The 144179-nt window shown below is 40.0% G+C and overlaps 4 protein-coding genes across 8 annotated transcripts in view; all 4 read right to left on the bottom strand.

The window, feature by feature from the left end:
• The window catches only part of LOC121952381 (transcription regulator protein BACH1-like), a 6734-nt gene extending 853 nt beyond the window's left edge, over positions 1 to 5881 (bottom strand). Inside the window, exons 1-5 of the mRNA XM_042499020.1 lie at positions 5675 to 5881; positions 5309 to 5557; positions 2471 to 3925; positions 1323 to 1529; positions 1 to 846 (exon numbers count right to left, since the gene is read on the bottom strand). The exon at positions 1 to 846 is cut by the window's left edge and continues 853 nt beyond it. Of these exons, the coding sequence (XP_042354954.1) occupies positions 511 to 846; positions 1323 to 1529; positions 2471 to 3925; positions 5309 to 5557 (2247 nt within the window). The 5' untranslated portion in view covers positions 5675 to 5881 and the 3' untranslated portion in view covers positions 1 to 510. The remainder of the gene's footprint in view (positions 847 to 1322; positions 1530 to 2470; positions 3926 to 5308; positions 5558 to 5674) is intronic.
• Positions 5882 to 6908: 1027 nt separating this feature from the next.
• map3k7cl (map3k7 C-terminal like) lies at positions 6909 to 23180 on the bottom strand. Of its 3 annotated transcripts, none has more exons than XM_042499749.1 (5): positions 22931 to 23180; positions 18043 to 18124; positions 14054 to 14112; positions 12382 to 12497; positions 6909 to 7830 (listed from the first exon to the last, which is right to left on the bottom strand). In XM_042499749.1, the coding sequence occupies exons 2-5, from the start codon at positions 18116 to 18118 to the stop codon at positions 7650 to 7652; spliced, it is 432 nt and encodes a 143-aa protein (XP_042355683.1). In that variant the 5' UTR covers positions 18119 to 18124; positions 22931 to 23180; the 3' UTR covers positions 6909 to 7649. The 3 variants fall into 3 exon arrangements, with proteins under 3 accessions (XP_042355683.1, XP_042355684.1, XP_042355685.1); XM_042499750.1 differs by lacking the exon at positions 22931 to 23180 and adding an exon at positions 19885 to 20238; XM_042499751.1 differs by lacking the exon at positions 18043 to 18124.
• Positions 23181 to 27802: 4622 nt separating this feature from the next.
• LOC121952232 (glutamate receptor ionotropic, kainate 1-like) lies at positions 27803 to 65770 on the bottom strand. The gene is made up of 17 exons (XM_042498776.1): positions 65744 to 65770; positions 65408 to 65502; positions 54428 to 54595; positions 53564 to 53821; positions 51712 to 51893; positions 50802 to 50855; positions 50344 to 50514; positions 49004 to 49147; positions 46457 to 46564; positions 41412 to 41528; positions 40770 to 40973; positions 39444 to 39667; positions 38610 to 38728; positions 36799 to 37016; positions 35042 to 35267; positions 31928 to 32178; positions 27803 to 28065 (listed from the first exon to the last, which is right to left on the bottom strand). The coding sequence occupies exons 1-17, from the start codon at positions 65752 to 65754 to the stop codon at positions 27898 to 27900; spliced, it is 2718 nt and encodes a 905-aa protein (XP_042354710.1). The 5' UTR covers positions 65755 to 65770; the 3' UTR covers positions 27803 to 27897.
• Positions 65771 to 68644: 2874 nt separating this feature from the next.
• On the bottom strand, positions 68645 to 136151 carry LOC121952201 (rho guanine nucleotide exchange factor TIAM1-like). 3 transcript variants are annotated; one of them, XM_042498732.1, is made up of 30 exons: positions 136131 to 136151; positions 117053 to 117158; positions 113875 to 114536; positions 112307 to 112593; positions 110888 to 111160; positions 110549 to 110780; positions 109730 to 109902; positions 108926 to 109150; positions 106529 to 106714; positions 102160 to 102306; positions 101689 to 101763; positions 98752 to 98922; positions 97504 to 97608; positions 96463 to 96544; positions 96105 to 96191; positions 91223 to 91435; positions 89972 to 90105; positions 81357 to 81461; positions 80154 to 80378; positions 78964 to 79032; positions 78703 to 78828; positions 77082 to 77190; positions 76472 to 76651; positions 76187 to 76305; positions 75973 to 76081; positions 74670 to 74728; positions 74170 to 74266; positions 72519 to 72606; positions 72224 to 72396; positions 68645 to 71116 (listed from the first exon to the last, which is right to left on the bottom strand). In XM_042498732.1, exons 3-30 carry the CDS (start codon positions 114527 to 114529, stop codon positions 70458 to 70460), a joined length of 5163 nt encoding a protein of 1720 aa, XP_042354666.1. In that variant the 5' UTR covers positions 114530 to 114536; positions 117053 to 117158; positions 136131 to 136151; the 3' UTR covers positions 68645 to 70457. The 3 variants fall into 3 exon arrangements, with proteins under 3 accessions (XP_042354666.1, XP_042354665.1, XP_042354667.1); XM_042498731.1 differs by having other exon boundaries at positions 135941 to 136145; XM_042498733.1 differs by lacking the exon at positions 81357 to 81461 and having other exon boundaries at positions 135941 to 136145.
• Between the last annotated feature and the right edge of the window lie 8028 nt (positions 136152 to 144179).

Here is a 144179-nt window from a genome sequence, read left to right as displayed (position 1 = left end):
AGTACATAGGATGAAGTGTGTTGTCCTGAGGTAATTAAGCAGTGAAGAACATTATAAATATAGGGACCACTGTTCCCTTTGATTTTTGGTTAAAGTTTGATTGTCCCAGTGCTAAAAAAAAAAAAAATTAAACATTCCCAACATGCACCCTGGCTGAGTTGATTTGTGAGCAGGTCCCTTTGGGCTTTAACCAGAAGTCTAATAAGTCATTTGCAAAGCGTAAAACATTCGCCACAGAAGGTCATTAGAGACAAAAGGTAAAATGTTTTGGACACCTGGAATGCATTTCTGACCTCTTAATTTGAGGCTTATGTTTTAAATTGAAAAGGAAGCAGGATTTAATTAAAATCTGCACTGATTACAGCCTTCTCGTTGCAAATCTATTGTCATGTGTTGCTGTATATGTACCACTGCTTCACTGAGCAGGGTGGGAACCTTTGGTTTACTTAACAGTTTGACATCATAACTGATCCTATGGGTTTTGTACATATGCTGGATGTGTATCTAAAGCTAATGCTGACCATTGCCTGTTACTGTTTCCCCTCTGGAGGTGGGTGACGCCTCCTCAGACGCCACGTACATATCATGGCCCACAAAAGAGGCTGAAAGTGAAACCTGGGGCTGGAGTGGCAACCCATGCTGTGAAAGGAGTGTGTCTATGTGAGGAAAGAAGGAGGACAGAGGGCAGTCTGGTGAGGTGTATTTGGCTAACACCTGGAGCTGCTCTGGCTGCAGGTTGGCTTCGCTGCAGACCCTCTGGCACAACGCAGAGACACTGTGACATGTTTTGGACTTCAGCTGGCTCAGCTGGCTCTTCTCCGTCATCAGTTTCTCCCTCTCTGTCTTCTGTGAGACACACATGCATAATCTGATTAGCAGGTCTGTAAACCAGAACTGGATTTATAAAAGTATTTTGAGGAACAGTGTGTAATATTTATGGGGATTTGGTGGCATTTAGTGGTAAGGATTGCAGATTGCAACCAGCTGAACTTCTCCCAGATAGAATTCCTTCAGTTTTCACTGGTCAGGAGCTTTTCACCAGGAGCTGAATAATCGACAGAGGTCTGTTCCCCCCTAACACAAACAGACCTGGTGATTTTACCCTTTAACAATACTAAATTAAATTAAATTCTGTGTTTTTCTGACACTTACGTTATGTTGATATAAATGTCCCATTCTAAGGTAATGAAAACATAATGATTTTTATTTTCAAGTGATTATACACAAAAGAATGCATACTTAAAATACTGTACTCAATTTCTGCCAATATAACCACCTAAATCCTTCACACTGCACCTATTAAAAAAATATTCCTTTTTTACCAGCTTGTTGATTTCACACTGCAGATTGTATATGCAGTCAAGTTTCCTCTTGCGGCATCGCTGGGCTGCAAGGCGGTTTTTGCTGCGGCGTCTCATATCGTGGACAAACTCCAGCTGTTCACGTGTAAAGACCTGTTGCTTCAGCAGCTGCTGGAAGTCATTTCTGCTTAGATCCACAATCCAGTCGACAGAGAACGGCAGCTGCACCTGAGGGGGCCCAAACAGAAAATCAACCTTACACAAAAGAGTAAATCAAGAGAGTATCTGCATCACAGGAGGAGCAAATTTAATGACAGACAGAGTCAAAATCAATGCTTTTTTGTATAGTTTTTGCATCATGTCATGCTGTGGATGACATGGGACTGTAGTACACAAACACCTGGTTTGATTTGCCAGTCTGAACATCATAAGAAATACATATGATCATTGTCAGTATGTATGAAACTTATCTTGGCACATCATTCAATGAAATTTTAAATGACCAAAAATATCTGCTGAGCTTGCAGGCAAAAGTTAAAATGGTCATGGAGCTAACATATTTCTACCAAGTAATTAATTATTAACTCTTAAAACGAGGAGTTAACTTTTAAAAGCAGAGGTTGGGTGCTGCTGGGTTATTGCTGCTGCCAATGTGTGACAGGAAATGCACAATCACCGCTTTATTGGAGCAGTATAAATCATGTAGTGTTATCTAGGGTAAATAAAAGCACTGTTTCTCCTCTGAAATGACCTTAACTTTGTCTGCACACTCACTGTTCACACTTTCTGGACAGTGACACCAGAGGTTCCTCAAAGCTGTTGTTTGCCTGTAGTCATTGTTAACTCGACGGCCTGAGCTGTCAACTGCTTGGACTCTGAACTAATTAGCAAGACACATGCAAACAGTCGCAAGACACAGAAGCATACACACATCGTCTGTACATGGTGAATAATTAACTTGGTACCGTAGCGATTCTGCTTTCTGTTAAATGAATCCAAATGCTCATTTGATATCCCTTATCTAAAGCAAACATAGTGAAGTAATCTCAGGTTGCTGACGCTTATTGATGCAGATTAGTTTCAGCACATTGTGAACTTCACAGTGAGGTGGCGGATACATGGAAGAACAGAACAGATCTGCAGAGCAGATTCGTGGTTTGACTGCTCACCTGTCTGGCCCTCTCTCTTGTGTAGGACTCGCTGTCTCCTTCTGTTTCTGTCTCTGAGTCTCCATCCTCCCCAGAGTTCAGGGATGACACGCCTGACTGAGACACCACCTCGCACTCAGACAGCTCTGCTCCCTTCCATAAACATTTGCTTTGGTCCAGATCCCGGAAAAAGGGACAGCTGGTGCTTGCGGAGCTGAGATTGTTGTGGAGCTTCAGCCACTCTAGAGATGAGCTCTGTGCCTGTCCGTTCCCTGTATCGGAGGAACTTTCTGGATCAGGGTCCTGGAAGTTCAGCTGAGGCAAGCCCACATCGGAGCCCATACGCTTGGCCAGGTGCTCAGCCACCTCCCTTTCCACGGTGCTCCTTTCTCTCTCTCTCTCCATGCTGCCTGTTTGTCCTCCTTTTCCTCCTTCTTGCCAGCTACAATCTATCTCGCCGTCTGCCCTTTCATGCTCAGCTTCCACCTGCTCCACTCCATTTTGATGAATGGATACTAGTGCATCAGAGTCCCTTGTTTTCTTGCCCTCTCCAATGTCCATGGTGAACCTATTGTGTCCCAGTGACCCAGTGATCATAAGCCCCTCACCAAAGGTCTTCAGGGGGCATTGGTGCAATATTAACCCTGCAGACCTCTCACTCAGTGCTGTGCTTGGCCCAGAGGAGACTGCCTTGACATTGGATCTGTCTGAAGAGCTGATGTCTTCCTCCATATCCATCCTCTTTTTCCATTTTATCTGCATTTCACTTGTGTCTTTCATAATCACGTCAGACTCCCCTCTACCCACACAATCCTCTGTTTTCTTGTCATGTGTTTCAGTCTGCCATGGCTCATCGGCCCCTCCTTTGTTCGGTCTGGTAGAGTATGAGGTTGAATTACCCGGGAATTCAACATCAGCTTCATTCTTACTGGAGCAGGGCGAGCAGGAGAGGTCACAGTCATCCTTTATTAAGGGTGCTGGATTGTTCAGGCTTTTCTCTGTGACACAAGTTTCTTTCCCACAGGCCAGCTGGAATTTGCGATACTTTGGACACTGCAGAAAATGGTTATTTGTCCCTTCAGCCACAGGTGTAAGGGCGCCTGTGCTGTTCTGACTTCCCATTTTGCTGTTCACTGATTTGTTACAGTGCCAAGCCACTTCCTGCTGAGATGGTGAGTCAGCAGCTGGTTTGACTTCTTTCTCATCCAACAACACATCGTCAGAGTCAAAGGCACGGTCTTCCTTTGATAATCGCCTCTTGCATTTCTTCTTACAACAGGTCTTTCTCGGAAGAGGAGCAGAACCTTCATTTCTGGAGAAGAGCTTAGGGAGGAGAAAATCAAAGCATGCATCATCCAGGTCTCTGAAACCAAGGATGGAAGCTGAGTTACGTATGTCTAAGGCATCGTCTTTCCCGAAAAGAAGTTTGGATGTGTAGGCAAACTTCAACAAGGGTTCAAAACCAGCAGCTGTTACCTGTGAAAGAGGAGAGGTGACATAAATAAGCACTTATATCCTTACGTTCATTCTTAAGGACAGAAATAGGTAATTATATAATACTTTGTCATATAATAAAGCATACCATACAAAACCACAAACATTTAGCAAAATAAAGCCCAGCATTTATGGGACTTAATTGACACAGTAACCAATCTAACCAGAAGTGAGACAAAGTCATTATTTTGCAAGTCATAAGTAAGTCTTGGCACTCCAGTCCCAATTCAAAACGAATAAGTCCAAAGTCCTAAACCTTGAGTTTCAAGTACTAAATAAGTCCTAATGCGCACTCTGTCAAATATAATTCATTTTTTATCAGCAGAGTAAAAAATTGGTTCTTCTCTCCTGCAACTTGATTGGATGCTGTCGGACTGGTTCAAACAAAACAGTTCTGGGGAATTAAGTGTTGACTGACTGGGAATGAGTAGTGTTATTGTTAGTTTGGAACAGAAATGAATTATTCACAGCACACTTTGGAAATAAAACACATGTATTTATCTTTGGGCTTCGGGGAAGGTATCAAGTATTGTCAGGCTAAAAAATCTAAGAAATCAGGAGTCACTGGTGTTAAAGTTCTATTCGAGTTGCAAGTTGTTTTTTTTATATTCTATCAATTTGAGTCTAAAATCATCAAATTTGTGATTAAATCCAAGTCATGTGACTCCAGTTCAAACATCTGCATGTAACAAGAAAATCAGGTTTCTGTTGCTATGGCAGCTCCCCAAAAGCTGGGTACCAGTGGGTCCTCCATTTAGAGAATCTTATTAATGCAAATTAAATTTGTAAAAGAAACAGAGTACTTGTGGAATAATAGAAAACCAAACTCAAAAAGGATTTGGTAATTAAAATAGCCTTATTAGTCGGGAGGAAAATTCAAAATGCTGATGTGTTTCCTTTTGAAGACCAAACTGGTTGGACACATTCTTTTTTAAATGATTTCTTATTCTTTTTTTCTTTAACTCCACAACTATTATTCCTAAAACCCCACTAGGGAATATAATGTGGTGTATTGGCCATCTCCACTGGTAACAGATTGGAAATCACTGAGAACAACAAACTTTGTAACGCTGATAAGCACTGAGTAAGAGTAGTACAGCACATTTAGGGCTATTCTACATTGTCCCCCTAGAGCAAAATACAGTCAGACATTGTGTATTTTCGAAGTGACAGGTCATGACAAGACTAACACAGCACAAAAAAAATTACACAATCTCACACAGTCAGCCAAGCACCATCAACACTTGTTGAGGAAATAAACCTTTCGGTGGGTTTTCTCACTTCACTTTTACAAACAGTTGTTGTTTGGCAGCATATGTGTGTTTCTGCTTTTTGTCTGTATGGCGTCTAGAGGTGACATCTCACCTCATGTGGCAGAGTGACGACCGCTCCGTGCTGTGTGAGGGAGGAGATCCTGTGTGTGAAGTACTCGCTACAGGAAGCGAGGACTGAGCGGTGGGCTCTGAAACTCTGACCCTCCACCACCACGGTAACATCACACAGCGTGTCCCGGCGACGCTGCTCGTCCAGACAGCGCAGCACATGGGAGGAATGCACTGCAGACTCAAATGTAAACACAGACGACCGGGGGGCAGACGTGGCCATCAGGGGCATCTATATGTACACACAAACACACACACACACACACACACTTAAAGTTAACCACTTCGCCTCTACCAGGACACATGATAAAAAAGTTATACATAAAAATAACAACAAAAACACGCCTACCTTGCGAGGCGGACTTTATATATCCGAGTTTCTTAGTGTGATAAAGAAAGTCCCAGCTGTTACATGGTTATTTCTAAATGGAATGCCGTCCAACTAGTCTGCGTTTCCCAGAAAGTCTTATCTCAACTCTGCTACAAACTAAAAACTGAGCTTGACTCAGTCATATGGCCTGTGTGTGAGTATGTGAGAGGGAGGGAGAGATAGAGGGAGTGAGAGTTTGTGTGTGTGTGTGCGCGCGTGTGTGTGTGTCGCAACAACTCTGGGTGTAACAGAGCAAGCGCTGACTCATGCACTCCTGCTGATATAGGATGAGCAAGCAGTTTTCCCGTCCATACCAATCCCACCCTTGGATCTGTCTGGTAAACTAACAGGCTTTTCCCAGAAAATCCCTTTAAAGATTTACCCCGAACACAATTCAGAGATTAAGGTGAGGGTTGGGGATATAAAGCCAGCGTTTAAACAGGATATTGTCTATTGTTTGAGTATTTAGATTTAGAGTTGTCTGGACTTACTCGACTAATTAGAGTGCATTTTGAGAGCAAGTGGTGTAAATAGAGTGTAAACAAATGAAACTGACCTGTTGGAAGAAGAGAGAGGCTTTTATGTTAATGTGCAGGTTATTTATTCACAGTAGGTCCTCGGTGTGACATATCTCTGGCAGTATATATTTCTGTGTAACCTCAGTTCAAGTCTTTGTCGCATGTTTGTGTGTCTGTTAGGGTTAGAGAGAGAGAGAGAGAAAATGTCTTGCTGGAAAAGATACAATAGGTAAAAAACTGTAAAAATAAATAAATAAAATTTAAAAGTTTTAGATTTTTTCCTAAAGCCTTTGAGGTGTCAGTAACTGTCAGAAGCCATGTAAATATTTATCAAATATTTGTATTAGGATAATTACAGAGGCAACTGAAAAACTGTGAAATGATAAACTTGCGAGTTTTGTATAAAGAAAGAAGCACTCCGTCAAAGCTGAGATGCCAGGTAGTGAAGAAAAACAACTAATCATCACTACAAAGCTCTGTTGCCAGTGTCACATGATTCAGAGCAAGAGGAGGGAAGGCTGCCAGAGCCAAACCAGCCAATCAGATGACTGTTTCATAATTCCAGAATGAGCTAATCTCATGAAGAAAAAAAATCTAGTTCCTTTTTCCGTGTAAGTGCTGCTTTATGGTCATAAAACACACAGCAAACACAACAGCAACGGCTTGGAGAAATGAAACTAAGGAACTGATGCTGGTGTTAAAATAAAATGCATTTTATTAATAGACGAGGATGATAAGCAACAGTTTATCTTGTTGTATACTTCTCCATCTACAGGTGGGTGAGATGTCAAAAAAAAGTACAACTCTAACAGTATTATGTTACTGCAGATTGTGAAATGAACAATCACCCTTCTTCTTTTGCTGTTTCGTACAAATGGCTATAATTTCCCGATCCCCGACACTCTGTTACACACTCATTTCCTTTTATCATTACAGGAACTTTGACAGGCAAGTGTGGGAGGTGGGGAAGAGGGAGAGGGGAGGGGAAACACTCCTCAAAATATGTCATTTGGACCACATCATACAATCTTTGGCTCCCTTCGCAGACCTCAGGTAAAAAGATCTGATTCTCCACAGGACCTGAGACATATCAGAGCATCTGGTCACATTCACAGCAGCTGACATAAATATACTGCAAGGTATTGCAGTGGCGACCAGGAAGGTTCTGCAAGATCACACAATGACAAAACCCAGAAAAAGTGGTCTTGTGTCATAGCCTGGTAGAATCACTACAACAGCTTCACACTGATGATGACAGCACGTCAGTGGTTCAAAAAAATTACTCAGACATGAATAAATACGACGCCTCACTGTGTAATTGGCTGATTCACTGACTGTGGTTGTGTAGCACTGACTGAGCCTTTATTTCTGCTTGGTTGTCCTGGCCTGGCGTCAACTGGATGTTTGGAGGCCTCAGGTTCCGCGGAGGTCAGAGGTCACGAGGAGTCCTGCCTCGTTCGGGTGGTCACGCAGAGCCTCTCCAGCTGCTGAGCACGCTCATTGTGCACAGTCACCAAGGTGCGGTTCTCCTCTGTTAGACGCCTAAACTCCTCCTCTAGACGGGCGATCTCCATGGCAACCTGCTCATCCTCAACCATCTCTGCAAGCAACTTGCGCCTAAAAAGATGAGTTAGATAAAAATATTAGCAGGTGGTGTAAATCTTTTTTTTAAAAAAAGAAAAAAAAAACACATAAAACAGTATATTATTGCTCCAAATTCTACAATTAATTAACTATCAAGTCTTTTTTTCTGTTGCCGTTTTATGTCTTTTCAGTTGTGAAAAGCTGGATACTTTCCCAGCCTTCACTTGGCCAGAGGCAGGGAAACACCCATAACAGGTTCCCAGTTCAGAAAAAGGCAGATTTGCAGACGATCACTCAAATTCATATCTTTAAGCAATTAAGATTCTCCAGCTGTCTTGTTTCTACAGTGTGAGGGAAACCAGAGAAACCAAAAATAAACATGGAAACAATGCAACATTACAGGAAGGGCTGAGCTGGACAAAAACATTAATCCTGACCACTCTGGAATAAGTAAATAAGACGTTTGGTGGTGCATGGTCAAATACTGTGTTATATTCATGATGTGCAGAGCAAATTTTTCTTTATGTAGAAGGAAAGATGGTTTACTGATGTTTGATACAAACCTAAATTACAAGCTAGGGGTTGACAGATAACTGGCCTTGGCGATTATCGGGGCCGAAGAAAGTCAGGATGGGAGGAACTCTAACTTTGTAAAACTTTAGGGAGCTATTTTTATTTATTCATTTGTTATTTGTTGTTCTCCCCCTCTCCCCTCTCCCTTTCTCTTTCCTTTTTGCCACAATTGTACATAATTTGTTATTTACGACATTTATTGCACGTCTGTCCGTTCTGGACAAGGGATCCCTCATCATCCTCTGCCGCTCTTCCTGAGGTTTCTTCCTCACCCCCCCCCAATAAAAGTGTTGATTATGACAGCTACATTGTTGATGTTTGCAATGTTTTGAGTTTGCTACGTTTATGTTTTACGCTACTAAGCAATGAATATTATGTTCCATTTTTGCAAATATATCTCCCAAAATCCTATATCCTACATACACACAAGGCCTACACTTTAGTAAAATGTCCCTAATTTCTGATGAGTTCTTCAGGAAAGACTATTATAATAAACTTGACTTGTCTTTTGTTTAGTCAGTGTTTTTCATGGCAGTTTAGTTTGGGACAGAGGACTGCAAGTTTGCAATGTAATGTTATTGGTTAGAAGTAATGTTCTTGTCTGACAAATGTATCTTCACTCCAATGGTACTTTTGGTATCTTGTAAGTTCAAGTTTTAGTACATTCATGCCACAAAAAAATAACACAAACTAACATTTTTTTTACCACTTCATGAAGCCGTTTGAATTGAATGACTGCAGCTCTGGTTTAGGCAGGATGACCTGACTTTGCCTGGCAAACAGTGATTTCACACTCTGGGAAGAGATCAGCCTTTGGACTTCGAATGGCAGTGTAAGCACACACGCACGCACATGTATGTGTACAACGTGCGTGTCATGGCCTCACGCCTGAGAGTGTGTGAATGTCAGTGTTGTATTACAGCTGGTAAGTGCCAAGTCACATAACAGCAGCATCAACAAAGAAGAAAAGGAGTCTCTATTCAACAATACAGTCTGTCTTTGGAGCTTTAATGACATCACTATGACAAAAGATAACCATAATAAACTTTAAGTCCTCTGGCCATACACATTTGAGCTAAATTCATACACACGTTTGATAGGTTTGCAACAGTGGTGTAAACATTTTTGCGCTTAAAGGTACAAGCAAATTAAACAAATACGAAGAACCAAGTAACTTAACTAAAAATCTATCAATCTGAGCAAGAAGTGTTTTTAGTTTTTACTTTTGTTAGTGGGGCCTCTCTTTCGTTTGCATCGCAAATTAACCCTTTAAATCTTGTCTGAAAAAACCCAAACATTTCTCATGTTTGTTTGCGCTAAACATTTGCGCTAACATTATGCAAAATGTTATATTTATATGGAAAAATTGACCTTGTCTAGTCCAACATGACCTGTCATTAACAATCAGCTTTTCTGAATAAGTCACTTTTTGATTATAATGGACTATTCATTTGAAATCCTCTTATCCAAATACGTACCTATGAAACCATTTTCAGACAGTTTATTTCCTGAAAGACCAGATCCACAAGTAATAAGAAGGAATCATAAAAATAGACATAACTGCTTGATGGTGGAAACTATGGTGGTTATCTCATCTTATCTCTGTGAATTTCCTCATCCACAATCCATTTTTAGTTTTTAACCAATACTGGTAAATCCATCTGAGTTGCATAATTTATTTTTTAGTATTCTATGACTTACACAAAACAAAAAGGGAAGGCATGCGGTTACTGTATAACACAACTTCATAATTACACTTGATTTTTCTATTTCGTATAAGTAACATGATTGCATTCAATTGTAAATAAAATTCTAGCGTGTAGGATTTAGTGGTGAAAAATGCGAAAAAAGGCCTTATTTAGAGCCAGTAACTGATTTGTCTGCTTTTGGCTACTGAAGAACAAATGGCAGACTGTGGAAAAGGACCTGCTGCATATGTAGATAAACAGATTATTATAAGGTCATGAAAACACCTTTTCTACCAAAAGATGCCCCTAAATCCTACCCACTGGACCTTTAAAGTGCAGCTTACTAAAAAAAAAAAAAAAAGTTTCAACCACAAGCGAAACACAGTGCGATTTACAGTAAAAGATAAGTGTTTCAGGTGCATTACTTTTGCGCAGAGTTTCTTTTCATATGAAAGTAAGTTAAAACATACATGTGTATACGCATGTGTGTGGGTGTATGAGTATTTGTGACGTTTACAGCCTAAAAAAGGGGAAGAGATCTTTTTCACTCCAAAAGAATCTATCCAGAAACCAAAGAAGCCAGACTCAGTCCGATTTTAATTGTACAGAATCTTTTCTATGTAACCGAATTTGCGAAGATCTGAAAGAAGAATAGAAAAAAAGAAAGAAGGAAAAACTAAAATTTCATAAACTGCCAAATTGAAGATAAACAAAAAGGACACCATTTTTAATATATAATCCTGTCTACCAAAAACTTCGACATTTTTTTAAGTCATGTTTTTCATGTTTTTTCTTTCATAGTAGGGCTACTTCTTGTATAATCTTTTTGTATCAAGTTAAAATTGACGTTATGTTCGTGGAAAAGATTCAGTCCATCTGGTATTACAGGACTGATTAAACTGACTGACTCCATAAAAACTGGATAGATTAAAGAGTTGAAATCCACTTTAAAGAGTAGAGCTACAGTATATACACATTTGCAACTGACCAAAAGTAAACTGAGCAAATTTCGGAAAATCCCTGCGAAGTGTGTCAAAGTGTTGTTCCTGTTGCAACACTTCACTGTATGTCTGAAACTCTCCTGTCATTCTGCGTGTAATCATATGGGAAGGAACAAAACATTCATCGTCTCACGCAAGACTGTTGGTGACAAACAGCAAAAAATATAAAAATATTCACATTTCAATGGAAATACATTTGATGATAAATAATGAAGTATTAGTATTGGTGAAACTTTATATTGTATGCAGGGTATCAGCCTGAAAACACCATGTGTGGAATTGCCTTCACTTCTGTCTAGTTCTGTCTCGCTTTTCTTCTTAAGTGTGAATCATTGTGTGTGTATGTGTCAGTGGATGTTGGCATGAGAAACAGCGTGAAAAGAGAGAAGCAAGAGTTTCTACCACCCTGACTCATCATGTTCTTATCTAAACTCAAGGCTATACTCATCCCATCACAGTCTGCCTGCCTCTCTATTTAGGAGCTGCCAAGTGGTGTAGGTTGTGTGTGTGCATGTCTGTGTGTGTGTGTGTGTGTGTGTGTGTGTGTGTGTGCGTGTGTGTGTGTGTGTGTGTGTGTGTAGGTGTGGTGGTGGGGTAAAACCCAGGGCCTTGAAAATCCCACTGTTAAGACTACCCACAGCTGCTGAGGGCACAGGGGACAGTGTGCACTGTGTGTGCGTTGCACACCCCTGTTTATGTGCAAGCACACACAGCAGATATATGTGCATTAAAGCATACAGCTGGTCTCACTCAATTACACCTGACAGGGGCTGCAGTTAGTGTAATATTTACCCCAGCATAGGTGCTACTTTTCCTAAATATCCTCCGCAGTCAAACAAAGAAATGCAGTGTAACGTTCACATCTATACATGCTTGATCTTGATTCTAATCTAAAAGTAATTATCATAATAAAGAGCATGCATCTGAAATTTAAAGTCAGACATCACCAGCTATTTAAATATCATCTTGAGGAAACTTCAGTAGATCACGAGATAAACACTGTATTAAAGCTATTAACATGTGCCATCTAGTGGACATTTTGATCCAAGGTGCCTCGCAGTAAGTTTATGTTTCAAACATGCACCTATAAATCATTATTACAAAAACAAATTCTCATTTGCTCTCCTTGAATCAATGTTGCTTAATGTACCAGTAAATGGATATTTGAACATGTCTTCCTTGTGGCTTTCATGCCATTTTGGCCAGAACAACAACAGACAATCTGCTGGTTTATACTGTCAGATTAGAAATGTTTTCTTCTGGTTCAAGCCAGCCACAAGATCTCCTGTTATCATTTGTTAAATAAAATGTATGGGACTCACTTGTGGTCCTCGAGCACGGCGATCTCGTGTTTGACCTGGTGGAATTCTCTCGCCATCCTGCAGTGCTCCTTGTACACCTGAACGCTCTCTCTCAGAGACACACAGGGGGGCACTGGCTGCAAGAGGTCAGATAGTTTAGGAATAAGCCAAACACTAAAAAAAGGAGTGTAAGACATTTTTTAAAAACTGTTTATATCACACAACATGGTTCCAAGCAAATTCCCTTTCCCTTGTTTCTATCAAAGCTCGAGCGCAGGACTTTCACATAGAAATGAATGTCCCTTATATTCAGGCCCTTGTCAAATAAGTTCATACAATGCTGATCAAGCTAATTGCTACCAAGGAAAGCACTCTGTATTTCTCAGTATACTCTGCTTTGGTGGCTGGTGTGGCAACCTTAAGTAATGCATAAATTAATTTATTTTATGTTAAGTTGGTTTTACTTTGTTGTCTATTTTTTTATTTGGCACTGCTTTCCTTTTTTCCTTAATGCTTCATGTGTATGTGCGTGTAATTCTGGTTCTTGCTGAGAGCATGTATTTGGACAGTTTGAAATAAAGATTTTAACTTTTTTTTTAAAAAAAAAAGGCAGGCAGCTAGGCATATGGTAGTAGTAATGACACAAAAGGCATCCAAGAAAAGTTTCTGGAGTGGATGCTCCATATTAAAAACAAAATGCGTTCATAGAGAAGGATTAAATTGAAAATAATATTTGGAGAGAGCTCCTGGGGGCAGGTGACGATCCAAATTCACCTGTAAAAACACATTATAAAGAGTGACATTGTTTATGTAATTACTCTTAGTGCCAGAGGGGGGAGACAAAAGTTCATCACTCCAGCTTTAAAACTAAAAGGCTGCTAAAGTCCAAATTCCTACACATTCCTTCAGTGACCCTCTGACCTTCCCTCCACTGCCCCAGTAGCACCATTATAATGTTATTTTATCCATGACAGGTTATCTCCTACAGTATCAGGAAAATGGCCATGAAATTTGCTGCAGACATCACTATGGGTGAAATATGAGATTGCTGTACTTGAGGACGTGAGACCCAAACTGACTTGCATGAAATTTATAAATGCTTTATGAATGGAAAGCCTGACCTTGTTCTGCAATGGTAGCATGTCTGATGCCAGATCTGAAGATTGCAAGCTCAAATAAAAAACAAAAACTCTTTTAGGGTCCTCAAGCTTGTTTAAGTTTAATTTTTGGTTGACATATTCTATTTTTTAACTATTTTTCAATTAACATTTTTTATTAACCTGCCCCCAACTCTTTGCCAGTGAGTGATTTCCAGAATGATGTCTCTGGCTCGGCCTTCAGTTGGGAAGTAGTTATACTATACAGTATAATACAGTAAGTGGAGAAAGCAATAATGACAGCAGTGTTAATGTTAACAGAGCAAAAGTATTCAAAATCAAAACATATTTCAAAGAGGGGATATTTTGGCATTAAATTGTTGGACTATGTTGGCATGAAACACAAAATGCTAATAGTTTTTTTTTTCAAAGTTAAGTAAAGCGTATGAGAGGGGATTTGGATTTTTCCTTTCATGTCATGCTTTTCTTTACCAGCGCTGTTGATTTAAAATAATTGTCCTCTCTCCTCTTGGGTTGCCCTGCCAACAATACAAGGTGTGTGTTTACTGTATGCAATGCTAGAGTGCACTGTATACCTGTAGTCGCTGTTCGAGGTCTGGGAAAGTCTGAGGGATGTCCTCCACATCTTTTACATCTATTGAGACAGAGCACAGTATTCACTCATTACTTTAAAATAATATTTACAATATAATTTATTACACGTTGAGTTGGAAAAACAGTAAAACAAACACTGTATGATTTCTGCTGTGGGGGAAGAAGTATTCAGATCCTGTATTTTAGTAAAAGTTGCAGCTGTAAAATACTCTTATGAGAAACAGCCCTGCACTCACTTTTTACTCAAGTATATGGAAGCATGAGCAACAAAATGCATTTAAAGTATCACAAGTAAAAGTACTTATTTACAGAAAGGTTCCTTTCACAGTGACATGTTAGCATATACAGTATTTGTATTAATAGCCAATTATTATTAATGCATTAACATGAAGGGGGTATGTTAATATTGTTGAGGTTAGGGCTAAAAATTAATCTAAACTTTGTCAAATCACAATACAGCCTACAACTGCAACTTTCAAATATCAGGAGACACAAAATGTGTTAAAAGAAGGAGTGTGTGTCAAAATGCCATTTAAAACGACATATTGTCACCCTTCAGGGGTGTCCTGGCCTACATATCATATTCTACAGACCTAAGGAGACATCTATGATACAGATCGCCAGAAAACAAAACAAACACAGAAAAACACACACTTTGATATCGCAAATCATATTGCAATTTCAATATCAGTCAAAATAATCAGACTTGGATTTTTTTTCAGTTGTTCAGCCCTAGTTGAGTTAGGGCTACGTATTTTATAAACAGCTGAGTATTCTTATCTGTAACGATGCATCATATGATCATTACTGTTACATATAAAAGAATAAAATTAAGTAACTAGTAACTATAGCTCACAGATAAATGCAATGTAGTATAAAGTAGTATAAAGATTAAAGTCCCACCTTTTGTTTAAGTACTCTATCACATTTCAGTTGGGATTGTGGCAATACCTTTGTCTACTGCAATTGCTGTGAAAATACAGGAAGCATTGCAGGAAGCTCTTACACTGGGAACTGACTTCATGTTATAGTCATATAATCAATGGCTCTCAAACAGAGGTCACCAAAGAGAGTTCTGGAGGTCTCCACAAAAATGAGGAACAGTTTGTTTTAATATTTAAACCCCAATAGAAGTGAAATCAGTACAAGTCATAAGAGTGACTATTCTGATCACAGGTTCCACTTCCTCCATGGTTATCTTCTCAACTATAGTTGACAATTATAGAAAACAAACAAAATCTTTTCAGATGAAATTCCCTGCAGCTAAATCTTATCAAATGGGGGTCCGTGCCTTAATGCATGAAACTTTAGGGGTCCTTCACATGAAATTTGGGAACTACTGTGATATATCTTTAAAACAGTGAGACAAACATGAAACATTGCATCATTTTGACTGCTACTGTTGAAGGACAATCTGAATCATGCCATTTCTTTAATAAATAAGGTTTCACTTTGGCGATAAAAACATCAACATGTTCATTGTGATTGATTACCTTCAAGCCCCTTTCTGCAAGTTGATTTTTTATAGCATGCTAAATGACTTCATTTGATAAATCAAAGCAGTGCATAATGTCTTCTCAGATATTTTTTTTATTGATGTTGTTTGTTGAATGTTCCTGATGTACAGCCAAGTGAGTTGTCCTACAGGCAGTTGCTTTAATGCCTTTCTCCGCCTCATAAAATGGACTAAAATGAAACACTATAGGGGCCTCTTAAATGACACCACAACATAGCAACACAGTGCTACACTTATAAATGAGCCATGTCCTCTTACTGTATGGCAGTAATGAGCTGTCAGATTGAAAGACACGCAGGGTAAGAATACAAACAGTCAAACACAGTGAGCAGAAAGAACCGACAGGCCAGATGTATAGACAGAGAGGGATTCAGACGGACAGACATGCAGCCAGACAGACAGAAACAGACAGGTTGTCTGCACCAGCCTCTGCCTCGCCAGTAATGTCCCCCTGGAGTTGTGGAACACATGTGGAGAATCCTGGGATGATGCAACCGTCTAAAAGCAGAGGTATCAGTGGGCCAGCCTGCAGCCATGGGGCCAATTATGATGTGGAATAAATACAGTTCTCATGCTTAGGATTGACACAGTGTGGGGTTATAACTATGCCTGGCATGAAGTCATGATGGGCCTAGAGGATGATCCCCAGACGAAGCACAAGTCTCTGTGCCCCTGCTGAGAAACATAAGTTCAAAGAGGCAACAACACGATCATCTAGTGCAGGGGTGTCAAACTCAGTTTAGTGCAGAGCCAAATACAGCCCAATTTGATGTCAAGTGGACCAGACCAGTAAAACCATCACAAATCTTACAGTTTAATAAACTTTGAAACAGTAAAATGCTTGATTTTCAGTATGGGTGTAGTTTGAGATGTCCTGAACTCATATATTTCAGTCATTGTCAGAAATTACAGAACAATGTTTTATATAGCTCCTCAATTGTCAGATTTGAAGTCATTTCAAGATAGAAATGTGGGACTTTTACTCTGCAATATTTCAAAATTTATACAATAAAAATGCTTGAATTTTGTGTCCCTATACTGTCAGAGATGCCCTCAAGTAAAGTTTATAAGTTTATCAGTCAATGTGAGGAATCACTATTTAATTTCTATTTCTATTTTCAGCAACCCCCCCCCCCCAAAAAAAAAATAAAGGATAAAGACATTTTCCAATTTTTTAATTTGTCTGAGATAGAATTGCTGGCCTTCAAATTTAATGACTTCTTTGACATCATACTTTACAAAGTCATCCAGAGAGCCTGATTGGACACTTTGGAAGACCGCTTTAAGCTTGCAGGCTGTACATTTTACAGCCCTGGTCTAGGGAATACCCAGAATTTGATTTTGGGTGGTAGAGTCAGATTATGCCTGAAAAGCTCTGGAGGTACAATCAAAACAAGGTACACAGGTGTACACATACTACCAACTAAAGCAGGCCTTGTACAGTTACTTTAAAGGAGTCATCAAAAAAATGAACCCAACTAGACAAAAAACTAATTGGAAAGCGAGGTGAATCCAGGCAAATGGATGGCTGAGGTCTGAATAAAAAGAAAGATAGAAACCAAAATAACATGACTGATTATGAAATGAAAAAGTACTTCAGCAAGAGGACACGTCGCCATGTGGGATGACAAGCAGAATGTCACAAACTTCAATGAATCACTGTTCAGAGTGGGATTTGAGTGTGTCGTTCCTGCTACAGCCCTTCATCTCACTTCCTAAAGAGAAAGACAAGGGGGATCAGAGATGGGCGGAGTAGGACTGGAAGTGTTAACTGCTTATAAATATAGGCCAGTGTTCTAAAAGCTGAACAGTGAATCAGGCAGCGGGACACTGTTAGTATTAGCGGGGAAACCTGACTCTACCATTGCATAGCTGCAGCTGCTGTCCCAGCGCCGGGCCCCTCTGCGCTAAAACATCCCCACAGACACCTTGGACCATAGGTGGAGTAGATCTTTGACTTCAGGTTGAAGATTAAAGAATTAAATACTTCTGGTCACATAAAAGGCTGTGCAGTTGCTCGTGTGGGTGCATACATGTGTGTTTTGCAAGTGCACAGCTGCTCACATGCATGTGTGGTTAGTTTTTAATATGCTGTGGTCCTACAGAAATAGAGGGAGCACCTGTTTAAGTTACGGCGTAGAAGAATGAACACAGTTAAAGTGATAGGGTGCGAGGGGAGCAGGGAGCTGCTCGGGGCAGATTGTGCCCGCTCTGTTTTGGTGAGAGGAATGTGGTGCATGTGTCCCACACATACTGGAAATGCAGTGAGAGTAGAGCCCCCGAGCTTCGTCAGGTGTTAAATGATCAATTGAGTAATAGGTTTAACAAAAGTCTAAATAAGTTGGTACCATCATTTTTGACATGCTGGAACACGTGTGTGTGTGTGTGGAGGCGTTTGTGTGTGTGTGTGTGTGTGTGTGTGTGTGCACAGTTTGTAAGTGTGCGTGTGTTTACCTGATGTGTCGTCGAGGCTGAAGGCAATTCTAACTTCAGATTTATCAGGGGACACTCTTCTGGTTGAGGTGATCATTTATTCCTTCACGAGGCCACAAAACAGAGCTGTTAGCACAATCAAAAGGTTCTCATGGACGGCGAATGTTTTTGCAATAATGAAGCAATTAGTCGATCAACTTACAGTTGACAGCAATTTTAATAATCTAATAGTAATTTAAGAGTTTTTAAATGAAAAAAAAATCAGTGCCTCCAGCTTCTTGAATGTGATTTCCTTCATTTCTGTTTTTTTTTTTAAGTTGACTGTCTCTGGGTTTTAAACAGTTGCTTAGACAGAGTGAGCATTTCAAAGGTGTCACCGTAGCTTCTGGGAAATCGTAGTGGCCATTTCTCACCATTATATTTATAGACCAAACATCTTATCAGCAGATCAATCAGTAGTTACAGAGTATCAACCCTAATTATTGTGCATGCGGTGTCCAATCTGATATGGAAGGCATTTGTTTTATTCCAACCTAGTACATCATTGTGATTTAGAGCTGAAAATGATTAACTCATTAGTTGTCAACTATTATAAAATGTCGAACTAATCTGATAATCGGCTTGAGTCATTTTTAGGAAAGAAAAAAAAAGAAAGACAAATCTCTGCGATTCTAGCTTTAAAAATCTAAATATGTTCTGGCTTTGTTACTCTCTCATAACAGTAAACTAAACATCTTTAGGTCGTGGACAAAACAAGACAACATTTGAGGATGTCATCTTGAACTTTTGTAAACATTCATCTATGTTTTTTACAGTTTTCTCACATTTAATACATCAAACTATTAACTGGTTAATAAAGACAATGATTGACAAATTAACAATAAAATATATATTTCGTTGCAGTCTTTTGTGATTTTAACCACAATAAACTAAAGACTGAACTCAACAGGTGCTGTTTTTAGTTGAAATACAAGTTTGCAGACTCTTTGATAAAGCACATGAATAACCCTTTGAAACCTGAAATAATTGGCTTGATTTCTTCCAAAATATCGGTAGATGGCTATGATCGATGGAACACGAAATGACCCAAAATTAGCAAAAAAGATAGTAAAAAAATTTACCTAAAATTTGTGGATTAAATAAGTACATTTAAAAAGAATAATACGTTTTTTAAAGGAAATGATTTAGGAAAAGTCCTTTAGAATTATAACTTAAAATATTTTATTTTAATTATAAAGTTTTCCTTTCATATAGATTTTTTCCCTAGACATTGTGCCCCAGCTTAAAAAAAAAACAAAAACAAATTCTAAAACTACCAGTTTCTTTTTTTTTTGTTGCTCATTGCCATTTCCTCGTGTTTTTGACAAAAAGCACACCAATTTGCTCAGGGTTCAAAGGTTTAAATACTTGAGAAAGGTATCTGGAAGCAGCACAAGAAAAATGATGTCACTCCAGTTTTCAAAGGGTTAATGCAGTATAGGGCTTTATGAATACACACAGACACACTGCAGCCACCAGTTTCATCATGCATTTAGAGTTGCAGTGGGATTATATAATTAGGGAGCTTTGACAGACTGGCTCTGAGGTCTGGGTTTTGCATGCCCCCCTCCAGTGTAGGTACAGGCTTTTTATATCAGGCCATTTGCCTGCTTTAACCCCAGTAAACCCTCTGTCTCACACAACAATGACCTTCTACACCAGCGAATAAGCGCGTTTTTAATTAGTCTCTCTCAGAAAATGAGAGCATTATGAGTGAAACAATGAAACATAATGTAGACTTATGATCCACATAATGATGATGAGTTTAATCCATACGGACTGTCTCCAGCATGCACTGCTGAGAAGGGCCGACATCATCATTACCTGAAGCAGCGCGAACCTGTCCCAGGAAATTCCGTCTAATAAAGTTTAAAAAAAAAAATCAGTCAAAAGAGTACGTCCACAATATTGATTGTTGTCTGTCCCCTATCGGTCCGCAATGAGGACTCTTCAGAATCAGCACAGGTCGTCTCTCAGCCGCTGCATGGCACAACTAACTCTCCAAGGTTTAATCTCCGCTTCCCTTTTAAGACAATTTTAGTTTATATTCAAAAGTTTTCCGACATAGTCAAGGCGGCCATCCACACAACCAGCAGCTCAAGTTAGCGTGGGCATGGACATGTTATCCACGGAGTGCGGCCACGCGGCGGAGAGCAACACAACAGGGCGCAGGCAGCTGGAGGAATGCCGTCCGCTGTCCCCCTGTGGCGGCCCGGGCCCAATTAAATGTCTCAGATGACATGACTTTAGCCCGCAAAAATGTCCAAAGCCGCAGCACTGTTTTGAGTGACACGGTCATGCCGCTGGGATGGTCTTTGGCTTTGCAATAGCTGTGCAATGAGACAGTTGCTCAGAATGAACATCTCATGCTATTATAGCACCGGCGGAAGAAAATAGAGAATCCCAGTCTGTTTATCTTCTGGGGAGTCGTTCTGGGAATAAAGTGCAAGGGCAGGAACACCTTAACCCTGGTGATAGACTTTTTATAACCAAGGGGAGTCTCTTGCAATAAATAAGCTACAGTATCCTACATCAGACATGGTTCAGGCAATTACAGACGGACTTTTTGACCGTTTGAGACTTTAATTTCTTGGGAAGAAGACAATGATCTATTAAAGTAGTGGCCCAAAAAATGTCAAGAAATTAGTAACAAGTACAAGCAAATCATTATTATTATTATTTATTTTTTTTAAAAAAAAGTGGGGGGGGGGGGTCATACAACAAGAAAATGACTTGGCAAAGTGCTCGAAAATTATAATTATGTAAATAAATATATAAGCATCTACTGGTTTCTTGCAGTTTGTGGAACATTTTTCACTAATGTGTACAGGGTTCAAAAGTTGAAATACTTGCCTAAAAGCAGCACAAGAAAAGTGATGTAGCTCCAGGTTTAAAAGGGTTAAAGGACCTCTGCGGAATTAACACTGGACAAGTTTACTCATCACAAGGAGTACTACTCAGCCTGTAAAAACTGTTGAATTTTGATGTTTGTGGTTCTACAGGATCCAGATAATCCAGATGATGTCATCAGTCTGAAAAATAAAAACTGATCCAGGATTCAGACTTAAGCCCCTTTTACACATAAAGTCTTTCCCTGAAATGTTCAGGAACATTTTCTGCATGGGGTCATGTGTGAATGGTAGGGATCGATATTTAGAAAATTTATTCAAGACTACTCACATTTTAGGCAAGATGCCAGAGCAGCTGTGCTGTGAATGACAGCAGTAATATTGCAGGGACACACACATAAAAGTTGCCATCCATTTGTCAAAAGACTTCACGGGGAGTGAGCAAACTAATCACCAGACTCCACTGATGATGTATTTCAATCTGTATTTGATTTATTAAGTGCTTAGTGTTTAATTCTTTTATTTTTTTTAAAAAAATGGGGAAATACCAGGGGGACAGCTGTCTTTCACATCATCATCTGGGTTAAGTAAAAAAAAAAAAAAAAAAAAAAAAAAGCATAGAAATGACACCAACACAACTGTTTCATCTTTAAGTGAAAATGTATTTAAACTTTCCACCACTTCTGAGAGCTGTAGCCCTCGCTGTCAACTTTATCATGCAACTTTGCTGTGGTCATGTCTGCTACCTTGCAGGAAATATCTGGTGTTTGGTTATCATTAGTTTGCTTATTTACTGTCTTTTTTCCAAAAACATTACTTTTTTCCTATGTAGTTCCTACTTGGTGCATGTCTACAAATGCTGTGATTATCTAGCTGTTGTGAGGTGAAAGAAAATAAAGGCAAAGTGCTCTTGCTTGATTAGCCAATATTGTGTTAATTTTTTGAAAGTCAAGCCAAGGGCCATTTAAAATTGGTCTGAGGGCCACACTTAGCCCGAGGCTAGACTTTGGACATGAATGCTTTATGCCAAGACTTACACAAGTGAACAACTCTGCTGTGTTCACGTACATCCGGCCTTGCCCCATCATCTTCCTCTGTTGTGTTTTAAAGTGGTTAGCATTCACAAGTGTTGCATCACTACCATCTGCTGGACTGTCCCTTGCCCCATCTATTCCACTATGGCCATGGTCATGTGTGAAAAGGTACAAGATGGCTATGTTCCTGAATGTGCATGTCTGAGTAGTGAAAATCACTGGTGGTGCCTAAAAGGTTATCCCCCTAATTTACTGCAAAATGTGAGTGAAAGTGGAAAGGGGCTGTGATAAATTTAATTCCCGCCGTCCTGATTGCATTAAAAAAGTATACTTTTTTAACTCATATTTTATGCATATGCTGGAGTGGTCTTTATGACAGATTTCTTTAAAAAGTAGATTTAAAAAATATCACAATATATTGCCTTGCTTATAGTACTGCAATATATCCCTATATTTTGAACTGTAACTTGTGTCGTGGTGTGCATTGCATCGCCATATTCTTGACAATGAAAGTGTTAAGCTGTCAGCAAATTCTTTTAAAGATGAAACAAGACTGGTTTCAATTAACTCTGAAATTACACAAACTGAAATCACTGATATAAAATACACCTAATGGAAACTTTTGAAAAAGCTATCTATTGCAAAACATTTTTGATGTTGCATGAGGTGGTATTCGCAAAACTGCAATTGAAACACTGAAACACACACTAGGTAGAAACTGGCTCCCAAGTTGCATAACATCACTCAATAGAAACGCAGTCATCTCACAATTGTGTTTTATTAACCCACACCATGCCAGAAGCAGGTGAACCCCAGGTATTTTCACATGATCTAATCTGGCCTCCATTAGAAAAGTTTGTACACCCCTGGTCTAAAGAAAATACACGATTGAGTTACATCGTGGGAAATGAAGGATTCAGTGCTTTTGAAGATTGATCCAGTGTAAGGACAAGAAATCAGGATATCCCTGTTTGTGGTTGTACTCACTGTTTGTTGATGATCCAGGGTGCTTTGGCTGGACGTTGATTCGCATGAGAGCTGCTGAGTGACGCTAAACCATAAATCTGGTTGTCGTGTTCAAACGAAATCAAAAAACCCAAAACAAACATTTCCCCAAAATAAATAGTCCTTTCAAAACAAATTCCAAAAAAATGGGGCGATAAATTCATTTAAATATTAAAAGATTTAACCGAAGAAACGGCGGTTGAAAAGTGTATCCCCTTGGCATCTTTCCTGCTTGACGAATTTAGCACACCTGCCTTTAATGAGAGCACCTGATGCCACGTCAGGTGATGCGTTCAAGTGACCCCTCTAAAAATGGTAAATTATAAGGGCTTTATAGAAATAGCTCAGACACCCTTTTAGATAATTAAAATTTTTACAATGCTGTTTTTCCTTTATCACCACAGATAGAAGATCATGGTGCTATCCAGTGAAAAACAAATTCTTTGATTTTGAGCTTTTCAGATAAACCAAAGTATTATTAAGAGTTCCCTTCTTGGTTGAGAGAAATCTCCAGCTTCTTCAACTAAATGAGCCACTAAAAGTTTACATTAAAATATCTAGAAAAACAAACAAAAGAAAAGCTTTGTCACAAAGCTGAAAAGGGACCATTTTACTTTTCTCATAAAAAGCTGATGATGTGCAAATTTATTGTTTTCACATGACAGCGCCAATCTGCATCTGATCCAAACAACAGTTTATATTTATTATCAACTGGAAACCTGAGTAAAGGACATAACAGTCTGCCCTCCATCTGGTCTGTTTATAGGCTGGTATGAATGTGCATGACAAGAATTTATAATATGCCTACACTAGGGAGGCATGGTATTGAATTTTTTGACGATATCCAATATCCAGCAACTAATTTGGCCAATAACTAATTAACTGATACCGATATATACACCTTTTTATCCACCTAATTTCAGTGGTCATCAAGTCTCCTGTAGTGGAATTGACATTTAACATAACTCCTATCATGGTGGCCCACCAGCAGATGGAGACATAAAATACTAATATGCATTCATTGTTCAAAATAAGAAAAATATTTCAAATATCGGCAGAAATCAGCATGTTGGCCGATTCCGATTTTTAATTTTAAAACCAATACATGCTGATATCGATGATATACTTATATTTGTGCACCCCTAGCCTAAACATAATAATTATGATACTACTACTAATAATAATAATAATAATAATAAGAAGAAGAAGAAGAAGAATTAGTAGTAGTATTGTATACATTGATTTTCAAGAATGGATCTAAAAGGAGGCATAAAGAAGCAGGCTCTGCAGTTCTTTGGAAAGAATTACTGTTCAGGGTTTCCTCATGATTTGATTAACTTTAATATTCTGAAGTTTTATATCCATGAGGCCAGTTCACCTGCACACCAGCAGATGAGAGCATTGCTCCTGAATTATTTACAACCAGGCTTTCAGATGGCAGGAGAGGAAGAAAGACACACACACTCGCGCTCAGACAAACAGAGAGAGAGAGATAAATGACGCTCTGCACCTCCAAGAGTCCTCCTCCTCCTCATTTGTCTTCATTGACAGGCTGTTGACACACACCTGCCTTATCAGCCCGAGAGACTGTTCATCTTATTGTGATGGATGGGACACACTCAAACGTCTGCCACTCTTTTACGTTGGAGTCATAGTTTTGATTTGAGTCTTCTGTATGTACAGTTGAGAGCCTCGTGCAGTGAACCAGACTTAACAGGTTTGAGGGATCTATATGTGAGATTTAAGAAACATAAAACTGCACAACAAGAGTATTACAAGTGCTCTCTGATGTAGAATGCATTTCTATAATGCAGCTGGCTTTATACAACAAATTTTATTCCAGCTAAATTTATCTCTATTGAGATTTTCAATGCTTTGCTGACCTTTTCTTCAAGTGGACTCAATAAAAGCAATATACCGCCCCATTTTGGACACATTTAAAATGTCAACCACCACCTCTCCATCATGCTTTCCCTGGACTTTTCAGTCAATCTCTTTCCCTTCATCTGTGCAAGAGAGGTATAGAAGTACGGATCATAATCTCTGACCTTCTTACTGACGGCACAAACAGACAGATGCAGCTATCCTTTTATCTCTCCCCATTTCTCTTTCACCTCTCCCAGCAGTGCCAAGGTTGAGGGCTCTACGTTTCAGGATCATCAGGACAAATAATAGTTTCAGTGGGTGAAACAAGCAGGGGCATGAACACAGGTGAAGCATCGCCCCACAGAAGAATATTGTTCAGGTGAGGTCGTTTTAGGTTAGTAAGAAGAAGGAGTGTCCTGCGCAGCCGTGCAGAATGCCAAGGCCAGAGTTGTAATCCATGGCCTCATTCATGATGGATTAGATAATGATAAAAAAAAAAATGCTGCCTTGGTTTTGATTAAGAATTATGGGGTTGGGAGATTAGAGACAACCAAACACTATTACATTGGACTGAGCCCAATCCCAGAATTAATCTGAATACCAAAAAAGAGAAAACTCATTACATGGAGAGATTAAGAAAAGCTCGGTCCAATTCTCTCAGGATGCACACAAACCAGTGCACACTATCCACCGAGAGAAATGTCTCAACAAAACCTCTGACTCCAGTGATTTATTAAGCATTTATATCCATTTATTGCTCCTTCCGGTTTGAAATGTCATTGCATTAGCTGGTAAATGCTAGGTCAGGTTTAAAAGTCCTGACATTATTGATAATGAATTTTATTAAGACTTAATTCTTAGGGTGCTCCATTAACATCCAGCTTTCTATTTCCCCAGTATAGATAACCTTTGGTCATGTTGACATTTGTGTGTGTTGCTGAATGATTGCATTCTGTGCTTGATTCCGATTTTACTTACGGCAGTAGTTAAAAAAAAAAAAAAATCCGGAACACTGAATTGCTGGCTTCAATAGGATTTTCTGAAAGAACATGTAGTGTACATCAAGTTTACTGACAGAGTACATGGCAGGTGCACAGTAAGACTGAAGGGGAAGTACACGCTGATAGAGAGAAGAGATTAAACTGGTTGGGTGAGAGGTGGCAGCGAAACACAGAGCATGAGTGAACTCTTCTTCTCTGATTAATTTCTTTCACCCTGAGGTGACACAGTCTTGAGGACAAAGGGAAGCTCCTAATGTAGCATCAAGCTCAGAACGCAGTGGAAGCTGTATAGGACTGTCCATTTAATATATTACTGATTACTCTGCATTCGTGCTGCCGAGAATTAATTGTGTCTCTGAATTTGTAAATGAATCAAACAAAATCACATTTTAAAATACATTTTTATAAAGATAATTACTTCCAAAATATAGGTTTTATGTTAAAGGGATAGAATCATAAATACGTATTTTTCCTCTTACCTGTGGTGCTTTTTATTGATCTAAATTATTTTGGTGTGAGCTGCTCAGTTGTTGTGAGCAGTTTCATGTAGGAACTATTTCTAATTCATATCGAACTACGCTCACAAACCACATCACCACACAGAAGGAAACGTGTATATAACATTAGAGCTTAGCTGAGGAGGACACCATTAATGTTTACATCTTGCACTGTCAAGAGCATGAGCCTCTCGTTCATAAGTAGATGCACTCAGGCAAGTGTACTTTGGTAGAAAAAAGTAGTTCCTACATGAAAATGCTCACAACAAGGTCTGTGGATTACCTTAAGTAACCAGGCACTGACCTCTGGAAAGACACATTAATGTAGATTTTTTTTTAAATGTATCTTTTTGGCACTTTGGGGACCACAAGTCGCGTGAAATCCAGTCCTATTATATTGAAGAGAAGGCGGAAAATTTCCACAACTGATACCTCAAACACTCAACAACTCACAACAAAACAATTAAGATTGATAAATAGCACTGCATGTAAGAGGAAAAATATGCAGTTTTGATTTTGGGGTGAACTGTCCATTTAACATTTGAGTTTTTGTCTATTGATCAGAATTCCACACCATCATAAATCATAATGCACCTTAACATCTGTTTGTAAGTAAGCTATATAACAGTAAGCTGTACAATATTATTAATATAAGCTTTCCACTTGTTTAAGTGCACACATCCAATGAGATCCACTGTCACTACTGGGAGACAAGATCTCCCCTCAGGCTTTCAAACTGCGAAGAGAAAAAAAATGACTTATTGAAAAACAAGGCTGTTACTCCCAGGGGAACAAGGAAATTGTCTTTGACCTCCCGAGAATTTCATGCATTAAAAAAACTGCTTCTCATTTTCTCCTTTCCTTCTCACCGTATCATATCCTTTCTCTGATGCACAGACAGAAATATTTCATGATCGCAAGCATTTGTGAGGCTGTGTGTGTGTGTGTGTGTGTGTGTGTGTTGGGGGAGGGGGCAGCTGGTTTCTGTCAGTGATTTTGGTGCTTGAAGGATATAAAACAGTAGGTATGTTCCTGACTTTTCTTAGAGGTCCTTATCTCTTTTCACTGGCCAGAGTTGGCTCAGCAATCCACTTCTGAAGCTATTCTGCTGCCTGCCAGTAGGCACAAACACAAAGACAATTGCTCAAACACGCCGCTGCCAAGGGTAAACAACAACACAAGCAATTAGGACAACAGCTTAAAAAATGCAAAAGTCTTTTTTACTCTGAAAATCAGTGAAATTGTCATACATTTACACAATGGGAGTATCTATAAAGTGTGCAGATTCAACTCTGCAGACTGCTCAGAACAGTGAACTACAGACATGAGGGAACAGCAATGTTTTTTATACGATGAGAGAGCTCTTGTTCTCATAGTCGTCACCTCTTTTAACATTATTAATGTTGATACAAGGCCAAGACTTTGTAAACTACATCTACAGTATAACACTAATGTATTATCCAGACACATAAAGACAGGGGTGACGGGGAAACAGCTTCATGTCATTCTCTGGCTCACAAACAAAGTGAAAAGTGATCAAACAGCAGTCTCTGATCTAAGTTCCATCAGTGCTTGGATTGAAGGCTCACGTGCTGGAGTCCCGCCTCGCTCCCTCCCTCTTTGCAGTGAGTTTGGGTTGACAGAGGACGCAAGCTGTCCTTGCTCCGCTGTGCGGTCGCGACCTCCTCCGGACGCCTTTGTAACACTGCAGGGAAATACCCATTTCCTCCATCAGGGCGCTAAAAGACACACACTGCCAGAGAGAACAACAGTTAAAGGCCTGGGTTAATACACTAATAAAGCTGATTTCCAGTAAAGTCATATGACCTTTTTAACTATGGCCATGATTTTAAAGGCTGGATCAACTAATAGGGAACTGTTGGATACAGCAATAACTGAAAGCTTTTACTAATTTAACTTTAAACCTAAGGCAATGACATTTGATTAGTTAGCAGTGGCTTCTAGAAGCTCGCCCGCAGCTGAATGGGAGCAGACAGCCAATTACTGCAGGTCAGCTCTAAAGCCTCACCAGGAAAACACCAGAAATGACAAAACGCACACAAAATATAAATCGATCAAAAAGAGTTGTAAAAGACTTGTAAACTCTGTTGTCTCATCATAAAATCCAATTACACAGACAAGAGATGAAGGACAATGTCTGCTGTGCAACATCGTAATGCAGGAAGCTATGAATTCATAATATGGTAATTATTTGAAATTATCAAAGAGAGGGCCATCTGAAATGAGGAGCCCCGGGCTTATTTGATTTTGCAGAATAATACATCGCATTGAACTCATTAATCTTCGATCATGTTTATTTGCCTTTTATTTTGCTCTCCTCCAGAGGGGGTGCTTGCTGAATTTATTTTGCAAATTATCATTCACGGCACAAAGTCATCCCCTTTTTTATCTGTTGGTCTTTGCATCCAAGGACCATAGAAGGTCTTCTTTCATCCTCAGGCTTTGCCTTAGGCTTCTCAAACGAATGTGGCTTCCTGCAGAGTTTCCCACAAATACCAGTAACACTGTATCATTGCAGAAAACCTACCTGGTACCAGCCTCTAAAGATGGAGATAAAGGTAATAGCAATTCCATTCATATATCTTTTGGGCTGGGTAGAACACCAAAAAAAAAACTAAACCCTACTGAGTTATCTAATAAGAACTAAATCTCATATGACCTTCATAAAGCAAGATTACAGTTAAATAGGCTTACTTCAGTAAATGATTCATTAAACAGGTTCAAATTAGTTTGACCTTTTACTTTTGGCTTAGAAAGAGAGTCAAAGAAGTCAAATAAAAATCCAAGAAAGAAATGTGCACATCTCTTTGGGCAGATATATTTTTCAGTCTTTTCTAGAGATGCTTGTAACTAAAATTAACAGTTTGACATCAGAAATGTGTCAAAAGAAGAATTAATGATTCTTGCCACCTGACTGTCCCAATGTTAATATTTGAGATTACATTTGAACACAAAAACAATCAAACTCATTGCTGATTCCATTTTTTTCTCTATTTACTTATTTATTTAGTGACCACCATAGTTATGTAATGTTCACTGATTTAACACCCTATAAAGGGGATGCAACCCAAATAAAGAATTCCATTATGTTATTTCCATGGCTTAGTAGAGTTTAATTAATATTTGTGAATGAGAGTGACTTTCTCTCAAAGCCAGATACATAAAGTCTGAAGCTGCTCCATAAACAATAGATGGAGCCTGACTTTGTGGACCCACAGTCTGTTTTCTTTATATACCCAAATGAGCTTTACTTGATTTCAGTGTTTTCAGTTCTTAAATAGAAAATGCTCCCATATACTCAGAAAATTTCCTTGGGTGCCCTCAGTGTCATCTACAACATCTCAATTAATTGTATGTTTACATGTTCATTCTTTCCTTTCCTTTTTTACATGTTCAAAATAAATTTCAGTTCAGTTCAGTTCACTTCATTTCAATTCGATTCGATTCAATTGTCTATGGAGCAGCTCCAGACTTAATAAGACTATTATTGAAGACATCACACATTTGAGTTTAAGCACTCTAATTAGAACATTCAGAGAGAACTGTTCATGTTCACAAATATTTTTGGAATGTCTTAAACCATAGAAATAACAGGTATGAATTTTTAAAATGGGCGTAGTTCTCATTTAATGACAGGATCAATAGTTCTTCTTTATGGTGGTTAATATTTGCAATGACAAATTGAATATTTTCATGGAGAATTTTACCACATTTTGGAGAAGGATGAAGGTCAGTCCTGGGGAGCATGGAAGACCTTGAAAGTCAGAATCCCTCTGTGATCCCTCATTACTTCAGTTAAAATGTTCTGCAGTCAGCAGAAGTTATTTATGAAATTACAACTGTGTTTTTGGCTTTGGATCTGCGTCAGGGGACATCTTAACTCGAACACGTTATTCCATCACTGTTATCCCAAATTTCAGACGACCAAACCAGTCTACCAGCGAGCTTAATGAGGAAGAAAATATTCAAATAACTTTTCCTATCTTTTGATTTCCCAAAAGGCATTCAGAGTCTGCCTCTAAAGTATTCACAAATGCCTCCTGAGACTTCACTGAATGACGTAAAACTTGATGGAAGGATACTTAAGTGCAGGCGAGAGAACAGCAGGGCACCGCCGCAGAGCTCTGCACTGTTTATATGAACTTCAATGCCACATTTTTCAAACTATCTTGGATTTTAATAAATGCATGCTAAAAAGGACACAAATAGGTGACTCACACGTTTCATATAAATACTTGCAACTTTCAAAAAAGCCTCCAGATGTCCTGAGTGTTTTTCCTAATTAGAGTTTGTATTTTTAGGCTTTCATTAGTAAAGTGCTCCTTACATGCTGTGTAACAAGAGCATGCAAATAAGACGGGGTGGTCTCTTGTGTAGCAGAAATGCCTGCATGAAGGTGAGGTGGATTCTCTTCATATAACAAGTTTGTTAGTTCTTAGGAAAGTTAGTTAGGAAAGATTGCTGAACTATACCCATTTACACAGTATAAAATCACACAGTAACCATATTAAAATCTGGCCTTAGGAGAAAAGAAATACATTGAAACCAGTTCAAACCATTAGAAAAAGGGACATGGTGGGATGAGCATGAGGGTCAGATATTGGAGGTAAAATGGTTATTGGGACTGGCTGACACAGGTGCTGATAAATGGGGTATTTTCAGGAGGGAGCAGACAGAAGAGCAGCTAGTTACAAACCTATCGTCTAGACTGTGTGTGTGCTGTAAATGTGCTGCCATGGCTACTCTGTGTCATCTCCGAGTAGCCTGCCGCTCTCCAGATCAGTAGATAAGGAGGTGCCAGAGGAGGAGGTGGAGCCACGCCGCTGGAACTGACGGGACTGCACCCCATAAAAAAAACAAAAGGCCTGACGCGAGCATGCATGGGAAAAAAAGAATGGAGGAGAAAACAGAAAGAGATAAAAAGACGTAAACGTAACGTAACGTAAGTGACACAGAAAAGAAAAAAACAGAAAATAAGACAGAAAAGCAAGGCAAAAAAAAAACGAATCATGTGAATGGTTCTTTTTTGTAACAAAAAAGCAGGTAAGTTCAAGCATTAATCATGTGTGACATATTTTGGGCATGTGAGAAAAAAATAAAGCTACATAAATAACAGTGAGTGAATTGTTTAATTTCCTGTCATTTGGCGCTGCCAGCTCTTCTTTACCGTATTTAATGTGATGTTTGCTGTGTAGGACTGTCAGACAGTGATAAGTCAGAAATTCATCTTGTTCCTTACTGTTGTTAACACCACCAAGTGCAAATAAGATTTTGAATACATTTTGACTGAGCAAACAACATCTGACAAGCCCTTCTATAGTTAGAAAATATTAATTAGTATGCGACAAAGAAAAACTAAGCAAAACATTTCTCATCCTCAGCCTCTGTGTGAGATGTGTGAGAATAAATTAGCAGGAATATAATTTTTTCTTAAAATACTTGTGACACTGGACAACCTACATTTAATGAATCCTCTCTTCAACAACGCTTTAAAACAAACTTCTCATTATGAATGAGACTTTTCCCTTTGAGTGTAACCTTTAATTGGTCATCATCACTCTGCAACAGAACAGCAGTTGCTGGCCCTCACTCACCTCCTCGATGTCGGCGTTCCTGCGAGCCTTGTAGATGAACTCTCCGATAGCTACAAACACAGAGAGGACCAAACCAGCAGCCAAGACAATGAAGATGCCACCGATATTCTCTACGCCCAGAGCATTGGCCTCCTTGTTGTCCTCTTCTGGACAGCCATTGCCTCTCCACCACTTCTCCTTCATCATGTGCAGCTTCCCTTCCTCCTGCAGCTGAAGGATGGCAATGGTCACTTTGTCCCTGTATGGAGAACCTCAAGACGGCAAATAGAAAGACATTAAATACAGAAAGAGAATTTAGAAAAATCTTTAAATGCCCCATTATTAAAATAAAGTATGGCAGCTATGCAGAAGGAACCGATCTGTTTACTTTGTTAACAGTATATTGGTGAAGAATGAGCATTTTCTACCGTGAACTTGGAGCCTTTGCTACAAAAAACAGAACTAACTGTGTGTGACAGGGAACATTAATCTACATGTATCTTGAGGATATAAAAGTCCAATTTGCATTTGTAATATTTCTCATTATTTAAATGTATTTTGGGTAACATCATCAAACAGACCGGAGATCAGGTGACTGCAGGAGACATGGATAGGGCCAAAGGAAGGAATTAAAACACTTTTAATAGGTTTGATAAGGCCCCCCAACTCCTTTACAGCATTCCCCAAAACTATCTGACAATCCAGAGCTTAAAAACATCCGGTACATTTAAGCCTGTTGATCAGAGGAGAGCTGAATAGATTCAGTTGTCAGCTCAGCTCAGTGCAGCCCAGGCACGGCTGCATCTGCCCCGAGGGCATCAGCCTAAGGGAGCTAAAGTGGTGTGCCACTCAACTGTGTTTTAGTTCTTAAGCACATCTTTAACCTAAACCTGAACCTCTATGGAGTTCCTGTGCTATGGAAAACCCCCAGCCAAACACACCAAACAACACCAAACAACTAAAATTGTCCTGGGGTAATTGGAGGGAAAGAGTCAAGCTATGACTGCCCCCTGCAGTTTCCCTTCTGGCTAGATATTGAGGTGCAGGATGGCATCATTTTCCTGGTTTAGCATCATGGTTTTTTTTTATTTCTTTATTTGGTTTTAAGGCCACGTTAACTGACCTGCTCTAGACTACACTCTCAGAGGAACAGGTTGACGCTCCTATAGGTGTCATATATTAAAAAAAGCATGCAGTTGGTCGGCTACAGTATGTAACAGCTGCATCACAGGTGTCCACCTTTCTTTCTTCTTGTTCATCCTTCACATCTCTTGCTTTTAGATACAGCTTGCCGTGGTTGGAAAGAGGTTGAATACAAACAAATGATGTGGGCCGGACCACCTGCAGCTCAACATCAACTCGACTGGATGCCCTCTTGAGGAGTGCCAACTTAACTTTCTGCAGAGGATCTGTCCCCTGCAGTAACTATGGTGCAGATACTCCTCCACTCCGTGGTGGCCATCATTATATCCTTCATAGAAGTGTTCAGGGTGAGAACAGCTGGCAACCCTAGAATCAACAAGCTTGTTAAGAGGGTTGGCTCAGTGGTGTGACTGAAACTTGATTCTATTTGGTAGAGGTGTGTCAGATGATAACTGGCATTGCCTATCACCCCCCTGCAAGCCATCCTTACATCTGCTTGAGTTCTACAGGAAGTGCTTTGTATCCTCCTCCCCCTGCTGCTTGGAGAAGCCTCACAACCTTTGAACTCTGGCTTTTGTTAAATGTTACTTTTTTTGTATATTATTGTATTTGTAATTGCACTTCTTCCACTGTAAAACCGCATCCTCCACTATTGCATATTGTATCAGCAATCCTTCGTACAACTATTTCCTGTCCATATATATTTCATGATTCTATATTGTTATGGCCACAGCCAACCCTCATGCCATAATTTAGCCTTTCTTGTAGCTGTATGTATGGAAATAAAGATGTGTGGTCCCCTGCATCGGATTGGCACCTCCTGCTAAAGTGTGGGCATCCCCCGGGGAGGCATTCAGTCTGGCTCCTCCAATCCAAAGGGTGCAGCTTGGATCCAGACTCTACATATGCCTAGCCAGCCCATAATTTGAGCTGCTGAAACTTTCTGCTCGTGTGCCTCTCATTTTTGTTTCTATGGATATTGTTATCTATTGAATCAGTATTTGGTCGAAACTATCTGAGGTACTCTCTTAGCTACGTAGGGGACTGGGCAGGGGGCAGGTTTTAAAAACTGACAGAGCACTCACGAAGGAGAACTCCTTTGTTGGTGACTCTAGGTGTAGGATGGGTGTGGCCCCACCCTCATTATTCCTATTGTGGTAGCCATACATTTTAATGTATGCCCTGTATTTGCCACCATATGCAGGTGTGGAGAATGTCCTAAGCAAAGACAGGTTGTGCTCAGCAAAACTACTCTAGCTTAAAATAAATATTTTGAACTGGCTCTACATTTTAAAAAAATCATCTTGTGAGCAAAGGAGAAAACACAAGAGAGAGTCAAGATGTTAAGCACTGCTTAAGTAAACATCCGCCTGCAGACATGGTCCAGCAGGTTGACTTGCTTCCAGGTTCAGTTCTCAATCCAGCAAATTGGACAGAAACCTCACATGTACATTCACAGTAAACAGCTAGTGAAGAATTTGGATGGAAGTGCCTTTGAATCTTCAGGTTACAGGATAGTATCTCTGTACTTGAACTCCTGAAGAATGAAAATGCAAATTCCAAATATATTTCTGTTAAAACATATCAACAGAATTTTCAGAGGGCCTTTCCTACATTTTAATATTCTCAAAAGTATGCATATGAGTGTAATTTCTGGTTACACTTGTCTATGGCTTGTTTTAACTGAGCCAAGTGTGGGCAGTCTACCATGGAGAACAAGCAGGGAATGCCAGAAAGTTCACACTATCATTTAAGAGTCTCTCTGTGTTGAAGTTACAAGGACAACTCCAAAATTTTCTTTCAAAGCAAAATGTAAAAGACATTTTGGTTTCTGTTTCAATATATGCAGATTCTTTTTAAATGACTGCTCCATTACAGTATCAAGACTTTAAAAAGTGTTTTCTTTCTTTGGGGCTTTCCATGCTCCACTGACTTAAAAGGATGGTGATTGTGAGGGGGGAACCTACAGACACTAGCCCCCATTCTTCTTACCGATAGGTGTTCCCACTCCGTAGCCCTTGGAGTCTATGAGACCTCCGATCTGTGTGAGGTTGCAGTTTCTCTGGCTGATGTACTCAATGCTGGTGGACTCCATCAGCATGGCATAGTCTGTCGTTAGGACCCGGGTGATGCCCTCTCGATTGTTCTTAACCAATGCAGTGTTCTTCCGGCTGCTCATAAATGCCCACATCTTCTCATAGGTCGAGATCTTTGATTTCTACCAAAGGAGTCAAACAGGCAGAAGTTGGTGAGAAGTGTTAAATATATTTCATATACTACCATACATAAATATAAGTTTAACAGCAAGATGTCTGGGACTCTATTTGTTTTTGAGTGTGTCTTGCATGTGCGTTTCTCCTTGCTCAGTCAGAGAAAATGGGACAGCTGTGTTCTAAATCTCCTCCAGCTGATTCAATTTGTTCGAGCCATCAACACAGCCTGCTTCTTCCTATCCAGGCAGCGGTAATCACTGGCTGCAATCTGGGAGGATAAAGCCCTGCACGGATCACCCCTGCTGAGCCACCAGGATGCAAGGGGAGTGGGTGGCGGGTGGGGGAAGGAAGTGACAGCCCTGCCCGAGGACTACTCGATACATTATATAATACAAACTAAAAAGTTATATGCATTACTTCAACTGAGACGCCTCAAAATGCAAATACAAGTAGTCTTAAGATGTACCTTCTCCACTTTCCATCACTCTTGATGCATCTACATCGCCTTACTTTAAAGTAAATGCAAGTCTTTTTCTCTGCCTCCATCTTTAGATTTTTTCTTTTACATGGGAAGTCTGGCAGAGATTCAGGATGGAGGGAGCAGCTGAGCAAACCCTCCAGTTTAGTATAAGGGAAGGTGTGGCAGAATACAAATTAAGTGGTGAATTTTCCCAAATGACCAGAAATTTATTAGAGATGAATACACACTATTAAGGCTGTCGTTTGAACATATACCAACAAAAAGTACTGCATGATTAATAGAAACACTCATGTAATCATGAGTCAGTACTTCGTGTATAACCCATGTAAGAGGGAGGGCTGCGACCAGTGTGCTCACAGGAGTAAAGGAGGACGCAGTAAAAAAGACCCAAAGTCTGCGTGAGCCGGATGGTTGGGGCTGTGGAAGGGTCAAACAGCACAGGACTCTCCACAAGAAGACCACTGTTTGGGATCATGCAAAACTAAGTGAACTTTGAGTTATTTTAAGGCACATTGTCACCACGTTTCTTTATGTTAAGTATGTACCTCTACTTTAAGGGGGTAACAACATTCATAAGGTACTAATTCACAAGATATACAAACCACTGCATATGTTGCACTATTGAGACAATGGTGTCCAGTGTATGTTTTTACTATTGACTAATTTGGTATCTAAATAACCTGAGGTATTTGTGTTATATATACAAATATAAAATCACAGCATAACTCAATCACATTAATGTGGTCAACAGGAGTAATCACAGACTATTAACTGATTTGAAATGAAAACTATTTTTTTCTCACATTCTAAAAGCTCTGAATTATGATTTCATTCAGATAAATGATACTACATATGAATGGGGGCTTTTATTTGACCTCTGCTGTAATATTTATAAAATTCACTATGTGTATAGCATAATTTGACAGGATCTACAACTTGAAATGAACTTTAGACAAAGTAAACAGGCACTTCTTCGTGGTAATTTCGACTATTACTTTTTTATGCTGTGATTTTGCTCAAGTTGAAAGCTAATTTAGAGGTTACATCAGTTGTACCTTGAAGAAGGTCATGGTTGATCCATCCCTCACCGCCCCATATTCAATCCTAGTCTGCTTCGCCAGATCGTCTGCTGAGTCGATGGGTGCATCCATTCGTTCCACAGTGAGAAAGGCAGCCAAGTTGGCCGTGTAGGAGGAGATGATGATTAAGGTAAAGAACCACCAGATACCCCCGACTATACGAGTAGAGAGAGCCTTAGGCATCAGCTCCGAGCCTGAAAGCAAAGAGATGAGTGTTACAAAAGGTTAAAAAGTAGCCTGAATCAGTACGTGATGAGTATAGTGCATCCAGAACAGTTAGAACAGCAGTCTGTGTGCGAACTATTACTAGACAATCTTAAAAGCACTAAATGGAAAAGAATCTATATTCTTTTAAAGAAAAATAAAGTCCAAATGGAATTATCTTAATGGCAGGATTCACACCACAGCTCCAATTGGATTTTCACCTCAGCTCTAAATGATGAATTGTGCACCTATTCACTTGTTTAGTCTAAAACACAAAGATGCAAAAAAAAGAGGTCATTGTGAAAAAACAAATATAATAGAACAAGTGTAAATTTGAAAAATTAAATGTGACAGACAAAATAAAGCTGAACAAAAGAAAGTGAGGAAACACATCATGCCAGAACCATAATGAAACATAAAACTGAAAAAACACAAAAAACGAAATGAGCTCCATTATTTATCTTTTACTTTCTGTGCAGAGAAAGGAGCAATGAAAAACAGGATGACTGTGATTATTTACCACATTTAATGTGCCTGGTTTGAAACATTTATGTCTATTTTTAAACCCTTTTTCCACTCGTAGTGAAAAATTGCTACACTTTTACTGATTCTGGAGAGTTGATTTAACGGCCACGCATCCAAGGTAGCAGTTATTCTCAGGCACCGCAACCAGCTGAGTACTCAAGGTCACAGTCAACTACCACCCGCTAGGTTGCACACATCACAAGGCATCAACATTGTTAATGATCTATACTGTTGCATTTCTTAAGAATTGATACATTTGACAAAATGAAGCTTTCCGTCACCATTTTGTTGTGGACTGCTGTTTTCAGGAGGTCTATTGGCTGTCCAATCAGGCATTCTGGACTTATCCTGCCCAAATCTCCTGCCTCAAGGGAGGTCAAGTCCCCACAAAGTGACACATGATTGTTATTACAGGGTACGGTTGCAATTAATGGGTACTGGACCCAGGCTACATGGAAAGGGCATTCACAGAAAACAGGAGGCGAATATTGATGTTTTGAATTAAACAGCTTAGCGCAGAGTTTACAGCGCCAGCACAGGGAGTTTATTAAACAGCTCTGCAGAGACATTGGCCTCTGCTAATAGTAGTCCTTTAAACCTGCAATAACTTATTAGAATCATGCTTCTGACCACCTGAGAAATGTAAGTCTGATAATCAGTCTCCTTTTATCTCTAAACTGGCCTCTAATATAACTCCAGAAGGCTATGTCTGTTATTTTAGCTGCTAAATACTTCACTGTGTTCACTGGCTAGTCACTAACTTGGTCTGCCTCCACTGTTTGGTGCTTCATTAGGTAGTGTACAGGGAGGCTTGTTAAAGACACTGGTGTGAGAGTGGTGACAGTGACCAAAAAATCCAAAACAGTAAAGTTGTGAGCAATTAAACCAAAATGTAAAAAAAAGCAAAGGTTTGTGACTAGGAGCAGTAGAGACTGACCTCTTGGGAAAAACAACAGCATCAGTTTATCAGCGAGAGTCACAAAATGACAAATCTTCACATATATAAACACGCAACATGAAAATATGGCTTATAATTGCTTTGACTGCCCTCTAAATACCTTGCCGCATGAGAGCTCCAACGCCAAACCAGAAACTGTTGAGTAATGTGAAATTGTTCTGTATTAGAGTTGAGGATGGGTTGCATGGATGTGGGTTATACCACTCGTATGGAGTGAACCTGCAAGACAATAAAAGAACAGACAGAGAAATATATGAAAGGAAAATTGCAATAACAGAAGGAAAGATGAAAAATATAAACAGGCAAATCCTCCTCTATGTACTGTAGCAAAGCTGCATGAGGGGAATACTGGTCACGCACTTAACTTCAGTACAGGCTTCTTATTTATTTGGGTGCAATCTACACTTCACATTTGATTTGCATTTTGATTTTCACAGAAATACATAGCTCAGTTACAGGTTGCTAGGTGCAACCTGTTGAAGGGGGTGTTAAAACACTATCTGAGAGGGAGCTGAGGGGCGAGCTTACAATTACTCCCAGCTACTAAACAAGCACAACCAAAGTCAGCCTGGCAGCTGACACGCAGCAAAGTATAATTTTAGTTATTTCAGAATACCAATGCAAAATTAGAAATTTGCTGAAGTACAGTCGTGCCAGTTCCAGACTAGTTGTGATTCTTGTCATGTGAATATGATACAAGAGGCATGACTCTGCGTATTGTTTCCAAATGCTCAGTGCTGGCACCTTCTCCCATTTTCTTATCTTTTGCACTTTCGGATTATTGACAAAAGAGCTTGTGGCAAAGCTGACCCTGGCTGTGGACAGCTCAGTCACCATTTATGTTTCCTACAGGATATACCTGCAGCAACCCTTTAGATTTTTCCATCCCATTGTACATCATTTCATTATAACAAACATCCACCCATCCTCTTACCTGGCAATCACAAAGAGAACACAGCTAACTCCTGTGCAGGCCAGCAGCACGTACATCCAGATGTCCGGAGACAGGGGATTAAGGAAGGAGAATACGCCTGGATTGGTGCCGTTGGGTTTGCGGTACAGAATGCTTATTCCTAAGGTCATGAAGGGCTTGGAGAAGTCAATGACTTTCTCTCTAACGTATGTAATGGTCAAAGGGGCCACAGCAAGGTCTGCAACCTTAAAAAGCAAAAAGATCAAGTAAGATACCACAGGTAAAACGAGCACTCCTTAAGGTTACATATGGCTTCTTCCAGTATCAATCAATCTTATTAACAAATGTCTGTGTTTCAATATCCCAACAAAATGAAAAACTTGTTACATTTTTGTATGAACACTTGAACAGACAGCAAAAGAAATATAACTTTTTTTTGACAAAAATTTGACAAATGGTGTGTTGGATTAGAATCACTGACTGGAAAAATAACAGATTACCTTTCTGAGACTGGTGATAGAGTATGAGTGCAACATGCTTTGTTAAACCAAGAGGGAGGAGGTGGAGATTTAACTTATTTTAGATACAGCATTCCAAATTTCACCAGGTCTGAAGCAGATTAGTTATGAAGACAAATAAATACATTTAGGCAAGTGTTTCAGATAAATACTTCTGCTCCTCTACATTTTATGACAGCTTATACAAACGTATTATAAGCTCCTAAAATAGTTTAACAAAGCAATATTATTCATACAAGACTGAACCAGTGACCACCAAACTTTCTGGCTTGTAACCTCTTACAAAAGAAAAGCAGTGTTTAGCTGGCGCTCCTAGTCACGTTTCACATCACGTGAGTTGTTAGCAGATCCACAAAAGAGAGAGATTTCTATATCCAATATTTCACAAAAAAAATTAGAAAAAAAAACCTTTGGAGGGCCCTGACTTTGAGGTTGGGAACCACAACACTAAAGAACCTGTGTAAAATAGCTCAAACTAGCACAAACCTGACCATTTACATCGAATAAATGTAAGTACTGATGCAACAATACAAATCAAATAATGTCATATAAATTTAAAAAACAGTTTCAGTGGATGTTTTTCTGCCAAGTGAGTACCTTTACTATAATTGAAGTACATGTTGCTGATAATACTTCTGTGCTTTTCCTTAAATTTTAAATGCAGTATTTTTGCATTGTAGTATTTGTAATTATGCTGAAGTAATTGGTTAACATGGTGGCCAAATTCATAAAACCAAAAAGCCAGGGTTGTGCCCAAATGTCCCTCATTAATCTGATATACCCTCTTCTACCTGTAAACAAGAACTCTAGTGTGACTGCTGTTACTCACATGGTCAATCAGCTCCCGCACCATCCCGTTCCACTCTCCCTTATCATTCTGGGCGCCGTATTTCCCATCAGCCACCAGTCTGACTTCATACGTAAAACCCAAGATATTGGAGAGCTCTTTCAAAAGGTCCAGACAGTAACCTTCATAACGATCGTTCCCAATCAGCTCCTTGTCAGACTTTTTGTGCATCACATATGGATTTTCCTGTACAGCACAAGAAAACACTGTATTTCACAGTTTTCAAGGCATATATTCGTTAATCTGATTCAATTATTCCTATGCCGAATGCCATGTTAAACTGAACTGAACCTGTAGTCTAAAACTTGAGGATGCTTTACTACTTTGTTGATTCTCAGAGCTAATAGGATGAGTGGCAAAATGTCTAAACAGATCCAGTGGTCTTTCTTGATTAATGTCTGGATATGACTTTGAAGAATGCATTTTCTCTAAGTTACATTTTCTCTGTGTGCATCAATGACAAAAAATGTAAAAAATACAAATTTAAACTATCCAGCTCAGCAAAAATTACCTCCTCCCTTCTCACTGTATTTCCTTCTGTTGTCCCCCTGTCTGTGTCTACACATCCCATATGCACTCCCCTCCTTCTGCCCATGCTGTCCTCTGTTTAACCTTCCTCCTCACCAGTATCGTGGTGACAATAAGAGTCCTGTTAGCCAGAGAGTCTGTCACATTGTTATTCTTGTCTCGGTTGGACTTCTCCGTCAGGTTCATTCCCCTGTACGAGTTCCACACAGCAATCTGGAAAGGCAAACAGGGTTTTAGATTTATTGATACTCATTTTGTGCTTTGACCAGAAGAGGTACCATGGGGGACAAAATTGAAGTGTATAGAAGTTTACTTCTGGTAGAGCTTTGAGATAATTAATGATCACTGACACATGTTGGTGTTGAAGGAAATTAGTTATTCTTATTATCTCTCACACCAAATAGAGGCTGATTTAGTCTCTAAGTCTTAACAGGATACTAGAAATTGCTCTGATATGCTGCATATTAGTCATATTTTCTGATTCGTCGAACAGAAAAATGAAAAAGAAGTGTGGTTAAAAGACACTCCTGGCTCATTTTCAACCTTCTGCTCCATTCACTATCCTACAACGTTTCCCTTTGCTCCACGTTGCTCTCATGATTCTAGGCAAAATGCTAAAAAAAATCAATTTTATGTACAGTGAATATGAAATTTTAGAAGTAATTTGTTACAACAGCGCTGCTGATTGTGTAAGTCAGGTAGAAGTTTAAAGATATTCTGGAACAAACCGATATTTTTACTGCTGTGTGCAGTTATTTATCTCACTCTCAAGTATTGAACATTATGTGCAGCCTGATCAATCAAGGTGTGGCTTTTTTAACAATAAATGTGAGGAGAGCAATTTCTTCATGATGAATTATGGTCTTTGGATTGGCATGGACATCTGTTAGCATTTGTATTTTTTTTATCCCTTTTGAATCTGTAAAATACACGTATATCAAAAATCGTATGTTAGATAACCTGTTTTGAGTATATTATTACCTAAATTTTGAGCTAAAACAACAGGAAGATTAGTTGACTCGTAATCTGCAACAATTAAAATGTTGAAATTCATTGTATTACAAACATGTCCAGGATTCAGTCATTAGGATTAATAAACTGAATATCTTCAGTTTTTTGAATGTTGGTGACATTACATTGGGCTTCAAGAAATCATTTTTTCCCTGACATTTTATAAACCAAATGCTAATTGAAAAAATAATCCACAGAACAACTGACAATGAAAAAAATTATTATTTGCAGCCCTACTTGTGTATTATGGTGAGGAGTTGGAAATCACAGCACAGCACAGGGATGGTATGAATGACTAAGAGCAGGATCAGATAGCGTTTGGGGGGATGGAGTATGACATGGTGTCTGCCATCCGTCCTGTCGCAGTAACTGTGAATGAGAGTGTCCGGTTCATCGGACCAGGCGGTATAATCCAGACAGTTATCAGATTAGAACAGGCGTCTGGCAGCTGGATTTTGACCCTTTCAAATCCCCTCAACTGGTTAAGAGCTGAACAAAGGTCAAGGGGCGCAGAACATTGATGCAATAAAGTTAAGTGTATTAAATGATCAAGCATCATTATTAAGAGAGAACTTAAGCTTTCATCCTCTTTCGGTTTTCAGTCTGTGAACAGAAAGTCATGATTTGGGGTATTTTCAGTCAGAAACAATGGCCCGTTCATAAGAGGATGAGTAGTAGTGAACGCATCAGTACCTCTTATTAAACCGAGCACTACATAAGGTCTTATTTTTCACAATTTATTTTGCAGAAAATGGCTATGTGGGATTACCTTTTGGAAAAGATAACATGCTTTTCACTCCCCATTACGTTCTATCTTATTCTGTTCAGCCAGTCATACAGACTGACAGAAAATGTGCTCACTTATAGCCTCGCTAAAAGCACTCCATATCTCCACCGTAGCACTTTAGCAAGGGTCCACTCTGTGCGGCAGTCCATAAATCTGCCTTATCTCTCGACGCCGCAGATGAGGAACACAGTGAATGGGGTTGGATTTAATTAATTGTATTGTCCCCAATCTCAAAGATAAATGGGCCGAGTGAGAGCAATATTTTTGGAAGTGTGGAGGGTATTTTGGTCCCAGATACCGCGCAGTTTCACGTAATCCAGCTCATGTTGTAGATCAGTGTTATTTTGGGAAAAATCCTCCTCTCAGAAATATCAACTGCACGATTAGTCAGTTTGAAGTTTAAGTAATATAGTAATCTGACCCAGCCAATGAGATCAATGCTAAAATATAGCCTCGGACTACTGCATGGCACACAGTCATCATCTTTTAAACCCCAAAGTCAAGGATTTACTGTGTATAGCCTTGCAAATTTATCATGCATACCAGAGTGGCTCCCAACAACAAAGTGTGCTATAAAAACTGACAGGAATTCTCTCTTATACGCTGGGAGTAAAATGTTATCTATGAATCCTAAAGCTCATCTCCATCCAGAACCAAATCAGACTGGAAAACCGTTACCACAGAGAGGGAGACTTACTGAGCCAAGCCAAGAAATCTGAGTGGAAAGGGGAAAAAAATATTTCTAGAAAGTCAACAACTTTAAGAGAAATTACTTCATTTCCTGGGAGACTTTCACTTTGTTTAGGCCCATCATCCTCTTCAGAGTGTATTTAACACTCCAGTGCCCAAGAACTAACACGACTGCAACGGACTGATAATTCATTTTTCCATGACCATAAAGTCAAGCCTTTTATGTGATGTGCTTACCATGTTGTGGTATTTCGTCTGAGGGGAGGCTTTTGAGGGCTAAAAGTACTGAATGGAATCAAAATTACAGTATAAATCACTGCCTCTGCACCTTGACAGCTGCTGCCTGCCTCCATACCTGTCTGTCTGACAACTGAAGCAGACGGAGAGGAAGAACTTTGCCAACTTCTGACGGTAAACTATGTGTTTGATGGGGATGAATTAATTCAACATTCCGTCTTTCACTCAATAAATACTCGGTTTGAAGCTGATAAGCAGAGGTGGTAAAGTAGAGAATATTTAATTTGCGCTTTGCTGTTTACCGTGTTTTTTGTGAGACTAAATTAAAAGGTTAGCAACAAAGCTAATACGCTTATGTATTTACTTTGTCTTTCACTTATGTAAGTTATTATGTTTTGTTGTCACTATATATTATGTTGTCTGATTTTCATAGGAGCTTAATGCAACATTCAGAACATTAATTAGCAGTTTTAACTATTTGCTATGTAGAGGTATAGTGGAATAATGGTGTCCTGAGCAGAGAATGAAGTCACACTCCCTCTGTGTGTGTTAAGTTATCTGTTATTGGTAATAAAGAGTCCCTTTGTGGGTATATGTGTTTACTGTGGACTCTTTGAAGATTGGCAAATGATCTTAAAAGAGATTTAAATAAAAATTAAATCAGATATCGCCACCACTCTGCACTGCAGTCATACAGTGTTCACCGCTGATGACAGCATCCCAAATAGTGGCCTCATCACAGAAGCGAAACGCCCACCCTTCAGTTCCCCTTCAGTTGTTGGTGTTGTAAGCACTGTTTGCTCTACAAGCTCAGAAGGTGCCCTGGGCTTGGAATCTTATTTTCGTAGTAGCCTAACAGGCTTATTACATTAGTCACAGGATGTCTTGTGGCCCAAAAAGGCTTTTTCCTCCATTGACTTACATGACGAAAGAGATGTCTTTACACAGTGGATGCATTTCCTCAGCAACCTCTGCTAATGGACACGTTTCATTAACGGGACTTCATCCATTCAGTCCTATAACATTTGGAAAGTCTTGAAGAGCCACACGATTAAATCATTTTTATCCCCATTTAAGTTAGCATAGCAATAAACCGTAGGTATTCGGCTCAGCCAGTGGAAATTTCAATTGGCCTTGCTCTATCAGATCAGAACATCTGGGTAATTTTTTATCCTGTAGTTGAACTTTTTTTGGCTTTGTGTGCCACTACGCAACTTTCATAGGAGGGAACAGGGGCCCAGTTTTCTTCCTAAAACCCTGGGTTAGCCACGAGCCAGCTCAGACAGCTCAATGTTGAGAGCTGTGTGCAAACAACCTGAATCAGATTTTGAATCCTAGATAATCTTTAAATATCATATAGAGCTCAATAAAAAATATAAATAACCATAAAAAATGTAAAAGAAGCATAGATTTTGCTTTTAAAATGCAACTTAATTTGATATAGAAAAATCATTAGATAAAAATAGATTTGATACACACACAATCTCATTGATTTGAGCATTTAACTTGTGCCGTGACTGCAATCTGGTCCTCTCAATGCAACACTTGATGCCCGACTCCAGCTGTCATCATCTGCTCCCTCTTGGCTGCAGTTAAGTACTGCTAGTGTATATGATTCCCAGATTCCCATGAAAGTATGAGGGGAGTCTAACAGTTAAGTAAATTATAAGTAGTGGAGTAGAACTCTGCAAAAGTGAAGGATCGGGGAGTTAAAGTCCATTATTTCTTTGTTTCTCACAGCCAGCAGCTGTAGCATGACATTACATCAAGAGAAAGTGCAGGACTCACTTCTCACTTTCAGTGGAGGTATTGTTAAGTCTATTTAGACAAAGGGATATTTTTTATATATATTTTTTGCTGATAAAGTTTTGACAAGTGTCAGAACAATGCCTGGACCAAAACATTGGGAGAACTGAAATGTCAAATACATGGCATTGCTGTACACAAAATCAGTGAAGAGAAACAAGGTTGACAAGGCAAGGAGCACGGAGGTGCATGGCATACAGAGTGAGAAGAGAGGGGAGAAACGGCAGGGGGGTGGGGGGGGGGGGGCAACAAGGCTTGGACCAAACATGGCACTGGCACAAACCTTGATCCACCTTTTCGTGAGGCGACTTCCGCCCTCCACAATACCCTTTTGAAAATGTGAAGAGGGTAACACGAAGCACAGACAGTGTGGAAAGAAATAATCAGTTGTTGCATTATAAATATTCATGACTGGACAAGTTTCAACCAAATAATAAATGTGTGGATGGAAAACAAATGGGAAACAAAATCTCTAAAGCACTTCTCTCTTTCTCACTCTCTCTCTCTGTCTCTCACATACACACACACACACATGCCTTAATGGAATGAATCAGCCAGTGGAAGCAGCATGAGAGTGGTGTAATTGGCTGTTTTAGGCCCCTGTGCTCACCCTGGCTGTGCCGTCCTCTTTGAGGCTGATGATGTCCAAATCAAAGTCTCTCCTCAGGCCATCTGTCTTATTAAGAACAATGTGCCCTGTCAGTCCATCCCACTGTGCCTACAGAGGAGTAACGCAGAGGGAGAGAGAAGTGGGAGATAGTCTCAAATGGCATCTGAGTGTGGAGCCTCATCGAAGCTCTGGAGCAGACTCCCAGGAGGAGAAGTGTAGGGGAGAGAGAAGGATATCAGTGTTGATGACAGACGGCTGGAAGATATCAGCTGAAGACTGGAAGACATCCACAGGTTGTTCTGCGGGCCATTTTCAATATGCATGAAAGTGTTTGTTCACTGAAGCAAAAATAACTACATGTGCATGCATGTTCATACTATCTTTATGGTAAATAATATTTAATTTGAGTTGCTATGGATGTTAGCATGCATGGTATATGGTGTAAATAGTAAAAACTATTTTTTTTCCTGTGGGAAGTTAATTCTCAGATCTGTACAAATTTTCATCTACATCATGTGGATACAATATATTTTACGGGCTGCTGTGCTTATACAGCAAATGCTTCAAACCTGAATGGCTTCATTAAATATGCCTTGGTGTCTGCAGATGTGTTCATTTCAAGCAGATGATATTGACTCTGGCACAAAGTGACTTTTTTATCCCCCTGTATTTCAGTAACACTAAACTAAATGCGTGTGGGCCAAATCTGGGCCGTCAGAGGGCGCCCGCCAGCCATGTTCTAATTTACAATAAAAAATAAAATGATTCACACTAAGAATTTGTATACTTTGCATGTAAATGGGATGCCAGAGTGCATCAAAATAGAGCAGAATAAAATAGAGAAGTGCCAAGGAAGGATCTCCTGGACCTCCTACGCAAGGTCCAGGCTAAGCCCCGAATGTCCTCAAATCCTAGAAACGTCCCTGTATACACTTGCCCTGTGTGGGTTACTGCGACTGGATTCCCTTCCTGGCAAAAGTGAGGAAAGCAAATTTCAAAAGGCTTAAAACAGGCAATTCAATTATCATATATACTGATAAATGTTATTAATGTTTGTTTAAGTGGCCCCCGGTCTTCTGTCACTTTGCAAAAATGGCCTACAGGCAAAGCAAGTTGAGTATCCCTGCTCTATTGTTTTGTGTCACACAACATTTTTTTGTACTTATTGTATGCTGCATATCTTGGCTAATGTTGTATGATTTCTCATACCTCAAAAACATATTCACTACTTATTTTGCGTAATATTATAAGAGAGAGCAAGAGAGGTACACCTGAACATGTAATGAAAAACATGAGTCGTGCCATGTTACACCAAGACACCATCAGCTTATCCTAATTCATGTTGAGTACAAGCTAAAATTTATGTATTGCTGCCAACCAGCTTTTCACTTTGGAACAAGTAAGTGGAATTTGTTAAAATTCGAAAATTGAGGCTATTATAGAGCGTTCTGTGTCCCCCAATTTTAGACAGCCAGAAGTAAAAAGAGCAGCTCCTGACAGAAAACGTATGAGTCTTTCTGCTTCATTTTCCTAGCAAAGGAACATGTCCTGGAGTAAAGACATTGTAAAGTTAAATGAGAAATGCCAATCAAAATTGACTTAAGAAATATCATCCAAAATACAGTAAATGAATCCCAGAGACACATTGCTGCTGCTGTAGAAATGACAATTTTTGAAAGCCGAGATTAAAAATCCAAGAAATTACCCTATTTTCTGTGCTTTCTGTCATGAAATGATTTGCACTGAAACGGTATTCGGTTAATTTTGTCCACAGAAGCACACCGACTATTGTGGACAACAATAGCTAGAGGGGAGAGAAAACACCCAAAGTTACAGTGCCCAGGATTTAATTTCAGCCATTGAAATGAAAGCTGTGTCCTCGTATTCTGCAGTCTCTTGTCTGAAATGTTTTTTAATTGAGTGCTATGTGAGACATATTACGAGTTCTTGCAATCAAAAAGGCTCTTATCTTGTGATGAATGGCGCAGGAGGACACATGCTTCAAAGGATGGGCAGTGACAAAAAAAACAAAGAGCTCATGAGGAGAGAGACACTGAGATGTAAAGAGAAAGAGCGAGAAGAGAAGAAGGATGAGGGGCATGAAGAGGAAAATATGAGTGAGGGGATTGAATGAGAATGTTCCCTCTCCATGGCGGCCAACGGTCCTCTGCTGGATTTAAGACTTAAGAGATCAAAACACTCATGCATCAAAGGCCTCATTTCTGTCTGTAGGCATCCAGCCTGACAGTTGGGCCGAACCGCATGCTTTCAACTTATAAGTACATAAATAGCGTACATTTTCATGTTGTGTACTTTCAGAAGCAAAGCATGGCCTGTCAGGAGGGACCTATAAAGTAACATTCATGTTTGTAACGGAGGCATTACGTGGGAAATTTTAAGGATCTCGAGCTCGAGGAGCACTTTCAAAACACATCATTAAAAATTCATGGTGGTCAAGCTAGAAGCAACAGGGGTTTCTTAAGTCATGCTGCTGATGTAACAGGGTTTTTTAGTTCTTGGCACTCCATGGTCTTATCTGATACTGACCTCTTTGAAAAGGTTCATGAAGCGTGGTCCGAAGCGCCAGGGTTTGTGGCGGTGACACTGCAGGGAGCTGACGGTCATCTGAGTGGCTCGCTGCGATGCAACGGCAACCATAAACACCGCATCATACATCAAGGCTGCGTCTGTCTGTGGAGGAGGCAGTAAGATAAAGAAGTCAGTGGGATTTTTTTTTCTCACACCCATGTGCAAGAAGATTACAGTAAAACGTGAAGAGAGCATGTCTGGAAGAATTTACTCAAGGCAACATGTGCTATTGGAGAAGTAAACACGATATATGAGTAGAACAGATATAATAATGGACCAAATAAAACTAAGGAATACAACAAATATGACTTTGGAAAATGAAGGAGATGGTGATAAAACATTTATCTTATGAACATCAGAACACATTAGGACATTAGGACAGATGCTCGAACCAATCATTTAATTAAGCTCAAAGCCAAGGATGTAATATTTTACTATGGAAACAAGAGTCATAAAGTTTAGTAGTCTATCAAAGTTAATAAACTCACAGGTTAAATTTCACAGCCAGAAAGTTCTCAGTCCTTTTCAGTTTATATATCTATCCAATATATAAACAACAGGAAATGTGCTCAAACAGTAAGTATGTTACAGTTTTCTTTAACCTATTTATCTTCTCTTTTGAAAATGAAATATGGAAATTACAATCTCTATTTGCATGACTTTTGCATTTCGTGCAAAAAATCAGAACTGAATTGAGAAAAAAAAGGCTTTTAGGTTCTCTGCACCTACAGCATAAACAATCTGCAGAATGAAGTTAAGCTTGGAGACACGGTGATTTTGAATGAGTTCAAAACCATGGTGAACTCTACTGAGTCCAGGCTTTCTATGTAAAACTGCATTATCTAATCAACTTAAAGTTACTAATATCTATGCACTTTTATAAATTGATAAATTAAAATTTATAATAAATTTAAAAAAAAAAATTTTGTTGTTGTTGAAACTCTGTCGCTGCTATTCTTGGACATGTCTCCCTTGTAAAAGAGATCTTTGATCTCAGCTGAATAAACCAAGTTAAATGAAGGTTAAATAAAAAGAAATAAAAGAAATGTATTTATTTGCCTACCTTTTCTGTTAAGTTATCGTTTTAGATCTTTGCCTTTTATCTTTTTTTACTGTATCACATGTACCTTATGTCCTGCTGACATGTTGGATGTATAGTTTTATGGAAAGTGTAAGTCATACGTGTAAGGTTACCCTTGTTTTAATGTGATTCTAATATGTTTTATTATAGGAATCTCAGCAGAGAGGGGGATAGCATTGTTGGTACTCTGTAATGCCAAATTACAATAAGGGCTTACAGTCATGATTCCATCCATCAAGCCGCTCTCTTGTTTGGGACCCTGCAGTCTTTCCATGGCCCACTTGTCCATTGTGGAGGCTACCCATGGATCATCAACATTCAGCAGTCTGAAGCCCGTCATGTTGACCCCACTGTAACGGTACGGCTCCAAGTCCAAGGCAAACAAATCCTGCAGGGGAAGAGAGGAGAGATGAGGAGCATGGCAGAAAGAAGGATGTGTTGGTTTGTGTTTATATGAGATGGAGAGAGAAAGAGCAGGGCAGAGCTTTAAGCTCTAGTTCAGGATGTAACTTTTTTTAGCTTTTTATTGTGAACTGATGAACTACAGCAACATTTTTTAACATTCTCAGTACATTTTCACAGCCAGCTGAAGGCAAAATGAGCACACAAAAGACGAGCATGGTTTTACTTTGTGTGGTATATCTCATAAAATGACTTTTACACCTTTTAACTCACCAAAGTTGTGAAGAAGAAATGATAATACTCTGTCATCATCCCCATCGATGAAAGCTGCAAAATAAGAAGTAATAAAGTAGTAAAAGAAAATGCCAGACTGTATTGCCTATGTCAAATATGACGTGTTCTCTAATGCAGCTTCAGTCACACATATCTTCAACATCAAATTAATTTGATTAGTTGTTTATTTAATTTTATGACATTGAAAAGAAAGGCTGCCACTAAACATAAAGAAGAATAAAAATATTCTTGAATTCCACGATGTCTAAGTTAGAAATTAAACAATATGGGGATTACTAAAATGGTTAATTAAAGTTATGTCCTTTGAAATTGTTAATGACAATAGATACTTGAAATTCAATAGAGACAATAGAGACTTGAAATTCATTCATGCATTCATTGTAACCACTTTTCCTCTCAAGGGTTGCAGGGGGGCTGGAGCCTATCCCAGCTGTCACTGGGCGGAGGCGGGGTACACCCTGGACAGGTCGCCAAACTATCGCAGGGCAGACTTGAAATGAAGCAGTACAAATACGTGTGCAGACTACAGAAATGGAGACTTTTCCCTGTTCAGTCTGTCGGGCATGTAGGGAATTGATGCACACAAGGACAGTCACAAATACGTTTGTCAGCATGTCTGTTAATTTCATAAATCATCAGCTACCCCACTTCACCATCTGTGTTCAATTAGCGAAACGGTAGCATATCCATGTTATGGGAAATAAGTTGTGGTCCATTTAAATTCTGACTTTGATAAGGAAAGTGGTTTTTCATCCTTTTTATTATCACATTTTTCATTCACATGTAAGCTTTTGTAAACAAGGTAATAAGGTGTCACCCCTAAAGGACACATAAATGTGTTCTAAAATCTGTAGAACCAACTAATCTAAAGATCAATCTCTGTACACACCTGCTTGAGAAGCTCTGAAGCCATGCGATAGGAGCAGTCAAAGAGAATAAAAAATTCCTTGTCTTTCTTCAGTTCCTTAAGCAGCGGTCGGGCATCTTGGTTACCTGGGGTCAACTGGCGGATTTTGATCTTCAGGTTGTACTTTGCTGGAGCCTTGATCAACTCCTGCATTCGCATTAGACCTGGAAAAAAAATCAATTAGACATTTTATTTATCCTTTCCGAAACATTGTTTTTACCAAACAATGGTACCAGGTCAAAGGTCAGGGTCGTGGACGCATCAGCAGGTCATGTGCTTGCTGCTGCACAACACATAACTTGCTTTACTCAAAGGCAAACACACACCTGTGTTGGATAACCTGCACACCCTAACATCCTGTATCTTGTACATATGAGTGAACAACAGTGTGTTATTGTGCCGGTGTGTGTCTGCATGACATTTTAGGGAAATATATTTCTGATCGAAAATACAAGGTAAAAAAATCTATAAACTTTGACATTTCAACAGCGACGCCTCATATTCTCTGGGTCATGGGCAGGGCCTCTATATGGGACACCTCTGGATCTGAGGCCCTCAGTGTTAGGTTTTAGCTTTCTGCAGCGTGAAGTCAGCAGAGGGCAAGAACAGTAGCAGCTGTCTGATATGAGGCACTTGCACCCTGTCAGCGATTGGTTTACTAGCCAGCACGAGGGAGCTGATGGAGGTAGACAGTGAAATTGAATTTTGTGAGTAATCAGAACCTTGACATATAAATATATCGTAAGGTCCAGAAAACACAGGCTCTTTGGACCTCTTCTCCACCCCAATTCTTCACCTCAAATGTCACACAATGTTAATATTCAGTAAACTCATTAGCTTAGTCCTCAGTCAGTTATTATAGTTATACAGAAAATGTGTTATTTTAGGTGTAGAGCTGGGTAAATATTGATATCATAGTATAAGACAAGATATTGTCTGTGATATTAAATATTTTAATATGGTGATTAAGTTTCTTTTGTGTGTGTTTTGGCCTGGTCTTAAAGGAATACTTCACCCACCAAATGACCATATCTTTATCAATTACACAAACTGTGCTACACTGAATTCGGGAAGAATCCTTTGGGGTTTTTTTGCATGCCTGGGGTGAACAAATAATCCAAAAAAATGTTTTTGATGAATTCAAGTCATAGTGACCTTGTTTAACAACAGCAAAACTATATCGAAACATCAGTTTACAAACTCTCACACAACTTCTGCGGTGTAATCCAAGTTTCATTTTATGTGTGCTAGAGTGTGGCTTTGAAGAGAACAAAGATAAGTTAAATTCAGTTCCCTGTCGGAGAGGGCTGTCTGTTGGGAAATATGGAGCAGACGACTGAAAGACGAGACTTGGATTACACTGCACAAGTTGTGTGAGAGTTTGTAAACAGATGTTTTGAAATAGTTGTGCTGTTGCTAAATATGAATGCCTTGGACTTCAGTTCATTTGTAATTTTCCTCTGTTATTGGATTCTTCGTCCTCCAGAGTCATGCGTGAAAAATAGAGCTTTCTTCCAAGATTTCAAATTTAAAATGGAGTGAGTTATTAATATATAAATGACCATTTAGGGGTGAAGATTTCCTTTAAAGACTACATCACAGATTAAGTGACAAATCTCTGAGCTGAATTGCACTGTTCTGAGCGAAATTAGCTCTGAATCTATAGGTACCTCTACCTGTTTGATCATCATAGCCACCATCATCCATTAGTTATGTTTTTCTCCCTAAATTATCTCATGTAATATTCTCTAAAAGCAAAAATAGTTCATACCTGTACTTTTGGTCAAAAATGGCTGACTGAAACTGGGTTAAAATAAAAACAATAAGAACCTACCAGTGCTGTCCTCATAGACCACCGTCAGCTTCCGCCATTTGAAGAAAGTGACCACATCCAGGATGGCCCTGGCGATGGCGGTGTATTCAGGATACAGGTTGATGAAGAAGGTGTCTTTGTTGTCCACTGACGGGTGTTTCCAGCGGGTCTGAATGTGAGGGACCTCCAAAGCGTTGCAGATGGACTGAACAGCACTGACTGAGGAGCTGTGAGAAGGGCCGAACACAGCAACCACTCCTAGGGCTAGCTGGTCGCACACTGGCAGTACAAAAATAACACAAATGTCAAACAAAGTCCATTTCAAACCAAGTTTACTTTCTATGTAAACAAGTTGAGAAGTTATTTATATCATTTAAAACCACATGTTTTTAAAGGAATGTCTGGTTTAGCCCAAGTTACTACAGCTAAATGGTGCCATTAATTGCCCTCAGTATTAGAAAAATGCACCTCTTCCAGTGGTTAGGGTTTCATGTTTGGTTATAGAATTAGAAACTTAAATACATCCATGTTTGTGGAACTTGAAAGGTGCATTTCCCTACTTTTAAGATATGCTATCAAGCCCCTTTATCCAGTAAGTATGATAAATTATGCTAATCTTGATTGATTCAACACACCTAGAAACTGCATGGAGAGACATTACAATGTTATCAAATAAGTTGTCCCACTCTGGATAAAAAAGGGAAAATAGTCCTCAAACCAAAGAATCCCTTTAAAACTAGAGCCACCTTTATTTTGATGTTGATAATTAATTCAGAGCACTTTTACCCACAAAGGACACACAAGTGATTTAGGTGATTATGTTATCATTTACAGTAATAACAGGCAATTTCTTAAGCTTAACATAGTAACGTCTTTATTTCCTACCTCTTCTGGAAGCCTCAAAGCCATCAAAGAGATTAATCCTCTGAATGTCGTAGGTGAGAGTAGTGTTGGGCATCAGGGTCTTGTTGCGGTTTATGTTATTTACAGCAAACTTGAACGCCAGCTCGTCCATACTCACTAACTCACTTTCCCGGGTCTCAAAAATACCACCTGCAGATGGAGATTGAGGACAGAGACAAAGACACTGTCACTGCAGTCCGGTGATAACAGAGATTAAACTGATGGATTCTGTGCTCCTGTGTGGGTTGAGAAATTCTGCTGTCTTTGGTTAAAATGAAAGCATTTCATAACCCACAACACAAACATTACAAAGCAAGACAGTGCTTCAAAAGCATCTTATGGTATCACTGCAAAGACTGGCCAGGAAGAGAACACATGGAGGCCTGAGTGATCTTCACTCTGTCTTATTTGAAGTAAACAAATTAAAAAGCAGTTCAGGCTGGTTTGGGTGAAGCAGTGGAAACAAAATTATATGCAAAACGAGGATTAAAATCAATTTATGAAACCTTTTAGAAGAAGATAAGGAGATCCATATGTCAGCAACAGAAAAGTTGGGCCTAGCCCATGGATACTGGCAGAAAGCATCCAGCAGGTGTGCACCATAACTGAACCAACACCCAGCTCCAACAAGGAACCACCCTTGAGTAGCTTCTACCTACAGAAAAAAATAGTCAGGTGTGCTCATAATTAATCAAGACATCAAGAAAAAAATCTAAATGTCCTAGCACAGAAATATTGGCAATCTAGTACTTAAAAAGTCTATACCCTGAAACAAAGAAAACCTTTGTTCTGGCAAATAGTAGTACCCTCTTTAAAGCCCATTGGAAACTATTACTTACTTTGGACAACTGACCAGCAGGTCATATGAATGCGAGCTCGCACAACCAAACATTCTGTGGATTTAAGTTGCATATAATCAATACATTGATTTAAATGGAATGTATTAATAAATTAATTGAGTAAAGTAACTTAATTTAAGATGAATAATGAGTCATGCATGCTTACAAAAATGAGCAGAAGTTACATGTCTTAGCAGGTTAGCACATTATACCCACATGATCTTATTAGGCTGACATAACTCAGCCACAGAGGCAGCGGGTCAGCACCGTGACAGTCAACCAGACAATAAACCAGTTTCCGATTCAGAAGTAATTTCAATAAATAGATGGATAAATGTAACAAATAGTAGTTCAGTTAAGTAGCGAAAATTGATGTGTGTTAAAAGACAGATCGCTGAGTGTTATGAAAAATATCTGAGAGCAATATCTTATTGTCTCTTAAAAGTCATTATGTCCTCCAATTATTGGAGTTCTGATATGAATCAATAAGTGGTTACTAGACCGAGGCAAATTCAAAACAGGGAACACACTGTTCTCCTGCATGAAAACAACCTGTACTGATAAATTTGCTTTTAATTTATTAGATACAAGAAGTTAACAACTAAGGAGCAAACTCAATGGCATCAATAACCTGTTGAAGTGAGTTCATTTCTTTGATATAATAGGAACCACTTTCTAATGAAGTATCCTTTCTTATGAAGTTTCCTTATTAATGGCTACTGACTAATTTAGTAATGTTTAATAGTTCAGAGTCATTATTTAGTAAAAATTTTGATTTGCCATGTTGTGAAAAATCCCACTGCATGTTGCATATCATATCATAACATTAATGAAATTATGAAATGTTAATGAGATGATAATCAAAGGATTTTGGCTCAAATTGTTTCCAGAAGACCACTGACTGGTAAAAGGGATTTTTCACATGCTTGCAAACAAAAACTTATCAAAGGAAGTATTATTAACCCTTAATAAACACAAAGTTACAATTTATATCCCCTTTATGAAGGGTGCCTTATTGGAAGGTAGTACTAGAAACAGTCTCCATCCTATTCACAGAGTCCAGATACGGGTAGGAAACACAAAAACAGATGAACAAGTGGAAAGTAAACCAGTCGAGGTGAACAGCATTCTTATATATTTGTAAGACAAAGCAGCACAACAGTCTGCACAATCTGAAATTACACCAAATGTTCTCTGCAGAGTGATTTAATGATGGTCATTTCAAATGGGTTTTTTTCATGCAAACCAAATCTCCCAGCCATAACCAAACCCATAAATACATTATGTCCACAATAAAAGATAATATTTGTAGTTTCAATGCCTCCAGCCTTAATATTCTACAAGCAGAGAATTAATTTGGAGTTCCCACAGGAGCATGCAAATGAAGATGAATATTAAGTGCTCAAAGATGAACAATCATAATTTTTCTCCGAGGCATAAAGTATATTCTTAACACTTTGTTTTTCAAAGTAGGGAGAGAGTCATACTGAGCTGCTTTTCCATTGTTCTGATTTTTACTTTGCGAGAACCCAAGGCCACACACGACTCACTGCATGGACCAGCTGTCAGCAAGCTTTGAAGAAACAATGCTGTTTCAGGCAGACTTCTGAAATTGCCCCGGAACTCCTCATCAACATCCTGTCATCCGGGTGCAGAAGATGTGAAGTGTGGACTCAAAGACGAGATGAAATGGAAGTAGTGTAATTGCTCCCGCAGTGTGAAAGGGCAGGAAATAAAAAGGCTTTAAAAGCTACTTGTGGAAGTTCAAAACAGGCTTTTGAAAGGCCAGTCAAGTTGCATCAGTCAAGACAGGGACCAAGAAAAAGTAATCGGACATTTAATAGTCAGTCCTGTAACTACATTTTTTAGGATAGTTTCCTCGGCAAGTTTTTACTCCCTTGCTGATTCTGCAGATGTTTGCTCTGACTGAATTTAATCATTTTGGTCTATGTGTTGTACTATTTGTTTGGTTCCAATAAAACGTTTCCTGTCTTTCCTCTGCTGCTGATGTGTTACAGTGAGAAAAAGAAAACAATGACTTCCTCATCTCACTGTTATAAAAACATACAGTTTCACACTCGGAAATGAAATGTCTGAAAAAAGACAACAGCACAGAACAAGAATAGAAATCCTGGAGCTTGTCGTGGTTGTCTGGTTTGCTCAAAAGCACTACAGCAGTGCCACTGCATTCATTTACGCCAGTTCTGGTTCTAGTCCAAATGTACTGACTCATAATAGTATAGCTCATAATAGTGAATAATGCTGTATAATGGTTTGCATGTATGGGGTGCTTCCATATTCGTCAAGGATGCTGGTAGGGGCCAGGCCAAGCACAGAATGAGCTGAACTCAAGCCCAGAAAATACATGGCTCTGCATACGTTTTTTTGGCAACTGTGGGCACATCCAAAAAACTATACACTACATCTGAGATGCAGTGCTGGTGTCATAGTTTTTATATTAATGTTGATATGATACTTGAGTTTGGGCATCAATACAAATAAGATACTGTTTTGGTTAATTAAACAAAGGAAGTCAAAGTCTTAACTTTCAAATGAAGATCAAAACCATCTTTGGTTTCTGAGCCTACCAAAGTACTGAGGTTTAAATTTATAACACCCAACAAAAGGTTTGCAAAGACTGCAAAATTATTTATGGGATCTATGTCGAATTTTATGATCCTAGGCCCTGCCATGACACTGTGAAGTACTTCAGGGTTTACTTTGAACAACTGTAACTGGTCCTTTGAAGTCAGTTGGTGATTGCATTACTGTTTTCTGACCTATGCGTCGAAGTAGGATGCAGTTCAGGTTATGGCAAAAAGGTCTTGGACTCCCCATTGCACTGCACCCTCACATTCTAACGCCCTGACGAACTACACAAATAATATAGCGATTAAATTTTACTTTCAGATCTGAAATGACAACTCAAATCCTATAATTACTGCTCTGACTCCAAGTCACAATACAAGACAAGAACACATCCCTGGACCAACTTTGGTTACAGTATAAAATTTTACTTAAGAACTGAAAAACACCCAATAATATATTACTTCTAGATCAAGATCCAGATAGGTTAGCATCTGGGTCCAGACTCAGGGGGAGAAGAGGGATGGCAGGTGAATAAGGGGCATGCATTTTGGTCATTTTGCTAAAAGGGGTTTGGTGTCCCTCCTTAAATTGTGTACTGTTTGAAATACATCCCAGCTTCTCGTTTCCACAAACAGGCAGTGATAGAGATCCAGGGGAGTCGTTTGAGGCATCCCAAATCATTAGGCGGTCCCAACAGGTGGACAATTAATTCAATCTGGATAATTGTTGCATACATATAACAAGACGCTATAAGACTGGAGGCGGGGGTTTGGGGGGGGGGCTGTGTGTGTGTGTGTGTGTGTGTGTGTGAGCTCTGCATGAGCTTAGTAACAACTGCTGGTCAAATACTACACATGAAGTAACAACTGAACTTAGTCACAGTGCAGAACATAAATTACCAACCTGATTTAATGTCTAGCTGTGTAAGTTGGCAGTCATGATCAACAGCTGACACATCTCACTCCCTCAAAATGATTATCTGTCAAGCTTTGATTCGTTTTCTATGTATGCTTCAGGAATATTAATTCAACCAACGTTAAGGATTCTCATGCATTCAAACAATGTACCCCCATTCAAACATGAATACAGGCACTCAAAAGATGTCACAAATAAGTCTTAGTAGGGCAGCCAATTAGTAATAATGACCAAGAATCATTAGGCGATTAACATAAAAACGTCATTTCTTCTGCAGTTACTGTGATTAGCAGGTACAGGGCTGTAACTGGGAGAAAAACTGTGCCATAAAAATGTGAATATGTGGTACAGTACAACGGATGGTTGAGAGATTTATCCCCCTGCTGCGGTGAGAGGAAAACATAAAACAAAAAGCTGAAGAACAAATCTGAGCTTTGTGCCAACCTGTCACGCAGACCTGATCAATCTCTTCAACAACCCACCAGGGAGATAAAGATGTTTGTGTGTGTGTGTTTGTGTGTGCATGTAGAATGTCACCCCATCCATCCGTCACTTCACTATTTAATTACAAATAATTATGTTTTACATTAGTCATGTGTCATCCCTTCTTGCGGTGCAGTCTGAACTCTGTGACTGCTGCAGTCATAAAAATGGCAGTTTTCTTTTTTTTTAAACAAGGTGTTTTTTTCCCATGCAAATGAATTAATGTACCTTGGAGCACTAAAAGCATTCATTCAGCAACCAAAATAATGAGGAATAATTTGCCTCGGGAACACGCATCCATCTGGCCTACAAGACAGCATAAATGGACGTTAAAAGTTTCAGAGGACCCACAGGACTACGTAAATGCCTTTTAACATGCGTTTGGGGGTTTGCAGGTAGATTTTATTTGCATAAAAGATAAGCATACTCAAGACGCAGTGAGGCTGCTGAAAACACGGGACTGCCTATTATGGTCAAATCAAGGATAAGTGCAATCATAAAATCATTTTCTTCCCATTTCCCTCAGTGGGAATTAATGTTTGTGTAAGATCTGTGTCACTTGACAGTGTTCTACGGTGTTTCTTTTGCATTTTTAAAAAAAGAGATAGGAGGCTGTGATACAGAAAGGAGAAAAAAATTGTGGTGAGGTTAACTACAGAAAAATTGTCATTTTTGAATAACAGATTTTTGACATGCAGATAACAACTTGCGCTAACCTGCTATTTGCATGGAGATTAGCGAGGCATTATGAACACCCTGCTTCAATCTGGATACAAGATGCTGTTGTTGTCTCACATCACTTTTTCATCATTAAGACTGCCAGAGTGTTAAGAAAAGCTAAATTGACACACTGCTGATTTGGAAATGGAATGATTTTGGATGATTAAGTGGCACTGAGGTAGATTAGCATGCAGGCTTTATATCCCTGATTACTGTACCACCATGTTTCACTATTTTTCATGCTTTCAACAAAAGAGAGGGGATGAAGTTTTAGGGAAAATTTTAAATTTTCTTTATCTGTTTGACTTCCAGACGGCGATCACCTAAAAGCATGCTGTAGTTGAGTTATATTCTATTTAGTGGTACATTTCATTGGCGGGCAGTTAAACATCCATCTTCTCCTGAGTACCTGAGATGGAAGAAGTGTGGATGTTTCAAACAGCTCTGGAAGATCACTGAGCTTGACAAGAGAGTTTTTGCTGACAGTGACAGAAACTAATGCCATCTGTGTCTCTCTGAAAACAGAGGACTGTCTTGCACTTAAGCTACAGGCACGGAGGAAATGCATCTGGGAGGGTAGAAAAAGGGGATCTAAGGTGTCAAACTGAATGGCAGACATTTCACTGACTGCACCCTGGCTGAGAAAACACAAGGGAAACATTTTGTTCCTTACAAAAAATCAGGGGAGTCGCACAAATGGGTGAACAAGGCAAAAATGCAATCAGGGATGTCAGAGGAGAAAAGAGACACACAGAAAATGACTGCAATGGCACCAAAAAGGCCAGGAGTGGTATCTGAAAGTCAGCATGCCCTATCACTATCAGTGTGCACTTGAATAAGTGACAGTGACTGTACACAAAGAATAATTTTACACAAAATCTCTTATGATGTTTTTGGTCCACAAATCAATGGCAAGACTAAGCCAGGACAAGATAATAAGCCTCAATTGTAGCATTTTGACAGAATTATACCAGCTTTCAGTGTAAGAATTACAGTTATTGGCTTTAGTTTGCCATTTTGGGCACTGGGTTTGTACCATGAAAGCAGTGTGTGATGCAGTAGCAATCACACTGGCAAAGAAAAACAAAGCTTCCTTTCAAATTGAATCTCTCTCTGGTTCCAAAATCATTTGTTTTGTGCCGCTAAATCAGCCAAAGAAAAGGAGGCATGGACATGTGTTTCGCTCGCCATCCTGAACTCAATCTGCACGTCACAAGAAAAGCCTCAGGATCAATACGTACAAATGGAATTTTATCAGCGCAATCCCATGACAAACTACAGCGCCCTCTCCTTTCTCACAACCAAAAGTCTTGGGTTTCTGCCAGCGTGATGAACGATCACTTTAACGAGGCAGCCAGCTCCCAAATATATCTGTGGAGGCCAACTTTCCATAACATGGCAATTTGGCTGAACAGAGATTCATTTGTTTTCCTAATGGCCGCTTGTTGGAGAGAACAGAACTAATGAATAGAATTAAGCAGGTACGCTCTTTATAAATGTAGGTTACAGCCTCCAACTTAACATCGATTTAACACAAAGCGACAACTGGAGCCAATCTTTTGTGATGTCTTTCAGTCTCTTACACACTCTTGCATGAATTCACATGAAAGAGAGAGACACTCGATCTTAAGCTAGGGATATAGTACACGTCTTTAGACAGAATTTTCCACAGGATTCACAATCATGATGACTTCGTCCTCGTCTGGGCCAGTTGACATGACAAGATCACACAGAAATCTGTAAGTGTACGAGGTGGACAGACTCCTCCCAACATGAGTCAGAGCGCGTCAAACATGTTGGATTTTTCAGAGCCAACTCTGGACACTGTCGTGTAGTGTACACTGGTCACCGCCACAACTGGTTAATGCACAATCTGGCACAGTCGTTAAGTGTACGATCCAGCATTTTTAAGTTGTTATAAAAAAATCTAGCCAGTCAGTTAGTATATACTCTCAGTCTTTTGAGATTAGTTTAGGATTGGGGAAATTGTATAGTGTATCCCTAGCTGAGGAGTTGTCTGAATTTTGGGACTAGTGTTGTTCAAGGGGGTCTGAGCTGAACCATCAAAGCTGGTCTTATTGGTCTTGAATGGTCATATTGATTTTTAATATGTGGCCTAGAGCTACACTCAAAACTAAAATGAACAAATGCTGCCGATGCTAAAGAAAAACACACACACACATTAGCAAGCATGCATTAAGATGTTATCAAGATATACAGCCTACAGTATAATAGAACTTATAATCCAGCAGCCCCCATGTCATCAGCATTTTTTCTTAACAGCCTTAAAAACCCAGCATTGCTTGGGCTCTTATGTGTAAGGTTTTTGTAATAGCTTGTGGTTTTTTTTGTATTAACACAAGAGAAACAGTAATACTCTTTGAATATGTAATAATTATAGTAATTAATTGCTGTTAAACATGTTAAAAAATAACACTAGTCAATTGTGAGCCAATTGGCTAGTGTCTATCCTCTGTAACTTGATATAACCTTTGTCCCTCTGACAAGCTCTTTAAAGTCCCCCTCAGCTCAAAAGTGTGTTTTGCTTATTGCTACTTCACTTGAATGTTCTTCACTGTGCAGAATGGTATCTGTGCAGAGTTTGACAGTAAACTATCTGAGAGCCCATCAGCTATCAGTCTGATGACAATTTAGCCTCTGAGGACAAAAGACATCTTTTCAAGGACTCCAGCATTGCCAGCAGATATCTGGATAACAGATATCAAGACTTCATCTTCTGTGCACCGGTCATTCTTTACAGTTACAGTTAGCAATCTCAGAAGCCATCAGCTATGGATCTAATGATGATTTATAAACAGTTATCTGCATATGAATGTAGATATTTGTTTAAAAATGCAAATAATAAGCACCTGTCATCAGATGATAGCATGGGTTCTGATATTGCATTTTGGCCAAAGCTTTCTGCATCTTTTGCTCTCCACACAGACTGTTTACCTGCATACAGCCAAAGTTGGCTCAAACGTGATTGGTCAGTGCCTCTTAAACTACAAGTTTCCCTTTGCTCATGTAAAAGAAAATTTTAATATTTCCAGACTTTCAGTTTCATTTTTCCTTTGTACATTCTGAATTAAGTGGCGTTTGCTGGTACTAAACCTGATCCAGAGTCTCAGATGTTCCCCTTCTTTGATTTTCTGAAGTTACAATTACCATCTCAGTCTTAATTGCATTAATGCAGAAACCCCCAGACTCAGTTTGTTATTTGGCCTAGTAAACTAAGATGTATATTATCCTGTAGTTAGTCTCCTCACCATTTGGATATCACAGACAACAGATTGTCTTAAAGTCCTTGCTGCCAGGATGCAAGTCAGAGAAGGCACCAATACTGTTCCCTGTGTGTTGTCTTTTTCTGCATGCTAACGGGAATGCGATTCACCAGTTCTGTCTCTGAAGTTGAAGAATGATTCTTTCTTCAAAAAAAGATATCTTCCACACTCACCTTAAATCTCAGCTTCATATGTTTATATCAGTTAAGTAGGAGACGTGTTGCATCCAGCACAAGTGGGATTTGCATATTCATACATTTTGGATTTTCAATGAGGGAAAAAGAGAACAATTCTTAATTAGGTTATTGAATTTTTTTCTAGAAAAAACATAAAACGAATGGTCTACCCTACAATATCAATATTGTGGCATTTGGTCAATATAGGGACTTTCTCCATATCGCCAAGCCCTGCTCAACTGTAGTAATGTAAAAGATGCATGCTGATTTTCTGTAAAATACTCTGCCTTCATTACCCGCTCATTATGTGCTGTCAAACAATATAAACTATTACCTAAAAATACAAAATTTTCTGAAAAGATGTGTGAATTTAAAACTATATCTCTGAATATATTACTCTCTGTACACACTGTGTTGAGGCATGTTTTCTGATCCAGGACCAGTACTGCATGTAAACCTCCTCTAGCCTGTACCTCTACAAGTTAGGAACAGGTGGCAGTGACACCAATTCCCAATTTATTCAGCCAATTACATCCACATATTACAATCCAACTCTGGTGTGATTCAAAGCCTGAAAGTGAGACGCTCGGATAATGAACACAGCCCACAGCGCTCACCAGCCTCCTCCTGTCTAATCAAGTCTAGGTGAAGTTCTCTCTCTTCTCTTAACTCAACAACACACCCTAGGACAGCAGGACTGAGGATGATTGCATCACTCTTGCTGGTTACATTACATCCATCTCAGTGATTGATAGGTTTCAACTGTTTGTCAAGATCAGCCGCTGGGGGACATACAGCATTTTGAATAAAAAAGAAGTGTCTGGTGGCCAGGGGAGTACAAAGGGAGGAATCAATAATCTATTACATTCAGCTGTTTGTGTGTCTGGGTGCGTGTGTAGCAATAAGCACATGTAGTCCTCTATAATGTTACTTCAAATTAGACATAAAATCAAACTTTCAAGGTTATTGAATGAGTTTAAGACAAACCCCTCTGAATGCAGAGTATGCTGAAAGTTCACTCAGAAACTCTGCATCACACAGAAAAACTCAAAGACATTTTGACAAAATTATGATAAGACATCATCCATTCAAGATGATGAACTGATAAAAGGAGGCGTTTAAGTCATGAGCTCAGATGATCCTCCACACATTTTTAGCTCTGTGTGATTTAAAATTAATTTCTGACTATTGTAACGACCTTTGCTTTGTGCACAGTAATTGAATATGTGGACTGAATATGGGCTGATAGGTGTTATCTCCAATTAAGCAGCTGGAGAAGTTGTCAAAGCGTATTTTGTCCTTTAGGTAACCTTTTCCTTTGTTCTGACATCCTCACTGACAGTTTAAGACAGATAATAAGAACAATCACTCTCGTGGGATAAAAGATAGAAAACACTGAAGTGGTACCAAATGGAAAGAAGGGAAGAAATCTATACAAACTTTAAGGTCACAAAATATGTCATTATCACAGACTTTGGCAAGGATGTAGCAATTTCTTATACACACATGCTGCCCTGTTGGTTCAACTCAGACACGCAAGGAAACGCCAGCAACACCGTGCGTAAACAGCTGTTGCGCTTACCGATTCTGAGGACTTGTGTTGAGCTCAGACAGAGCTGCGCCGCAAAGAGAAGACAGAAGAAAAGTGTCTTTCTTTCCTCCATAGTGCTCCAGGAGATCTCACCGCGGGTACTGACACCATGACAGACAGAAACGGCATCTATCCAAGCGCTGAAATACCTGCCGTGCCATGCCAGCGCGCAACCCAAGTTTTATTCCCAATTCGATCCTTGACACTCTGCATCACTCCGTCGCATCAAAGAAACAAGAGAATATGACCATGAGTCATGTGGATCCAACTTTCCAATACAAAATCAATCCCAGTCACATCTTCTGAACAAAAAAACCGGCAGTGGAGACACCGTGGGTAGAGTAAACACATCCACTTTTACTCACTCGTCAGTGCGCCTCCGAGGCTGCAGGAGCTGGAGGGAGTGGGGGTGCGCGATTCAGAGTCAAGCACGACGACTGATATTGATTTCCGGTATGACCTTTCAAAATAAAAAATACTAAAATTAAAAAAAACATCTAATCAATATCTTAGTCATGCGCGTTGAGGTCGTACTGTTTGCATCTAGACAGTGGTGTTTAATCAAGTGTTTGTTTTAATTCCACTGTCCATAGCTGTGATGTGATATTTGCGAACGTTATAGTCTAGGCTAGTTTTTTGTTGAGCATCATGCATATTTAAACCATGTTTAAACCATAAACTGAATAAAATAACGGACTTACCACTGTGACATCACCCACTGGTTTGTGGATTCCCGTATTAAAGCCTCCAGTTTGGCATTTTGGCCACACAGCTTTCTCACTGCAGTCATAGCAGGAAAAGCTCAGGTGTATTCAATAACATTAATGACAGCTGAGGTGACAGTTTAGAGGAGACCCTGGTCCATGCTGGCTCACTGGAATGGCTTACTGGGAAACTTAATGCAACTAGGCTATTGTTAATGTTCTCAGTTTCACCTGCACTTTTCCATCTATGGCACGTCTACTATGAAGAGCTCATCCAGGATTTCATCCTGGATTTTTTTTTTTTTTTTTTTTTTTGAGCCATAAGTGATGGACCTGCTTGAGTCCAGACCGTTTCAGACCTTTGAAACAGTCAGTTGACAGATAAAGATGTAGGCTAAACGAAGTGTAAGGAGTTGACAATTTTGTCTGATATCAGGAAAATCTTGGACGAGATTCCTGTTTGCTAACTTGGTTAGCATAGTGCATTTATAGCTGTTGTGGTTAGCTGTGATAATGCTAATGCCAGTTTTTAGCTGGCAAAAATATTTTTAAAAAATCAGACGTTAAACCATTAAAACAAAGGTGAATATCCGACTAATTTTGTGTTTTGATACAAACAAACACTAACCAAGATGACCGAAAGATAGCCTATAATTAATTTTCCTTATTGGAAGTGTCTCTGAAATAAGGACATTGGAAGCTGAGGTTACCATGGTTACGACGCAATAGCTACCTGTCATTGCTGTGCCAAAGAGCAGCCACGCCCTCAATTATGAATAAGAGCAGGCAGCTGACAAATGCACCAGAATAAACATCTTTTAAAGGGCTCCACAGCTGACATGAGTGCAGAATTTAATAGAGCCTTTTAGGTTACATGGTGCTCAGATTAGCTTGTATTTTTTTGGTAGGCTACTACGCTGTAAACCTTATGTCATGGATGATAAAAGTCTCAGAAAATATCATGGTGTGAAGGTATTACAGAATTTTTATTATCAGTCAGAATGACCCTTAAAGGAGTGAAAATAGAAGGGTTCATTTTGGTTGAACAAATGTTTTATCATTATAGTTATTACTTGAAGTCATTTTTAAAATGTAAGTATGTTTAATAACTAACTTAAATTAACTAAAATAAACGTCCATCCAGTTGCTTTTTTTCTAAACCATAAATAAACAAATGTACACAGTATGCTAACTTTTACTATTCATGTTATGGTAAAAGCCTACCTTGAAACTGTTGTATTGCTGCAACCTTAGTGTTTATCATGGTGTCTACAAAGATTGACTCACTCTTGGAGCCAGCCTCAAAAGGCCATTCGAGGAACTGCAGCTTTTGACACTTCTGCATTGGCTTCAATTTTCAGCCCTGGAGGCTGCCGCTTCATTTTAACTTTATTTCACTCCACATAGAACAGGGATTTGCACCGTTTATTGCAGTAATGGTGGCTATCAATTTGAAATTATATTAAATCGTATTAGTTTTTTTAAAATAATTATTTCCATTGGTGATGTTTGCCTGATGTATCAAAGTTGATAAACCAGCTTTTACACTGAATGTACCCGTGGTCTAATTCTGGTTATTTCTGGATAGTTTGGCTCCATTCGGTTTGGATTAAGGAGCAGATGGATTGGCAGTGGTCCTCTCCACCGGTCCTGATGAGAAGAGAATAATCTTCAGGTTACAGGGCAGATGCCAGATTATCTCTCACTGCAGACAAGCAAGGTCTTTATCTGACTGGGTCACTGCCTGTCCATCTTCAAATAACAAACACAGGACATGGGAATGCATTTTAAATAAGAATAAAGGTTAAGAGTCACTTGCTCACTCATGAAAAAATATTTTAACATCTTTTATGGAGACCTGAAAAAAATTATTTGATTATATTACTTCCATGGTCTGTTGTCGGAGAAGCAAAAACAGCAATTTATGTGGCTAGATGCCATCTATCTACTGTTGAATTTCTGTGATTTGTAAACTCTGGACTGTTGTTTGATATTTTGACATTTGGAAAATAGCGAAAGTATCTAGGTGCCAGCCATCTCAGTCTTGCTCTCCTAAAGCAAAATCCGCATAACGTCAGAACTGACATTTTGTTTATCACAATGTTTGTGAACTCATTCAAGCTGTGAGCCAAAAGTGATCTGAAAAAAAAACTGCTAACTTCAACCTGGACAAATGGCCTATAGACAAACTTAATTAACTCAGAAAATGACCATCCAGCCTCTCCAGAAGGAGTCCTTGGGCAACAGCCCTAACACTAAACTCTCCTGATATGAATACTGAGCAGAATTGTCTCTCTGTAGAACAACTGGTAAATACCATGCATGGAAATGTCTGCTAAAACTGCAGAAACAGGACAACTTAATATTGAATTAAAAAATCCATTTTAAAAACAGACAGATTTATATATGGACACTGGAAATGAAATTTCTTCAAGCAGTATTGTTCCATTCTGCTTTGGCAAATTGAATTTCAAAGACATTTTGTCTTACTTTACTGTATACATTTGTGTCTAATTTACTTTAAAATTTACATGTGATGTCTTTTACTTCATACCATGGTACAGTTTTACTAAATCAAGTCTCTGCTTCCTTTTAAAGTTTTAACTGCCTCTGTGCTTTCAGAATATTTGTTCAGTTATCCATCAAAATTGCCTTTGAGCCTATATTTCATCCTTTGCAATTCCTTGAACTCGACACAATAGAATTTACACTGCAATCGAACTGGTGCGGCATCAGTCATTTTTATTTGATCAACTGAATGTGATCTTCAAATATGATGTTAATGAAAACGCTCTGTCTCCCTTTGAAGGAGAACACGTGGTTGCTGAGCTTTGTTCGACTTTTACAGACGATTAAAACTTCAGAATCATGTGTGCAAAATGAAAAATCACACAAAACTAAATTTAGAAAATTTATTTTGACATAAAAATGATAATACTCCACAGTTTTATGTACGAACACAGTTTTCAAAAGTACAAAGGGAGGAGTCAAAGGGGGTTCTCGTAGGATTTGCCTCCAAGGCCAGGTGATTGTACCTCACAGTCTGAACGTCAGTCATCGTCACCGGGTAAGCTAAAATCTAAGCATCATAATCAAAAGACAATAATAAGAACATCCAAAGTGTATTATTTCCCTCCACTCTTCTCACTCACTCTGAGTCAGAGTGACTCACAGATTTCCCTCCTCACAGTTGGGTATTAAGTGCATGTTAAATACATCCATTAAGGTGCGCATGACAATGTTGAGCTCAGCAATCAGCGTGTTGTTGATGACATATAGTAAAACAGCACAGCCTGGTGGATAAAGGAAGGAATGCAGGAGGGGTAAGGTGATGGGATTGATGTCAAAATGTCATGGATGTGTAGTCTGTCTCAGTCAGCTTCTCTGTCGATGTGATGTCATGATAAAATGTCAAAGGAGCTGGAGAAAGAAAAGAAGATGTGTGAATCGGTCAGGGGATGACAGGTCAACTGCATGATTGCTCTTCTCCTTCGAGTTACAGTACGGTCTAACATGGCTCTGTTGAATACCTTTTTAAAACAAAAAAGAAAATTCAAGTAAAACAGGATTGTTGTAGGAATTATTATGCTATTTATCAAGGATGTGGAGCATGAGGAGGAGAGCATGGCCTCTGGGGCAAGAAAGGACACGAAATATTAATGATTTTGATGAAATCCATTAGTTACCAAAATAACAAATTATATTTTTTATTCGAGCAACAAAATTATAGACTGGACATTCATGTGAAGGGCACAAGCTTTTTTTTTGTGGCACCAAACACACAAAAGGTGGTTTGTAACACTGGGCAGCTGAGTGTGGTGTAAACATTAAAAAAATACAGTAAAAAGGCAATAATTAAATAAAGAATAGGTATCTTTTAAAAAGGATATGCTGGGAGACAAAAGTGAGCTTCAAAACGTTTACATACAAGAGGTTAACGGCACTCTATTGTACTCCTGACTATACACCAATGTGCAGCTGATATTAAGTTAGAACAATAAAAAAAGCACAATAAAGCTAGTAGAATCTCGCCATCTTTTTACACAGCAGTCGTTAAGCCAAAAGCCCCTGAAGAGAATTTCAGTAACACACAGCCCTTGAGTGTTAAAATACAAACACGGTTTCTGAGTCAGAAAAATATAACACCCACATTCCTGTGTTGAAAAATAGACATTTTTTGGCCAGAAGATCACAGTTCGGTGATGACGTCTCTTCAGCACGTGTGTGCACAGAACAGCAGCTGTCTAGAGTCTCCGTGTCTGTGCTCCTGTGTGCTTTCAGTGTTCATACACACACTTGCTTGTTTACTTGCGTGCACATGCAGTGCTGTTATGTTCACATACAATTCCACAGATGTGTGTAATGCCTGTGTCCAGAACAGTAGGGACTGTGTAGTCTTTTGGGTTCACTATTAAGGAGTTTGGGATGAGAATCTCTGAGAATGTTTTTCTGACTCGCATGGTGTCCCAGGATTGTCAGAAGAAGGGAGATGCAGGTGAGGCGGGGAGAGGAGGGTTTTGTTGTGATACAGGGAGGACTGGCTGAGGTTTAATACCTTCTATACACAAACACCTCCAAATTCTACATATTTAAAGCTTGTATCTTATCTTTCCTCTTTCTTTGTTCTCCCACTTTCTGTAAAAAAGTGGAAGAAACCGCCAGTCACATTGTCGTTGTTTCCTTTCATCATCTTGTTTTCTAAACTTCCCACTCAGAACACGTCACTGTTGCATCCATTAGCAAAGTCGTCCCGCCTCACCCAGATGACATCGTGGTCCTTGTTTGTGGCCCCCTCCACAGCGCACTGCTTCAAGGGGGCAAGCTTTAGAGTGGGGGTTGCACAGCGGGATAGAGAGACACCGCAGGAGGTGAAGGAGTCTGAATCATCACCATGCTTTATTCGATCAACGTCCTCCTCCTGCGTCACGCTCAGCATGATCCCAGCCTCCGCTCGTCCATTCAGGTTGTGGCTCGTAATCTCTCCGCCCTGCAAGTTGAGTCCCTCCATCTTTCCCTCCAGGTCCACCGGTTCAGCCGACGCCGCTCGGACAGACTTGCAGTACTCGTCGTCGTCACTCAAAATGTCCGTTTCCTTCACTGGAACCATGTCAACGCACTCACCCTGATCTTCATAGCAACCCAGGTCGAACTGCTCCTCCACCCAACGGTCCGTGTCCTCTCCTTGAGGTTTGTGGGTTTGAGGAAGAGAATGCTGGGACAGCAATGGGTAGGAGGGAGGGTAGGAAGTGTTGCTGGAGGTGTCTGTATCATTGCTGTTGTTGTTGTTGCCATGGAAAACCAGGTCAGTGTCGATGGTGAAGCGGTTCCTCACCAGCTTCCTGCGTGCTAGCCTTCGTGATGGAGCTGATGCTAGACAGACAGAAAAAAAGATAAATAAACCATTTTTTATCTTGTTAAAGGAAAGCTTTGGTAATTTTGAACCTCTATGTTTTTGTGTCTAATGGAGACAACAATTTCTGAAACTGGTCCAGTATTGAGAGAGACCGATAAGCCATAGCGACGAAACAGGCTGCAATGTAATATCTCTGGGCTATTGTGCACTTTTAATTTGCAAAAATAGCTTGTTTTTAACACTAACAGACTGAGATTGTTGTTCTACATGTCTCACAACTTTATAGAAAGGACTTAGAGAAATTAAATGTTTTTCCTTAACTTTCGTTTGATGTGATTTGTTTGTCAAGTCTTGCTCAGAGAGAAGATTTGTTCTAAAATCTTGTCGACTTTTCCACATTGTGGAAATCATACAGATATTCTTTTAAAATATTTTACATAACACTAAATAATAAGTTGCACTACATCCACTTTTCAGAATTTTTGTTATGATTTCTCTTTTTTTTCCCAGTTTTGAGATCAATAAAGTATATCTATCTATCTATCTATCTATCTATCTATCTATCTATCTATTTTTAGATTTTTGTTTTAAATTTTCTGTTGTTTGGTTAATTGTTGTTTTGTATTTTTTTGTATTTGTGTGAAAGTATTGATGTCCTTGAATCCAAGACAAATTCAGATTAATTCATTTTTCATTTCTTTTTTTTTTTTGACCGCTGTTTTTCCTTCAACAAGTAACCTCTTGTGAGTGTTTGAGAACAACTTCTCCTTAAGCAAGACCTGGTCACTATTTGAACAAACCATCAAAAGGTGTGGGGAAAATGCCTCATTTCTCTGTAGGGTCTTTTTTGTAATGCTTTCAGACAATTATAATAACAAACTGAGCCTGTCAGTGGCAACAACAAGCATTTTAAGTGTATATAAAAAATGATGGATTGCAGCAGTCTCTCTCAATATTGGACCAATTTCAAAAACCGTTGTCTCCATTAGTCCCTTAGACACAGAACATGGAGAAAGAGGGTGCGGGTTGAAAAATACAGAAGTTTCGTTTCATATAATGTACAAACATTGTTGGCTGTTCTTGTTTTGTGAACTAAAAGTTACAATATACTTAAGCTTTGTCACCTGTTCTGTTCATGGAAGGCCGCATCCCTTTGAGGGCACATAGACGTTTGCCCCCAAATGGGACATACTGCTGATTGGGTGGCAGAGACTCTGTCTTAAGAAGCTGGCGTCGCTGCTTCTCTCGAAGAATGGAGTGGACTGCTTTCAGGAAGTCCTTCTTACTATCTGGAGAACTGCAAAATAGTCAAAAACAAAAACTTAACAAGAGACATGTCTTGCTGTACATGTCTTGCTGTATAACTTTAGTTCACAAGTTTTGTATACATGTGTATGTTGTTTTTGTTTTTTATCATACCTGCAGCACAACTGGAAGGTTCTCTCCGGTCTTCCCTCAGATTCAGATTTTGTGTGAACGATCTCACAAACTGCGGTACCCTCAGAGTCTGAGAGGAAGAGAGATGTGAACCTCATTTATAAAAGCATTCAGTTAATTTCCGTCATCAATTTCCTTCCCCTTAACAACAGGCCATTAGGCAGACAAATGATAACACATGAGCTGAATTGCCTGAGGGTGATTTAAGGTTCATCTACAACAGAGATGTGAGGACGATTGCATGTAGACCTACTAATACGAGTCCATCCGTTTTGTTTATAAATGTTATAATATATCTTCAGCAGAAAAAAGCAGCAACACCGAGTGGACTCAAGAGCCTTCGAAGCCAGTGTCAGGAAATACTGAGTCATGAGAGACAACCTCTGTGGTTTGAGATGACGGACTCCATCACATACAAATGATCGTCTACAATGACCGTGACATAAAAATTCAAAATACATTCATTCCTAAAGAATAATATGATTAGGGCTTATGTGCACTTTCAAGTGGTAAAGAAATCTAAAAGCAAAAAAAAGGAAGCAAAAATATAGTTGTGACACTACCGAAATACTAATGTTAAGTCAAATATCTCACACATGAGAATATATATAACCTTTGATTAATAACAGGTTTTTGGTGTCGACTCAACACACACACTCACAGAATAGTGTGTAATGCATTTATCCATGCAATAATGCAATCTGTAGAACATGCAGAAACCTAAAATCCGTTCATAAGTTCCCCTACTGAACAGACTTTCATTATGGAGACATCTGGCTGACTGACAACATCAATTATGAGGTCTATGCTTCCCTGGAAAGACAAATTTAAGTCTCCACATGGTGCCTCAAGGAGCTTTTTCTACACATTTCAATTCTTGTCAATTCCATATTTTAGGCTAAAAACCAGATAACTAAAATGTTTTTCTGATGGAATTTGACCATACAGGTCATCTATCCCAATTATGCTGCAGTGTTTTCATCACTGAATTTTTAAAAACATGAAAAAAATTATATATCATTGAGTGGGCACCAATGTTTTTGTATAGTTTTGTTAACAACCTAAATCAATGTGACTGTTTTCTGTAGAAAATTAACTAGTTTGGGACTAGTTTGGGAGTTTGGCATGTGAACAAACTTTGAGATTGACCATTCACTAAGCTGAAACTGACCCCAACAACAATCCTAGTTTCATACAGACCAAACCAGTCCTCAAAGTGCTAATCATACCTGGAGGAATAGTGAAAGACTGAAAAAGACGTATTAAAGTCTTGTGATACTGACCCATATTATATATACAGTAGTTTACTTTTGTATTCATTATTTTTTGTTTTTACTTTATTTATACAGTAGTTTATATTTGTATTTATCGTTTTTATTTTTCATTTTTTTTAATTATTTATGATTTTTTTTGAAAATTGTCTATTGCACTTTTTAAAATTAATTTTATATAATTTTGTGTCTTACCATTTTTATCACATTGAATTTGTTTCTAAGTACTTGAGGTGGGGGGGTTATATTGTATTTCTCCAATCGTATCTGTATTTTTTTGTATTTGCAGGGCTTTAAATACATTTAAAAACAAAGCAAAAAAGAGACTTTTACTGCAAGTTTCTGTATTTAAATAGACCTACTTGCAAGGGCGCGGACTTGTAGAGAGTCCGTTGCGATCATGTGGCGGAAACGGAAAGGATCTTTGTCATCACTCACAGACGCACGGTGAGATCCACCCTGATAAAGAGAGACTGGTCAGATATCTAATACATAACCACTGCAATACATCAACATGACAGCAGAGAGCATAAGAGTGCAATGACAGGAGGGTGGCTAACAGACACAACCATCCCATGCACTGCACTGAATGAGAGGAACAGTAAAGTGTGCATACAAATTGTCTTCAGTCTATTCAATTGCCAATAAATACCCTCATTCAATTCAGACTATTGTCCCATGGTGAAAGACATTAACCTTAATTTCTTTGTGGTCTCAATGCACTATCCAAAACTAAAAAAAGCAATAAAAAAAAAAAGCACTTCAGAGGAAGCCCCAGAGCACCAATCCGCACCGCACATCCAACAACAAAGCGTTTCTGTGACTGGATTAATCAACAAAAAATGGGAAAAACATTACTTACTATTTTTTTCCTGTGCTTGGAGCTGTCTTTGTACACAAATACAACTGCTGTTTTGAACACTAAAAGAGGGCGAGAGAGAGAGAGATGGAAACCATTAGTAGGGTCTGCATTCATTCATCGCATGTATCAAAAGACATTTCATTAGCTGATTTACTACAGTGACAGCTTGATGTGGCATGTCAACAGACGCTTTAGTTACATCTTTCTGGGAAAAAAACTCAAACTACTGGCATGCTATATCAGTAGCACAAAAGATGAAAATGGACCACAGTCACTATACCGCATGCACAAAGCAACCACTTCCACTCACTATCGCCTTGCTAGGAAAAGCCCTTTTACCATGTAGATGTAATATTTAATGCTAAAAGTGTCTGTGCAGAGTAAAATTTAAGACAGAGGGCACTTTTAGGTGTGTGAGAACTTCATGTGAACCCATTAACCTTAGGATAACGTGCTGCACTTCACATGAAAAGTAAAAAAATAATGCAAAGATCTCTCCTGTTAAATGCGTGACACTGTTTTCCTTTTACCAAGTCTATTTCTTCACCCTCTGAAATAGCACCCGGCATCACACTATGCATGACAGTATGATGTGGAATACAGTAAATGCCATCTGCCTGCAAGTGTTAAGATACTCTTATATACGGTATGCAGTGTTTCTCAGGAGCAGAGAACAGACATATGGTGGAATTGCTCTTTTGTTGAAAAGTCTTACTGTATATCTACTTGATATGAAAAATATTCCTCTATTCATCTATAAAAACACACCTAGTTTCAGTATTTAATACATGGGGGCGAGGGCTTTACAGGTCAACTGCCTATTTGAAATCCTGCAGATGTGACAGGATTTTCAAAGTTATGCAATGTTTTGACCAGTCCAGTCCATGATGATGCAAAAAGGCATGTCATCATCTATATGGCAATCATTCACATTAAGGAGTTTGACCTGAAAAGTTAGCCTGTGGAAGCTTATTTACCCACCATAACTCTAAATGTATGCAAGTGGACAGTTTATGAGCTGCAATGCAACCAAACCTATGCAACAAATTTATATTTTACAAAGCTTATATCACGTCTCAGTATGTCATTATGATATAGTATGATTTACATTAAGGCTGGTTAATTTAATTACATGGGATGTAGTAAGGTGAATCCAAAAAAGGATTTTAAATGCATGGATAATACTTCTAGCTATTATTATGTAAAAGGTTTCTATTTCTGTGTACACAGCTGAATCTAATAAACTGATATTTCTAGGAAAAAAAAATCCTCAATGCAATCCAAAATCCACATTAAGCCTTACCAAAAGCAGCCAAATCCGGGTCTTTTTTGCTCTTGACCAAAGAGGGTGGAGGGTTGATCCATACCACAGTAGAATGTAACAAAAGATCTCCCATCGAGAGGTCAGCCACCTGAGAGAAACAGAATAAAACAGATTGTTAAATGAAAAAATCTAGGTCATTAAATTATTTATTGCTTTCAAGATGGATAACCTTGAATGAAATGCTCATTATCACCTCTTTTTTATCTGCCGTCTGTTCGTTGATGAGCTGGTCGAAAACAGCTCCGTACTCCTCATGAAGCTTTTGCATCTCATTGATGTGACTCGCAACTTTGTTCATGGCCTTCATTGCAACTGAGAAAGACAAACATGGATCATTTCTTAATCAGTGACCATATGTTTTGTATCCTCCTTAATTATAGTACCATGGTTCTGGAGCCGATATTATACAGTTTCACAGAGGTTTACCTTCATAGTTTCAAAAAGTGCATGTAAATAGTAAATACAGACACTGGCTTACCATCCAGGTGGTAGTGCTCCTCACTGTCGGGGTCAGTGAGAGAATAGAGCTCCTTCAGCAGCAGTGGATACTTCAGGACCCTCTGGATGGGTTTGATCAGGTAAGACTCCAGAGTGGATGAATGTTGCTGTCTGGGGTTTCTCTCAGCCAGGAAAGCCTTGAAATCTGGGTCGGTCTTTGCTGGAAGAGCAGAAAAATGAACATTCGTTGGCAAGGAAACACTGAAACAGATACAGACAACTGCATCTCAAAGATAAGCCACTGTACCTGCAGAGAACTTTTATCTCAAGATGAAAAATGGTAAACAGGTGGCCATTTACTGTAAGTGTCTGTCAGGGTAGTGACCTTAGCGGGTAAAAGCATAAGTTCTTTTCTCAACAGTGTGATTACACACACTGTCGGTCTCAAGTTTATGCCTCTCTGTGTGCTGATACTAGTTGCAGCTCGCCCTCTGTACTGCAGGGCATGTGAATAAAACAACATGCTTCCTGTACTACACACGCCCCTCAGCTATCACTCTTGGTTTCGAGCAATGAACCACTGTACAACTATCAGAGGAGCATGTGGTGACTCTGTGCTTGATGCCAGTCAATGTTTTTAAAATTTTTACCTTTAGCCAGGACCTTTGGGACCTTGGTGTGGCTGGCACAGAAGGCGCTATAGATCTTGAAGCGATCAGCATAATACAGGAAGGAACCACCCAAGGAGAACAGCACTTTCTGTGGAAACAAATGCGAATGTAATGCTTTCATATTCATAAACCATTGGTAAATGGGTACCACTTTTTTCATTTTATCATTTTTTTTACTTTAGTACTTTAGAGTCAAACTGAATATGTTTTGTTTTGGAAGCTGTAAGCAGTTAGGGAAATGTAAATCAGGGCAAACACATGTCTGAACAACTGCAAAAACACCTTAAACTATATATGAAAGGAAAAATTAACAGTGAGCGGGTCACTATTGGAAAATAAACCCTGACAGCGTGATGCAGGACCCTGATGTGAAGAAGAGTATATTGTCCTGCTTATTGCATGGCTACTGAACACTAACACTGTTGCGGCATAATGAACCACATGTAATTAAGTGGTAGTTTAGCTACATATTACAGTATCTTGCTGGTTCATAACTAAATTCATGTTTCATTTGCATAGTGATTCAAGTAGTTATATTACCACCACCTAACCCCACCACCACATTGCATTTTTTGGTTTCATCACCAACCTAACATTTTTTGGGGGTCTTAAAGGAGAAGGAATTATTATATAAATTGTAAATTTTATCATTGCTTCTTTACTGCATTTTTTAGCAGTTTTTTGTAAGTATCATATTGATTATTGCTATTGTTGTTGCATGCTATTTTAGAAGTTATCTGTTTAACTGAATAATCCTGCTTTTTGCAATCCCCCCATCTGGACTCTAGTTTCTGCAAGCAGGTGCCTTACTGATGGACGCTGCATACTAAACCAAAGCTGGCAGTCCTTACACCTTCCCTTGGATCGTGCACTATTTAAATATTATTTTTCCTTGGTTTACATAAGAACTGTGAACAAATGGCCATTTTTTTTAGATTTCTTGGCATTTTTTATCTTTATTCATGGGACAGTTTAAGATTGACAGGAGAGGTGGGCAAGAGAGTGGGAATGACATGGGCTGGAGGTGAACTTAGTCCACTGCAAAGGACTCAGCCTTGATTGGGCGTACACTCTAACAGGTGAGCTGGAGGTCAGCCCAGCAAGTGGGCACTTTTTCCATGTATGTGACTTTATAGATAAGAAAAAAACATATTATATTTTGGTAAGATTTCATATGTAATGTATATTTGAGGTTTTTCTTTCTTTTTTATAAATTACATTGAACTACATTTTCTAAGTAGCTTTAGTTAAGCAAACTAGATTCCTCTACTGGGTGGCTTTGCAGGAGTTCAACTTCTTCCAGTGTGAAGTAACTGGCAGTTTGCAAAGCTATGCTGTTAAAGTAGCTAACCCCAACACTGCTTACTAAAGAAGTCATCATTTTACAGTGTAGTTAAAATGATTTTATTGCTTCCACTAAGTATCTATGATAAGAACTGCGTCCACAGGAGTGGCCTGTCATCCATATGCATGAAATAACATGTGGTATCAAGTAGTAGCCAGTTCTAAACAGCAGCACCAAGTGAAAGTAACTCGAAGAGTTATTAGGGAATTAAAAACTGAATGATGCACAGACTTGGAGAGATTAACCATCACTCACCTTAAACTGCTCCACTCTTTCCAGTTTGTCCAGATCTGGCACCAGTCTTATCCCATCTTCCAGCGTCCTGAGAAACTCCACCTGGAACTCCACCATCTCCCCGAGGTTACCGAACAAAACGTCCAGCTACAACACAGACAAATCATCACTCTGATGCTCTTACTACTTTAATAGCATTGTTGTCAATGTTTGTGTTATGTATCCGTACAAAACTTCATACAGGTTTTGATTCCTGAATTATATAGATCAGCTAGGAGGTACCTCATCCTGTGTAAGGAAGCTCTCTTTCTGCAAAGGCGTCAAGTAGCACTCTATTAGGCAGCTCAGGTCCTGAAAAAGACAAAAAATATAACAAGATCAGCTTGTGATCAGATGTTCGAGGAGGAATCGGGAGGGGCATGTGTAGGCGTTTGTTTATGTGAAGGCTGTTTATTATTGAGTTATTACTGAGGATTTTAAATAACAGAAAGAAATGAGCTCTCACAGGCATGATCATCACCCACTATGACACGTCACAGCCCAGCTAAAGGCTTGACAAAGGAGGGGAGAAAACACACGACTGATAGGCTACTAAAAGACTTATTTTACATACCTAAGAGGCAAATTAATGTACTGATAAACTAATTGTAAGAAAACCAGGAGTGCGAGAGAGACGGGCGACTGCCACTACCTAAGACCAGGTGCACTGACTTTCTGATATCCTAACTCCATCTACCAGGCTCCTGGAGGGAGATGCCTGTTCAAAGAGGGTCATCAACCCCCCTAAGGAAGGACATGAACCATTCCTTTTAAACAGACAGTAAGGTGCTGCTGCCAGTCCTTATTCTCATTGCCTGGCCTTGATACCACACAAGCTGCCTTCAGAAACTGTCAGCTCCTCTCAGCTGAGGAGTCACAAAGCAGTTTCATCTCCAATGTCTGTACACCAAACTCCAGTGAAAGCAGCTGCTCCCCCTGTCCACTTGCTCCCAAAAGAAGGGCCTTCCAGCTCCCAGCTTGGCCTTCCCTTCAGTCCAGCTGATTATATTCACTATTGATAGCAGCCCTAAAACAGCAACTACCTACATACAAGGTGAGGGAGAGACCACACACTGTACTAAAAAGAAGCTTATTTTACATAAATTAGTGGACTGATAAACTAAAATGTAACAAAATCAAACAGGGTGGAAGCCAGGGGAAAGCGAAACTGGTTGACTGCCACCAGTTTATCTGCAGCCAGGTGAGGTGAAATCAACCTCTTTGACTCCACCCACCAGGTTCCTGGAGGGAGAGGCTTGATCATAGAGTCATGAACTTTCTGCACGCCTTATTACAATGATTATGACACTCCCGACAACAACTGTGTATTTTTTGCCAGCATGAGACCGTGTGTCCATTTTCATCTAACATATGTAGACATGACTCACTATGGACATTGATATGATAAATATCCAAACAGAGCTTGCACTGACTTTGACGTAAGTCTTCTCCGTCTCCACCAGTTCATTGATGACCTTGCGGAGTTTGTCTGCGTGGGAGAGCTGTCTCTGGGCGGCAGCACCTGCTGTGGGCGGTAAAGCTGACACAGGGCTTGGGGTGAGGGACGACGAGGATGACGATGAAGAGGATGACATAGGGCACTCCAGGGGATTCATGTCATGGAGACTGCGGCAGAAAGCAGTGACCTGCTCCGTGCTCTGTACACAAAGAGAGAAAGAACATGTCAGATTCTGCGCAATTGGGTTTCGTTAAGGGTCATTTCATGACAGAAGTGGCTGTCATTAGTGTATTTTTTGGCATTTTAAGTAGTATTTGTTTTCCCGTGAGCTACTGTAAGAGGAAACGAGAACACAGCTGGAGCAGAAACAATAGCCATCACCCTCTTGATGTAGACTCGTGTAGAGTAAAATACAAAACAAGGATATCAAATGCACCAGCATCCATGATCATACACAGATGCAGACAACAAACTAGAGAATATGCACCACCAACAAAACATACAGTACATTCTTGCTAAACCTGCCATAACAACACCCACCTACATCCCTGGTGTCAAAAATACCAAGCATGAGCAGACCTGTCAGGTCAAACTGGTACAAAAGTAGGCGTAATATTTTAAAAAAAGAAAAAAAAATTAGGGGGTTCTTCCTGTCCGCCTCCCTCTGACTATACAGACCACTATTAGTTAAAAGTTCTTCTTCTTTCACAGCTAAAAGGTCATAAATTCATTACTCAGTGCTAGGCTTTACAAAGTGAGGGTCAACACCGTCCTCAAAGCTCAGATGATTCATCTTCCATACTGATGTGCAACAGCAGTTTAAGAATTACAAACCAGAACCCACGCAAAAACATAAATAGGATCAAGAGGTTCTATCCATATCTAACACTTTCGTTCACAGTCCCAAGGCTGAGAAGCTGAATGCAGCGGTGTGTAGGCACTGGAGACAAAAACCAGGTAGAAAGTGACAGGAGCGTCATTAGAAGTGAGAGGCTGGATGTGTTAAGGCATATCTGAAACGCACTGTGAGTAATACAGCAGTCATATTATTCTTACAACACTGAAAGCTAGTATAGGTCTTTCCTATGTCTGCAAATACAACCTAATAATTCACTTCCAATGATCACAAATTTCACTCTCTCTGGATTCAAACAAGGGTGAATCTGTGGTTTCATACAATTGTTTGCGGGCCAAGTCCAGGCAGGCTGTTGCTCGGACTGTGAGGTCTGTTGAGAGACGAAACGTACATTTCCATCTTTTCACCATCTCCGCTCAGGCAGGACTTGAACATTAAAGAGACAAAAAGAAAAAGGAATCTTCTTGAAATGTGGTAAAATGAATGAGCTCTGCCCACACACTATACACTAATTGCACTCAATGTTCCACTTTATGTAACTTCTGTGAAAGACCAATGCTACACACCTAACTCACATTTTCGTACTGTAACTGTGTTTCATAAAAAAGACATTTAAATAAATGGAAAGTTATGATTTGGTAAGGAAAATTACTTGGCATTTTGTTTTTTTCTGAGACATGTTAGATTCAAACAAGCACAATGAAAGCAACACAAAAGGGCACAACTGTACACGATGAGTCATTGCAGTGGAACTCTGTTATGTACAGATGATCAGGTGATGCAAGCCAAAATCTGCATCTGCAGAAAAAAACAAAGTGGGAGCAATCTGATTTTCAGCCTGTGTTTAGTTTGATAGGGTTAATGTTTCTAATTCAACCCTGTAGTCATCAGCATTATTCAGAGAAGTACCTTTGCAAGTGTACATCCTTTATTTGAGAGCATGGGGTCAGTGAAAGTGTTTATTGTAATCAGTGAAAACACACAGGGCCTGTTTGTGTGTTTCTACTGACTGATTAACAGACAGCTGGTCAGCTGGGGGACATGGCTTGTCTTTGCTGATTCCATGGCTTGTCTCCTATTGGACTGCAGCAATGACAAACATAATTTTCCATTATGGTATTCAAACCAGTTTCACAACACTGCTGCGCACACTTACACACACACACACACACACACAAATGAAAGAGATGCTGACATTGAAATTCAGAAGTCAAGAGGAGCTCCTTCAGTCAATAGAAAGAAACCACAACAATTACCACACGATAAAGCAAAACCATGTAATGCAAGTAACATAATACAGAGACATCATATCTGATAACATTAATGTACAAATCATTCACAATGCATTGCGAGCATCACTTGCAGAGAAGTATTTACATTGCCAACAATTTAAAACTCCTTAAATTGATCTTACACACACACACACACACACACACACACACACACAATGTATTATGGAAAATGTTCAAAGAAAAAAGGACGAAGAATCAATGAGCAAACAGCAACAACGATCCACATTATGATCATGCCTATGAGTTTCTATACACAGAAAAAATAGGGCACTGGCAACATTGACAGTCTTGCCACTTGTAGGCGAGGTCTTGCCCTTCACAGCCAGAGGATTTAATGACAGCCAAGTGACAGATGGAGCAGCGACAGAGACAGATGACAGTGGGAGATGGAGATGGAAGGATGGATAATGATGGCTGCATAATTTTTTACCATCACTACTAATTGAGAGGCAAAAAGGATTGACTATGCACAACTTTCCAGTCTTACTTATTTCTATATGGGCAGCATAAACATAATAATACAGAAAACTTTGATGAACATGCCAGTAATTAGACTTTCTTTCAAAATTAACAATGCTGAAATATCAATAATTGCTTTTTAAATTTCTAACAATTGAGCCAAACTGATAATATTTTTTAATTGTTAGATTTGTAGCCCAGTGATGCTTGTTTATTCATTCCATTGTGATATAAAGAGGATGACATAATAAGGTCTGAACACTACAGCTCACTCAATCACGCGTGATCTGTCAAAAATCTGCCGTTAATTGTTAGGATGGGCTGCTCTGCTGGGAATTTAACCTCTGACCTCAACACTGCTGGTACGATCACATAATCACTGACCACTGCAGGATCCTATCCACAATACGAGGGATCACACACACACATGCACACACACGCCAGACTGCACGGCTCACCAGCTGTAACATATCATAGATGGATTCGGTCGAGCTTCTGGAGTTCCTGCTCCTCCTAAAGGCTGACATGCTGGCAGGTCAAACAGAGTTCAACGAGAAGTCAGGTGTCCGTTTCCTATCTTGCCTTCCCGGTCCAGTTAGCTTCCATTTCCTCCGTGACACTCAGAGCCACAAGGATTTTTTTTAATCTTCTTTCAAAATGTACAAACTGACACTATGCAGGATGTGTGGATCTTGTTGATCTTGATAAAAAAGTGTAAAGTAAAAACCTGCTATTCAGTCACATTCAGTAAAATAATCACTGTCGCAACTAACAAATAGGTCAAAAGATTAAATAGAAGAGATTGCACTAAACAACAGCACTATCCTACAGCGTCTATCTCCCTCAACCCCAGGACTGCCTCTGCACGCTCCCCTGTCATCTATGCGTTTCCGCTCTCTCTTCTTCTCTCTCTGTCTCTGTCCTTGTTGACTATCTCACTTCTGTCCAGGTGTTTGAGAGCAGCAGCAGCAACGTGGAATACAACATTAAATAAGATCAAACACCACATCCTCCTGAGAGATGGAAGAAGAGGGGAGGAGAAAGGAGGGAGGAGAGAAAGGGAGGTGAGGAAGCAGTGGGTGGCGAAAGCCAAACACAGGAATACAGGAACAGCACGGAAAGACAACAGGCGTCTGGCTTCCCCCCCCTCTCTCTTTTATTCATCACAACTCAGAGATACTTACGCCACCACACTTGAGAAAGGACAGCTGCCTTATAAAACAACAGGTAACTATCACGTACAAACTTCCTGTCATCTTTCAAAATGAGTCACTGAAATTCCATAAACATCAAGCAATATTACATGATCAAAAGGAACAAATCTGGACAACAATCCGAAGTAAAAACATACCCAGCAAAATAAGAAATGCCCGGATGCACTAAACATGTCCTCCTTCCAGCTTGAAGTATAATCAAGAAATGATTTCTGATCCAGGTCTGACAGGAACTTCAAGTTCTCGTACCATGATTACTTCGATCTAAAGCCTGAAATGCACTTTCCAGCACCACCCTTCTCAATCCAGTGATGGCTCACCACACCACACCTGCTGCACACTTGAAACAGGAGTTACATAATACTTGCAGGAATAAAATCATTCTTTACAGTCCTGTCAGCGAAGATAGGAAAAGAATGTAAAGGCTGTTGGAAATAAAGGGAGGTCAAAGAGTTTCTCTGCCAAAGCAAGAACTTTTTTTTTTTGTGGTCACAGTCTTAGTTGGAATAGATGTATCAAAAATTTTTGCTGTCAAAAGTTCAAACAGGATAACCTTTTGTCAAAGGCAACTATGGTTTTAATAATCAAGTCTGATAAAAAAAAAAAGTACCTCAAAATCAGTTACAAGCAAATGAGCATACAGCATGTGTACAAACACAGACCTACACACATGCAATTCACATCACATGAAAAAAGACAATAGCCTGGCAGAGAAAATAGAAACAATTAACAGCAAGAAGCAAGCAAATTAAAAAAAGCCCCTCAGCAATACCTTTTCTCTAGTCTGTCCAACACATGCATTTCCTACTCCAGAGACAAATCTTTACCCTTTTACAAAATGTACAACCTCCAAGACCCGCCCTTCAGAACACAGAGACAGGAGTACAGCATGAGGGAGGAGCGTGGAGACAAGCACAAACCTGCTCTCACACCCGTCAGCTGAGACCAGGCACAGCGAGAGCTGGGATAAACAGAGATTACACATATCCACATAACCTGGCACACACATCGCTCACATCTACACAATTTGTTGTGTTGTATTTTGACCTGTAGTGTTATTCACAGCATAGAAGTAAAAAGAAATACAGCAATTTTGATAGTGTGATGTACTCATACTCAAGAGCAGGCATGCACCTGTTAATGTCAGTGAAGACAGAGGGGGGAGGGAGGGAAAAGGAGGCAGAGTCTTTAAGTTCAGTTTCATCTGAAATCAGGGAAACATGCAAATCCATAAATCCCCCCGAGGAATGATGGGATATATGCCATAACAGAGAGAGAGAAAGAGAGAGAGAGAGAGACTTTAATCATTTAATCTGAAGTGAAAGGATGATTATGTTATGACATGAGTCTTCACAAAGCTGTGCACGAACATTTAGACATCGAGGCAGGGCATTTGCAGACTGCAGCACTACAACTCTGGGAAGACAGGAGGGCGAAACAAATTTCGAGAGCATATTTTTTAAGCTAATTTTTTTTACCTTCCCAGCATTAACAACTGAACACTATACAATATTGTATATTCAAACCAATATAAATAGTGGACTATATTATTATATACAAGACAGAAAAGGAATAACAATCTATAAATGCCTGAATGCTGAAATATTCATATCAATATTGATAATCACGCTTTTGAATTTATCTTCGGTTTGTTTTTGGTTGCGTGCTCAGTGTTGTTGTCTTGCATGTGAGGCTTGATGAATAAGCAGCTCATTGCTCCCTCCAGTGTTAGACTGTGAGATGACACCAACAACTGAGGCAAGGCTGTAAGGCCTGAGTGAGAAGAGACAAGTGAGAGGACAACTTTGAAAGAAAAGATTAAAAAAAAGTATGTAACAGCTACAGATACTTCAGCTAAGTTACAGATATTCTGAAGTTATGGATTCTTAGTCATTAACCACTTTAAACACTGCATAAAAGGAGCTATTTATTCAGGAGTCAATCAAAACAAACCTTGATGAAGACTGTACCCCCAACCCTTCTCACACTGAATAATGCATTTCCCATTTCAAATCCCCCTAAGCTAAACTGATAGAGGTTTGTAAATTATAACCAGCACTTGTCAGTGAGGCTGACGACACCTTGGAGAACACTAGCAATCACCGTCATCTCTATTATCGCAGGCAATCGCAGTTTTATTCTCTGGTTGTGTTATCATATTGAGGAGGTGGCTCTGTGCTTTGTCTAAAATAATGAACCTCCCCGTGTCCTCCGGCTAGCCAGACACTCATTTATCTCCACTAAATGATGTGAAACACTGCGGAGAATGAAGTAATTAGAATGTGGGGATAATTAAAATTGTCCCACTTTGTCTCTTTTTCCTCAGTCTTGCCACCATGTGACCACAGGCGGTGGGTGAAATGAGGTAAGACGCAATCTTCAGCACTTTGGAGGCTTTCCAAACACGAGAGAGAAGGGAACAAAACCGTGATCAACATGAGGAAAAAAAGGACAACCCAAATTTAAGAAGATAAATAACATGGTTGTGGAAGTTCCCAGGGATTCTGTGGCAACTTTGGATTGTATTTGTTGACAAGAGGAAGCATCCAAGTGCTTCAGGCTCAGGTCAGGGCCCACAGTCAGCTGGAGAGCTGAGGGAGCCGAGCTGTTTAAGAGCCAACAGCAGCCTCATGTTGTTTATGGTGAAGAGCAGCAGGGGGTTAGTGAGGAGGAGGAGGATAAACAAGGACAGGAAGTCAGGAGGAAACTTGAAGGACGGGACAAAGGAAAGACGTTCAAAACAAAGATAATGAGACAAGATGATCAGAAAGGACAAACAAAAGACAAAAACACTGAGCTGTCATGTCTGACACAGGACATGGTCACATTGTCGCTCGCAATTATGGAAAGAAAATATATGACAATACATCATGTAGTCAAGGAAAAACAAGGGGAGAGAAAAAGGAGGATGAAAAAAGGAGGCTAACACAGACAGCAGATGGAAATTAGAAGAGAAAGCAGACGTTACACTGGAGGAGGAGCAGGAGGTGAGAGACTGAAAGGTGAGATGAAGACAGATTTCTAGAGTTTATACTGGCACTGTTCTGATGTACCGTTTTGCCCTTTCTTGCCTTCTTGCAGGACATTTTGTTTTTTCTTCTATCAAGGTTTGTGCAGCTTAAGGCAAATTATATGTAATAATTTTTAGGACTTTTATAATGCCAATTTGAATGAAATCCAAGACCGATGTTACAATTACCAAAATTGAAAGGAACAAACATAAAGCGGCATCAGTTACTTAATAATTTTTCCCAAATATTCAATGTTGTATTTAGCATGGCTTTTTTGTCGTGCGGCAGAGATGAGGACAGAACAGAAGTTTGAAATATCTGAGGTTTGTTAGCAGGTTGTCTTGCTGATTTTGTGTTGATCACTCTGCATGTTGGATTCCACTGCCTTAATTCCTGTCGTGTAAGTTTGAAAAACTTCTTGGATGAATTACACCAAGGCTCGTATGCACTGCCTTATACCGAGCTCAGTCACGCTGCGAAACCTTTAAGACACCAATTTCTAGTTGAATCCCCACTTGACTGAAGACTTTTATACTAATTAAGGCTTTATTTTTAGATTAATGAATTTAATGCCTTTAAGTACTTTTTAAGGATCTGCAGAAACTATGTTTTTATATCTGTGTGGAACAGCATCTACAAGTAATAATACATCAAAAAGCACATTACTAAACATTAAACACAGGGACAAAATTGCAGGGCTAAGCAATATCCTAGACTCAAACCTACATTATTGCGTCTCCACAGAGAAAACATTGTTTCACATGTGGGATCTAGTGGTATAACACACCATCAAACATAATACTATTTATTTTGTGCTAACTGAAGACTGAAAGTCTGTTTTTACTCCATTTACATATGCAAATGTGCCCTCATTTAATGGTAATAAGATGCTACAGTGAGTTTCCATTACTGCTCAAAACAACATACAGCTACTCTGACACTGGCGCCATTGCGTAATCTTTTAAACATTAAAATAATTAAACCAAACACTATTCAGAAGTTGTTAAGATTGCATGCTGCATTTTGTGTTCTCTACTGTTTCGCTTGTTAGAATAGATTCAGATGGATTTCTTCTTGCATGTAGAACACGATGAGCTTAAAATAGCAAAATCCTTTAAATGTTAATTGGTAGCTGTGCAAACAGTTTTGTAAAGTTTAACAAGTTTGGAATCAATGGATGTTTTTCGTCAAATAAAGTGCACCAAATCCAGTCCCTCCTGGCAATCCTATCTGTCGGTATTTCTCTCATCTTTGCATACTTTGCTTCCAACTAATAATGGCACATTGGAGTCACAGAACCACCAACTGTCCAACGGGACTGGAGCTGACTCTGACCTCACCCATTAGTCCACCCTCGAGACTGAAGCTCACTGACACATAACCAAGAGAGAGCAGAGTGCTGTCCCTTCCCTTTCCCCATCTTTTGTTCATGTCTGGGCTATCGACAGAGAGATCCAGAAAAAAAAAAATGTTTCCGGTAGTTACTGGTTATCAGACATTGCCATGGTAATGGAAGTGACAACCGTATCCAAGGGATACCGGCTGGCACACGGCGTGTCCCAGCAATCACTGCTCCGACCCTGATCAGACCAGACAAAATCTTAATTAGACAGTGATGCTGTTCGCTCACTCTTTCACTCACCTGTCTGTCTCCATCTCTGTGCTCCGGCACACACACACACATCCAGTGCACACATCTGTTCATGTGTCAGGTCTGACACACCATAAAGTAATCACATTATGTGTTGTCAGCATTGTATAAAAACAAGCCTGCTATTTATTTGAGAATAAGATTACAGTACGTTATGTGTGAAATTACTGCATGAATTACTCATCAAGTTGGATTTGATTTCACTAAAAAGCAACTTCAAAGCAGTTGTCAGTGTGTGAAATATGGTGTAATGGCTGCGTGAGCGTGTCAGACATGAACACACTTGTGTTTCTCATCTCAGATCTCTCTGTCCCGAAACAGCCTTTCTGTAAAGGTCACAAGAATCACATGATAAAAAGCCTCTGAACATCTTCCAGCTTTCTGGCTACATGCTACACAAAAAAAATACATCTGACATGGGAGAAAAAACATTTAGGATAATGCCTGCCAGACGGTTCTCATATAATCATAAGCACATGGACAAGTAAAGGTTCACAGATACATCCAGAATGTATTAGAACATTGGTCAGTGATATCAGTGTTTTTCTTTTCTGTCTGGCAGATCTGAGGTCAGAAACAGCAAGGAATTAACCGCACTGCTGATGAAGCTAAAAATACAAAAACAAAACAAAATAAAAATTACTTGGCTAAAAGATGGCAACAATGCAGCTTATCAGCCACTTCAAAAAGCACACACATATACACACACTGATGCCAAAACTGCTGGTCTTTATCTTACTAAGTGACAACACATCTGGCACAATATGCATGAGACCCCATCCTTTGTAGAACCACACTATAATCTCCTGCTCTGTTGCATGTGTGTATATATTGCTAAAGGCCCCTTTCACAGATGCAATGCAAACCTGAAATTATCTAGTCATTACCCAGAAGAGCTGTACGTGAGATCACAAATGTCGAAATCAGTTGGATCGGAAATTAAATGAACTTTATCCTGCCAGCTCCCTTGTACAAAGTCTGTGTGATGTCAGATTGAGCCTATGTGTGAAAAGAGCAGGTAACCGTCTGGAGAATTCACAGCCAGTGTGTGGGAGGCTCACACAAAACCAGACGGAAACAAACATTAAGAGTGAAGAAGAAAGGTCATTTACACAAACAAAAATGTCTAACTATAGAGATATTTGGGAACTTCTGTCAATAAGGGCCGTTACAGAAAATGTTCAGCAAATTACAGGAAAAGCAAGAGCTACATGTGTGAAAGAGAAATTCTAGACGGAATTCTGCAGACACTGTCTGGAGTTTATATGAGAAAACAGCTTAGGCTGTGTCTTTGCATGACCTGTCCTACCTTCTGTCCAGTCCCCATGCAGGTTTTGTCTTCCGGATGATCTCCAGGACTCTGCAGGGACAACCGAGATCCTTCCTCCATACTCTCATCTGGGCTCTCCGCTGTTAACCCAGACACCTCATCCAGAATGTCCTCTACAGACAGAGACAAATGACAGCACTTACTAGTGAGCAGTTTGTGCCCCCCCCACCCCAAAAACAAAAGATATGTCACATATACACTTGAGATTTGAGACAGCAATCTGTAAGGCATCCCTTCTGTATCAAACATTGCTTTCCCCACCCTGTAACCCGTATATGACTGTATAGTCTCTATCATTCCATCCATATTTGTGAGAAATTTCCAATTTATTTCCTCTTTGTTGAAGGCCACTTGTGTACACCCGTCTTCTCTTAAGCATGACATCACCAAAGACCTCCATCTGGCTGCTGAAGTGTTTTTAACTCTGTCTGACCCTTTGCATATGACATATCCTACACAGTGACAGCTCCACACTACTGAGGGATTCATATTAATATTCATAGTGCTCCAAGTCCCTGTATAAACAATGCCAGCTTGTCAGCCTGTGCACTGCAAGCCCCAATTTATAAAAGGAATACAAATGGTGCCCTTGCACAGATGAAAAAGAGAGGGTCAGAGGAAAGCTGGCGGCTGCCTGCAGGTTAGTTATCAGACAGCATACATGCATAATTAGCAGATCACCCTCTTCACCCTCTGCTTAAAAATATCACCCATCTGCATTCTCCCTTTTTCCACTACACAAAGTCAGGGGTATAGAGGATGCATGATGGTACAACACAAGAAACATGAATAAAAACGAAAAAACACACATAAAAGAGCATTGTACAAGTTTAGATTACATCTAAAATGTTACATTTGTTTCATTTTTCAAACATTCTTCTAACTGAACTATGCTGTTAAGCCATAGACATAGTAAGCATCAGTGTGGATAATCCTGATCTACACCTGCACAAACACAAACACTTGTTATATAACAGCACAGAGCACCTAACTGAGATTGATTTGAGTCCTGTGACTCCAAAAGGCCAGGCCCAATGTTAAAGCTGCAGGTCAAGTTTTACCTGATTTGATAGCCTTGAACAAACTAAAGTTTGAAACTGAAAAACAAGCTTTCTATATTTGTCACTAGAGGACACTGTTTGTATAATGAAATTTCCCACGACAAGATCAAAATACAAATAATGATAACAGCTTCTTTCATATTGTCCATGTAGAAAAACAGAGCTTTACCTTGGCTCTGGGAGAAGATGTCTGTGGCTGGGTCCTGCTCCCCATCAGAGCGCCGCGGTGGAAGGGAGCACAACACCCGAGGGTCCAGCTGGGGCAGAGTGCTGATGCTCAAGGTCAACGCTTGGTTAACAAACGCAGCCCTCATATCATCCATTTGGAGGGCAGATGCAGGTTTACCATTCAGCAACAGAATCTCATCCCCCGCTTTCAAACCTGGTGGAGAGGACAAAACAAAGTGAGCTTACAGAGTTGACTCTTTTAATGCTGAAAAACAGTAAATTATATCATATAAAGGGGCTTAAAAGCAACACACAGTATGTGAAAGGATTATCTGTCAACAACAAAACACCATCCAACACAGCAGCTTTCCTGTGGGCCATCAACGCTGGAGTGCTAATGTGTACAAATGATCTGCACAAACAAAACTTTAGTGCCATACTCCTCAACAGCAGCTCTGTGGCTAATCAGACATGTTGGGACTCTAATGTGTTCCAATGCATTAAAAATGCATCCTTCTGTGCATGTTCGCTTCAGGCAAATGCTGATCTAACAAGACGGAGAGGCTTTAAGAGGGAGGGTGCAATGACTGTCTGTTCCTGTTCTGTCATCATGTCTATCATCTGTGTGGTAGTTTTTATGAAGAAGAGTCCATGGACTTCACTGTGTTTCGAATAGCGTATTTTTTCTTTTCAGTTTAAGTATGTTCTGTACATTCTGCCCTTACAAAGTATGTACTGTTGCATGGAGTATGCATGCAGTGGGGACATACTAATTTGTCATAATATTCCGGCTTGAACTTTTACCCTCTTTCTCATATGTTTGTTGCGGTCCGTAGCACAAAATTTGTATCACATTCATGTAGTGTCGGAATGTGAAAAAATTATTTCCGACCAGGAACTATCAGGAAAAATTAGTTCCTAATAACTCTGAGAGTCGCAGAATTTTGGTTCACAAGTTTATGAGTTGTGGTCATACACGCAGAAACACGGTGCGTAGAAATAAATATTTGGTTGATGGAAATAAGCTTCTTATTAATTCACATGTTGCAGTTCAGTGTTTTGCTCACATGTAACTTGTAATGTTACTGTTAACTGTTTTATGTCCATGAAGAGTGACCTAGATCAGTTAGGAAAGTTATTTAACTGCAATACTGAAGTGAAGCTGTATTTCAGTAGTTTTGGGGGATGTACTGGTGCACCAACAAGTCTGGGAGAAAATCCCTTTGTAATATAAAGCTTCAAATTGTTAACATCTTAAATGCTCTGAGCTCTAAAATACATAATATCTTTCTGTAGCATCAACCCCAGCCAACATTTGTGTGTGAGGTCCACGTGGGCAGTTAATGAGCTGAACAATGGGCCCTATTTGGGACTGTTTACCCAAGTGGACCCCGGATAAGATTTGGGCACATACTAACTTGGTACTCAGTTAGCCCTTACATAACCCATGTGGGCAATTGGCATGGGTCAATACCTGAACCTGTGGACAATCCCATATTGGTCCCAGGTTTTTTCAGCTCATTTACAACCACATTGGCTCCACATACAAATGTTGGCTGGGACGTTGTTTCAACATTGCAACTTAAAAGCTCATGAAAACATCTCAGGAAATGGGACTACCCAAACAGCACGTTTTCAGTATTATTACTATGTCACATCACGTCATTGTGGCTTTTGCCCACAGGTAAATACAAGTATAAAGTAAAAAGAGACGGTATTAGGTTCATTGGTAGGTTTAAAGATTTGGAACATGAGAAATGTGGACTTTCATGTACAGGACTTTGACTCATCTTGACAAAAATAAATTGAAAGATGGATAAATGAAATAAGAGAAAACCTTTGTGGCAATTAAGATGTCACAAATTCATATTTAAGACTATTGACTTTTAAGGTCTAATATTTATAAAGAAATGGAATATAAGATCATTTAAAACTTTTAAAGGACCTGCAGACACACTGTGTCAGCTGTCAATTAGCTATCATCAGTCTTTGGCTCAGCTGATGTGACTTATCTTCCACTGTGCAGAGGTTCATGGGTCAGAATAGCCAGAAAAATGTTGCATTTTTGTCATACTGCATTTGACACACTAAATCTCTTGAAATACTCTGGTAGTATGGGTACTGTAACACACCGACTGCTTCAGTTTGAGGCTTTTCCTCTTGCTCCTCCTCTAGACCACCTGTGCCCGGCTCGGCTAATTGAGAATTAGCACTCAATCAGCAGACCAATTAGCTGACAACCTCACCCAATAAACCTGATTGGTTGTGACAGCTGTTTAGGAGACCTGACAGCAATCTCACCTGTCCTCACTGCAGAATTACGTGAGACAAAGGGTTGCAAATGAGCACATGCTTGCCTGCTATTGTTTCTTCAGTTTCATGTAAATGTAATAGAGACAGCAGACAGTCTGTGATATGGCTTTTGTAATGCACTGAATACTACAGACACACACGCACACGTGCACACACACACACACACACACACATACAGCTGCATATATACACACACATTTAGCCCTAAGTTATGACCTAGTTGTCTGGGATGTGAAATGTCAGCTGTAGCAGAGTCTTTATTGGACAAAGAGAGATAACCCCTCTGGCCATATACTGCTGAATGTGTGTGTGTGTGTGTGTGTGTGTGTGTGTGTGTGTGTGTGTGCTTCTGGAGGGGGAGGGGGAACAGGAATTACAGTGAGCGGGAGAGAAAACACCCTTTGGGGCTCCTTGTCCACTGATGGCCTGGTTTCTGCGTATACCCTGCAGAAATTGAAGCGTGATTTCTTTCACTTCCCATTCATTTTCCTCACTCTTAGTAAAACACAGGCACACACAGGCTCATCCTGACGTACACACAGAGCTACTAATGTTGTGCCTGACATACTTTGTTCAGTGATTCAGCGAAACATAGTGTAATCTCACTAAAAAAGATGCATTGTGTTGTCTGGATGCCACAAGCCTTATCTGTCTCTACTACAGAGGCAGAGAGTTAGTGCAGCTGCATCGTCTGGCTGCTGGCAGCCTGCTAAGCTAGCAGCTTTTAGATGGCTAATGCACTGGAGGACACAATCTCACACTTGAGTAACCTTGGTCTGACCCTGGGGCACAATAGTGGGGCATGTTATTTTCTATACATTAGTGTAGTATCTACAGAGCGGCTGTGTGTTTCTCAAACCCATTAGGTCTTTCTGGCTCTGTTAAAAGACACGGACTAACGAATGGGGGTTGATCTTGAGTCCCGACTGCTCAAACAGCAGGTAGCAGACAAAGGAATACTGTTTTCTCAAAAAAGGAGGGGAATGTCAAATATTCATAGCTCCTATGCAATCTTTTTATTTATTTCAGGCATCCAGATTTAGGGACATCTTGCCTCTCCTAAGGTGAAAGCAAGTAATCATCAGACTGACAAATTTAGTGTAAAGGGCAGGTGATTCAAGTCTTTTTAGACATATTGATGCAAGCTCCCAGATGTTTGTAGTTGCTGGTTCATATGTGGACATATTGAAGCTGAAGGCTTTTCTTGGCTGTGATTGACCTCTCTAATGACTCCATTTCTCAGTTGATGTTTGTTACCTTGTAAATCCTGACAAAGGGCAGGATGTTGATCCATTGTATTTAAAGGGACAGGTCATCCCAAAATCATATATTTACATTTTTCCTCTTACCTATCGTGCTATTTATTAATAAAGGTTGTTTTGGTGTGAGTTGCTGAGTTTTAAAGATATTGGCTGTAGATATGTCTGCTTTCTCTAAAATATAACTGAACTCAGTGGCACTCGTCTTGTTGTGGTCAAAGCACAAAGTGTAAAAAAAATAAAAATAAATAAATTGAAAAACTCAACAGCAGTGTCTCTTTCCAGAAATTATAACCCAGTTACTTAAGATAATCCACAGACTTTCTTGTTTCATCCAAGAACTATTTTCTTTCTATTGAACTACACCTGCCAACCAAATCACCATGCGGATAAAGTGTACATTTACTCATGAGGCTTGTGCTCCTAACAATGAAAGATGTAAACACTAATGGTGTCCTCCTCATCTGAGCTGTCACAAAAGCTATCTCAGTCATGCTGACAGTATCGAATTATGAGTTAAAATATTATGTTTGTTGATTCTCGGCAACTCACAGAAAAAGAATCTTGATTGATTAATAGCACCACAGGTAAGAGGAAAAATGTACGAAGACTTTGAGGTGAACCGTCCGTTTAAAATTAAAAGTCTGCATCAGAATACTGAGTGCGCAGCTTTGCCTTCTTTCCTTTGACATCTGCATGTGAGCCAACACCTTCCTTAATCAAATGAAATGTTTTGCATGCTTAACATATGTTGACTGTTTCCAGTTTCCCTGGAGCACTTTTGTGTGTGTGGACTTTATGTGCATGTTCAAGCTGACATGAAACAAGGCATTACGCTCTAAAAATAAAACAGGTTGGGGAGAACTTTGGCTGCATCCAAATAAAGGGTGTGCAGTTTTCCTCTCTTTCATCTGACATCTAGCTGCAAGCCAGCGCCTCTCTACAAAAGGTGTGTATTCTATTTCTATTCACCTCTTCTCTTATCTGTCCAAAGCCACCAGGCTTCTCTCCCAAACAAAAGAGATTTAGATTTGTTGGCTCAGCATCTGATGCGATGCAGTCACACAAAGCTGCACTGATAAGATGCCATGTGGGATCAGGTGTTCCTCAGGTCAGGTGTTTGTGTTGAGTCTGCAATGTTAACTCAAGAGAGAAATATGTACCTAGCTTTCACATACCTTTTACATAACCTGCTCTGATTCAGCAATGCTAACTTGGATTTTTTTTGGTCTGAACATCAACTCTCAGGACACTGAATGTGCAGTAAAGTACACACTTAATTTTTGTTTGTTAATAAATAGAAATATGTACCTTTAGCAGATGCTAGTCCTTCTGCTTTCACTTCAGTAATATGGAGCTGCTGCGTCCCATCCTCATCTATAACTGCCACAGAAAAACCTATAGACATAGATAATAACACAGAGAGAGATTCAGTCATTAATTCTTTTACCCCTTTCTGAAAAATCTCAATTTGACAGTGTGCACTGCTGCCTCATAACTACCAAGCAATTAGATTCACTTGAGACAAAATGCATTTACTCTGGGTCATCCCTCTTTAGTGACTAATGAAGAATGGCTCAATGAAGTCTATTACAAAATCAATTAGATACAGAATTTAGGAGTATGACAGGAACTGGTTAAAAAAAAAGGGTTTGTCAATCAAGCGTACCATATCCGATGGTGCAGGACTCTGTTTTGTCAAAGCAGATCACCTTAGTAGCTTTGGGGCAAACCTCAATCTCTTTGTAGAGCTGCAAACACAAGAAAATGGTATTTAATTGGCATAATATGGAAGCATGGCTTGGTGTTGGATAGAGGTCAAGGTCATGTTATCACTCTTAATAAAGAATGGATAGATTCATGTATTATTCAGGCTCCTTAACAGAGCAATCGCATGTGAAGGTTGTGGGGTCAAAATCCAGGTCAAGTCTGAGAAGAGTGTGGGTGCTCAGACGAGGGTTTGACCTCACAGCGGGCGAGAGCATAGACACAGCTGTGTGTATGAAGCAACAGACGGGGACAGAAGTCTGCAGTGTGTAGGAGAAAATAATAATGTAATATCATAGACTGAGGATGAAAGAGGGTGAAATGAGTCACTGATCAAAGCAGGGAGATAAAAGACCTCTTGAGGAAAAAGAGTCAGTTATACAATGACTTTGTTTAGAGACAGAGTTCAGTGTATCACCTACAAAGCACCATCACAAAGAGAATTCATCTTGGGGTTCGCAGCAGGCTGAATTATGTGGAGGTGAGGTCTTTTACAATGAGACTGATTGTTTATATGAATAATAGCGCACATAATACATTCGGAATGCTATTTTGTATAATTTATGGCATATGCGATGGTGCTTTTTTTCTCATCCTGGGAATTTTGTATGCATTGCAAATTAAATCTGTCATCCAAGTCATAAAACATGCACAAGCTTGCATCAAGATCTGCCTGGAATGAAACAAAAATTAATTAGTAATAAGGTGAAGACCCCAAAATCCAAATGGGATTCTGCGTCTCAGCTGAGACTGTAACACAACACAAATATGACAAGAAAGAAAACTACAGTGAAATAACAGTACTCCATTTCTTTTATCGCTAGATATGGGCGTTGCAATGAAATATTGTAGTTAGGTAGATCATTATATGACTGTCCAGTCCAAAGAAATGGTATATTCAATCCATGGCATCACAAGTTACTATCAAAGTGTGTTTTCTCACCAGATCGGAGATGTCCTCTTCCGGTTTGGGAACATAAAAGAGCATTTGGTTGTCGATCCACACCTTCAAACGCAGGTAGTGGCAGGAGGGGTCTATGTTGTGGGTCTGGGGGCAACAAAAAAAGAAGAAAAGCAGTTAAGAAAAAGAAATTTTAAAGTGAAGGAAATCATGACAAATTTTTTCATTCCTCTTTCCAAAATAAGACAGGCATAATCACTCTAATTACTTGTGGTTTATTCTCCCTGCAATTTGAAGCCAAGCCTGTCTTCTTTTGTAACACATGGATAATATTTTAAACTCACCCATCAAAACACCATTATATTTTCCATTACCACACTCTATTGCTCATGAAATCCCCTGACAAAAGGACACAGACATATACTATGTATCCTATCATGTATATAATCCCAGTATATCTGCATGCATGTAACACACAAGGGCCATGAATTAGATGCTCCAGTTCCTTGACATGTTTATAGCATGCATGTACACAAACGCCCACACACACGTCAATCAGCTCCATGCAACCGACCCGCCGAAAGTGGCATGCATACGTATCATTAGGCATCATTATTGCAGTGTTTCTGCGGCTGAGACCAATTAGAGAAAAGAGGAGACGGATTGCAAAGAGAATTGACAAGTCTGTGTGAGACTGGAATACGCAGTGTATATTGTAAGGCGGGAAAACAACCAGGAAGAGATCTGTGACACTGTCAGTCAAAGTGCACATGTGACATCTACAGTGTTAATTTCTGCCCTCCTAGAAGTGCCAGAGACAGGCTCATAGCTCGGGTATTCTCACATTCATGTTCAGATTTTAATACAAGGAGACAAGAAAAAAATGACTTTTGCATGTTTGCCTGTCTTCAGCTGTCAACAGACTGTAAAACAGCAAGATCGTATCCTTATGCAACTTCTGGTATTAAAAACCTCAACAGAGCTGCGTGCAATTTTATGAGATGCATTCCTGAAGATTGCATGTGTTTGACAAACCTGTGAAAATGAATTATTTGCATGCTCGACAGCTGCTGACTCGCAAGAGTTTTAGGGAGCATTTATGCATGTCTATTTGTGTGTGTGCAGGGGCTATGAAACCAAAAAGGCCAGTCAAAACTGTATATTACTTACATCACTGCAAATTGTTGAACAAGTGCATAATGTTTGGCCTGTTATTATTACCCTTATATGTACTGTATCATATAGCATGTACTGCAACGTTTTTGCATGGTTCTTTCAGTAATGGCCCACCTTGCAGACGGTGCTCAGGACTTCCAGCGCTGTCTCTCCAGGTTGTATGATAGCCAGCACAGGCTGATTGTTCGGAAGACACACCCAGGAGGGAGCAAGGTAATCAGGAACCCACATGTCGCTGTCTACGTTTTGCTGAGGAAGGCTTTTTACCGAGCCCTCCTTTTCCTTCTGAAAATGCAACACACACAAACACATTGAGGGTCTAAGCATCTTTGAGTAGCCTTTGTGCTTAGTGAAAAGAGAAGCCACCCCATAATAAACTCAAGCTTATCATGAAAACCTTTCAGATCTAATTGAGGTTCTCCTCTGTGAAGAAATAGTAACAACATAACTCTATGGTTGCTTAAACCATGTTGTTATTCTCCTAATTTATTATTATTCCCCATTTTGTCCATACAAACAGATTTGTTCTGATTGATTAGACTAAAGTGATGGATACTGGTGGTGGCCTGAAAGCAGCAGGAGATCTGATTACAAAATCTAATTCATTTGTAGTGATGAGAGCCTTGTGATACAACAGTCTCCCTAGGTGAGTATGCGTTACATAGGCCAACAGTATGTGTGTGCATTCTCTTCAAAGCACAGTATGTAACCTTTAAGCCCATCAGTCTGACCTCTTACAATCTGGCAGCCATGTCAGCCTCTCTCCTCTGATTCTGTCCTGCTTGTCTCTTCTATTCGACCTCACACTGTCTGTCACTGATACCTTATCTGCTCCTATCAGGTAACACCATCCACAAACTCGTTTATTCTTTTATTCCACCATTGCAACCCCCCCAACGCCTCTCCTTCTGGTGCCCCTTTTCCCCTCTATCTGCACATCACTCCATCATCCCCCTCCTCCCCATCTTTCATTCACGCCATACAATCTGCTAACTGTTAACAATCCGGCCCGGTGGTCCCTGTTTAACTGAACTGTGTGTGTGTGTGTGTGTAAGACAGAGAGGGAAACAGACAGAGACAACTATATTCAAAGGCACATTTTTGTATGCACAAACAAAACACACGTGCACATGTTCACTTCACAAACAAAATACAGACACACGCAGTTATAAAGAAAAACACGCACACATTTTCTCAGACAGACAACAGACCGGGGGGCCCATAACTAGTACCTCCCCCCATCTCCCTGAACTCCCCAGCCCTGCTCGGCACCATCTGGCTCCCCTCCTGGCCTGCGTAGGATGCCATTGCTGTGGGGCGGGGGTCCTAGGCGGCACACTAAACCACTTTCTCTCTCACTCCCTTTTTTTGCCATCAGTGGGATTCCCCAAAACAAACAGAGAAGCTGAGACAAGCCCATCAGATGTGAGCTACAGAAATCTTGCAAGAGATGCTCATTTCTACTGATGCAGCATTTCCAGTTTTATTTTACAACCAACCGAGGCATACTTCCTATGCATTTCTTCACTGTCATGCCAAACTCTGCCAGCTGAAGCTAAGCGTGGGAGGAAAGAAATCAATCTCCCATAGTGCCACTGGGGGCCTCCACGGTCAGAGCGGATGAGTGCTGCAGAGTTTTCTTCCAGAGGCTTGTCTTCCCTCCCCCCTCATCTCTGCTGCCTTCTACCAGCGCTCATAAAATATAGAGCTGGTACGCTTGTCCTTGCACAACCCATGGGTAATTGGACATTTTTCCTTCCAGTTCACAAAAAATTGTCATTTATCAGCATGTGATAAGGAACTATTGGAAACATTATACTGATAGAAGCCTTGGATAATTTATTTTCCTTTCTGAAGATATTATTCATTATCAGTAAGTTTCTATAAATTGTGGTCTATATGACAGATACACAGAGCACAGATGGTGTGAAACTGCCAGGTCCTTTGGTTGCAAATGTCTGCATAATTTGTTGAAACATCAGAAAGCTAATGATCTGAACATATCGGATCAAATTTGTCTCAGAGGGATTAGCAGACAGAAATATCCCTCCAGACCAAAGCCAATGATGCTGATAGAGTTGGAATCGCCTAGAGCAAATGAAAAGAAGAAATGGGAATCTGTCAACACTGATCTGAAAATGGTGTTTTACACTGATGATAAAGAGGAAGAATAATGGCTTTATTTCTGGCTATGGCGCAAAGCGGTCAGTATTAAGAAAAAGGAGAAAGCCGAAATAACCCCAAGTTAACCCAGTAAAGTCTAGTGGAGGAAATTATTTGTTGTGTGGTGCAGGAAATGGAATGGATGCAGAGGAAGAAAACGGTTGTTTGTATACCACAAATAAACTCAAGAGTCATCTGATAACAACTGATGAGACTCTGCAGCTTTTAAAGTTTTACAGTCTGATAATTTCTCCTTTCACTCTCCAGCTAGAAAGTGGCTGTCTGAAAACATTAAAGCAGGAGCTCAAAAATGACCTCAAAGAAATGCTCATTGGTGCAGAATGATGCAGGGATTTTATGCCTCCCCCTGCTAGCCCGCCAAATGAAGAGCAAGTGCACCAAAAGGATCTCAGTTAAATGAATGGAGGTGGAAAATCCAGTGATGTTGCTGACTCTTAAGAAGTCTTAAGAAGCCCATAGCCCATTATTCAATACAAAGGTTCATCAGATGCTCCAGTGATTTTTATGCTGGCTTATGCAAAAGCAAACAATGACAAAGGAATTAGCCTTCAGCTATACAAGCTCTGGATCTCTGTAGTGAATCAAAGAGGAGGGGGAACGTAGTGTTTAGCCTTAGGAAGACTATTACTGTATAGACACAAACAGTCACCACAATGGAATTGGAGGCAAGTTCTGGGAGACTTGAACTCTACTTTTACCTCTAACTTTCAACAGCGAATATATTCTGTAAATTTCTGAAAAACAGGATGGGTATGAAGTAACACATACCATATCAAAATGTCAAGGAAGATGCAATTCTAATATAGGCCTTTAAATAAAAAGACGTTTGTGTTGTGTTGGTACTTTTAAAGATGGCTGAGCACTTACAGATTTCTCACTGACAGAGTCTTCAAACATGCGCTCCAATGGTTTCCTCACAGGCTCAATCCCATCAACAAAGACCTGCATCCACACAGAGAACAGAAAATTGCAACTGCAACAAAATACATCCAATTCACAGCAGTTGTTACATATACAACTAGAAGACATTCCTTAGAGAAATGTCAAAGCTGAGCTAGCAACCTACACTCTAATTGTGTTTTTATGTTTTAAGTTACCTTTATGTTTGCAGAAATGTACACATTTTTAATGCTAGTGCTCGCTTGGCATTGAAATGGCTAAATACAGAAATATTAACAGCCCAGACGGTTTTTCCTCTTTGTGATAACAATTATGATGGGTTCAGCCAGACCTCTCTCCAACGCTGGCACAGTGTGAGATAGGTCTGGCTATGCGAGACTACCGTTTCAAATACCAAAAACTGTGAAGACAATCAAAAGCTTGTAGTGTAATGATAACCTGGTTGATTGAAGGATGTCCCTTGGTCTTTCTCTTTGAGGCAGTGTCCAGTCCCCAGAGGGAGGAGAAGCGGCTACGACGTTTACTGAAGGTCCGAGGCATGGCTTGGTTCCGCCTCCTGATGCTGCTCTCTGTGCGGGCTGACACCTGTGACGGTGATAATAACAGAAAACATCAATCTAATGTAGGCGGTATCTAAACCTTAATTACAGAGTTGTCACAGTCAATCAAGATTGTTATTTGAACATCATTATTTTACATTAAAAGACTTTTAAGAGACATCAATGCAATAATAATGTGGCAGATGCTAACCGCACCCAGGTGTCTGTAGCAAACAATATTATTTGCATTCTGGATGGAAGAGCTGATGTGGCTATTTACACCCAGGTGCATATTCTGGAGTGTTAAAATATGACGTTAACATGAACGGCTCTCTTAAGTCAAAGTTTGTTTACAGTGTGCATTCAGCTGCTTTATAAATCATAAAAACTGAAAAATAATGAGTTGACTGAGTCAAAAAAAATAATAAGCCAACTTTGACTCACACACGATTCACCAGTCTCCTATGCATGTCCTGTGCTTGACCCATACATTCAACACATCTTATTCCCCGCCAATTGAATATCTTACACTTTTTACTACATCATCTGACTTTCTAGCAGTAAATGTGTGAGTATTTTTTTTTTTGTATAAGTATTGCCTTTATTTCAGAGCATATCTAATTGGTTAGTACTAGCCCTAAATATGACCCCTTTTTATGACCCCTTTTCCCTAATCCTTATTGTGCTGATGTGACGAGTCACAACACAAAGTGAGATCCACAATAAGGCATCATAGGGACGGGCGTAAATAGCCAAATCGCTGAAGTGTGACTATTTTCACTTGGGTGCAAGAAGACACAGTTCAAGTTTTTTGTATATTTATGTACATATTATATAGCATATTTATGTATATGTAGTACATGCAATTTTTCAAGTACTTCGCACAGTTTCTGATGTTTTTCCTGAAAGCATTTTACTGATCAACTGCATTTAATATGATAATGGTATTTAACACCACTCTTTATTTCATTAAATTGCTGAGCTGCAGTTTAAGTGAATGGACTGAGAATAAAAAAGTGGACTGGTAGACAACAAATGTGCCCTGCACACTGATAGCAGTGGTTGTCTGTTTGTTCTACGAGCCACTTTTTGCATTCATACATATAAGTGTACACACTGGCATGTGAACACACCAACACATTACAAAAGCACACAATTCCAGCTACAAAGTATACACTAATAGCCCACACTGAACACACTCAACCTCTTATAGTCTCCTTCAGTGGGCCACTACACATTCAATGAGAAACCACTCTTGGCATTTCTGGGTTAATAACACATTGAACTACTGAGCTACATGAGCAGCACTGACTCACTATATGGTAAACGAATGCATACTTCGATGCACATGTATGTTCTGTATGTGCACACAAGCACATACTGTACTTGTGTGGGTGTGTGCTCATCGGTCTCCTCACCAGTCACTGCTCATGAGACACACACACTTCAAACATAATAGGTCAAACTGTCTTCAAGACTCTTCTTATGTAAGATGCATGTAAGGCCTTTTTACTGCCTATTTTATTACGATGTCGCTTTTGGCTATGGATAATAACAACCCCGATGAGTAAAAAGAATTACTAAAGAAAGTTAAAAAAAGAAAGAAAAAAAAGTAGAAATGTTCCTTTTGTAGCCAAGGAAAACAGATAAGAGTTGAGAGAGAGGACAGTTATCTTTTGCTGAAAGCGATGTGAATTGTCTCATTTAAATGTTTTTGCATTTCATTAATTAATTACAAAATTGTATTCTTTATTATACATTATTATATTATATATACTATAAGAGTCTTTACGACAGTTTGACCTATTATGTTTGAAGTGTGTGTGTCTCATGAGCAGTGACTGGTGAGGAGACCGATGAGCACACACCCACACAAGTACAGTATGTGCTTGTGTGCACATACAGAACATACATGTGCATCGAAGTATGCATTCGTTTATTCGCACAGTTTCTGATGTTTTTCCTGAAAGCATTTTACTGATCAACTGCATTTAATATGATAATGGTATTTAACACCACTCTTTATTTCATTAAATTGCTGAGCTGCAGTTTAAGTGAATGGACTGAGAATAAAAAAGTGGACTGGTAGACAACAAATGTGCCCTGCACACTGATAGCAGTGGTTGTCTGTTTGTTCTACGAGCCACTTTTTGCATTCATACATATAAGTGTACACACTGGCATGTGAACACACCAACACATTACAAAAGCACACAATTCCAGCTACAAAGTATACACTAATAGCCCACACTGAACACACTCAACCTCTTATAGTCTCCTTCAGTGGGCCACTACACATTCAATGAGAAACCACTCTTGGCATTTCTGGGTTAATAACACATTGAACTACTGAGCTACATGAGCAGCACTGACTCACTATATGGTAAACGAATGCATACTTCGATGCACATGTATGTTCTGTATGTGCACACAAGCACATACTGTACTTGTGTGGGTGTGTGCTCATCGGTCTCCTCACCAGTCACTGCTCATGAGACACACACACTTCAAACATAATAGGTCAAACTGTCTTCAAGACTCTTCTTATGTAAGATGCATGTAAGGCCTTTTTACTGCCTATTTTATTACGATGTCGCTTTTGGCTATGGATAATAACAACCCCGATGAGTAAAAAGAATTACTAAAGAAAGTTAAAAAAAGAAAGAAAAAAAAGTAGAAATGTTCCTTTTGTAGCCAAGGAAAACAGATAAGAGTTGAGAGAGAGGACAGTTATCTTTTGCTGAAAGCGATGTGAATTGTCTCATTTAAATGTTTTTGCATTTCATTAATTAATTACAAAATTGTATTCTTTATTATACATTATTATATTATATTTTTGTGACTGGTGAATCAATATTATTATAATATATTTTATTTAATTTAGTTTATGTATATTGCAAAGTGCCCCTTTATAGCAGTATTTGATTAATGCAATAACAAAATTTAGAATCAGGGGGAAGAGGAAAAGAACTTAGCAGGAAAGAAGGTAGAGAAAAATAGAGATAGTGTGAGACACAGTAGAGGAAAATGTGAAAAAATGAAGCAGAAAAGACGAAGGAGAGACTGAGAGAGACTGAGTAGGAAAACAGAGCAATAGACAAAGGAAGTGAGGGTGTAGGCAGAAAAAGGAAGGGGGGGGTCAGCAGAGCAGAGAGTGTTAAGCCTGTTTGTGGGAAAGTGCCTCGGGGATGGCAGCTTACTAACAGAGTTCGTATTGATTCACCAGTCACAAAAAAACACTATCAACCTCTGATGTTCTAAGTGTGTGTGTTTGCGTGTGTGTGTTTGGTGTATCCAATGGCCAGCTTGTATGAAACTGGCCTATAGAGAAATTATTTCCACCTCTTTCTCTCGGCTCTGCTCTTTGTTTCCTGGATGGTATTTGGCAGAGCACACAGCTACATGATATATATATATATATATATAGATCATAACATCTATGGAGGTGTTTCACTCTGTACATTCTTGGAGCGCTCAAGGTGACAACGAGAACACGGTTCAGAGCTCTGAGCTAATGAATTGGCTTTGAGCCACAGGGTACAGAAGTAAACATCAGAATAATATGTGAAGAAAATGATCTGAATGTGCGAGGTGAAGACGGTGTGTGCAGGTGCCAGCCTTGGAACAAATCCGCTAATGACGATAAACCTCTGGGAGCAGGACCAATATTCTGGTCTGATCTGTTGTAGCCAGCGGATATCTGGACCACGACTTCCTCTCCTGTGTGCTGGTCATTTCAGCTAATCTCCATAAACAGATATCTGTGTATGAAGGCAGACATGTTTCTATGTAAAAAAGTTTATAAAAAGCGAACTCGATAAAGCGATAGCTGACGGGTTCCGAGATTACATTTCAGCCAGCTCTGTTTACTGGTGTTATGGTACAATACTAATCAGACTACAAATGTACCAGAGCACTTGTCCCTTTGCAGACATTTGCAGATATCTCTTAATATTAGTTTGCAGATTTGTCAAGCAAACAGAAATTCTTTGAGTGGGCGTATGCGACAAGATGCTCACTCTTACAGCTAGATAAACACACCCACTCTCTGAGCCGGTATTGAGGGTCAGCGGTTGGGAACCTCTCTGTAATGCTTACTGGAACATGTCACAGCACGTGGGACAGAATTTGGATTAAGGAGCTGTGATTAAGTTTAAGAGTCAAATTACAGCAAGTGGGGGAGACATTTGGAAAGAGGAGTCACACACGAATACTGAAAAAAACGTGTGTACATAAACGTGAGCGGGTGAATGGGCATTTTTTCATACCAGTGCATGGAAGGAGGACACAGAGAAGATGCCCAGTCGTCCCATAGCCAGCTTGGTGGGACGCGAAGCAAAGCCCAGCAGGCGTTTGGGGTTGGGGGGTTCGCCGCCCTGCAGACTGGCCAGGTAGCAGCGACAGCGGAACAAATCCATGTGAAACCGCTCCAAGTTCTGCTCCCACAGGAAGATCTACCAGAAAGTGAAAAGGATGGATTAGTGATTATGCAAGATAAGCAAACTTTGCTGATTAGATCCAGATTTATCTATGGAGCAGCTCCAAGTTTGGCCACTGATGAAAAACACAGCAGTGATGAAGACAAAACAAAAGGATAAAATATGCATGAGAGATCACTCTTTGTTAGATAGTTTTTGGTCATTTCAGGAGGAGTGAGATGTGGGAGTGATGAAGACCCTGTGGAGAGGCATTACTCACCAACACTACCCCCACCAGTCGCCGACCTGCTGTGCTATGTGCAATGTATCACAGGGTGGGCCGTGGGAGGTGGAACACAGCGACACACACTCGCAATGAAACACAATCTAGACTTCATGTGCACTGGTCCTTGTGTTAACCTATTTGTTCCAGGACTTAAAGGGACAGTTCACCCCAAAATCAAAAATACCTCTTTTTCTGTTACCTATTGTGCTATTCTTGAATCTTCCTTTTTGTGGTGTGAGTGGCAGAGTGCTGGAGATATCTGCTGTAGAACTCTCTGCCCTCTCTCAAATATAATGGAACTAGATAGCACTTAGCCAAAAAAGAGCCAAAAAATACATTTGAATTCAAGAACAGTGTCTCTTTCCGGAAATCATGACCCAGTTATTCAAGATAATGCACAGGCCTTGTTGTGAGCACTTTCATATGGTAACTGTATTCTTTCAACCAAACTACACCTGCTAACCGCTTTACCTCGCAGAGAGAAGCTACTACTAGCCAATGTCCCAACTCAGCCAAGGAGGACATTGTTGATGTTTACATCTCTCACTGTCATGTGAGCACATGTCTCTCGTCCATGAGTAGATGCATGCTATCCTCTGTATGGTGTTACTATTGGCAGGTAGTTCTGTAGGGAGAAAACAGTTCCTACATGAAACTGCTCACAACAAGGCTGTGGATTCCCTTGAGTAAGCAAGTCAAGATTTCTGGAAAGAGACATTGCTGTTGAGTTTTTAAAAGCATTTTTTTGATGCTTTGAGCACCACAAGCCGAGTGCCATTTAGTTCCATGTTACTGCCATCCGCAACACTACACACACAAAAAAACCCCAAAAAAACTACATAAATAGCACTACAGGTAAGAGGGAAAATATGTATTTTTGATTTTGGAATGACTGTCTCTCGAACTGCTCTTTCTTTGAATCTTTAATTAAAAGCGAATCCCAGGCCTGTTTATTTATGTAAACTTTTGTCGATTACTGTGGTTCCAGATACAGATCAGGTTCACTCAGGTTAAGTTAAGGCTTTTTCACTCCTTTGATCTCACATTTCGATCCCACATCCCATTATAGTAGGAAATCAAAGTCCCGGTGTTTTCTCAGAAATGTGACATGTTCTACACAGTTGACATTACGTAACAACTTCCTGGTGCTTTACATTATGTAATACTGTTTTCTTTTAATAACCCACATGCCACACACATACAAAGACACAGGGGTCTGCTCCCACAAGGGGCCCTATTGTTTCAGGGCACATTCTTAAACCGTCTTGCAATGTTTACATGCAATGCTGCTTTCACACTGAGCAGCAGCTCCAGACATGCATTCACAGAGTGAGACAAAAGCGACACGCGATGTTTTACTGACAGTGAAAAAAAATCAGATCTTCAAAGCTTTAAAATTCCAGCTTTGACTTGTTTCAAAACAGCTATTAAATATGGAAGAATTAGCAAGAGATTTCCGGCTCACCTGCTGGCTAATAGTATGCATTGCATGTGTTTCAACATGTGTTTGGAGTATTCTGCATTCTGCTGCACTTAAATGTGTTAATATATGAGCACGAGTCAGAATAGTTGAACACATCTGCTGTCGAAGTACTCCTTAAGAACATTTTGTCTTGATGACGCCATGCAGTTAAGATGATTTAATGCTGAGATTTCAGTGCTTGAGAGCATTGGTGGAGTTCAAAAGTACAAAGATGTGCATCGGTAAAGGCCCTTAGGTGCTTTCATTCAACTCAACTGGAGGTTAAAATGCACTGGGTAGGGCGCTCAACACGAGATCACAAACCTGGTTCGGATCAGCATCACATCCACATAAGGTATGAATAATTTGCTGTATGATCATTTGAGCTGATTCCTCTCTTTTTGAATTTGCGTGTTATTACTGTACAAGCAGCAGCTTTAATCTGTTTGAGTGCTTGCAGAGCTCTTGACTCACAGCTCCCTTTTGCCTCCTTCTGTACCTGCTCCAGTATAGTCTTCCTCTTCTTGGCGTCAGTGACAGTAGACAGCTGCATGTCTCCCATCTTCTTCATTTTCTCATCCATGTCGATCTTCTGCTCCAGCTTGCGGATCTCTGTTCGCAGCAGTCGCACTGTATCCTCCCTGTGGTGCTGCCGAGCCAGAGCCGCGGCGCATGCAGAGTGGATCGCTGTGATCCAGTTCTCCAGTTCTGTCTGTCCTGACGTCTGACAGCAGGGGGGGAAAAAAGAGGAAATTAATTCCAAAACATCTCTGAGAAATTAACGGGGAAAAAATCAAAAATTGACAGCTAAGAGAATTGAAGCACGAGTTCCATTATTAGCCTCTGGGAGAGGGTGGTCACTACAATCTCATCATCATTTTATTACTTATCTTCTCATCCATTGATTGAATGTCACTGTGGACAGCTGCCATGCATATAAATAGACACATGTTAATACTACACAATAGTCACTGTGGTGGATCACTGTCACAGTATGACAGCATGGCCTTTAAACATGTCAGACATAAAACAAACACATGGACAGTGGACTGGCTTATCTCCCACACACGACTAAATGTCATGTACTTGTGTGCCACACATACACAAACACCCCAGGAGAAATAACATCTCCTAATATTCCCATCCATCTCTGTCTCCCTTATCTTCATGCAGTCCTGAAAACAATGAAAAAACTGAAATTTAACTGGATTTGAAGTCAAAGACAACTGCTGTTCTGTTGTTTTGTATGGAAGTGCACCATTATGTCGCGTTTTAAATGCCAGTGTGTCCCTCTCTCTCTCACCTGAAAGAGGAAAGCGTCTCCCACTGAGTTGCTGAGACAGAAGACAAAGTCTTTCTTGGGGTGTTCGGGTACGGCCTGCACGATGCTGTTCTCCACCCACAATGCATGTTTGGGAACGCTGTTGTGGTCGATCCCAGAACGACAGTCTGACTCATACAGGAAAAGAGTGCAGCCTTGAAGAATGCATAGAAGAAAGACAGAAAGAAAAAGAGAGATAGAAAAAGGATTTTTTATATTGATGACACATTAAGAACTGTATTTTATCTAACTGAAACAATTAGTAAGACAAGATTTTCTAGCACCATGTTGCAATTATATGAAAACTGAGAGTGCAAAAAATTCCCCCAGCAAAAAACAATAAATTAAAAAATAAAATAAATTAAAATGAATGTACATTGTTAGTTACTGCTTCTAACATATAACACAAGGTCAGGCAGAGTACTTAGAGATATTTCCTGATTTATTTATCATTATGGGGCAAGGATATGAGGACAGGCAGCAGGCAGGAATGCAGCTGCTGTATCTTATGCATTTCTAAAGGACTAGATTGGATTGGACACGGATGCTGCTGTAAAATTAAATTGTGATGAGGCGGAGGAGAGGAAATGTAAGGCCACGCAGAAGAGGGTGAGGGCGGACAGTGGAGGTGACCACCAAGGGCATGAACTGTGTTCAGACTGATGTGATTACAGTCCAACAGGAGAGAGAATGAGATTAAACAGGTTGGGGTCTAGTTAAGATGTTTATCTGAGTCCGACATTGTGGCTGCATGATTGAGATTAAAATCAAACACAGGTAGAAATCCGAAGAAATCTTCACCTTTCAAAGAGACCCAGTAGTGTTTCCATTTGCGCCTTGTTGCGGGCTCCACTTTCTTGTTTTTCTTATGAACCAAGAAGTTCTTCACAGCCAGAGCGCCTGCTTTTCTGACCGTGCCTTGTGCACTGCAAATCAGAGCATCCGATGGATATGCACTGCTGAGTGTGCCGCTGCTCTGCTCATCACTCACAGCAGAGCCAGCCTCCTCCGTGAAGTCCCGACCCTGATGTGTCTGATGAGAAAACCATGGAAAAATTGAGTGATGACAAGCATGGCCAATCTATCATCTACTTTTTTAAAAAAGGAATAACTTAGACACACATGCACAAAGAAACTGACCCAGGCTTGATTGTCCAGCTCCTTCCGGAAATTTTCATACACTCCTCCCCTGCCTCCCTCGCCTCCTCGTCCTTCTCCTCCTCCTGCGCTGCTGCTCCCGCTGTCGCTCCCGTTGAAAACACTGCTCTCGGTGGCTGAGTATACTGAGAAAGAGGCCGACATGGCCTTACAGCGTCGGGACACCAACTCTCCATCCCCGTCGATCTCTGTGGTGACGCCATCGATGCCACTATCACCATACTCACTTCCCTCGCCCAAAACACCCGAGATGTCCTGTGAGGAAACAGAACTGATTTACTTATGAATTATTAATGTACATACGCACATATTTACAGATATTTGGATAGCCAAAATGTGCACACGCACAGATTAGGCTACCCAAGTTCTCTCTGTATTTATATTTGTGTGTGTGTATATGTAGTATATGTGGGTGGGTGCACATGTTTTTCCATGCATATCTCCCAAAAGAAATTTTTTCACTTTGAGCGAGAGGTTTTCTGTGCTTTCACACTTTTCTTTTACCAAGCATTGCCTCCCTCTGTTCTTTTTCTCTTTGTTTTGCTGTGTTGATGGTCTATTTATATCCGGTCTAACAACCCCCTCAGCCTGGCTAGATGAATTTATAATAAGCACTTAGGGTGCTCTGCTATCCAAGGGTGCTTGGGGGTTCTGGGAATGAGTTGAAAGAAAAGCCTGGTTCGCTATTTTAGTGCTTCCTTTTTATTTGGGAACTTTTTTTTTATGAATGACACATGAAAATGCAAAAGCACATGAACATTCTCTAATCTATAGATGCAGTTTTGTTTTGTCCATTGAATCTCTTATTAATTGGCTTCTTGGTGAAACATCACAGTGACTTTGCTTCATCCCTTTTCCTCTGGGTTGAATCTGCTTTTGTGACTTTGTATGAAAACCTTCTAAATTATGTTCAAAATGTCTTTGTGTGCACATTTCTGCATGTTAGGACAGTGTGTGTGGTTAGTGAATGGGACATGTAAGATATTATGCTTTAATGCTTTTATTTCTGCAGGGGAAATGAAGGAACCAGGCCAGCACTGGACAAGTAGCCCCACAGCGACTTTCTATCCAACTCCTTGTAATCCCTTTCCCCGCTACACAACTATACACACATCCTTAAAGCACATAGATAAAAATGTGCACACACACAACTGCATAGCATGAGCACACACAGGAAATGTCACTGAGTTGTCAACAAAATTTTAATTGCTGTCCTCTGTCGTGTCACTGAACGCCCTGAACCTCCTGGGTACTGCTGATAAACAAAGTCCTCTATCTTTCTACATTTAGCCGTGAGAATCTCAGAAAGGAGAAACAGAAGAGACAAGATACTTAACCTGGCAAATGTTTCATCTGCTTTGTAATTTTATTCATATATTTATTGATAAAATTGAATCTAACCTGAGTAGTTTGTGCACGGCGTCCCTGGAAAGCAGGGCACGGAGCAGCAGGGATGCCAAGCCCTGCCAGGCCCTCTGACAGGCAGTGGGAGCGTCGGCAGGGGAGCGTGAATGCTCCATACCCGCCACCATCCTCCTCGGTTGGAGACATCAACCCCTCCTCCCCTTCTCCGTCTCCATCGCACTGGGCTTCTCTGCGGTTTTTAGCATAGCGGCTCCTCTGCCCCCTGAGGCCAGGACTCTGCTGGCTGCACAGATGGTCCAGAGAAGATGCCCTTTCAGCCGAGCCTGGAACATACACAGGTGGTTAGTGTGTAAATCTGTGTGTGTGTTTGTGTTTGTGTTTGTGTGTGTGTGTGTGTGTGTGTGTGTGTGTGTGTGTGTGTGTGTGTGTGTGAGCAAGGTTAGGTCAGCGTATTCTGATTGCTGTCATTTACTTTCAGATTACTTTGCCAGATTTGACGTGTGAATGAACCTTCCCCATGTGTGTGCTTGTGTGAATCTGTATGATTTTTGTGAGTGCGCACGTGTGTGTACGTAGCAGGCCCATTCATTATTCTGAGCGAGCCGACCACCTGAGGCAGCGCTTAGACCTTCAGCAGTCAAGTTAGCAGCTACCGCCTGCTGTCGCACTGAGCTCCAGCAGCTCCTGCACAGCACCAGCTAAGCTAACAACCCTGTGATCAACTGAACTACTGCGACTGATGGATGGCAGCTAACCTTCAATCAGCAGATTTTCTCAAATCATTTTTCCCCACTCGGTGAGTGTCTCGGTGCAATTTTTCCCACCTTCCTCCCCCTCATCACCTGTGAAGCGGATCAAATCAAGCTAACACCCCTGCACACACGCACAGATATACATATATATGAACATTTTTCTCAACCATCAGTTATCATTCTTGAAAACTGAGTGAAAATGGCATGGCAGTGTAGACTTAACATCCCTGCAAATGGAAACACAATTTGCACATCTGGTTATCTTTTTAACTATGATGTGCTTCTGAATGAGTTCATAAGAACATTGGATACTTATTCCTTTTAAGAACAAACAAATAAGGCATTAGCAAGGAATGAGTAAAGGTGACAAGAAATTTCTGGAGAATGATCAAAAAAAGAAAAGTAAAAAACAAAAACAAAAAGAAACAAGGAAATTTCCTTGTCACCTGTTACTAATTTCTTGCAAATTGCAGGACATTTTTGCCAAGTTGCTAATTGCTTTTTTTTAATGTTTTCAAATGAAATTACATTGCTCAGGTTTCATGGTTTTTTAAAGCTTGTGAAAAGTGTCTGAATACAGCACATGAAAACTGATATCAATCCAGATGTTAAAGGGTTAATTGGTCAAATAATAATAAGAACAGGGCTATAAAATAGTGGCTGTGCTGGAAAAAACAGGATGGCATGATAAATTAGGCTGTATTCAAAATTAGGTATGTTTTTACAAATTTGACACATTCACAGGTCAATTGTGGTCCATTCAAAAGGACCTGCTACCCACTTGTGGACCGTGACCCACCAGTTGACAACCACTGCTGTAGGATAGTAGCTTTTGTGTGTTTGCGTCCTTACCTGCGTTGCCTCTGGGGCGTGTAAACGGTTCCTCCTCCTCCTCTTCTCCTCCATCTATCATCTCCTCAGTGCTGGTCAGATGCTCCTGGCTCAGGTCGGACAGAGAAAACTCCAGGCTGTCTTCTCTCCACATGTCCGCTGACTTGGACCGCTTCTTTTTAAAACTCCCTCCATCCCGTGGACCCTCAGTCATCCGCTGGAGGTACCTTTCCTCACCAAGAACGTCCCCCTCCCCCTCCCCCTCCCCCATGGAGTCCTCTCCTCCATCCTGAGCGACAGTGTCCGCCTCAGAGGTTTCGGGAGTTGGTGTGGCCAAGGGGTCGTCATCGTGTTGAAAGGACTCCGGCCTCATTGTCATAGCAACACGCTGTGTCCAGTGAGGGTTGATGCCAAACTCTCCAAACTCATCTGTTGCGTTGAAAGGTTCCAGTCCGTTCTCTGCTAAGGATTGTGGGATGCTAGGGGTGCTGGAGGAGCGGGTTGAGGCATCTGAGTTTCTGTGTTCCTGTTTCACTGAAGAAGAGTGCCGGGAACGACGGGTGATTGGCTGCTTGCTGGAGAGACGGAGAGACCGGGATGTGTGCTTGCGGGAGATATGTCCCGTCGCATCGCCGTAGAAAGCACTGTCCCCATTCTGACTCTCCACGTTTCCCATGATTCAACTGTAGATTATAAAGTAGTGATGTAAGTGTTCTGTAACGACTTATTGGTCAGTGCCACATCTGTAATTTTTATCTTACATGTGTACTCATGAACAGGCACACTGACCCTGTTATATTTAAAATGGAGAGAGGAGTATTTGATGTACTAGCAACAAAATACAATTATATAAATTACTCTTTATGTGGTTCAGTGGTTTTCAGGAGGTCAGGCTAACTAATAGCAGAACACAAAGCAGCTAAAAAGTGCAACCAAAAGTACTGAGCTTGGACTTTTCAAAAAAAATTGTTATTTTAATTGAAGGACATGTCAGATCTCAATGCCTCTTGGATAATAGGAAATTCTGACTGCAGCAGCAACTATTTAAATCTGTCAAATACTGGAAGATGGCATCAGATGGTCAGTCAGATTCTTAGTTTTTGATCAAATATTTATTGTTATATGTAAATGTTATTGGTTTTGTTAAGACAGAAAAAGGGGTTGTGCCAAATTGTGTCATTCTCAGCAAAAAGAGGCATTGTAAAAAAAGCAGTTAGTATTTGTGCCAAACTCAATATATCATATTGGCACTATTATAAAAAATGTTCAAAACCCAGTCCTAGCTTTCCTGTAAGTGATGCATTTAGAGCAAAAAGTCTTTTGTCACAGTTTTCCATTAAACTAGGGAAAAGTGCCATTACGCCCATTGCTAAGGTTGGATTTGTTTAAGGTTGTTTATAGATACTGACTTTTTTAAAGGTCCAGTGTGTAGGATCTGGTGGCATCTAAAGGTGAGGTTGCAGAATCGACCTCTACTGTGTGCCAAGCTTATAAAGCTAGGGTGGCTGATGCAAAAACACAAAAGGCTCTATCATGACAGACTCCATGGAAGAGGATCTGTATGAAGATATAAAGGGCTCAGCCTAAGGTAAGGAAAACAACAGTTCTTAGTTTCAGGTGGTTGTGCATTAATGAAAACATAGTTATGGACATTACATTCCTGCCAATATATCCTCTAAAATTCTACACACTGGATATTTAAATGTTGAGAGCTACACATTTATTGATTACCAAATTGTAGCCCTTGTCCTCAAATGGCATTTGCATGTTTACACTGACACATTTTTTGCTGAAAAAAACAGGTCAATCTGTGCACTGGGTGAGTACCATCTGATGGCCCATTTACTAACAATGGTGCATCAAAGGTGATGACTCTGAATGCTTTGTTGAGTTGAGCTGTGAGGCAGATGAGATCAGGGATCAGGTATCCACTGTTGAGGTGGAAGTTCCCTCGCCAGTTTTGGATTACATTAACGCAGCGTTCCATTTACCTTGGAAATGGGAAGTCGGAGTAAGGAATGACATCACACCCGATTTGACCTTGTTCTAGTACAAGTCAGAAAACCAAGATGTTGCTATCAATACTAGCCAGGTTAGTTAGTAGCAGCTGATAACAGCACATTATGCTGCACACCGCAGTAACATATCCACAGATAGAAGCTGAGACTGTGTGCAGTCCTGTCCAAATAAGACTGTGCTGATAAACAGTATATTACAACAGCTTTCACTACTGCTGATGTGTGGAGAGGCTATCTTGGTTTTTGAGGTCAGGTTGGAGAGGTTAGTCTGACTTTCCGAATCAGAAATCCAACTTCAGTCCCAGTCCCAGTTGAAATTTCTGATTAGGAACAGGGAAATGCGACTTCCCAGTGCAAATGGAATGCACCATAAATGACCTTAATGTTTGGTAATTTGCTTAGGACAACGTACTCAAATGGAGTAGCACAGGGACAATGGAGTTCATTAAAAATTGATTTAGAGCATGAACACAGCTTCCTTAGGGTTTTCTGGTGTTGTCCCATTTAAGTATTCAGAATCTCATTCATTTTTTCAGCGACCACAAAGACACATTCAAAATTTAAAATGCCAAAACATCCTTCATTTCAGTTTAAGTAATTCAAACTTAAATTTTGATGAATTTGAGTCTGGGAAAGTGCACAGTGCACTGCAGCAGCATGACTTGGCTCGGTTGATACAAGGATGGATCGCCTGATCCTTTCTGCAGCACTTTTCTCTCCAATCAGTGTTCAAATTATTCATTAGCTATATTCCCAAAACAGTTAAAACAATCAAAGAAATCTGTTTTTAACCGCATTCTGCTGATCATAAAGTTCTCCGAGCATCCTGCATCGTCTCATGCGCTCTGTTATATAAGCACACAGAGCTGCTGAGTCAACTGCTGTCAGATCAGTTGGTCCTCTGTGAGTCACACATCATCAAACACACACCATCAGGTTCTCAGTGTGGGCTCAAACTGCAAAAATCTCTTATCACAATAATCTGTTTTAAACAAATTAATCAATCTAGTATTGAGAATCAAAGCCTAAAAGAATTGTTCTTGACTTTTAAGTTACTAAAATTGAAGTAGCTAAGGAAAAGTACTCAAATAAACTTTTAGGATTTAACAATTCAATACAAAATCATCATGGTTTTGCATTCTTGCAGAGTTAACAGACAAAGGTGTACAAACTGTGGTTACCTGTGATTACGCAGCCACATCACCAGCTTCTGCACATCACTGCGGTGTCATCTCTCACCGACCGCATGATCTTCCACACATCCTCAAACGCCGGTGTCAGTTTGCCCTGAGAGGAACAAGAAGAGAGAGAAGCGTTTCAGTGGAGTTCTCACAACTTCAAAGTGACCTGATGTGTCAAACGCACACAGAAGAGGAGGGAGAAGACGAGAAGGGGAAGGTAGTTCTCAAACTACTGCAGAGGATCTGCCAGGTACGTCACATGAAGCGGGTGAAGTAAAGTTGAAAGGAAAGCTGTGGAGCACACTAGTGAGAGAGAGAGAGAGAGTCTATAGAATACCAGAGCGGATGAAAGAGAATAAAGGACACTGTGGTCAGTGAAGCCTGGAGTTAAGATGATGCAGGGAGGCAACTGAAAACAGACAAGAGACACACATTTAAATACACACATAAACAAACTCACAGATCATCAGAAACAAAGCACAGAGGTATTGTGTGAGCCTGAGGGGGCGAAACAAACTCACAAACAAGCACAATTTCTTTGAACTGCACCCTGAAACTCATTGCCAAACCATACGGGCATGTACAGGCATGACGTGCATAAATCATTTTGGGATAACACCCCTTGTTTCCCTGCAGACAAAGACATGCACACACATACATGCATGCACACACACACACACACACTTGAGTACACTGTTGGTGAAATGACAGAAGATGAAAGCTGCTATGGTGAATGATTTTCTGCTTAAGACTCAATTAAATGATCCTTGCCAACACGACCTAATTTTCCCTAATACTAGCCCTGAGCTGCTTAGGGTAGACCATGATTTCCATAATGTGCTATGTATAGTGTGAAGGTATGCAAGTACAATCATGCCTTCGTGTGTGTCGTTTTGCACATATTTTCAGTTCACAAAAAGAAGTAGTTTGTACATAGAATAAGCAGGATATAACCGATGATCCTTCTCAGGCGGCTGAGATTCAGAAGCCCCCTTGCAGCATAGACTGCTGCCCTAAATGTAGCAAACACTATTGTCAGATTTGTTTGTGTTCCAATAAGCCTATCAGCAGGAAAATAATGGAGGCAAAATGATTTCACTGACATGTAAAAACACACAAAAAGGGGAGAAAATACACACTTTATCTATCGCAAAGCGGATGTCAACCAGAGTCTGTTCAGGCCCTTCACATCTAGTGAGTAATTTCAACCAGCCATTTTTTTCCTGGAATCAAACAAAGCATTCGTTTCCTCAGGTCTACAGTGGTGGCATGAGCATACTTGTTACTTTCACTAAACTTTGCCTACAGCTGTTGCTTTTGTTATTGCTAATCTGATAATGAACTCTCAATTTGTTTATTCTCTGGGGCAGAAATACAATCAATCAACCATGTTACATTTCTGGGAAAATTAAGAGAAAAATAAGAGTTCAGAAAAGGAGAAGTGGAAAAGGACAATAAGAGAAGCGAGCCGAGCAAGTGCATTGAAACCAGTGTTTTGTTCCACTGGTCAACTCTCACATTGCACTAACAGTTTTTAATAGTATTTAAAACTTGCAGCACATTTCTATTCGGGTTCTTACAGCTTAGTCAAGTGACATTTAAGACTTTTTAAGACTTTATTTAATAGCACTTGGAAATACATTTAAGACGAACTTTTCAATATTCTTTGGTCACGTTAAAAAATTAGACGATCTACGAAAAACTTTCTAGAGTGGATCACAAGAAGCTTGTTTAGTTGTAATTTACTGGATGTGGTTAATGTATGTGTGTTTGGTTCCTCCACGTCACATGAATTAAATGTCTTTTAAGTTTTTTTAAGGATCCACAGGAGACCTGTTCTACCCAGCTATGGGAAGTGGTTACATAAGCTAAACTTGACCCTGATACTTCTCCTCCTCTTTCTCTCCCTCCAGCCTTTATTTCTCATCCCTCCTCCATCCCATCCGGCCTGACAAGACTTATCCCAACCCACACGCTGGACACCCACCCCCCAAAACAAACACAGTATAATGCACACACAATGCTTGACAGGTGCTGGGTATTTATTTTGGAACTGGTCTGCTTTCCTTCTGAATAACTGTAGAGTAAAAACAAAGGACTTAATACCTAAAATGTTTAATAGAAGCATACATGCATAGTGGGTGAATGGAAAGCAATATAATGTCTGTCAAAATAACAAAAACACAGCAATATGATCTTTTATTATTGAGAAATCTTGGTTGCATTGACCTCACATCGCTGTTGCCAAGTTCATCTATACATCTATTTGTGTTGAGTTCAGTGTTGTGGAGGTGAAAGACACACACACACACAGGCCAGACAAACAAAACAATCCTGTCTAACACAGCGCAGGGGAAATCAAACCGCTGCTTTTCCTCTGGCAGTGTACAGTCTAAAATGTTTAGTCTCTTCGGTTTTCCTCTCCCCATGCCCTGCAGCAAAGTATGGAAGAGGGAGAGGGGTAACGGAGAGAGAGGGGGGTCGAGGCTCTGCTAAACCCACGTAGAGCTGAGAGGTGAGGCAAGGCTAGAGGCAAAACACATGAGGAGGGAGGGCGCTAAAGATGGTGCAGACACAGAAGGGAAAGGAGACAAAAAAAAAAACATATTGGGGGTCCTGTGCTATGAATAGAAGTTTGATATGGAAAAGTGTGAAAACAGGGGGAGGAAGAAATGAAGACTGAGGACCAGTGAGAGAGAGAGAGAGGGATAGACAGATAGAGACAAATTGGGGGGTCCTATTGTTGCCGAGCTTTAAGTGGATAAGTAGACATGTGCTCTGGCTGCCTCTCTTCGGGCTTAATTGAGGGAGTCGAGACAAAAGGGGAAACATAATTATTCGCTCTCGTTCTCTCAGTCTCTCGTTCTCGCAGTATATTAACACATTGGGAGAGTGTATTAATACAGCGGCCTGTGCAACAGCAGCCAAAGCATCATTACCATGCAGACACACTGACACACACACACTGAGAAGGGACAAAGAGCAATGTTGATGAAAATAAAATTCCATACTGGTTCAATCCTTTGGTAAAAACACAACTCTAAAACAGCATATCAAGTCTCTTTGCTTTATTTTAAACTCTATATTTGATCTTTATTCACTGAATTTATCACAAAATCTTTAAATCTGCTGTTTTCCAAGCATTCAGTGGCTGAGTATAAGGGACAAAAAAAATCTGAGACAGGGCTGAGCATCATACTGGGACTGAATGTGCCACTTAACTACGCTGTCAGTTACAACTCTGTGCTGCAGCTGTCAAACTCATATTGCCACACTGCCATTATTGCGTTAGAAAGCCACTCCACACCTATAGGCTCTCACGTCTCTCGCACACACACACACACACACTCAAGCAAGTTCTCTGCAGCACACAATGAAGTGTAATACTACAAAGGCAGACATGCTTCCAGTCACACACACCTGCACAATCCCAAGAGAAATGTGAGCAGGTTCTCCGACTCACACACACACACACACACATGCTCTCACACTCTTTTGGAAAAATACCAAAGGCCTGTCAGAACAGCCACGGAGCAGGCACACCCTGCTTCCCTCCGCCAATCTTTTCATCTCTGCACCTGTCTCACAGCTCCGCCCTACATGACACACAGCTCAGCGCTCTGGATTCAAACCACCCATGACGTGGATGTGCACTACTGTACTGCACTGTACGGTGATGGAAGCCAAACAAAACCTGTCTCATTGCTTTTATAAGCCTGTCATAGTCTAGACCGCACGCTGAAGTGGCTGCTGAAATCAGACATCAAATGATGACATCAACAAGCACCTTTATTGCATGCCCTTCATTCCTAAAAGACAAAAAGCCATCATAAATGTATTCACTTTTACAATATTTGGTCTTTGATTTTGAACAAGAGCACAGTAATGACAGTGGCTGCTGCATTATGAATAAAACTCCTGTCTTTAACAACAATAATTAACCTGTTTGACATAAATTTCTCTCACATGTGAACAGCATCTAAGTCATAAATAGAACAAGTTATCTCCTGCTTTTAAAAAGCACTATAATGGGTACTCTTTAGAGTAAAATATGTTTTATTGTGAAATGAACTATCGTTTTGGTCTTTCAGTTATGCTATTAAACATCATTTATAGTTATATTAGTAACTAGTCACAATGCATTACAAGAGAAACACACTAGTTTAAGACCAAGTCCACATAGACAAAAACATTTTGTAAACAGAGATGTTCTCATTTTTCTTTTGTTCAACAAAAAAAAATCCTATGCACAAACATTGTTGATTCAAAAAAAAATCTCTGTCCAAATGACAAAAACACTACTAAACACTAAGTGCTGTCAAGAGCATGTCAAACCAAGAGGCAGAAACATATGCCTTACCATGCACAGAGGAAGTAGAAGAAGACATTGGCCAATCAATAGCACAAAAACCACTATAACCAGAAGGCTACCTCCAGCAGTGACCTCCGTGGTGCTTTTTATTATGCACCCATTCCTCGATATCATGGAAGAGTGACTGTATATTTATGTCTGAACAAGTACAAACTCATCGCAGCAATGCTAGAGCCAGCACTTTTTTGGCCATATCTGCCATACTACAAAATGCTGCCTCATTTGTGATGCCTGACAAGGAGATAGTAGCACACACTCTGACTTTACAAGCCAAAATCTCTGTTTTACCTGTTTATGAATCAATACTGAAAATGTAGTCTCTGAAAATGTTCACCCTGGATAGACTTTAACAAAAAGTTAGTTTTTGTTGAGTTGTGTGTAGATGAAAGACTGCATAAAAAAAGTTCTGTTTAAAAAAAATGGCCGTGTCCATGTGGACTAGGCGTAAGACTGGATGACTGTCGTTCCTGATTATAGATTAACAACAGTTGATGCCAGGATGCAAAGTCCTTAAGACTAACATGTTTGGGGACTTGAAAATCCTGGATAAAACCCCTCAGTGTGTGTTTAATCCAATGATTAAATAATGGTGACTAAATAGGTTACTGGTAGCCTTTATCGTTCAATCATTTTAAAAGGCAATAGTAGTCGAGGTGTAGTAATTATAACTCAACACTTTTGTTATTCCTGACTTGAACTATAGAAAGTAGCTCAACCCTAAAAGGAACATTAATGGTAGTAACAATAGAAACTGGTCTAGACACTGTTGTAACCAGAGAAGCTCTCAGCTTGACTGATCTCCCTGACCTTTCTTTGCACCCTTGACCACCCCCCTATTGAGCATTAAAACACATGATGCAGTCACTGGACTCACCCTTCCCTCAGGGCTTTTCCCGCACCTTTCACATTCCTCAAATGGTTACCTTACCCCCTACTTCAGGGCACAGAATAAAGTCGCTGAGGTTAACACTCTCTGGGGGGTAAACAAAGGAATTTCTGTGGGGCAAACTTCATTCCAAGCAAGTCAAAATAGAATACCATGGGAATCTGGGAGACATTTTATCAGTGTCTGCACGCTCCCCGATTTTCCATACACACCTGCACACCCCTACAGAAATACACACACCTGCAAACATGCATGCATGTACACCAGGGCTTCCTTGTTGTTGTTTACGCTGAGCAAACCTGCATTGAAAGATAACAAACGCACCGCACATAACATGTGAATCAGGACTAGGTGCACGCTCAATGGTCCAAACAAATTAGGAAAGGGGACTTAGGCATGTGTGAATTGCTCACATTTGGAAGAGGAACTATATCTATTCAATGTCGAGATAACAATCAGATATGCTCTGAAAACATCCCATTGTGGAGATGGGAGCGCACACTCCACTGCACTCCCACAGCCCCACTGAGACGGGACTGTCTCAAACATCACTGGTAGAATTCCCTGGAAGAGGGAGATTAGCTTCTTATTCATCCTTTCGGGATCTGACAAGACACGCGCCACCTCCCCCCCTTCTCTCAGCTTAAACACATGCATGCACATACACAAACAGTGTGCCTGCAAGCATTGAGTCTCGGCTGCTGCTTAAATCAAACATTCACTTCTTTTAACTGGTGAGAGACAAATTATAATTCCTTACTGAAGAGTGCTTTCATTTTGAGGCAGCAGAGGAGGGCAAAGCATAAAAATGACAGAACAAAGTGGATTGGGAGGAAATGAGATGATTGTTATTCATTTACTATGGTTACTATGGTCCCCTGTATTTGTCATCTCCTAAAAGACAAGTGGAGGATTGTTATGATCATCGTAGCAAAGCAAATTCTCTGCCAATTCATGTTAAAAAGCATCTGAAAACCTAAATAAGAAAATAAAAATACCCAGTTTAAAAACACAGGGGAGGAGATACTTATGTAGTGCAGCATATCATCTGCAAAATGACACATATAACAGATTTTGGGTCAGTATCAGTGTGACATCTGAGGATCAAGTGGAAAAGAAAAGGGGCAGTGGGATTCAGTGTCAGCCAATACACTCCACTTTACTCCTCAAGTGTCACTAACTTCATTAAATACGCCCCTCCGTCTTTCTAGGAGCTTACACTGTACGCTCCTTAACTCAGATTTCAGCTAACTGTCTCTGCAGTGCGGTGCAGTCAGGGATTACCATATTTTAAAGAAAATCCCTCCAACACAAGTCCTCCATTGAGTGAGAGGCCCAAGAGAGTCAATGAGTGTATGTCGCTTTTGACACTCTGCTCTGTAGCTGCTGCTGCTTAGTGCAAACTCAGCGATCAGTGAGTCCCTGTATGAATTCAAAGACAGGAAACCCCAGATGCAAGCCTCCCATTAGGGTCTTTTAAGATGTATATTTTAATGTGAGGCTTTTTACATTGGATGATCAGAGCACTTCTTTCTCCCACTTGTTCTGAGATGGAGATCAAGGTGTGGAAACCTAATTAAACCCTGGACCTCTGTTGAAGGTTACTATGCCACTTGAAATCCTCTTGTTTATAGAGTACGACCATCAGCAAGCAGCAGGTTGCATGATAAATGACAAGCTATCATTTGCCTTTTGATAAATGTTAATAACTCATCGCCTTCTTTTTGCCATTCCTCAATCAGCGCTCGCTCGTTCCTCCTGATGAAATAGGGACTGCGCAGACAATCGCCTCTCCGTCATCAAAACCAATCAACTGAATATTCATGTGGTGATTTGCTGCTCCAAATATGTGAGAGGCAGAACAAGAAGTGTTGTTTAATTATCCAGGAGGAGTGGGACGAGACATTGACTGTGCTCCAGATTTCAGCTGGTAACCGTAGAAACCCTGCAGGGCAAGACACAGCCTGGGGGAGGAGCAACTAAGAGTGTCGCAATGAGATAGAGGAAGACGTTACAAAAGAAGAAGAGTACTGTGTGGACGTGGCAGCATATTTGAATTTTTTCAAATGACCTGTGGGTATTGACATGCTTCCACAGACATGATGGAAGAAGAGACACTAGCATATTTATAAACCTTCATATTTGTTAGCCTAAACTAGAGTTTTATAAAACAGCAGATTGTGTCATCCATGGCTAATATTAGAGTGGTTTCCCTCATCCATGTTACTCAATTCTTTATTAAGAAAGTATGAATAATATTGAAGAGATCCCCTTTCTTTCTTTATCAGCACAAAACTACAACTGGAGCACTGAGGAAGGCAAAAATCACAGCTGACTTTTTACTAACTTATTAAAGGATAACTTCTGTATTTTTCAACCTGGACCCTATTTTTTAAATGTTTTTGTGTCTTTTATTTTTAATTTATTTGCACTAAAACTGCTTTTTTGACACTTACAGGTTTAGATTGTGGTTAGTAGTATCTGGATAAATTATAGGTAAAGAGAAAAGAGAAGGACCTTTTTTAAAGATCATTTTTGTTTAACCAGAAACAGCCATGAAATTGTTTTCACCAAACCCATATGACTCCATTTAAATAAACAGTAATTTTATCACTGTAAAACGTAATTTATTCAAAGAAACAAAATAAAACTCACAAAAGCCATCTTTGTTTGTCTTTTCACTTTTCAAATGATCACCATCTCTGGTTTGGTTGAAATAAATTCCTAATGCACACAGTTAGATGTAAAAATATGCTGGCTCTATACACACTAAACTCTGTCTATTTATATAGAGTTTGGTGGGTTTGGCAAACATGCACCGAATGGTTACATTGCACCCTGTTTCGCAGCTGACAGCTGTAGCGCTCTCTCTCTCTCTCACTCAATACTGAACCAATTAAAAAAATGTTTCCCTCTATTACTCACTCAGACACAAAAACATGGGAAAATACATTCCAGGTTTAAAAATACAGAAGCTACCCTTTAAACAGTTTTCTGCCTCTTTGTGTTTCTATAATCTGCTTTAACACTGTTGCACTTTAGCACACACTGGAATCCTGTGCTGTTATGTGTTACTGGATCTTTCGCTTTGATTTTATTGTGATACGTGCAAGTTATCCTGTTTTTTTCTGTTTTCTCTGAGTCACACTGTGACAAATTCCTCTCAACTTGGTTGAGATGGCAATAAAGTAATGAAGTGGGATAAGACACACTTCTGTGAAGAGCTGTTAAGCCTGAAATAATTGAGTAGTGCTATGGCTTGTTGTGCCATCTTAAAAAGGACATTCCTTAGCAGTAGTCCCCCCCCCCTCAGTCCCTTAACTGAGCTATGGCGGGATTTTTTTTTCTTCTCCACACTGAGAGAATAATCATTTAAGCATTGTTAAAAAAGCTGTTTTAATCTTTTAGTGTAAAAAGTGTGTTGTTAAAACCCGTTTCAGTGTTTCCATTCCATCTTGTGAATAAGTACACAAATTAAATTTATTTAAGGAAAAAAAATGTCAAGGTTTAAATTCAAACACTTCATTTTGGCACCAAATATCACCAGACACTGGCATGTTTAGACACCTGCAGACAAACACAGCCAGGTGTGAATGGAGCCAAATTGGCAGGTAATACTTCCTATTCCGCTCTGTGCAGGCTGAGGGGATGGCGAAATAACAGGGTGGGTGAGTGAGCGAGAGAGGGGGATAAGAGGGTTTTAGGCAAAGGTAGACTGATTGAGGTGGGAGGTTGAGACAGGGGGGTGGGATGAGAGAGGCAAGAGGGTCTGAAAAAAAAAATGATGGTGTTGAAAAGAGGATGAGAGGCTGTTAGCTGGTGGAATCGAGTGTTGGGCCACAGGTTAGAAAGATGAATGATGTGCTCTGAGGTGGAAGGAGACATGAGAGGTAAAGAGGTAGAGTGGTGCTGATAGGTCCTGAGGGGCTGATAGAGATAGATGTTGTGTCAGTTCAAAGTAGGGCAGATGTGAACAGGCCCGATTTGTTGTCAGTAACAATATGACTAGGATAAGACTATGTGGAGAGGGTTATCAAGGAGGTTATTGTCCGTGTCGGTGTGTGCTTATGTGGAAGTGCAACCTGTAATTTAGATAGAGATAGCTTGATTACTGCTTAACTCTACAAAATCTGAGCAAACTGGCTTGATTTCTTTCAAAAACAAGGACAGAAAGCAATGAACAGCTTAATGAGAAACAAAAAAACAAGAACAAAGAAAAAGAAAAAAGTTTAATAGCAAACAAGACAATGTCTTTAGAAGACTTATATATATATATATATATACACATATATATTTACATATATATATATAAATAAAGGTGAGTTTCTCCCCATGTTTTTGAAAGAAATCAAACCAGTTTTCTCAAGTTTCAGAGGTTCAAATGCTTGTGAAAGGCATCTGAACGCAGCACAGGAAAACTGATTTTGATCCAAGTCTTCAAGGGTTAAATACTGCAACAATGCAATATGCAGGTATTCGCTTACTCTGGTTTTAATCAAATAGAGTTATGCAAAGACACTGTTATCACTTTATTAATTAAGATTTCTGCTGAGGCTCTGCAAATCCTTTGTAGTACTACCCTAACCATTACCAGGGAGCAAGAGAGAGGCTTTGGCATGACCACACAGGGGCAGGTGAGGAGGGAAGGAAAAGTGGAGAGGGTAAAATGGGAGAAGAAAAGAAAGGAAATGAAGGCTTAAGGTTGGAGAGGAAGTAGAGTAGGCAACATAACGGTATAAAAGGTGCAGATAGTCCAAAGAAAAAGGTTATGGACAGAGGAATGGGCAACACAGAGGTGCACTGCAAAGAGAGGGGGGAGGAGGACGGCAGGAGGTGGAAGGGGAAGTTATCTTAGTGCATCCCTGCACCTGAGTCAACAGCAGTGCTTGCAAACAAAGCACCCCCTTGAAGAAGAGACAGGAGACAATGCACTGCAGTGAGCATATGGGGGTAAGAAATGTTCAGTAAGAATGTGACAGACAAACAGCAGCTCACTGTGTTGTGTCTCTGCTTTTCAGGCCACTGGAGGACACAGACGTCCAGAACAATACAGTGTAGTTACACTGCCGGCGGGGTTATGGTTTCAAACTTTATGAAGAATTCTAAAAATCTTTCTACTGGCAAAAAATAAACAAAACCATATAGGCTATTGACATATATCTGCACTTTGAACACCTGTGCATCTACAGCAAATTTACAATTCATATCAAATTGCAAGCAGAATGTACAAATTTGCATACTGTACTTTTCACATGATCGTATTTTTTTGTCCGCTGTTTACTGGAAAAAAAAAAACAACCCTCCCTCTTGAGACACACTTCTTCATTTGTACATCACATACACACAAACACTCTTGCACGCAGTAAGGTGTGGCTGATTTAGAGAATAACAGAGGACCCACGCCCAAAGTGTTGCATCAATGTTCCTCAAACTTCAACGACCACAAACGGCTTCAGTAATCTTACCACATAACAGGTTAAGTTTCCCACACAGAGGTCATCTTAGGTCCAGATGAAAACAAAACTCAGTGGAGATAAGGGTTGAAACTAAAGACTGTTTTCTTATTCATAGTTTCTTGTAATTGATTGATCATTCAGTCAACAAAAGGACAGAAAAGTGTGAAAAAAGATTTTCATTAATATTGGTTGCTTTGTCCAAAGCCTCAGTCCCAGTAGAGATATCTACAAGTAATCTTCAGTTGTGGATTTAATCTTTTTTCGGGAATCCAATCCCCGTACTGTATGGATAAGTAGACACACTGGAACATTGAACACATTTGAACATTAACCTGAATGACTTTAACCTAAAGTTAAGATGAAATTAACATGCCTCCTCTACCCTTTTAGATCACATCCATGGGAATACTGTGGACCTATTAAAAATATATATGCCAATAAAAAACAAAACTTTTTTCGTCATCTTATATCAAAATCCAATCATGTTTTCTCCCTGCAACAGAAAATATGCCGCTTGTGTTTCTAAGCTAGTACCAGCCAATTTTAACCAATAATATTATGACATCCACCCATCAATCAGTCTGCAACTTTTGGCTGAACATTGCTAAAATTCAATAGCTAGCTGGTTAGCAACAACATGGTACATCAGTGTGTCTTTGGGTGTTAACCCCCTCAAACCTTCTCCCGTTCGTTTCCCCAAAATACAGTGGTTATGGGCTTGCTGGCTAGAATTTCGTCACTGTAAAATGCCTTGAGCACAATCTGGAGCTGACTCAGACACTACTACACTACTACAAAGTGGACTCCTTTAGCTACTACATGGATATTACGATGGACTTTGTGCCTCTCTTCCTGGTACTGTACAGGTAAAATCAAACTCCTCCAACATGTAATTCTATGTTTCACCTGCCTTTTCTTCTGGGCTTTAATAATAAACAGTACCCTATAGCTATATTAAAGTGCTCTGATATTTAGTGCCATTATAATGACACAGACAAATGTTGTAAAGCAATAGAGTAGAAACAACAAATCACATACTGTGATGTAGTTTCGGATTAACATACTACCTCCACATTGTGATCGACACTGAGGTCTAAACTTAATTTCCTATTTTTCATGGCATCATTTTCCTGAAACTTGATTTTTTTCTGCTCCTTATCAGAATAGGAATAATCAATTTGCATCAAAAAAGTCAACACGGTGAACTCCACTCACTATAAAGGTTATAAAGGTCGGTAAACAATCATTAAATCCCTGGCTACTTAAAAAAAGGAGTCCCCTCAGATTTCAGCCAGTGTTTCAATGATGTCTTGTGGTATAAACAAAACGATCACTGTAAAAAAAAGGATGTCAACAACATGTCAGCAGTGTGGCGTCTCTTCAGGATCTAGGTCAATGGGTCCATTTCCTGGGAGCTGAGCTCTTGTGCCGACTTGAGCTGGGGGTTATTGTTTGGGCTCTACGGTGAATAGAGTCTCCTCTCAGTGCATTAGTGACCTGTATAAGCCCACACGACTCACTGACATCTGAGTGCCGGCCTGAAGGGAGAGGACAAAGGCAATCTGACCACACATGCGCACACATTCACGTGTCTAAAAGCTAACGCGCCGAAGGACAATAACAAAAACACAGTCTAAAAGAAACCTTATACAGCGCACCACAGGGTTTTTATCCCAGAAGAAATTCAATCCAAAGAACAAAAAAAAAAAAAAATCCATGCAGCTCTGCCCGTAAGCTTTCATCCTTGCTTTTGTCACCCCCATTACCCACACACACACACATTTAGACATATTCACATACATATTTGCACATGCACGCACTTACAAATGCACACATGGGCTTTTGAGAGCGCCTTGTACGATGCCACTGCATCACTTCCAGGTCAACAGGCAGGAACGTGAAGTGTGACTACATGATGAGCACCGAGGAGTCGCTGGTCAGCATTCTCTTTATGTAACTAATGTAATGTGGGGGTTGAAGGAAAGCAGCAAGAGAGGTACTTTAATTCACAATCATGTGGATGTAAACTTGGATGGAAAAACAGAAACACTCACAAACAAGGGGGTGTAAAGATTTCCAAGCAGATACATAAAAAAGGAAATCCCAGGAAGTCCAAATCTCCCAAGCACAAACAAAGCATAAAGACAATCTTTGAAGACACTCTTTGCACTACCACAGTAAATCCTCCCTTAAATCCCTACTCAGCACTTCACACACAAATGTGTTTCCACTCTCTCACTCTGAAGTCTTTCACACCAACTTCCTGTTCAGGTAACATCGTCTCAAAGCTTCATTTTTCCACTAAACCACACTTACATTTACTCAGCTTACACCATCACATGTCAGCTTGTGCACACTGCAGACATCCTTTGTTTGCTAATGACTCAGTAAACAAAATTCTACATATTCATGTTTCTCTGCTGTTTTCTTCAGTTATTTGTCTGAATTGAGGGCACCATAAAAAAATATAGACCTAACCTTCTGTATATCAAATAAGATGTAGATGCATGCACACACACACATACACACACATTTACACATCATCAGTTGGCAGCCAGAGCCGATGTGTGGGCTGGAACGCAACACTGATCAGAGATAATGGGCAGACATGACAGGGATGGCAATGCTGTCACACCAAGAGAGGAAGGAAGGAGAGATGGTGGAGCAAGAGACAGAAAGAGAGAGACAAAGAAAAAAAGAGAGCAAGAAAGAAAGAAAAAGGGAGGGAGCAAAGGAAGGAAGGAAGGAAGAAACTCCCAATTCATCAGCAGACACGGCATAGACAAAAGATAGGAAATGAGTGAACATGCCAGCTCATGTCAGCTCTGAGACACCCCTCCCCCTGTCTGGACCCCCTTCGCAAATTAGAGGCATCCCCTTCTGCTTCTCCCACGGCTTTTGCATCTTCTTGTTCCTCTCATCGGGGGGTTGATGTTGAAGAGTCTGGCACAGAAAACAATGTTTTTCACCTGATGTTTCGCACTCTCCTCTCCCCCTGCTAACACCTCTTGTAGTCCTGCTCAACCAGACGAGTGACATTACTAACGGACGCACATAAGCAAACATGTCAGTGTGACATAATATTCACACTGACTCATTCTTGTCTTTCTTCTTGTATTTTCAAAAGGTCATTCAAGACCAAAGAGGCACAAGCACGTGCACGCGTATATATGAAAAACCCCAGTGGTCTCCAACCTGTGTACCCTTGAGATTATGCTGTAGGGTCGCTACGAGGTCCCTTCTTTACACCGCCTTTGCATTTTTTTTACATAAAACCAAACAACTGCAACATCATGCCACTCCAGTGTGTGATTTTAGACAGCATGCCAGCATCGCAGAAGCAAAAAAGGCATGACGTGATATTTAAGAAAACGGCATCAGCCTCATGTATGCATCTGTGACCTCATTGTTTTTCTCAATTTAGGGACAATTTGGGTTGCTATTCTTTCTTTTTTTTAAAATTAACTGCTAACTGCTGTTAGCTGCCTTTTAAATCTCCTGTGGTGGGTCGCACACATAACCCACCGTCAAAACGTCACACTCATAATAACTTTATTTATATAGCACCTTTAAAAACATTGTTTACAAAATGCTTTGACAAACAAAGCAAAGCAGAAATGGGACACAGACGGCGATACAACAACAGAAAGCCAAACAATCCTATTGAACACAAGCAAGAAGAAACTAGGGCAGAGTTAGGATAAAATTAAACCGAGAGGACAAGATGCAGGACGCATAATGTCAATCTAAAGGACTACAAAGAAACTGACCAAAAACAACATTAAACCCTGAAATAAAGGAAACAAATTAGATACAACATAAATTAAAAGGTAAAACTCATGTTCCCATCCCGCCAGCTGTCCCTTTAACACAGACCTCAATTCGGTACTGTTACCACCTCTGCTTCTGGCTTAAAATGCAAGACAACTCTTTACCTCCATTACGCAATCGTACATTTTATACAGAACAGGGAGGTGGAATAATGGCTCAATATTCCCGTCCTGAACAGGTAATGTTTAAGGGATCTCAGTGTTCTTGTGACAAATCATCACTAGTAGCATGGTTGCATGGTTTATGACCAGCTCAACCAAAGACTTTTTTTTCCCTGCTTTCCTGTTCTGTAAATCATCTCACTGCAAAGGGATTCCCCCTACTATTGAACGCAACCACGACCAAACCCGCACCTTAATTAGACACACTCAATGAAACCAAAGAAGAGGAAAAACATTTCAGTGTCTCTCCACCCTCAGCTGTCACTTTTGTCTTGGTTTTCCCAAAACAGACTTCAAAAATATCTGTCTGGTCCTGGGCTGCAAGTGACAGCAGCAGCGAATTGGGAAACACACACACACACACACACACACACACACACACACACACACACACACACACACACAGAGAACCCACAGGCACACAGTCAAACATTTAAACAGCTTGATTGCATGTGGGGAGAAGCACAACTGGGGGCTGCATAAGCCCTATATTTGCTTAACAGCAGAAATAAGAAGACCACTGAGGAAGAGGGATGAAGATGAGAGAGAAAGATGGACAAAGATGTAAGAGAGAAAGAGAGATCATCCCTTTCATGTTAATTGCATCATCCCTTTATCATGCCCGCCACATGCTCGTCAAACTGCATCTTATGTACTGTAACTGTAATCATAAAGCGAGGGCGTCCGTCTGCTCTGCCACAAGGTCAGAAGAGTCACTGTGGAGGATAAAGATGTGTATTTGCAATAAGCTTGAGTTCCATGCTGTTGATGATGATGATGATTGTGTTTATCATTTCCATTTATATAATGCATTATTTGATACATGGAGTGCTTTGCGAGCTTTATATGAGCAGATGAAAGGATAAATATTTGTATTTATGGTGTAGATTAAGGCTGCATAATAGTAAGTCCATCCTGTAACTCTGTGTGACTGTGTCCGTCACAGAAATCTTCCCTTCAACAAGGTCAATCATCAAACTTTAGGGTCAAAACTTGGTATTTGATTAAGGTTAAAGTAATTGGAGTTCCAGTGCTGATGTAGTTATGGTCTCAGTAAGGGTGTTTACATGAGGCTGGATGGTTGTAAACGGGAATACGCCTACCTACATCTGCCCTATAGGTGAGCTGCCTTAGCCTGAGAGCAGTGTATCAATCTGGGTCAGGCCGTAAACCTACACATACATATACACACACGCAATACAAACACACTCGCACACTCACATGACTCACTTAGCGGAGCCCCATCCCCCCCTTTCACGCTCACACTCTATATTAGCTTACTGTACACAGACAGAGCACATGGCTGTGTGGATGCACACATATTTGTCCTGAACACACATTTGCACACGTTAGTAAATGTGACACACACATACACATATAACCTTGGTAAGCCTTGTGTAATTGTGTATGAGATGATGGCTTTCCCCCCTTTTCACAGCCCCGGGCTTTCGCAAAGTCTTTGTCAGTTTTGAAAAAGAGTGCGTGCACGTGCACACACACAAACACACAGAGGGCGCACCAGTTTTTATCTGCCACTATAAATCCTTTCACGGATCACTTCCTCAAAACACCCTGCCAATATTCAACTTCCTCATGGCGGCAAGTGAAGCAGTGAATTGCAGCAAGAAAGATAACATGAAGAAAAGATAACAAGAAAGAGAGCGACAGAGAGAGCGACAGAGAGAGCGACAGAGAGAGCGACAGAGAGAGCGACAGAGAGAGAGAGAGAGAGAGATGACTAGTTTAGAATTCTTACTCTTCTCAAAATCAAAACAAACACCAACAGTAAAGTTTAATAATAGAATAAGCAGCTTTTATTATTCTATGGTTTATTACACAGTGCTTACACTGTTTTACAGTGTGTTGAGTTTTACCATTTGAGTTTTAAACTAAAGAACAGAGTTGAAATATGCTAAGTGTCCAATGTGTAGGATTTAGGGGGATCTACTAACAGGAATTGTAAATAATATTCATGAATATGTTTTCATTGGTTTATAATCACCCAAGATTAAAAATTGCTTTTTCGTTAACTTAGAATGAGCTGTTTTTATCTATGAACAGAGCAGGACCTCTTCCATGGAGTCCTACATGTTATTCTACAGTAGCCAAGAACAGACAAATCAAAAAATGCCTCTAAATAGATAAATAAGATAAATAGACTTTAACTATATAGTCACTGTAGTTCTCCTACATGCTTGGCACACGAGAAAGGTTTTAGTTCTGCAATCTCACCACTACATGGCACTAAATCCTACACACTGGACCTTCAAAGAAATCCATCACACTATATTCAATAAAAGTTGAAATACATTACTGAAATACGAAGTTACCACTTAACACTGAGACAAAGAACCACAAATCTCATTGGTTAAGCCATTCCTTTGAAGAGTGGCAGGTTGAATAGGAGGCAAATTGTAAAGCCCTTAGGGTCAAAAGCCAAACATTTACCAAGTATTACAATTATTTTGATTTCTAGTGATATTTTATCAGCTTGTCAAAAAGCCTGCCTCAGAAACACTGAACCATACACTGCAAACACTGTGAAGACTGGCTATAAATATCTTTTTAGAATTAATATCGAATTCCAGGACCATATAACAAAATTATAACCAAATCCCTTTTATATTTTTCACCATAAAAACCTCACATTCTCTTTTCTTATCTCATGTGAACCGTGCTGAATTCTCTTACTCAGATATACCCAAGACGACAGTTTTTTTTTTCTTTCTTTTCCAGAGAAGAAGCATGAAAGCGAGGAAGGAGAACGGACAGCAGAGACTGTATGCCCTCTGACCCCTCTTAGTTCTTTGACTGTCTGGATGCCTGCAGATGACCCTCTGCACAGCTGAGACCTAACACCTCGACCAACCCACACGCATTTGACTGACAGATGGTAAATAGTATTCAGTTGGAAGTAAAGTGCTCATTCTCCTCCTCCTCCTTTATATCTTGTTTAACTTGACACTTATCTGTCCCCTCTCTCTTACGCTCTCTCTTTGTCTTAGTCTGTCTTGTTTGTTTCTGTCGCTCTCTGCCAAGTCTTCAGTACCACTCTGCCTTTAACTGCTGTTCCCAAGACTTTCAGTAGCTCTTGGGTCTCCCTTTGTCTGTCTAGTCCTTCTCTATTCTGCTCTTCAGCTGTCTCTTCTCTCCTATCCTCTTAATATTTCCACATAACACAGCACACACACTGACACACACACAGACACACACAAAGTAGGCTAATGTCTTTATCAGATCCAAAGCCGTTAGTGTACGATCCCTCTCTCTTCATTTTGTATTGTGAAGCTTTGATGGCATAACCAGAAATCTCCAGGATTGACCTGTGATTTTTTTTCATTTCCCCAGAGTGTTTCAGCTCTCTAACAAGCTTTTGACGAGTAATAATTACTGTGCCGCTTGAGTTTTTTAACATCTCACTTTATCAACTATTATTATCTCTCCTGCACCTCTTACGTAAAAGTGCATAGTCAAATATATACACGCTAACGCATGTACTACTTTGTTTGCCCTCTGAGCTGTGTAGTTTGTACAATGGCGGGGAAATGTCAGGTGGTGGCAGTCTGAAGGGCTGTTAAGGTATTTTGTTATCACTAAATTACCTCAGGTAGGAAACCAGGCAATGTCCCAGTGAGAACATTAATAATTGATAAAGACTTTTAACACACACGCACACACTGGCCCACGCAGGATGGCTATAACAAAAAATGTGGCTTTTTTTCCCTTGCAATTCTCTTGTATGTGTATAAATATAAATCAGTGTGTTCAGTGTTTGTGTGTGTGTGTGTGGGAGAGCGGGAGAGCCCCATCAACAGAAAAGAGCCACCACCAAACAGTAGTATAGTGTACGAAAAAAGAAAAGAAGTCACACAGACACATTGTGTAAGGAAGCATATAAAATACATTGGTTTACAGACATTAACACACACACACACACACTGTACATGGACCACGCACAACAAAAGGCTTATACTTTCAGATGCACACATTTGGACACCTTACTATAACTTAACCTCTTATTGTATTTCTCACACATTAAAATTAAAATCCATCCAAATGGTTATCAAATCATCTTAACACACACAACATGAAGCCAGTTATCTTAAACACCCATGCAACTCCATCTCTGTCACTCACAAAGCTCCCAAAACATCCTCAAAACAACAACTCCATCTTTTTTACCTTCACTTAATCTCCCAGTGTTTCCTGTGTGAGTAACAGTTAATTCCCTGTGGTGGTTCAAACACAGTCAGCACATGTCCTCTCTGAGAGCAAACAGGGGAATCCTCGCATCAGTGAGACATCTCCCGGACTCCAGCGCAGCGTTCGACTCTACACACACATGCACACACACATTACAGTGCATACTCACACATGCTGCCTCTTGCACGCCTAGACCAGACTGAAGGCTGAGGAGAGGGTGTGTGTGCGCTGACTGAGTCTGAGCCCGCCCTCTTCTCTCTGGTTCTCCCCTTCTCTCCCACACGCACTCACCCTGCCCTCCTCCTCTCATCTCCTCTCTCTCTCTTTCTCTCTCTTTCTCTCCAATTTCACCTCCCCCGGCTTGCCAATTGACTGCCAGCATGTGTGCTGGGTCTGTGCCTCTAAGCCTTTAGATGTCCCAGTCCTCTTTTTAATTGCTGGCTCTCTGGCCTCAAGTTCCGCACAGACAAAAAACAAAGACACACAGATACAGTGGACAAGCACAGGCATGCACAAACAAATAAGGATACAGACACATTTGCCTAAAAACAAATATGAGGTCTGGTAATACAAACCTACACTCTGAAAAGTAGATAGGAAAAGTCATCTTAAAATGAGTAACTTGCAAAATTCAGTGGGCCAGAAAAAAGATGTAGTTCGAGGAGAACGGTGAGAAAGGTGAGGTGCAGTGAATCCGTCTCATTCCTTGGAAACCTTCCATCAGAGCTGCTGTAGCATGTGTTTTGCGGCTGCTCCACTCATTTTTTTGCCAGCCCATTTCTCCTTCACTATTTCACAACCCACTAGGATTTTTTTAACGGAGGCTTCAAATAAAAGAATGAAGCCTCAAGTGATAGTTTTTGCTATTTTGTGTTTTGGGTATCAATAAATCAACACCTGTAGGCTTGAAACATGGCTCTGAAGAGTGTGTGGCCAGCTCCTTCTCTGAGAGTTGTTGGATTCACAATAGTTACAATGGATTTCAACAGTGACCCAGTTTCATGACAAAGTATCCAGACATCCATAAAAACTACTCAACCCACTCGTGCAGCATTATCTACTTCTCCACTGTCCATTCCTATCAATGCTCAGTACGCTCCACACAATCATGTCTTTGCCAAGATGGGACAAAATGTGGGTAAATTCAAGGCGTCATTTACTATGTTTACATGCACTTATCTTTCATTTCATTACAAATATGGCAATATTCTCAATTTCATGTAGGTTATGAAAATTTAGCATTTTCTAATGAAGACATGTCGCTGCTGAAAAAAGAAAAGATGCGGTTTTTTAAAAGGATCCAATGGACCTTTTAGATGTGCGCAAATAGCGCAACACCAGCCTCGACACAGCTGGACAAGTCTGGACCTGCCACCGGCAGGAAACTTAGAATAGAAAATCCTATTTTAATGCAAAGAAGCAAAATAGTACAAGTGGCTCCAGACGTTGGACTTTTCCGTAATTTGATGAGATAAATTACATGTTAGAGCAATTTAATCGGAGAACGCATGGCTGTAAGTATACAGGAGTTTTAGTGAAACATTCATTTTCATTAGCCATGTAAACAGCCAAGTAGGAATATTATCTTTTTTGGAATAAGGGCAAAAAAACCTGGATATTTTGTGCACAGTTGCCACTTGTCACTTGTGTGGTTTGCTATTTGCTTTTGTTATTAACACAAGCAAACATAGTTGCATGTGACAAAGGTAAACACAAACAGTGCAAAGGCTGTCGCAATTTGAAAGGGTCTTTGTACTAAAAGTAGGACCATGTTGTTATAGGTAAATTAGTCTAACTATGTTTTTTAGAAACGAAGTGGTTGTGGTCGTATGATTAGTTTCTTTTGCCACTCAGGATTTCACTTAAGAGACTTTTCCCAACATGTTTTGGTGAATGAATCCAACACATATTTTCTTTTTTGTTATAAATGGAAACTCAGGGCCAAATTCTCAAAGAATGTATTGAGGCTACTGATAGCAACATGAATTGCACATCACTTGTAAACGTCATCTACCTCGTCTCAAGGTCCAATTCAGAAAAGATATTGCACAAATGATATGCCCTGTGCTCCCCTGCCATGGTTTGGAGGCTGAAGTACAAAAGTTAAGAGAAACATTTGAGGCTGTAGGAATGTTCATAATTGTCATGAGATGTAGCCTAGATCTGGTCTGTTTTACAAAGTAACAGTAATTACACAATGAAATTTTAGATGAGAAATTTAGGACAAAAGATTGTTGAAATAGCATGAAAATAAATTTTTGAATGTATTAAATTAAAGCAGTTCTCAATGAATTGTTTCAAATGTGTTTCATTTTTTTCTATATACTTTATTAATTCCTGAGAAATACACTCACATGCATAAATAGGACCTACACATGCATTAAACGGAGAGATGTCAGAGTGAGGTGGCTACCCATGGATAGGCGCCCCGAGCAGTTGGGGGTTTGGTGACCTGCTCAAGGGCACCTCAGCAGTGCCCAGGAGGCAAACTGGCACCTCTCCAGCTACCAGTTCACGCTCCATACTTGGTACAGACAGAGACTTGTGTTATGCTACTTTAGTATACTGAAAACAAATATTAGTGGGGCCACTAAAAACAATTGCAGATGAACATTTAATGTCCAGAAATTCACAGTGTAGACACTACTCCTGACATTATCTGTAGCCCCTGTTACACTGCCTGTCAAAGGTGGGAATATCATGCTGGTATGCTTCCTTGTTAGTCTGTATAAAAGGTACCATTGTAGAATGGAGGACAGAGTTATGTAGCCTTTAATCGGGCAACAGATACCGTAACAGTGCCAATTTGAGGACTGTGTAGAAAGGACAGCTGGCAGGATGGGACCGTGGATGGGATGGGTGCGACGTTTTAACGGCATTTTATGGATGCGACCCACCGTGGGAGATTTGAAAAAGCAGCTAGCAGCAGTTAGCAGCTAAGTCAAAAAAAAACACCACCAACTGAAAAAAAGTCTAAAAATTAGGAAAACAATGACATTTGGTCGCTCTTACTCTCTGAACAGAAGAGAAGAGCAGCCGCTATGAGATGGTCAATAATTATTATTCCCATGTTATGCTATTGTCATTGTTTAGAAAGCACTGCCGACGTGTCTGTTATATGTCACACTAGAGGCAGACGCTGTTGTGTTAAACATCCCACATGTCATGCCTCTTTTGCTTCTGTGATGCCGGCATGCTATCAAAACATCCCACATTTGAGCGACATGATGCCGTCGCTGTTTGGTTCTGTGTAAAAATGTAAAGGTGGCGTAAAAAAGGGACTTTGTAGCAGTCCTATGAGTCAATCTTTGTGTGTAAAAAGGGCTTCGGTAAGAATACTGCCACAATCCAAAAAAAAGAATATACTTGATCCAGCCACACTCTGGGTTTCCACCTAGTCCATCTCTTTGAATTAAAAATGTGTGATTTTATGTGCATAATGCCAAAAAATGTGTACATATCTATACTGGCAAAGCTGTTTTTTTAAAGAAACAGAGACAAAGTCAAGTTCAGCATGGACCCAAGTATTACAACTCTGCGTGTGTTTTTCTGTGTATGTGATTGCATAGGGGCCATGGAGGAAGTTAGCTCCATGTGTTATCTGCTACACTTAACGACTGAAATAAGTGACGTCTCACCTTTGGCATCAGACCCAAGCCATCCATCACAGTGTTACTTTTGATGCGTGTCATCGTTTCTTTGTGTCGATCATGAAGGGGTGCAGTCTAACACCTGATGCCCGCTTCTTCCCCTGTTTGAGGGTCCGTCAGTCACATCTGTTGTCACTGTTAATGAGTGCAGTTGTGTCTCCCTGTATACCTGTCCAATTTATTTCCCCGTCTGGAGTGTGCCCATGTGTCTGCATGTGTGCACGATTTCACACATGACTTCTGTGCATGTGCATATATAGTTTTGTCCCATGCTAATGGGAAATGCAATAGTGTTAGACAGGGATTATCTGATATGACCCGAAGCAACCAGTAGCTACTGTGACTCTAAGAGAAAGGTAGCAGGCCAGAAGGAATGTACTATTGTGGACCAGCATTACATACATTATTCATCAGTTCCACATGCATGGCTGGTGATAATGATTTTATCAAATCTGGCAAGGTGGGTGGTTGGGTGGGGGAAACGAGCATCCTAACTGTGTATATGTGCATATCTTTTTTGTCCCCTTTCCAATACAGTACGTTCATGAATTTGAATATGATGTGTTTAGAAACAGATATGGTGGGAGGCATGAAATGGGAAACCAATCTGTGTCTCATCCCTTCAGCTTTTAACTGATATTGCCACCCCCACCCACACATCCACCCTGCGATAAGGCCTGATAAGGGTTGAAAGGTGGAGTCCATTGTGCTGAAAGGCCAGCTCAGGTGTGCAGGAAGACAGGAGAAGAAAACCGTCTCCTCTTTCAGCACTGCTACCAGACGGTCTGTTTATTCAACAGAAAACGTAACCGGTGAATGAGCTTTGATATTCATTTACTTGTCGCTGTTCTCACTGCACAGCTGAGAACAAACAATGAGCTTGTTCATGTTACAAAAGCAGCGTGCCAAATGGTGAACACAGACAGAGCAAAACGTGCAAACAAAAAGAAAAAGCCCGCCAACCTGATGTTCCTCCAGCCCCCCTCTCTGCTTACATAACATCCTCCACCTGCTTTTGTTACTATTACCTCCTCTGTGCTCTGCTTGCACCAACATGCCATCACATCCTTTGCTCTGACTTAAACTACTAACCAATTCCACCCCCCCTCTGTGGATAATTGCATTACAACCCAATAACTCTATGTTTGGGTAGGAGTGTGGGAACTGGTTGTCTGAGTCGCTGTTCATCCTCCTGAATTGGTTATTTCCTGTTTCAGCCGTCTCCTGGCAGGACACGACCTTCTCCAGCTAATTTGTTAGATAACACAGAAAGAAACAAACAAGGAGACAGAAAGGAAAGGGGACAGACAGAGTACAGAATGAGGTCTTACGAGCGGCCAGGTGATCGAAGACAGGCAGCATATGTGCACATACATACACACATGCCGTACACAAAAGAATCGTAATGCAGTGGCATTGTCTGAGTTAGGTGCTGAAATGTCATCATGGGCCTGAGGGCAAAGCGCTATGAATGTGTGTGTGTTGTCCGTGCACCACTTAATGTTAGTGACTTTATGCTTGTGACTGTCTCCCCTCTCTCCCCTGTGGAGGCTGTGTCGGGTCCTTTTGTTGGGTAGATCTGTTACCTTTTCTGCCCTTTGTCCCATCATGTTTCCCTCTATAAATGTTAAATACTCCCAAACAGCAGTTATTTTAAGAGCCGCACAGTGCAGCAGACAGAGACAATGGGGGATCATCAGACTATTATGCAATCGCCCCTGTTTTTCTCATGAAATCCTTTGTCCTCAAGCCAAACATTTTGGTAAATGATTCAATGATCCTGAGAACTTTTTTGTCAGAGGACACAGAACAAGTCATCCCCAGGGAGAAATGAAATAATGTATTATTTAAGGGTATTTTACTTAATTATTAGTGCATATTTGTAAATGCACACCAAAGTAGCATTTTCAGTGATGAACTGAATCAAACTGTGGGACTTCCTAATCCAACACATCAACAATTTTCTTTAAAAAAGGCCTTAATAATTCTTCTTCATATCTTAAATCATTTCGTTTTCTATAGCAGAAGCTGTTTCTTTTTAGGATACCCAAATTTCTCAACATTTCCTGTCTTTTGATCTTGAAATTAATGTGCACAAGTTATACAGGGCTTTTTCAAAGACCCACACTATCTTTTATGAACTTGTTAAATGAAATCACTAACAATATTTTACTCTACAATGTGTGTTATATTATACTGACTGGCAAAGTAACAAAATGAAAGTGTGTTCTTTTTTGGTGACTGCTAAACCCGCATAAAAAGGACAAAAAGAATCTGTGTAGTTCTCAAAGGACATGTAAAGGGTGAAATGCACACCTAACTGCGCTGCACTGCCATGCAAATACCATATCGGTGATCCTTTGCTATTTGCAGGTATTTAAATGAGGTAATATACAAACATTTGGCAAAAGATTGCCCCCATTCTGTACATATAAGCCTCATTACCAAAACAGTGCAATACATAAACATGACAGCTAATAGCCACATGTAGTTATAGTGAAATTATTAGTGGTTTTTTTTTTTTAGAGAACTGGTGGTAACTGAAGCGCACTGAAAGACTGGACTGTTTCTCTCTGTCACATCTTAATTTCTTGCCGAAGTTTTGAGAAATACCTCTACACATCGTTGGTCAGGACCTGTAGCTTGTGGTCTGAACATTTCAGTTTTTCCCAGTGCCATTCTTCTGCCTACTTGGTGCAAAACCATTTACTTCAAAAAAACTGTCTGCTCTGACCACATTTATTATTACTCTTACTCTCGCGTTCTTGCTCAACCACACCTTCTGACTGCTTATGTGCATGAGGAGGAGGAGACGAGGCCTTGCAGTGTTGGCAGAGCAGCTGGAGACAGTAATTACTCTAGTAGCATGCATGAGAATCAATGAAATTATAATATGAATATAGTTCTCCCCTTTTCCCTGGCCATTTGAATAAGTTGCTATAATTGTCATTAGTTGCTTTAGAAGGTCTGAAAAGTTGATAAATCTAGCAAGAAAGTCGCCAAGGACATGCAACACTTGATACGCCCACCCACACAACACTACTCTTGTAACATATTTATCAACCTGTTAACTATTAAAACACAATGTCTGAAACATTAAAAAAACAGAAATGTATACAGAAAAAACAGTTATACTAAAAACTACATTTTAGAGCTCATCCTAAATTTCTCAAATGAAGCTTTCAAGGCCAAACTTTGCAGCTAGAAACAAATGTGTTGTGCAACAACAGCAACTGGGTATGTGTTGAGAAATTAGATCACATGATTCATCGCAGAAGCAAAGATGTTACCAGCAAAAACAGTGTCAAGCCTTCTGAAAGGGCAACAACCCATGGTTGAAGTCCAGCTAAAAAGACATGCAAGTCCACAGTCCAGTTAATGCTATCATTTGCTAATGGGTCAGTATATACTTGTCCAGAGACCTTAAGGTCATACAGCACACATCTCTGCAACATTAACCCATCGTTATGAGTCTTATTAATATTCATGTGGTTGAGGTCAGCTCATTATCTGAGCTTCTCAAACAGGCACACGGTTTACTTAGGTCAGTCTTACATTGCTGCTCCTAAACCACTGCTACATCGCTGTGCTTCAATGTGCTCCTACGACACAGCAAAACTTGGCCTTCAGCCCCCGCATTTTGTCTCAGAAGAAAAACATCAGAGTTGGTCATTCACATAATGAATGTGTCTGACTTGGAGCTTTGCTGTCTAATCATGGCAGATTATGCATTTTCACAGAAAAGTGAAATCATATGTGTGCAGCGGAGAGATCTGAGTGCATCAGAGTCTTGGAAGTGGAAATGGCAGATCTAGTATTGCTAAGGTACAGACCACAATGCACACATCATTTTACAAGGAAGTCTTACAAACTGTAACAAACTATTTTGTCATTAGATTGCAAAGTTTAAATATGCTTTCTGCAGGAGTTTCCAAAAAAAAAAAAAAAACACTGTAAGACTGATGAACACGTAAGATCTTCTGCAAAGATTCTGCCCCATGCCTCTATTTTCTCATTTTTTGTGTTAGAGACATTCATGGGCGTGTACCCCACAGAGCGCAGGTGAGGTTGGGGCTTTATTAAAAGGTGGTGACCAAGTGCTAGACTGTAAGCAGCAGGCATCCAAGAGACACAACCTAGAAAAAACACAGAAGTAGCAAGGCAAAACGCCAAACAACAGTGACTCTGGGGTTGGCTTTTACTTTCAGTTTCTTTGGCGAGCGTGTTTATAACCAACAAGTAGCCAACAATCCAGCATAGTATACCTTTAAAAAGTCTGCAACATTTACATTCAAATTAATGAGCTTTTGCCAAAAGATGCAAATCATCATCAATGATTCAACTTTTAATCAGTTCATTAAAGTTTTTGATGTCGTGTTACACACATTGTTTAGAAGTTGCCTCCAAAAACATGTGAAACACAAGAAAGGATGCTTTATCTTGATTAAAATTACTGCTGATAGACACAATAGCTGAGCTGCTTAAACACTGTTTAACAACAGGCCAATGGTTGTTTTTCTCACGATAAGGAAATGGGCCTGACTGACAAATGTTTAAGTTTTACTTTT

The sequence above is a fragment of the Plectropomus leopardus genome, chromosome 13 (assembly GCF_008729295.1).
Source record: "Plectropomus leopardus isolate mb chromosome 13, YSFRI_Pleo_2.0, whole genome shotgun sequence".
Classification (NCBI taxonomy): Eukaryota; Metazoa; Chordata; class Actinopteri; order Perciformes; family Serranidae; genus Plectropomus; species Plectropomus leopardus.
Note: the sequence above shows the minus strand (reverse complement) of the source record. Positions and strands in the feature narration are given on the sequence as shown.

What these genes read in the sequence shown, in the direction of transcription:
- map3k7cl (XM_042499749.1), bottom strand. Translation starts at nt 18,118, where the DNA reads ATGATCACCTCAACCAGAAGAGTGTCCCCTGATAAATCTGAAGTTAGA. An exon ending in CAGCCTCGACGACACATCAG is followed by an intron (nt 14,113 to 18,042) that starts GTAAACACACGC and finishes CTGTCTCAATAG; the next exon opens with ATGTAAAAGATGTGGAGGAC. An exon ending in ACCTCGAACAGCGACTACAG is followed by an intron (nt 12,498 to 14,053) that starts GTATACAGTGCA and finishes GACCTCTTGCAG; the next exon opens with CCAGTGCCCCCCTGTGTGTC.
- LOC121952232 (XM_042498776.1), bottom strand. An exon ending in GTTCTCTTTGTGATTGCCAG is followed by an intron (nt 38,729 to 39,443) that starts GTAAGAGGATGG and finishes ATTGTCTTGCAG; the next exon opens with GTTCACTCCATACGAGTGGT. An exon ending in GGAACGCCGACATCGAGGAG is followed by an intron (nt 28,066 to 31,927) that starts GTGAGTGAGGGC and finishes TCTCTCTGGCAG; the next exon opens with TGTGTGTCTTTTAGCGCCCT.
- LOC121952201 (XM_042498732.1), bottom strand. Translation starts at nt 114,529, where the DNA reads ATGGGAAACGTGGAGAGTCAGAATGGGGACAGTGCTTTCTACGGCGAT. An exon ending in ACGCCCCAGAGGCAACGCAG is followed by an intron (nt 112,594 to 113,874) that starts GTAAGGACGCAA and finishes TGTATGTTCCAG; the next exon opens with GCTCGGCTGAAAGGGCATCT. An exon ending in GCCGTGCACAAACTACTCAG is followed by an intron (nt 111,161 to 112,306) that starts GTTAGATTCAAT and finishes GTTTCCTCACAG; the next exon opens with GACATCTCGGGTGTTTTGGG.